We start from the raw sequence: 144,179 nt of genomic DNA on the forward strand, positions 1-144,179 counted from the left end.
TGAGTCGTATGCATTTTTTTTTTCAGTGGAAAATGAAAATATCCAATCCAAAGGCTTGTATTGCAGTTTTGTCAAATAGGATTTGCCCTCTTCACATTTTTGCACATTTGTCACAATTACATGTTTCACATCATCATCATCCTTTAATTTAATATTAGATAACAATAACTGAGTTGAATAAAAAAATCCACTTTTCATTATTTCATTATTTCTTTAGTCATTCAGAGGGAGATTTGTTTGTCATGGTTCCATCAGTTATGATAAATTATCTAGCTCCTGAAGAAGCAAAGCAGCCTCAGCCCATCTCACTGCCAGCACCATGTTTGACTCTTGGTAAAATGTTCTTTTTATAAAACGTTGTGTTAGTGTTACTCCAGATACAAGAGGACACACATGTGAGTATTGTTTTTGGTCAGCAGTGGTTTTCTGCCTTGGAACTCTCCCATGGATGCCATTTTTGCCGACTTTCTTTCTTATGACTTTTTGTAATTACTTTTTCACAAAAGTGAAGTTTCTATTTCGATGTTTTCTTCCCTTTAGTAAATGAAATCATCAATTAAAAACTGCATATTGTGTGCACTCAGTAATCTTATAAGATTACTTTTATGTCCATCCATCTTCTTCCACTTTATCCGGGGCCGGATCACGGGGGCAGCAGCCTAAGCAGAGAAGCCCAGACCTTCCTCTCCCCAGCCTCCTCCTCCAGCTTGTCCGGGGGAACACCAAGGCGTTCCCAGGCCAGCCGAGAGATATAATCTCTCCAGCGTGTCCTGGGTCTGCCCCGGGGCCTCCTCCCGGTGGGACATGCCCGGAACGCCTCACCCAGGAGGCATCCTAGTCAGATGCCCGAGCAACCTCAACTGGCTCCTTTTGATGTGGAGGAGCAGCGGCTCTACTCGGAGCCCCTTAATTCAATTCAATTCAATTTTATTTATACAGCGCCAAATTACAACAGCAGACACCTCAAGGTGCTTTATATCGTAAGGAAGACCCTACAATTCATATGTTTGTTTTAAAGATTTTTTTGTATTTCATCTTTCAATATCAGCGTTACTGTTAATTCCAATATATGCACAACACAACACTTAACTAAAAACTACAGTGTGATGAAAATGGCTGACATTCAAGGACATTTGGGTGTGTCAAAAATAATTATTTACTACATCATGGGATGCAGTATCCCAGTTTCAACTGTAGAATTGCACAGATTTCATGCCAGTAATTTAGAGTAAAATACAAACAAACCATCAAATTATTATTTGCTCATACTAAGACTGAAAAGGTTTGAAAAGGTACATTTCAGATAGAATTTCAGTGGTCATATGACCATTTCTTCTGTACTGGTTTCCCTTCATTGGTTTCCTGTTAAATCCAGAATTGAATTCAAAATCCTGCTCCTCACATACAAGGTCTTAAATAATCAGGCCCCATCTTATCTTAATGACCTTGTAGTACCATGTCACCCTATTAGAGCACTTCGCTCTCGCTCTGCAGGCTTACTTGTTGTTCCTAGAGTATTTAAAAGTAGAATGGGAGGCAGAGCCTTCAGTTTTCAGGCCCCTCTTCTGTGGAACCAGCTTCCAGTTTGGATTCAGGAGACAGACACTATCTCTACTTTTAAGATCAGGCTTCAAACTTTCCTTTTTGCTAAAGCATATAGTTAGGGCTGGACCAGGTGACCCTAAATCCTCCCTTAGTTATGCTGCAATAGACGTAGGCTGCCGGGGGATTCCCATGATGCATTGAGTTTTTCCTTTCCAGTCACCTTTCTCACTCACTATGTGTTAATAGACCTCTCTGCATTGAATCATATCTGTTATTAACCTCTGTCTCTCTTCCACATCATGTCTTTATCCTGTCTTCCTTCTCTCACCCCAACCGGTTGCAGCAGATGGCCCCGCCCCTCCCTGAGCCTGGTTCTGCCGGAGGTTTCTTCCTGTTAAAAGGGAGTTTTTCCTTCCCACTGTCGCCAAAGTGCTTGCTCACAGGGGGTCATATGATTGTTGGGTTTTTCTCTGTATCTATTATTGTACGATCTACTGTACAATATAAAGCGCCTTGAGGCGACTGTTGTTCTGATTTAGCGTTATATAAATAAACTTGAATTGAAAAATTGAACCAATGTGATATTAATACCTATCAAAATTAATTATACTATATGAAAAGTCTCCTTTTAACCTACATGTTGGTACCAGACTAATGACAGTTATGCAGAGTCTGGTGTATAGTGGTGTACCTATTTGAAACTACCAAGTGTTCCTTGAAAAACAAGTTTTAACTTCCTGGTTAAGCAAAGGTTTAATGAATACATACAAGTGTTAAATTTGTGAGTCTTTTTACTCATGGTACATGAAAATACATCTTCTCTGTCTGAAAAAGTTAACATACGCTTTGATTACATGTTAAAAGGGTGTTTTGTGGTTTTCAGTTTGATTGAACGGTGTGACCTGGCGCTGCTGCCATGAGGGATTTTCAACTCAAACGGATTTCCCCCTGCCTCGAGCAGCCAACAAAATAACAGCAAACGCGGGTGTGAAAACAACATGGGGAATTACAATTTTACAGTTTAAGGTTTAACACGATGACTAAAGCCAATCACAAGTCAAATCCCTTGTTCCTCGGTGGCTGTAACATTGCTTTTGCAGTTTACTCTGACCTTGTCATAGACCCCTTAAATACTGAAGCTGCGTCATTGCTCTCTCATCATGCTGTTTCAGGAAGAATGTTACACTTTGGTTGTAAGTGTAAGGTTGATGATGATAAGGAGTGAGAATGATCCCGCTTGAAAAAAGATTAGCATAATGAAGCACAAAATAAGCACCAAAGGTAAATGTATTCCCACCTTAATACACTGAGTCCTAAAAATGAAATTCTAAAGAAGATAAACTGCTTTTTTAGTTATATGTTTGGGGAAACACATTCTATCATCAACACGAGGTGTTAGAACTCAACATACTGACAAAGTACAAATACTTCATCATTGTACTTATTGTGTATCCATCACTGGGCCTTACAAAGTGATGAAAAAGGCCAAACATATTGTTTATGCACACAAATATACTTACTATTAGTACTACTATTTCAAACTGTACAGCATTTGTGATGCAGATTTCCAGTTGTTCTCAGGGAACTTCAGCATCTAGCTACCTCAACAGAAAAGAAAAGAATTAATGACTTTTTAATTGTCAGGTAATTTTAAAATGCGACTGTCAAATGTCTTAAAAAATATCAGCAAATACACACAGTTATTTGGCAACTGCAGTTTATCACACAATGTGTTGCTGCTTTATTTCCCAAGGAGAGAAAAGAGATAACTTCACTTTTAGAAAGACTGGACAGGAGGGAGAAGAGAGATTATCAGTGACATTTGATAAACCTGAAATAAAAAGCTTACATGTAATGTCCTATTGTTTTTTTTTTTTTTAAATCAACTATCGAATCTCTATATGATGAGAAACTATGTTTTTTCACATTGTGAAATGTCCTTCAAAAAAGACTAAACAGGTTTTCAGTAAAGCGCCGTGTCCGACTGGTGCACAGTGACTGGTCAGAGTTAGGTTACATCAAATGTAGCACATGTTCATACAAAGAACAACTTTATTCTTTCTCATTTTAAAACTACTGTTTAAGTAATGAAAGCCTGTACCTTTGCCACATCTGACCAGCAGACAGATGTGTATGGCTTTCATCCTGAACACTCGAGTTCAACTTTTAGGTAGAATGTTTTTTAAAGTTAGGATACAACAGCAAGGGTAAATGACCTGTATTTGTATAGCGCTTTACTTAGCCCCTATGGACCCCAAAGTGCTTTACGCTACATTCAGTCATCCACCCATTCACACACTGGTGATGGCAGCTACATTGTAGCCACAGCTGCCCTGGGGCGCACTGACAGAGGCGAGGCTGCAGGACACTGGCGCCCCCGGGCCCTCTGACCACCACCAGTAGGCAATGGGTGAAGTGTCTTGCCCAAGGACACAACGACCGAGACTGTCCGAGCCGGTGCTCGAACCGGCAACCTTCCAATTACAAGACGAACTGCCAACTCTTGAGCCACGATCACCCCAATGGACTTAGACGGTATCAAGTACCAGTCTGGTACCAATGTTTTCACTGTGAGGAAACAACTTTGAATCATTCTTTTATGTGTGGTGCAAGACCAGGTCTGAATTAATCGTTGTATCATAGATCCAAGAATAAAAACTAACTGAATTGATTCATTTACTTATTTAAGTAAACAATAAGTGTCATAAACCTGGCAGCTTTGCCCAAGGGATGGACTCATCGCAAACTCATCGGTGAACTATTTACAGAGATTTTATTCAACTGGGAAACTAAACACACACGGAAGGAAGGAGGGTTAGGGGAAGGAAATAACTGATGTGACAAGACGGCGACTGGCACTGGATTTGAGGAGAGGAGTGTGGCGACAAGGAACGAAGGAACAAGGGAGGGTCTGCAAGGAGATGGAGAAACAGTTATTGTCACATGGTAGGAGCTGACTGAAGGGAGTTTGCTGGTGAGTTTTGCTGTCCTTACCTTGCAGGTCCAGTTTTAGAGAGTCCTGAGGAGGGGAGGTCCGTGGGAGTCAGCTCACAGCCAGCGAATGTGAGGTGTAGTGGCAGGCCGGAGGGCAGGCAACCAGGTAGGATCACCAGGGCTGAGGAAAGTAAGTTCACTCCTGATGCTTCAGTTTATGGAAACTTCAGCCTCTGCACACAGAGAGAAAAGGGTTACTCAAGGAAAAGGCAGTTAGTTTAGTTACATGAAAGAGTGGCCTAGTTAACCGGTGGATGGCACACAATGGACTGGCAAGGCATGGCAGACTGCCCTGCTGCTGATTCCATGTACACAAGGCCCAGGTGAGGTGTAGGAGGCTCCACCCAAAAAGGGTGGACAGGATATCGACAGCCACAGATGGCAAACACCCCGGACACTCCCACTGACCATGACAATAAGTGGCAATAGGACCTTATGTAGATTTAAAAAAAGCAAATTGATTTCACCTCAGTGTTAGACTCTGGACTGCACACTGCTGTCCTCTGGATTCACCAAGTTCCTCATTCTCTGCTTTCAGCATAACATGAATGTCCTCACACATGCAGCTTGCATTTAGAGAGGAGCAAAGAGAGTGAAAGAATATTGATGGCGTTGACGATAACATATGATGACACTGTAAGTGCAGTAAAAGCTTCTCAACAAATATTAAATTGCATAATGAGAGTGAGGCATAGAGAAGGAGGCTGGCAGAGAAAGTGCCACTCTGGGGAATTTGAATCATGTAAACTCTTGACCACAGTTTGTGGTTAGGTCAGAAACTATTGGAAAACATACAAAAGTAAAACTGTTGACATCACAGCAGTGCTAGCAACTGCTGCATCGCTGCTGATGTGTGTGTAGTAAACAAAACAACATATAACTGATTTACACAGGTTGACCCACAGATGAGTTTGTTATCACAATGACCTGCTAACTGGCTAGCATGAAGAATCATGAAGAATTATTTGATTTCAGAGTCAGATCTTCCACTCGGTCTTGTGCAAAAGCTCCTCTTGAGGCTTCAGATCTGGCCATCACAAATGAATGTGTAATGTGATGGTACATAGGTGTTTCTTTCATGCTTTCATGCTATTAACTTATTGAGTGAGCCTACCCTGGATAAATGTAAAACTTCAAATGGCCATCATTGACAAAATGCACTTAATGTATTACCCAGCATGACCTTAACCTCCTAGGACCTGGCGTCCACATATGGGGATGTCACATTTTGGGTTGTCTAGACCACAATACTGCCATACATGCCATGAAAGAGTTGGGACTGAGCCTATACAGCTGAGGATAGTCACTTCACCAGTGCACTGTATTAAGGGACTGTTGTCCATGCAAGTTCAAGTTCATAATGGATTATCTGGAGGAAGCTGCTTTTGAGTTTGAATGTTAAATTGTGGACGTCATCAGAATGGTGAGCTGCTGGGTTGTAAAATGACAAAACCATAATCTTTATGCAATTTTTTATGTAGCAAATGGATGGTTCTTATATAGTGCTTTTCTACTCTGTCTGAGCACTTAAAGCATACATTCACACAAACACTTTCTATCTAACCTAATGTTTAAATGAAGAACCGTTGATTTTTATACATTTTACTACATTGCAAATATCAGAAAAATTGTACCACATTAGGTAAAAGTGATTAAAACCTCATTAGGAAGAGACATGTCCTATTCAAACTCATCTGGCATCTGGTGTTGTCTTTGTTATTGACCTGTGTGGTGTTTAAAGAGCATTATAAGGGCTTCACAATAAAGGTTGTGTGCGTCTAGTCGGGGGAAAGGTTCTTTCTGTCTAACATTCACACACATTCATACTCTGATGGATGCATCGCAGAGGAACTTGGGGTTAGTATCTTTACCAAAGATATTTGGCATGCAGACTGGAGCAGACAGGGATTGAACCACCAGCCTTCTTAGTAGGTGACTTGCTCTACCACCTAATTTACAGCCCCCCCTCCATATATGAGCACATACACACTGATTCTTAACGCAGATTTAGAGACTGCTTCAAGAATGAACAAGTCAGATTACACACAGACTGAGACATAAATGAGTACAGTTGTAGCGTCTTGATTTACAACTAATTCTGCTGCTGTTTCGCTCAATGCATGGTGTTAAAAGGTTACTGGGAGCTTTTGGGTCTTATTGGTATGCTCACAGTTCTCCATAATCAGATATTATTACCATGAAACCTTGGGAGGCAAGATCACAAGAGATGAGACAGTTTGGTAGACAGCATTATTATTGTGGCAGTCACATTAATGAACATTGCTGAATGCAAAGGCAATTAATTACTGCTTGCATCATCACCCTGGAAAAAGTGTTTAATTATTTTTTGATGCACTCTGTTGCACCCAGTGAGCCTTGTGGAGTGTGCTCAGGCTGCAAAATGGATCCTGGCAGGGAACCAGCTAAACTGTGGTTTCACTGCCTAATGGCTATTGTACTGGCAGTGCAGATGGCGTTTCTTGACAGAGGAGATGCACTGAGGACTGCTATAGCAGAGGTGACACCTCTTCTTTTTAAAGTTGTTGTTTTTTTCATGTTAATGATGAATATCTACACAGCAGTTCAACGTCAAGCCCCAAGAAAATGGTATACTGTCTACACTGCTGAAAGTGAAAGAAAAAAGTCCTTCAGATAATAAAGTATAATAAAGTACAGTGGATTTTATGCAGAATAGGGTCATTCATCCGAGTCCCCTTTACTACCCAGAGGATACAAAATTACAGCCTGTGAATGGCTTTATTTATTGCTTTAATTGTTGTGGTATTGTGTCTGCGTATTTTATTCTGTTTCAATTCTTGCGTGCAGGACTTTTTAAAGTCCTACGGATATATGCAAGGGCACAGTGCTCCCAACTACTGTGCACATTTTTGTGTTGTTGGGTTTTTTTTGTGCCTTTTCACTCCCTCGTCCTGCAATGCACTGATCACTTTCAGTCCCCAGGAATTGATAGACACTGGCCTCAGCGTGAACCTGGACTTTACTTTAGATCGGACTGATAGTATCCCAACTGAGATTGCAAGACCACCAACCGCTCTGTGAGTTAAAGTCGGGAACAGCAATTGACGTAGGCGGCACAGGGAGAGGAAACAAAAGCCGGATGCAGAGCTGGCTATCGCGTCCGGCTGTGCAAACAACAATACAAAACCCTGCTTCCATCCATCTTGCTCACCAACGCCAGAGCCCTTGCAAAAAAAAAAAAAGAAAAAAAAGAAAAAACAGTGGAGCTACAATCAGAGATTTACTACAAATGTCTAGTCCGGGAGTTTTGTCTACCAATTGTAGACATGCCTCAGTGGAGTTACCGGGCCAGGATGCATCACTATTTTCCTCCTCTGACACGTGAACTGAAATCAGCTGAATGAGTGCAAGAACTGAAAAGCAGGATCGATAGGCAGGCAGACTAACAATTTGAGGGAATTGGACTACTGGAAACTGGTTTTCTACAAGAACCAGTTCTCGATTATCATCCCTACCAGTGGTCGATGTCATTCTCACACCTGCAGCCAATTTGGAATCACCAATTAACCCTGGGAACGGGGAAAACATGCTGGTTCCACACTGCACCACTGTGCTGCCCCCAGTGGTCCATTTAGGATTTAAAATGTGGTGTTTTTTGTTGGGTTTTTGGGGAATATACAGGGTGGGCCATTTATATGGATACACCGTAATAACATGGGAATGGTTGGTGATATTAAAGTCCTGTTTGTGGCACATTAGTTTATGTGAGGGGGCAAACTCCTCAAGATGGGTGGTGACCATGGTGGCCATTTAGAAGTCGGCCATCTTGGATACAACTTTTGTTTTTCAATAGGAAGAGGGCCATGTGACACATCAAACTTATTGGTAATGTCACAAGAAAAACAATGGTGTGCTTGGTTTCAACGTAACTTTATTCTTTCATGAGTTATTTACAAGTTTCTCTTTGTTCACAGCCATTGACATGTCGAAGAGGTTAACACGTGAGGGGCGGATCGAAATCGTGTTGATATCTGGTGAACGCAGTAACTGGGTCATTGCAGCAGATTTCAATGCAAGACACCCTACGAGACCACCCATCTCCCATGCTACAGTTAGCAAACTGCTTGCTAAGTTTCGTGAAACTGGTTCAGTGTTGGATTTGCCAAGGACGCAAGAAAACTGTCACTAATGAAGAAACATCAGTGGCTGTCCTAGCTTCATTCAGCAAGAGCCAACAGCGCCACTCGCCGCATGTCACTGGAGAGTGGCATTAGTCAAACATCCCTTCGGCGGATATTAGCTACTCACAAATGGCACCCTTACAAACTCCAGCTACTGCAGCATCTCAACGAGGATGACCCAGATCGGCGCACAGAATTTGCAGAATGGGCAAAACAAAAATTGGAACAGGACCCTCAGTTCACGCAGAAGATTTTGTTCAGTGATGAGGCAAACTTTTATGTGAATGGTGAAGTTAACAAATAAAACCACTGCTATTGGTCTGACACTAACCCACATTGGATGAATCCCTCCAAGACTGTTGGAACAACAAAAGGGATGGTTTGGTGTGGTATATGGGGCACAACGATAGTGGGTCCATTCTCCATCAATGGAAACCTCAAGGCCACTGGATATTTGAAATTGCTACATGATGATGTGTTTCCCTCTTTATGCACTGAAGCTGGCACGTTCCCTGAGTTTTTCCAGCAAGATGGTGCAGCACCACATTATGGATGCCAGGTCCAAGCAATCCTAGATGAACAGTTTCCTGGAAAGTGGATTGGTCGTCGTGGGCCAGTTGAATGGCCCCCAAGGTCTCCCGATCTGACCCCCTTAGACTTTTATCTTTGGGGTCATCTGAAGGCAATTGTCTATGGTGTGAAGATACGAGATGTGCAGCACCTGAAACTACGGATACTGGATGCCTGTGCTGGCATTGCTCCTGCGGTGTTGCTATCAGTGTGTGAGGAGTGGGAGAAGAGGGTTGCATTGACAATCCAACACAGTGGTCAGAAACCTCTTAAATAACTCATGAAAGAATAAAGTTACATTGAAACCAAGCACACCATTGTTTTTCTTGTGACATTGCCAATAAGTTTGATGTGTCACATGGCCCTCTTCCTATTGAAAAAACAAAAGTTGTATCCAAGATGGCCGACTTCTAAATGGCCACCATGGTCACCACCCATCTTGAGGAGTTTGCCCCCTCACATATACTAATGTGCCACAAACAGGACTTTAATATCACCAACCATTCCCATTTTATTACGGTGTATCCATATAAATGGCCCACCCTGTATATATCCACAGACACACCAGCAAGCGGTTGGCTATAACATTTCAAGCACTGTTGGTCTTTTTCTGGTGATTAACATACTGCAGATTTAGACTTTTGATGAAACAACTGTTACTCTTGTTTTAATTTAGTAAGAAATGATGCAAAACCATGTAAAGGGAAACACAAGGACTGAAAAAGATTACTAAGATCGTGTGCTTTGTGTTAAACCCTTTGAATCTAGAGTGGTGTTATGATTAGTTTGCTCATAACCCAACAATAAATTTGATCAAATATTCTATATGAAAGCAGAGGGTTACAAATGCAGATTTCCACATGACCGTTTGGAAGAGGCTTCCCTGTTTTCACAGCAGGGCTCCCAGATTTTTATCTGGAAAGAATTTCTTAGATCTTATTTTATGAAATATATTTTCTATTACATGGTTGCAAATTATTTTCCTGGAGGAGTTTTACAGCACAGTTAATGAACTGTCACGCTATGAACGGAAAATGGAATGAGTGGAACTTTTTTCCCTTGTTTTAATTAAATTTAAATTAAGTAATTTCCTAAACAATGACTTAAAAAGCTCAAGAAAATAGGCAGCCAAAAAGACAGCAGCAAACTATAACCCAGTATCATTTATCAGAGCTTACTCCACATTATACTCTACTTTGTTGCTTTTATTACACTAAACATCAAATGTTTTGAAACTTGAACTTTGTTCTGAAACTCTTATCAAGTGAACTAACTGTGAGCTGCATTAGAAACTTTCCCCCAAAAAGCAGATGTCGAGTTTCTTCTCTGTTCACTCGGTGATACAGCGAACTTCTCAGCCATAGCTGGAAATCAGATAACATTGTGTGCTCTCTCTGCTTAGGTGACTTTGGCATGACAGACAGCAGAATCCTTGAGTGGTAACTAGTTGTTGCTTCACACTGGGGAGAGTGGTGGAGTACAGCCGACCACTGCATTGACTTTGTTGCTGTATACTCACTCACAACTTAAAAAAAGAAGCAATTTTCTGACGGTTCAAACTATTTGAAATCCCAGACACAAGATGTTTATTTCATGTCTGGACCTTCATTTCCTCAAAAACGCCACACAACCCACACAAAACAAATCATTATTTTTATACCATTAATGTATTTTTTTTAAAAATAAATAAGTGTCATTGATTTGTTTCATTAAGAAATCAGAGCTTAGCGTGTAGTATGTAAGTTGATACTGTGTACTTTGTATACATTTTCTATTTTTACACATAATTCTGCCTCACTCTGCTTCTGTACTGATTTAAGTAGCCTTTGAGTCAGCAAAACATAGATCAAGAGGTGCTGTACATCACAGCGCACAGTGATAAAAGTGCCTTCAGTATATTGAGGCTACTTAACAGAATTTCTTTTTACAAACCTTTTTGCAAATTGCACTCTAATAATATACTTAGGTTGTGGATGTATTAAAAAAAATCAAAATTACAAAATGTTTATTTATTTGAAATCAAAAACCAGTGTTTTGTGCCTTATTAATAAAGGCATGGTTTGTACGTTTTATGTTTCTAACACAATAAATGGTTACAGAATTGCTTGTAATCTTTTCCATTCACACTTTCCTTTAAGACACTCAAACCTTTAGAAAAATCGACATACCTGCCTCAGTTATTATTATTTTTACATTTAATATCCAAACACAGTAGCCCTGTTAGTAGCTGTAGCTCTTCATCATTATTTTGGTGTCATTTCAGACCTTACATGAGACAAAATCAAATTAATGTAAGAGTAACAATAGATATTCGAGTGCTTAATCGACACAAAGAGTGTTGGAGCTGTGTAGTTAACTTCCACACCAAACATCAACGTTTCCATGATGAGCTTTGATAAAGACTAATGGAGTCTGAAAGTGGGGGACCTCGAATTCATGGTAAATCCAGTGGGTTCAGTTTTGTAATGATGATGTTAGCACATTGTGTTGCTTTAATAGAACACCTGTTATGAGCTTTTTTTCTGACAGTAAATAAACGTGAATTATAATCTGTGTAGCATGCAGTCTCAACAGGTGTATACTAATGTATTGTCTCGCACACAGTGAGTAAACACACCAGCAAAGCAGATGGGAGTAGAAACATTTTAGCCAAAGCAACAAACAACCTGTATGTTGAAGTGCGGCTAATCAGGCTTCCCCATATACTACACTGCCAACAGAATCTTTACACTACATTTAGAAGAAACACAATAAAGCTTGGAAACAGAGTGTTTTCAATTTTACAGATGAATCTGAGGTTAGATGAATAAAATGATTCTGTTAGTACGTCTAATTTTACAGATACAATTATGTGACATAGTTTTTACAGGATTGCAGAGCATGCTGTGAAACCTAAGCAATCAAATGCAGCTAGTGTAACCACCTTTATAAAAGCTGATGTGTGGCCAGTTTGCAGATCTGTAGCATTTAGGTGTGTCTTAACAGAAAGCCACAATCTTCCCAGGATTGGACATTTCAGCAAATTCAACTTAAGAGCAGACTGTGCGATGTTTAGAGAAACTAAACTAAAAGACACAGCAGCTTTACAGAGATCGAAGAGTGAAAAAGTATGGCTTGTTTGGAAAGGTTGCCAGAAGAAAACTTCTTCACTCTAAGAAAACCATGGGAGCATGCCTTAGATTTGCAAAGTTCCAGCAAGCCACAAGCGATCTAATACAATGTTCTTTTTTCAGACAAGATCAAAATGGAGATGTCTGGCCCTGATGCACAATGCCAGTATTGGCAAAAACCAAACACAGCATAGCACAAACACCTCATAACAACTGCAAAGCACAGTGGTGGAGAGGTGAGGATTTGAGTGTGTTTTGGAGCCAAAGAGCCTGGACATCTTGCAGTCACTGAGTTAAATGTGAATTCTTTTGTACACCAAGGATTTCTAAAGCCAAATGTGAGGCCATCTGTCCAATAGCCAAAGGCTGGCTGTAATTGGGTCATGCAACAGGACAATGATCCAAAGCACTGGAGCAAATCTACAAGAGACTGGGAATAAAAGGAAATGAATAAAAGGAAAATGGGCTAGTCAAAGGCCAGACCTCAACCTAATGATTACCTGCAAACCTGAATAAACTGAGGCAATACTGTTAAGAAGAATGAGCCAAAATACCTCCACAAAGATGTGACGGACTGATAATGTCAAACAGAAAAAATATTAATTACTGCTGGTAAAGGCGGCGCCACAAGGTACTGAACCATGAGCTGTACTTAACATACCTGTATCTGTTTATTTGTTTTGGTCTGCTGTCACATCAGAATAACGTGGTCAGACAAACCTCTAAAAAATAAGTCTAAAAAACGTACCCAGCTTTTTACAGTGAATTACCGTGAAGGGTTTTGCCCTGTGACCTCTTACAGATGATCCATTAAAAACAGCACTGAGTTTAAACATCAGCAATCTCTTATCACTGTTAATTATAAAAACATTTAACATTAATGAATAATTGTATCAATGATTTGTGACAAAGGCTCAAAATCAGCACAGGATAAAATAACGTACAAAGCTGGATGAGTAATACAGAGCCCCGCAGGGGACATGGGAGAAAAAAAAAATTAAGACGGACTTTTGCGAGATCTCGCAAAACAAACTCGGGATCTCGCAAAACTTTTCTTCGGACGCCGGCTCGAAGCCGACCGGGAGGTCGATGTGCCGGTAAAGCGGTGTTCCTCCCGGCTGTAGTAGGTCTCGACCTCCCGTTAGCTTCGAGCTAACGGGAGGTCGAAGGCCGAAGAATGCGGCTAAAACTTTTGCGAGATCTCGCAAAAGTCCGTCTTAATTTTTTTTTCTCCCATGTCCCCTGCGGGGCTCCGTAGAGTAATACCTGATTTCATAACATTTTTCTCAACTCATTTAACTCAACTAATCTCCAGTGATTGTAGATATTATCTGAGGATATTTATTAAAAATATCTTTTTTGGCTTATCTAGAAAGAACTTGTATTTCATTTGGTTCAGGAAGTTTAGCAGGTCATCTACTAATGGAAGGATCGGCTGTTCAGTCACTGCCTCCTGCTGTCCAGGTGCATCCATTAGAGGTGACTGTGTGAGTGTAACTGTTATAAAAATCACTTAAAGGCACAGAACAAAAATTGTGTGATTTGGTTAATGTGAACTTCAAGTTGAGCTTCGAGTATGTCTTACATGTCCCCTGTCAGAAGTTGAAAAAGAAATATTATCTGCGTTCAAATTGTAGACCAGACACATTCAACATGCTGCCCTGGGAGCTGGGATCTTTTAATAAAGCATGTTGCTGTTCCTGATGAGACGATGTGGGAAACAACACTGTGAGATGTATAAATCCACTGAAAATATTTCTAGAAGTGTAGAAGTAAATTTATATGTCGTTTGATAAACGAAGAGGTGTTTATGAGGGTTATAGAGCTAGTTATTTACCCATTTGGTGGTTACATGTTTACATATCTGAATGTTTGCACGTGCACTTTCAAAACAGTAACAAGTATGTGTTGAATCTACCTAGTTAGTTTCCCTGCATTTATCCGAGTATAGGATTTCCTGGCTTCTGATTGGCCAGTGAAGTATCATGAGGGATGTACAGGAAGTGCTTTGTTGTTGTCGAGGTGTGCAGAGAGTAAAGGAAACATCCACATAACGAACCTTCACATTATGGAAGTAAAGTGTAAGATATAAATATAATCATTTAAATCATTGTCCATGTATCATAGTTGTTTTGTGCCCTGTACAGTAATTTCATTACTTTTTAGTAAGACAGCAATGTAATGTGTTATTGTATTATATTCAGTAAAAACATTGCAGTTACAGTTATGTTGTTACTTGCATTACAAAGATTCTTCAGTTACCTGCAGAACAAAATAATTCATTTAATTGATTGATTGATTGATTGATTGATTGATTGATTTATACAGCAACAAATCACATCAACAGTCGCCATTGGAAGGTCAACTCTACAATAATACATACAGAGAAAAACCCAACAATCATATGACCCCATATGAGCAAGCACTTTGGCGACAGTGGGAAGGAAAAACTCCCTTTTAACAGGAAGAAACCTCCGGCAGAACCAGGCTCAGGGAGGGGCGGGGCCATCTGCAGCAACCGGTTGAGGTGAGAGAAGGAAGACAGGATGAAGGACATGCTGTGGAAGAAGAATAAAATAAAATTCAATACAATACAATAAAATACAAGCTCGCCATCCGGGAGGGGCTCAGAGTAGAGCCGCTGCTCCTCCACATCGAAAGGAGCCAGCTGAGGTGGTTCGGGCATCTGACAAGGATGCCTCCTGGGCGCCTCCTAGGTGAGGTGTTCCGGGCATGTCCCACCGGGAGGAGGCCCCGGGGCAGACCCAGGACACGCTGGAAAGATTATATCTCTCGGCTGGCCTGGGAACGCCTTGGTGTTCCCCCGGATAAGCTGGAGGAGGTGGCTGGGGAGAGGGTGGTCTGGGCTTCTCTGCTTAGGCTGCTGCCCCCGCAACCCAGCCCCGGATAAAGTGGATGAAGATGGATGGATGGATGGAAAATACAATGAAATAAATATCAAACATACCTTTTTTTTTTCTTTTCCTGCACTAAAAACTGCTTATTTCACATGTGCAGGGATGAGGAATATGGCAGAGCAGTCTATACAACTTTTGCGGAGTGGAAATGCGGACATTTCTTTATTCATTGCACGAAAGAACAAGATCAGGATGGTAAAGTGCAAACTGGGCCCATGACAGAAACAATGGCATTATACTGTTAACACTGCATCAGCTCATTGCAAGCATCTGCACAGACAGTATGGTAATATAAAGCTAGAGAAGAACCCAGAGTGATGTTATAACTGAGTGCATGCTGAGCCCAGCAGCCTGATCTTCAACAGGTAACAAAGGCAGTGATGAGCAGTGAGGCTTACAGCACTGTACCCTCCATTTCTACTTTGAAGTCTTTGAAGTCTTTTGGGGGCTGCTTTTTTTTAACATTTCTTTCTGTTGTTGGTTTTGTGTTCATACCCAAGAGTACAAAAAAAAGGTCATGTGTGTATCCTGATTACGATATGGATTTGTGTAATTGTGTGGGACTATAGCCTCAGCTTTATATGTTTTAAGGCATTATTTTCGAGTTTTTGTAGTTCTGCAGCCATCTGTAACGCACATGTAATGTGTCTGTTTTTTTGCTGCTTCCGCTCGCTCCATATCAAACAGGGCAACAAGTTGTTCTGCAGTGATACATGGACATGTTTGTGCTCTTCGTCTTTACAAAGGAAGGAATTCTGTGTAAATGTGAGTGAAAATAATCAGGCCTCACTGTTAAGACTGTGTTTCAAACAAATGACCAAACATCTTTACTGCTGTAATTGACAGGATGTCGGGGGAACATTGGGAGAGCAGCAGCCTTTGACGTATCATCTGTAATGTCTTGATTCATTTTTAACTATTATAAGAAACAGAGAATTTCAACTCGTGGGAAAAATACCAAGGTGACTGAGAAAAAACTGTAGCACACTGTGAACAGGCAACTATTGCTAAATGAATTCCAGTGTTGGGCAAGTTACTTTGAAAAAGTAATTAATTATAGTTACTAGTTACTTCTTCAAAAAAAGTAACAGAGTTAGTAACTGAGTTACAAGATTCTAAAAGTAATTAATTACTTGAAAAGTAACTATTGTGTTACTTTAAAAAAAAATTGTTTAACATTTTTTCCAGGTCATAATTGACCTCTTTTGATGTTTCCTCTACATTTCACCTTTAAAAATTTACTTTGCCTTCTTTGGTATCATCCTTTTCAGCACAACCTCACGTGTCTGAATTTACAGTTATGTTTTCATTTTTGACATACTGTATTAACACAATTGATCTAAAATCAGACAAAAAGCAAAATCTAAGTAGAAAAAGTTGTATTTTTTTACTGTAACCACAAACATGTTTATTGAATCATATTTCATAACTTTAAATGCAAATATAAAGTGTGAATTTTAAAATCATATGCACAAGTTTTGCAAACAACAAAGTCATTTGTAGCCATTTACCTTTTACCCTTTTTTAATAACCATTTCAAACTATTTACAGAACAATCAGCTGTTCTGCATTCATTAAGATGCCACACAAATTATTTGTGCCACTCCAAATATTTCTGTCCACTATAAAGGAGAACATCCCAGCCTGATACCTGCAGGTCTGATAGCAGGTGTATCACTCCTCCTGTTCTCTACCTGGAGACAGCCGTCACCTGATTGTTCTGACACCAGTGTTGGGACTAATGCGTTATTAAGTAACGCGTTACAGTAACTACGTTATTATTGTAGTAGCGAGCACGGTAACTAGTTATTATGCCAAAATCAGGAACGTGTTAATCGTTACTGGGATTTAGATAGGCTCGTTATTCGTTACTTCGTGTGGTGGCATCGCGGAGCTTCCACAGATTCAGTAACATTAGCAAGTGGTGGAGGCCAGCAGGTGGATGAGGGAAAGGGGAGGCAGGAGGAGGAGAGACCCGAGGCGGCCGCCGGTCCGAGTGTCAGGTGAACTGAACTTCAGGTAAGAAGTTATGACCTGCAGTCTATCTGAGTCAGAAATAAACCAAGTTTAGGTGGAGTTTATTTTCGCTGTGCTGACTTTTTAGAGTCAGTTACAATAACTCGTACTGCGTGAGCTAGCATGACGGAGTTTCTATACAGCTGGGTGGGTGCTATGATGTTACTGATAGTGAACTTTATTTAATTCATAAGGTTAGTTAGTAGAGTTGCCAACCGTCCCGTAAAAAATGGAATCATCTTGTATTCAGAGAAAATATTACGCGTTTTGTATTGAGATGAAAAGGAACACAGTTTGTCCCGTACTTCAGATAGAATGAAAAAAAGACACAAAGCTGGAGTTATTCTGTGTCTTTGCTGCACAGCTGCCTCTTCTCCTCTCATCCTCTCCCCCTCCCTCTCCTGTTTCTACTTCAATCATGAAACTGATCAATGATCAGCTGATCGGCTTTTCTCTCTTTTTGTTTATCGCCCACTTCCAGAAAGAGGAAACCAGCGGATGTCGCGCTAAACAACAGCAGCACGTTTAAGCTATATCAGCTTTTGTTAGAATTTATTTAATATTAATTTCTAGTATCAGCTGATGTTTGCTGGAGCCACAGCTGTAAAGCTGCTGGTCATGATGTCGGTTTGGTTATCTGGTGAGAGGAAAACATGAAGATGAAACCAGGAGATGTCCTTACTGAATCATCAGAGCTGAACAGGTGATGGAGAAACAGGTTTACCTTTTAGGTGACATGAATGAGCTGAAGGGAAGTTATGAACTGTTTCTGAGAGTCAAATAACACCAGGATCCTTTTCTAAGTAGCTGACAGCTGGTAACTGTGCAGGGGCGGGTCTAGCAAAGTTTTGCTCAGGGGGGCCAGGTAGGGCATTAACAGGGAAAGGGGGGCACAAAGATATACTTTTCTTTCTTATTCTCATTTAAAATATCTAGCTTTTAAAAAATAATTATCTGAGTCTTACAACAAACGATTGATAGATTGATTCATATATACCATCAAAACAGTCTACATCACTGTCACAACAGCGTTTGTTTTCATTCAAAGGCTTTATGATTTTTCCTATAATTTTTTGTCCCAGTCCAGCCCTGTATGCAGCTCATCTGCAGTCTGGTGTTACCTACATCTTCCTATAGAGATTGAAAATGTGACGTCATTTCTTGGGTAAAACCGCAAAGAATTGTAGGTACGAGTGGCAAGCGGTACTAGCGCACGCAGGCTTTCACAAGAAAAGAGTCACACAGCGATAAAAAGAAACACAAAGAATGGCAAGAAGCTGTTGTATTATTAACTGCAATAGCCGGTCGCATGACAGCCACGGGAAGCCAACGGGTAAAGAGATTGGTTGTTATCGGATTACGTCGTTGAAGAGAAATTGATCAAGCCATGTTTCCGAAGTAACAAAGAGCCGACGGATGGCCTGGATTGCAGCCATTCAAAGACCAAATATAACGTCCCAGAACACTCCAGCTCACATGTTAGTCTGCTCCAAGCATTCCCACAAAGGTACGTCTTCTGTTGTAGTTATTACGTAATTTATCATAACATGATTGTTGATCTAGGTTACAAATAAGTCTTACATTGATTTGAATTGAATTCGTTGCGCTTTGCTGCTTTGTTCACTGTGGCTTTGCGGGCTAATGTTTGTTGTGTTTTGTAGGAAAACCAGCCTACAAAATGCTGCAATCCAGACTGGGCGCCCTCTATCAACCTGGGTCAGACCGAGTTTAAAGCTGCTACCACAGCGAGATTTGATCGGTTAAGAGAGAGAGCGATATCAAAACAGCCACAAAAAGTCCCGCATACATGTGCCCAAGTGTTGTATTGAAGAAAGAAAGTGATGAATAACAGTTTTCCAGTATGTTGTTTTGATATGTTTTTTTTTTTTTGCATTGTTGATTAGTTTTTCACCGAAGCAGCTAATAAAGCATGATGGAATACAATTTTGACTCTTTCTTGTGAGATTCTATAATAGAATGAAACAATAATGCCAGTTATAAATAAAGACAATAAATTGAGTGAATTATGAAACACTTATTTTATTTCTATTAGATCTGAAAATGTTGCGTAACACTACAGCCTGAAACGACAAATACATGCGTTGGCCTGTACAGGAGATAAAGGAAAAGAAATTTAACAACAGCTGTGAAATGGAATAGTCCAAATCACCAAAGTAAACTGCACCTGGGCTTGTTGCAGGGATCTGAAGTTACTAAACATTTTGTGACTGTATGCACTCACACTTAGGACCATATAATAATAAATATGTGCGTGATGAAAGTTGGGCAGTACTTACTCCACTCTGTATGCTCGTATGGGTCTGACCCTTTCACTCCTTTGATTTTTTCCTCGTACTTTTCTTTTGCCTTTGCGTGAACTCTGTCTCTGTACGGACCTGCCGTGTTCTCCGTCGTTTTGTACATAACTGTTTTTGGACCAAATAAAATGCAAATAGGGACTAAAACCGCAGAATTAATGATTACCAGTGCTGGAAATGCTAGCACTTGATGGAGTGTTTTGATTTTGTTGCCACTAGTACCCACAATGCAATGCGTGAATGTCATGTGGTCTGTCAATCTCTATTTGGAAGGCAGAATTTCTGTTCTGAGTACATCGAAAGCACCACGACTGCAGTTTTCGTGTTGGATGTAAAAAGCGCACATGACCTGTGACGTAGGCTAGAATCATGGTGGCGGTCAACGATGGTCCAGGCGTGGGATTTCTCTTGTGGAAATTATGTTTTCCTTTCTGTTGGTAGGTGGCACAGTGCACTTGTGGCAAGATAGTGCTAACATGTAAGCAAGCTAGAAGACTGGCATCCTAGCTGGGTATCCAGTTAGGGAAGCAACACAATATTAAAAACAGAATTCTGAGTAAAACCAAAGTTACTTTCCCTAGTAACTAGTTACTTTGAAAGTAACCAGTAGCTTGAAGTAACTGAGTTACTTTTGATAGAAGTAACTAGTAATGTAACTAAGTTACTAATTTAAAGTAACTTACCCAACACTGTCTAACACACAACACTACACACCAACTACACAAGACAACACATTAACTACACACTCCAAACACGCTAAAAATCACAAATCTTTCACATCTCAGAGCTCGCTCTCTTTTTCTGCTGTCTTTCTCTCTCTCTCTCTTGCGGTCACTCCTAAAACTTCCCCCTCTTCCTAAACAACCAAATGTCATGTTGGCATATCATTTTTGATTGGCCGACATGGTGCGTTTTTCCACCAACAGGAAGGGGCAGGTTTTTTTTGTTTGTTTGTTTTTTAAACTCTAGCAAGCACTCTCATAAGCAGAGACTGCTTGCTGCGCTGTTCTTAGACAGTAAACGTGACAAAACTATTCAGGAAAAAAATATGTATGTATTATTTAGCATTACTCTGGTTTTACGTGGCCTATCAACACAATTTAAATACTGGTATATATCACCTCGTTGCTTTGTCATCTTTAAGTGGCAGCACTCTGGGGTGGCTGTAGCTCAGGTGGCAGAGCAGGTCAGCCGCTAACCAGAAGGTTGGTAGTTCGATCCCAGGCTCCTCAGCATGCTCTGCATGCCAAATGTCCTTGGACATGGAGTTGCTCTCCGATGCATCCATCGGAGTGTGAATGTGTATGAATGTTAGATACTTGAGCTTAGAAGTGATTGGGTGAATGAATTAGTTGTATAAAGCGCTTTGAGTGCTCAGACAGAGTAGAAAAGCGCTATATAAGAAGACAAAACGCCAAAACACAGACTTAACAATGTGGTGTATGCTGTACAGTGCAGCGAGGAATGCCCAGACCTCTACATTGGAGAGACCAAACAGCCACTTCACAAGCGCATGGCACAACACAGAAGAGCCACCTCCACAGGACAAGACTCAGCAGTCCATCTGCATCTTAAGGATAAAGGACACTCTTTCGAGGATGCCAATGTTCACATTTTGGACAGAGAGGACAGATGGTTTGAAAGAGGAGTGAAAGAAGCCATCTATGTCCACTGTGAGCGACCATCTTTGAACAGAGGCGGGGGTTTACGACACCAACTGTCTGCCATCTATAATCCAGTTTTGAGATCCCTTCCCAGACGCCTTAACGCCCACTCACATCCTGGGCCATCTGACCTCAGGAATTCGCATGATAAGGTGGGGCCAGGTTTCACAATGAACTCACCCGAAACTCTGGCTGATTGGGACCCACACCCGCTTTCACACCTTGGCTCAGGCGATTAGAGGATCATCAGGGGGTCCTTTTGTCCCTCTGTGGGGGGATACTCCCACTAGGTTTATATCTGGGACTCTCCACCATTTGACCTTAGAACTGAAGAAGCTTCTCGGATGAGAGGTGAAACGTCTTCAAGTAACTTAAAGAAGTCCAGACGCTTTTCTTTGCAAGCTCCTTTGGCTATATAAGAACCAGTCCATTTACCATTCATGCGATTGTTTTGCTCCCTTAGCTCCACTTTTTGTTGTGCCAAAAAGTGATCGTCAGGCAGAAAGTGATTGCCGCCCGCGGGAGCGCGCGCAGCTGCTTAAAGCTGTAACGTCCAGATTACTTGGGTAGACAGCTACTTCTGATGCGGTAAAGTGCGGTAAGCTGAAGACAGCTTCAACCGTCTGGTTGTTGAAAAATAGTAACGCGACCACACCGCATGTTCTTGTTAGTAACGGTAATGGCGTTGTAACGATAGAAATAGTAATTAGTTAGATTACTCGTTACTGAAAAAAGTAACGCCGTTAGTAACGCCGTTATTCCCATCACTGCTGAATTCTGACTTTATGCCAGTCGACCTATACACACCTGTCCGCCTCCCCAAAGGTTGAATGATCTCCATTCACGTTATGAGCAGACATTAGTGGTGCCACGATATGTATGCACTGCATCAAAGGCCAAAATGTTGTCACTCTTTCCGGGAGACTAATAGCATATTCCAGCAGGCTCTCTTTTAGCTTAATGACTCGGGACATGTTATGCTTGCCCTGCCATGACCCACCTCCAAACTGTCATCTTTCTTATTTGCTCACTTGTGAAGCTACAATATTTAGACGAACTCCTGACTGCGTGAGTGCACCAGATTTCGACATACCCACATTTAATACGCGCTCTTGTGCATGTTAGACAAACTTTAAGGTTCTCTTTCACAAAACTGAAGTTTTGTGAATAAGTAGGACCTTTAAAAATCTGTATTCGCATCATTTGGGCATCATTTGCAAAAATGTCCAAATAAAATAAGCTCGTTAAAAAGTAGTAACTGTACAGCAAACGCTCGGTGCTGCTTTTGTTTAAATTAAGCGGTCAAGGTGACAGGAAAAAGGGCCGGATGAGGACTAGATTTGCAGAGGTGTGGGGAGAGTGTGGATGCCACAGTGATCCACTAGACTGACGTCTCTCTGGTAGCGCAGAAGAAGACCGCAACACGGTTATTTCACAGACTTCAGTGCAACCAGGCAGTCGACAGTCTCTCCCGCAGAGAGGCATAGAGAAAGAGAAGGAAGGAGGAAAAAAGAACTTCGGCAACGACAAGCTGTAGCTTTCCAGCATGTTCAGCCTTCTGAAATCTCCGTTTAAACACACTCGCCCAGCAACTGTTTGATTTTGCTGGTGTGCAGGATTTTTCCCCCCTCTTCGCCCCCTTGGAAAGATTCGTCTTTTTTCTATCCTCCTCCGGCTGATGTAAAAAGAAAAACGAGCCCCTTGATCTTGGAATGATGTGGACCTCACACGATACTGTTGGATTTGTTTTCTTAACCGGATTTTGCGTTCAATTCGGATTCTCTTTTGAAGGTAAGGATGGCATATTTTCTTAACCAAAAGGGGGGAAAAACAATGTTGGCGTGCGAGCGCGATCGTGTCTGGCTTTGCTGCCCTGCACTGGTGGGAGAAAGTGTTAAAAGTGCGCAGCTTTGCTGGCGGAAAACGGGGAAAAGGGGCTGTTGTGAAGGGATTTTTTTTAAGTGACTGGAGAAAAAAGAAAGGGAAAGCGATCTCAGAATGAATGTTTCTCCTGAAGCTGATGACAAAAAAAAATGCAACTGGTGATTGTTTCAGATCAAGTCGTTTCACGTCGCGTTCAGAAGAGAAGGGGGGCGCCTTCCCCCTCTTCCCCCCCTTGCATCTCTTTCACGGCGACGCTTGATGGGGAGATAAAACTTGTCTTAAAGGCTGCCTTTCATGAGAAGCTTTCAGCACCGCGGACAGCTGCAGCTGCCTGCGTCTGTCCGCGCTCCTGAAAAGCTGGCGCTCCGGATTCCGTGTGGCTGCTTCGTGTCGCTCGCCACTTTCAAACTGCGTCGGTGCGGGCTCTCTCACGCTCGCCTTTGGCCACATCGCAGCAACAAAGCTCTAAACAGTTTAGCCGGGAGTTTGTCGGAAAGGACGTAAACGACGGTTTGGTTTAAAAGTTTACAAATGTCATGTCGTCACCGCTCCACAGAAGGCTACAGCCCCTTCAAACCAAACTCTTTTATCAATCTGTGCTTTAAAAAAAACACCCGTGGACTGAATCACACTCAGGCAAACACCACGAAGCTTAGTTGGAATTTTTAACGCGGTTTCAACCAGCTCCACCGTGGCTACAAAGATACACGCATGTATAATAGGAAAGGGGTTTTTTTGGTGGGGGGGGGACATGGCTGCTCCAATTTAGTTTGTGAATAATGTAGCAGGCGTGCGTTACGTAAATTCCAGATGAAGACGCGTCATTATATGTGACGGTGGTGATGGTGGTGCTGGGGGTGGGGGGGCTCTCTAATTAAAAACAAGAAGGCACCTTTCGTCAAACGTGTGCCTCAGTAACGCAGCTGCTGCGGCCATCAGCGAGCAGGAGACTCGAGTGATTCTGTGCGTGTAGACGACGCACAAACTAGCCTCATCATTATTACCCCCGCCTCACCCCCTCCTCCTCCCGCTCCTTCTCTCATCCGCAGGTCGGTTCACGGACCTGCCCTCCAACATGACCGTCAAAGAGGGTCAAAACATAGAAATGGCGTGCGCGTTCCAAAGCGGAACCGCCTCCGTGTATTTGGAGATCCAGTGGTGGTTCGTGAAAGCGCCGGAGCCGAGTGACAGCGAGGAGGACATCGATGCTCAAGAGGTACAAGGGAATCTCTCCCTCTCTCTCTACATCTCTCTCGGCGCGTGCCCTTTCCCTGTCAAGAGCTGTGCGAGGCTTGCTTGGAGCACACCCACTCATGAAGGAAATAAGGGCATCCAGTTTGTATCCCCAGCTATTCCGCACAAGCACCTTATGTTATCAAACCTCGTGCCTCTGTAGCCGATAGAACATTAACTTTTTGGGTATTTGTTTTCTTTTCTGGAACTTTTTGTTACCTCCAACCCCCCACCACCAGCTGCTTTCCCGAAGCGTTAAACATTTCTCATTTCCATAACTTTTCAATCCGTGGCTCTAAGTTCAGTTTGACTACTTGGGCTTCCAACTTTCCCCTGAAATAGTTAAAAAAAAAGCCCTCCGCACTCCAAGCAGGACGCAGCCCCATCAAGAAGAAAAATAAGAGCATTAATCAAAGAAAAAAGTGGAGGGTGGGAAAGGGAAAAAATGAGCTCGTTCTGGATATTAATTACATGATAAATGGAGTAAATGAGCCTAACTATTCATGGATGGATAAAAAGTGGCTGAATCAATACAGCCAAAGCATATTCCTGCACGCTGCCTCATTTAACAGTGCATTGGAGGCTCTTTGGCATTTTGTTATGTATTGCTGCTGCATTACTGCTGGTTATGACAGCAAATAATGATCAGCTACTTAGTGAATGAGAGTGTTTACTGCATTCAAATGAATGGAAATGACTTGCTTCCATGTTGTGTGGTGAGGAGCTGCGTTTCGTGATGTGCGAGGCCTGTTGTATTGTCATGACAGACATCAAACGGTGATCTGTACATTTCTATGACAAAGGGGAAGCGAGAGATGTGTGTGACAGGAGGTAGCTGGATATCCATGTGGCTTTAATTATTGTTCCATTGTTGCCCGGCTCTCACAGCAGCGTTGGCCAGGCTTTGATGTGGGCTTGATCCCACATGACTCTTGGATGTTGGGTTGAAGTGGCCTATTGATGCAGACATCACATTGTTACCCATATTTCTTATCAGGGATGGCTGTGTGAATGAAAGCTGCTGTGTGTGTGTTTGGCCTGCAGTGTTTCACTTTGAATGGCAGTGAGTGTGTGTGTGTGTGTGTGTGAGAGAGAGAGTAATAGAGAACGAAGTCACTTGGTCTCCTGGAAATTTAGAGGAAATGAACACAATGTCTTAGAATGCAAATGTTTATGGAAATCCAAGCTGCATGCACGGAAAGTAAGACTCGGATGTTTGAAAGGATGATATGAAAAGACTTGAGAAGACAGACAGCAGCTCAGTGCTGAAATAGTGCAGAGGAAGGGTAGGTGGGCGGGCACTTTATCTTCAACTCTTAACGACCCAGGTTTAATTCTTATCCGCACAATTATTCTACTGTGAGCTTTTATTTTTTTAATGCAAATATGCAGTTATTGCCTGTGGCTTTTATTGTGTGACAAGTTTAACAATAGTGGTAAAGGATGGGAAAAATAAAAGAAGCAAGGACATATACACAGAAACACACTATATGAACTACACTTCTTGTTTTTTGAACTAAGTCAGTCTGTTTGTAAATGTAGACTGCATTTCGAGATGCTGGATTATACAGACCTGTGTATAGGCACTGAATTTGAGCCTGGGACTGTAGTAGATTGTCACCATTGTAACAATTCAGTTTGTAAAATTTCTTCCATCCTAAATGATCCACAATTGAGGGTATTGTTGCAAAGTGGAAGTGTTTCCGCACCACCGCAGTTCAGCCACAAAGTGTCAGGCCACGTAACTTAGAAGAACGTATGTGTTCCAGGTAGGAAACAGGCATCCTAAATACATAGTTTAAAACATGTGCAGAATGTAACAAATGCACTGCTTCTTTGTGATTGTTTTACATGTTAACATATGAGACTGGGCTGGTTTTTGTTCCACCATGGTGCAGTGCTGTTTGAAAGTCATTTTCTATCATTGTAACATTGTGGAGCTTCCTGTAGGATCAGTGTTGGGTTCCTTCATAGAAAAAATAAATAATGCATTTTTTAAACTTACATATTGGATAGGTAACTCATTACACTGCTCGTTACATTACTTTAGCATTACTCTGCAACAGTCTGTCAAGTCGTAACATTATAACCCTCTTCAAAAGAGTGACTCATATTTCAGTGTTTGAGCTTTTATGTTATATTTAAATGTGTGGTTTCAGTTAGCACATGCATATCTTCCTAGATGCTCTATCATGTAAAACAACTAACATTATCAGTTTTTATAATACTTCAGTCATTCTAGAAATAAAAGAAAGATGAAATCAGATGACTTTGTGAGTGTGAAAGTAGGTGTGTTACCCAGAGGCAACACTGCAGAGGGATAGTATCGACTATTCCTACAAATATACATTCAGTGAATAAGTAGAAAGTGGATTCAGGCTGACATGTAGACACTGAAAAATGTAACACAAATCCACAAATTTATGTAATATTTCATAGTAAAACTCAGTTCTTCTGAAGCATTCCCAGGTCCACTCAAGTCAGTAAGGAAAGGAGTTTCTGCCTGCATCAGATCTAACGTTTGCCATATGCAGCAGGATTTGGTAATGGGTATTTTTTGTAAAGCACTAGAATTAACTTCTAACAAAATGCTAAATCAGGTCATTTGTGTACCCACATAAGCACAGTTTTCTCTATTTTTGCTGTTGTTGTTGTTGAAATATAAGTTAAACTTAAACATGTCAGCAGTATTAAACTCAGTGCCATCTATAACCAACACATTATTCAGTTCAATTCTATTTTATTTTAGTGCCAAAACCATAACAACAGTTACCTCAAGGTGCTATATATTGCACTTGTGTATACAGAAATTCTATATGCACAAGTTCTGTCTAAGTGGTGCATTGCTCCACCGATCGCCAGACCTGGTTTTTTTCAGCAGTGCTCACAATAGTGGCTTCTCTGCACTGCAGTATGAGTCCAAGAAACTGGACAGTTCGATTGAATGAGTGACTAGCAGCAGGATCTCCAACCGTTGCACCACGTCTGGTGGTGATTTTGAGGAGCTTTTTCTCAGGCCGACTGGACAGAGTGCACATGTGGCCCTAGCAGCTCTGAAACACCATCAAGGACAAACTGTCTACTCTGGTCTGGGATAAAGCGAGACGTGCGCCTCACACATGAAGGAAACACCTTTATTAGAATTCTGCAGTCTACTGAAGAGTCACTGGTGACCCATCTAAGGTCAGGGTTTGATTAATGCCCGCCTCTTTTTGATGCAATTTTCAACCCATTATCACCCACAGTGTTTAGCACTTGATTTTAAATGGATAAATAACTTTTGTTTTATTAAAATTCATGTATCCATGTAGTATATGCCAAACCCAACCCTAATCACAGAATGGTCACTGCTGAGGTGGTTATTAAATAATGCACCAAAAGCACTGAACACCAAGGTGCCCTGGCAATATTTAGTCTTCTGGAGATACCTGTACCAAGGCCAGCCTGTGTCTGTTAATAGAACTCAAACAGCTGCCATTTTAAAAGGTAGTAGAGTGATGCACTCAGTGAAGAGACCACCTAGTACTACTAGGACTAAAATGCATCATTTGTGTAACATCATATTTTGCAGAGTTGCAGGCTGAGAATTTTTAGAACACATTCACAAACTCCTCTTTATCAGGATGCTATTCATTGGCTCGTGTATATTTTTGATATGCGGTAAAAATACATATTTGTGCGTTGACTTTTTCTGATCTTTCCCTGACCCTGTGATGGGGACCTGGGGTCTTATTGTATTTCAAATTTTCCCAAGTGTCACGGAAGCACAGAGCCCACGGTTGTTCATTTTGGCCTCGCAGTTGCTGAGCTGTGACAGAGTGCATTTGAGGCTGCTTTTTCAGGTGAAAATTTACAGAAAAATAACCCAGGGATGGTTTATTATGGGGAAAAATGGTTTATAAACTGTGAGCTCTGATTGCACTGAAGACTTGTTTGGAGTTTTACATGTTTTAAAACTGGTCTTTCGCTTGATTTCGTTGGTGGGAAAGTGGCAGTATGGAGAGATTATTTTAATATTTTAAATGGATTCAAAACATTTTTGACTCTTAAAAATTGTATCCATGAACAGAGTCTCAGACGATAAACATGTAGCAAAAAATTTACAATTGTGTCAACTGTACTCAGATCACTGCAGATAAAATAATGATCTATCACAGGGCTTCTTCCTGTGCTTTCTCTGTTTGTTAAAGCACCAACATGTGGACTAAGAGTAGATGTAGGGGGCATGTGAATTTTTTTCATGAGATAATCACTTCAGAAGATGATAACCACTTCTGCTTTCCCCCCCACTGTTTCCCATTAATATTAAATTGATGCTGCATAATAATATTTTCGACTATTCATTTGGATCTTCTAAACAATTATTTCTGCATGAGGGCAAACTCTGTGTTGTAATATAGTCTATAACAATATCATCAAATCCAAAGAATAAAAAATAAATACATCTGATCATTTTTAAAGCTCTGCTTAAGGTTTGTTTAGATTCGTGTTTGACTAGGGTTTAGTAAAGACTATTACATACAGTTAACTGTTTGAAAAGCAAGGAACGATTGTGGTTTGGGTTAAAAGAGATCAGTGTTGAGTGTCAGATGAAAACCGGAGGAAATGGTGCATTTGATGGGGACTATTTTCAGCATTAATCCGCATTTGCTGCCCCACTGGTTATTTCTGACAGAGACTTCTCAGTTAGAACATTTATCTACTTGCAGGTTTTTAGCACCGTGATTAAGATAAGAAAAAATAAACTATGCTCAATTTGTTGCCGTTTTCACTTATCAGCTTTTGGAATAACAAAAAAATAATATTCATGAAGCACATGTGCTCATCGCTTTTCCAAAATTCCCCGAGCCTACCTTGGACACAGATTAGAGTAAAAGAAAGGAAAACAAACATGTCAATAGAGAGAGCTGTTTGGCTTCAGCTTCCACAACAAGTGCTAAATGATTCTCCTCTCAGATTATAAATGACGAGCTGCCAGTTCATAATTATGCACAAACACAGACAGACAGAAACAAAATATTCACACCTCCATGACAAAGAGGAGTCGTGCCGCTGACGGGATTCGCTACACTTGTGATGTTGTTGATTCAAGTCAGAGAGTAAAGACACACAGAGAGGAGGAGAGCGATCGCAGAGCATGAGTGGGAGCTAAACATTTGCTGTTACGGAACAGGAGCAGATTGCTGTGGAAACACGGGGTCATCAGTCTATACGACACTTTGGCTGCCGTTCTCTAACAGAGGCTGTCTCGCCTGTCATTTCATCTATAATTATGCAGCATTGTTTTCAGAATGTTGGGTTATAATCCAAAAGGACTAAAGTGTACCTCTAAAAGAATATAATATGCTGCACATTTATATGAATGGATATGTGGATGCAAGCTTTTAAGCTAAGAGCAGAGGGAAGTAGTTTACTGGTGGTCTCGTGAAGCACTTCTGCCATTTAAAAAGACCAAAGTGCCGCACCAGAGAATTTTTTATTTCAATTTCCAATGCAGGGTACATTTTCCAAATCAGCTCTCCAAGATGGCCATAATGAGCTGGAGAGGACTGGCGTGAGAGTTGTGGTGTATCATGCAGATTTTTCTTCATAGTTCCATTACTCTGCTTTTCATGAATCCAGTTGAACTAACTTCCACAACTGCTTTAATTTTAGTCTCTGAGGCTGTTCTTGAGTTCCCACCAGTTAGCCTCATTAAGACATTAAAACCACATCGCTTTGTTCTACAGGTGCCCTTAAAATGTCCCTGACCTGGAGGATAAAGGAACACTGTTCCACTGTGTTTGGCAGTATTGAAAGATTAAAACATTTTAGGAAGAAGTCACTGTGGCGTGAAAACATGCACTATATGGACAAAAGTACTGGACCTTGTTTCTCATCCATTTTTAATCCATTATCACTGGGACCACTTTTTTTGGACCAGTTTTTTGCTCTTCACTGGGATTTCCACATCTGCTGTCTTCTGTTTTTTTTTATTAATTATCAATACGTCTGGTTGGCTGGCCATTTATTACTGTGTAATCATACATTGCCATTAAACCTATTTGTGTTTTACGTATGTAGACCCTACAGCAAGCCTATTCAAATGGCGGCCCGCGGGCCAAATGCGGCCCAGAAGCAACCTGCGAGTGGCCCTGCCTGTGGTCCTGGCAGAAACACAGAGAAAACGCAAAAAATAAATTCATTAATTAATTTAAAAAAAAAAATAAAAAATAAAAAATTCCTACAGCGTAGTGTAGACTGTGAATGCAACACTCCTAGTAGCCTAGCAATATTTAACCCACAATGCACCGTGATGTAAACATATTAAACCAGCGGTCTCCAACCTTTTTTGCGCCACGGACCGGTTTATGCCCGACAATATTTTCATGGACCGGCCTTTAAGGTGTCGCGGATAAATACAACAAAATAAAACTAGTACCGGTACCGAAAAAAAGAAAATTTATTCATAACACAGGTCGAAAAGACCCAGGAAAACCGAGTAAAAGATAAAAACGATAACAAAATAACGCTGAAAACCGATAAAAACCCTGAAAACTATACATTTCACACCTGAGCCTCAACTCTCGCGGCCCGGTACCAAACGACTCACGGACCGGTACCGGTCCGAGGCCCGGGGGTTGGGGACCGCTGTATTAAACAATCATCGTAATATATGATGTGACAACAGCATGTCTTTCTCACTCCAAAAGCGCAAAATTGACAATGAAAATTGTCGGTTTAACCCTGCCTGGACTGACAAATACTTATTCATTTTACCGAGTTTAATAATCTTACAACCGGAGTTGTACTACCATGGTGAGGGTCCTGTACAGCCCAAGAGAGAGCTGCAGCATCTTCCCTTCGTGTTTGCTTCTTGGCGAAGAAGAAAAGGCCTTTCACAGATTCTGAAGCAGTGAAATACTGCATGCTGGCCGTGGTGGATGCGGTGAAAAGTGATGAATAAATTAAAGTAAGTGTGACATCTGCTATTAAAAACGTCCCCCTGTAGGACAGTTCAAATATTCGTAGAGTTGAAGTTCTGGCGTCAGACAGTTCAGTTTGAAATGCTGTTAGATGACCTGAAGAAAACTGATGTAATGTCTATAGCAGGAGATCACAGACAGAACTGATAATGCACAGTTGTGCGTATATGTCCGTTTTTTGGATGGGAAATTGCTCGGCTTACTACCGTTAGAGGGACACACAGCTGGCGAAATAATGTTTGAGAAGATTTCAGCTCTTTTTGAGGAAAATGGTCTGGATATGAAGCGTGTCTGTATACTTGTGACGGATGGGGCTCCATCCATGGCAGGAAAAGTGAGTGGTGAGCAAAATATTTATTTTAATTTGAAAGGGAATTATCAAAATGTTTTTTTGTTATTATTATTATTATTTCAAATGTGCAAAAAATAGTTTAGTTATAGCTCCCTTTTTTTTAAATGGACCTTTTGGTGTGCATTTGTGAGGTCACCAGATTTACAGGGGAAAAGGAATAAAAAAATTACTTGTTTTTCAATACAGTTGTGTGGGTTTGAAATTGATCATGATCTGCTGCTTACTGGCTTCAAAAAAAATATCTGGCCCAGATAAATTCCTCAGTTTGAAAATCTGGCCCAACTAACTTCGTAGTTGAATAGCCATGCCCTACAGTAATAGGGAGAAGCCCCCAACAATCACACGACCCTGTTTGAGCAAGCACTTGGTGACAGTGAGAAGGAAGAACTCCCTTTAAGCAGGAAGAAACCTCCACACTCAGAGAGAGGCATCCATGTACCACGATGTGAGCAACGACAGGACTAAAAATCCTGTCGTTGCTCACATCGTGGTAGAGGTCAAAGGTAGCCAGAGATTAATAATACGATTATTATGATTAAATGCAGAGTGGTGTGCAAACACACAGGGTTAGAAACAATAGAAGCCCCCCCAGCAGCCTAACAAAAGGGGGATTCAGGATCACCAGATCCAGCCCTAACTATAAGCATAATCTTGAAAGTAGAGATAGTGTCTGTCCTCTGAATCCAAACTGGGAGCTGGTTCCACAGAAGAGGAGCCATGTACGCTGACGGCTCTGCCTAAGACCGAAGCGCTTCATTGAAGTACTATGAGGTCTTTAAGACAAGATGGGACCTGATTATTCAAGACGTTGTTTGTGAGGAGAAGGATTTTAAATTTGATATATTTGAAATATGCTGTCTTTGTTGTCCCCGTCAGGACTCCTGCTGCAGCATTTTGGATCAACGGAAGGTTTTTAGGGAGTTTTTAGGACATCCTGATAACACATTACAGTGGTCCAGCCTAGAAGTAACAAATGCATCAAAATCACTCAGAGACAGGATGCTTCTAATTTTTTAAGGTATTGTGGCAATGTAAGAAAAAACTCCTGCGTGTTGGTTTAGTGTGTGCACTGGAGCACAAAAACGACTCTCCTGTGACGAGTCCTTTTCGTCACAATTTTTTTTTACAGCTTATTGACTTTGGCGAGATAGATCCGCTTCATTTGGTTCATTAAATTAAATGACCAATAGTGCTGTGTGATACGCATGTTGGTATCAACACAGACTAACTAAAACAGTTTAGTTAACACAGTTTTCTTATATATAGATACTGTGGTTGTTTTAGAGACCTGGAACGTAAATGTGTTGTTTAAATGTGCTATAGGCTATAAAGAATTAACATGACGATATTTTTCATAAAAAAAAAGTATATAACACAGTTCAGTGGGATGCAGTGGGGTTAAGTTAACTGGTGATTCTCTGTGTCAGGTGTGCGTTAGACTGTCCAGGGTATACACACTCTAAGACAGCTGGATAGGCTCCAACCCCCCAATACTAATCACATTAGTATCGTTTAAATACTGATACCAGTGTTGATGTCGATACTATCGATATTTGGATCAATCTGCCCACCTCTAATGACCAAAATGTAGCATCACCGCATCAGTTCAACCTCTTTATATTTGAGAGGTTGTTAGTAATATGCTTATGGTTGTGGCTTGGGTTTTTTTTTATATCCACCACTTTATGTTGATTTTTAACCCATCTGCCAATCTTAGAACAATCCTGTCATGGTCCTGAGTCTGTTGACTCTGTGTTTTTGTTTTGATTAAGACTGTTGTATGTTTCGGATTAATTCTTGCTAAGATTTGCTTGTTCTTAGGTTTTGGTTTCTGTTTAGTGTCTAGTCTGTGTCTCTGTGCCTGCCCTGCTCCCACGTCTCCTGTCTAAGTTATCCCTTTCCTTGTGTTCCCTCTGTACTGTGTCAGTATTGCGATCTCAGTCTGTGTCTGTAAGTTCAGTTGGTGTGCTTCCTGTTTTACTAAGGTCCGTGTCTGTATTCTGCGTTGCTTCCCTTGTCTCGTCCTGCCCAATTAATCCTAGCCATGTTTCCTTTCCGTCTCCCGTTTCCTGATTACCCCGCTGTGTATTTCAGTCCTCTGTCATCCCCTGCTTGTTGTCGTGTCGTACCCTCTCCATGCTGTGTCTTGACCTCCGTGTTATGGTAGTTTCTAGTTCTCCGTTCACAGCTTAGCTTTCTAGTTTCTCTAGTTTCCTTGGTAAAGCTTAGTGTTTTGTATTCATGAAGAGTTCTTCTAAAAGCTGCGTTTAACTTTCCTTTTCCGAGTCCTGCATTGGGTCCCATCTCCTGCCTGCCAAACAGCACACCTGGACAAGATCTGTAAGACCCAAAAGCTTGTTTAGCGTTTTTTAAATTACACCTAGCATTTTGATGAATGTGGATATTTCAATTAATATTTAATACCTAAATATAATTCATACCATTATAAAACATTCCAACAAATGTGAATAAGCGTGCAGGCTTTGTTTTACTTTTTCAGATTTCCAGTCATTGCTCACAAAGGATTTGAATTAAACTGCTGAAAACAATATTTGTATTTCTAATTATTTTGGTTTGAGAATTACTTTTGAGCCTCTGGAAATGGAAGCACTAGGTATAAATGGTTAATGCAATATTTTGTTAAACCCCTTAAATTAAAGCTGAAGGTCTACACTTAAATTACATTTTGATTGCTTCATTTCAAGTCCATTGTGAAGGCGCAAATTTAGAATATTGGATCCTTGTCTGAATACTGACTGGAAAGGCTGCTGCTTTGACCTTCCTCATAGATGTACAAAGCCTACCTGAAGGTTATGTCACGCATGATGGACAGGGCCTCATTTCCATGCATTTGAATGTAAAAAAATACATTAGCGAATTTTTTTAGTTTTAAACCCTAAATCCCTCTTATTCTGAAGAGGTGGATATAAATCTTTTCAGGCTTTGATCTCTTCTTTTTATCCAGCTAATCCGCCCACTGTTGTTTGCCATAAGATCAATTTATTGAGTAAATCTTTACCACCCCGTCCACTGGTAATACTATTTGGCGTGGGATTATGTTTGGATAAAAGTGAGGGAACGGGAGAAAAGTTTTATCTGTGGAGGTAACTGCTCCGATCATTTCAGCCACTGCTCTGTGAGCTCTCAGTTATGTATTATTCCCACAGACGTTGGGAATAAATACATAAAAATAAAAGCAGCTTAAAATCAATGTAATTCTGTGTGTGTGGGGGGACAAACATCTTTGAATATCTGGAATATCATAAAGGCCACACCTTGACAGTATGAATTTCAAAGCTGAAGTAAAGGTTTAGAGAAAAAATCGGAGATGATGCTGGAGACCTGGCGCAGATGTGTGCTGTTTAAAAATGTATACTGCATTTCATTACTCAAATACTGCCTGGAGTGCATGAATGGTGAGACTGCTGCTGGATTCAAACCTAGATCTCCATGAAACACATCACAGCACTGGGATGTCTTTCTAAAAGCGAGATGTTTTTTTATTTAAGAAAAAAAAAGGAGGTGGACATGACACGAGGTCACCCTCAGCCGCCAGAGAAAATAGAGATCAGCTGAAGCCTGGGGTAAGAATACAAACGACCATTATATAAAGCATCCACCTGTGCACTTTGACCAAAAAAACACTCAAACCACTGCGAGCTTTACCTCTCTTAACAAGTGAGTTTATAAATCCACTGGGTGTAACAGCAAGGAAGCATAAAATCCATTGGCAGCCATGCTCTTTGAGTGACCTTACTGTCTGCCTCCCTGCCTCTCCATCATAGTCTGACTGCAGCTTATGCAGCCTCCTCCTCCACTCAAGCTGAGATAACTGCACCCGGAGTCAATACCATGCACCAGGTATAGTCTGCTGACTGCTCTCCTCAGCCATTCTGGCCCCTGCCATTCCCGCACACGCCTGTAATGATCTGCAGTGGTTTGTAAACAGCGAACATGAGTTCTCCACAGGAGCCTGTTGTTTATGTGTGAGCATGCACGAACACATGAAAGAGCTCGCTGCTTTGTTATTCCACCTGTGGACTGTCAAGCGATCCACTGACAGGCTCAGCTGCAGCGGTGGAAGAAAACCGGGCTTTTGAAATCACTGGAATTCACTGCAGAAACGACCCAGGGCTGTTTCCAGTATTGGTAAGGGGGTGGCAGGAGGTTGTTTAAGGTGGGGTGAGTGTCTGTGTGTGTGTGTCTGTGTGTGTCTATTTGTGTACCGGTTTTTCCTACCTTTGTAGGGACCAAAATTTTAAATTTACTATACTTGTGCGGGTCAACAGCCCATGGTCAGGTTTGGGGGGGGGGGGAGCTTTGATAGGAGGGAAACTGCATCAAAGCTCCTGTGGATGGTACGGTATGAGCGGGCACTTGGTGACAGTGGGAATGAAGAACACCCAAGAAATTTATGTTCTGCTTTATTTATGGTGAGTGAGTTTCTAACATATTTTTAGTCTCTTACTTGCACAAATTTACACATTTGTGTGTGAATAAACTTTATGGATGCAACTTGCTAAGCAAGCTAGTGTTAGCTAATGACTTGTATTATTGTAGGGTCTACCTTATATATACAAAGCACCTTGAGGTGACTGCTGTTGTGATTTGGCGCTATATAAATAAAATTGTCCAGAAAAACTAACATGGTGTGAGCAAGAATGCTAATACTAAGGCTTCAAGATGTATAGTTTAAAGCATCAAATGTGAGGTAAGAGAGCCAACAAAATGAGATTGCAAATAAATGTATTTCATTTTAGAATAATGTTAAATGGTAAACCAAATCACTGAGACTTATATAAAGCATGAGAGTGTATTTGTTTGCATCTATAATTACCACAAAAGCCTTCAGTCAATGAGTGTTCATGTTAAATTCAAGTGACTTAATACAATTGACACGTTTTCTTCAACTTTATCTTTGTTACTGTCAGGCCAATTTTAAGCATTTCTGCTTAGATATTATGAAATGAAAATTATGAAATGAAATAATGTGATTTCTCAAAAAAGACATAAATCGTATACGATTTGTTTCATCATCTTGAACATCAGCTTTACTAAACAGAAACATCTGAACATTTAACTGAAATGACAGGTGTCCTTCCTTCTTGGAGTCAAAATTCATTTTTTTGAGTTTTTTTATAATACTGAAAGGATGAAAAAAAAAAGATCTGAAATGAGAGATTGATCCAAAATACTCCTTTAGGCTCTGAAGCTCAGGTGTATCTGTTTGACTGACAGCTGACAAGGGCATGGAGAGACAGTGCGAAGGATGCTACACTGAGAAATTCCACAAGCAAGGTAAGCAGCAGGGCTGAAGGATAACTGACAACTGGTTTAAGCTGTAAATAAACATTGTTACAACAGAGCAGCTAATTAGCCATGGTAACATGTTTGCTAATGTGGTATTTTTGCCAAGTCCCCTGAGAACTTGTTGTTAAAACTCTGTGACTGTTGTTCAGATTTGTGCTGATATCTGAAGGCAAGTGTGTCTGTCAGTCTTCCTACAACAGAACATGAATGAGTCCAGTTCTTTACGTACTGTCTCCTGCTCAGTTTATGCACCCAGAGCTCTTGGTTCCAGGGCTTATTATATTTGCTAATTTAAAAGTGAATTAATAGTTTTTTTCCCAAAATACTGTGTCAGCTTTAATCCTGGTGTTTTTATGCAAATGTGTTTGAAGCTCTATAAGCCTGTACTGCTTTCAAATATGTACAAATCCGGTTTAAATGGTTGTTACCATCTACGTGTAACAGACAAAAACCAAGTTAATTTGGAGGAATTCAATAATACATTAAAAACTGTTTAGTCAGAATTTGTGTGTATTGATCAAGTCCTTTATGTGAGTGTATGAAAGCATGAGTGAGTGTGGGAGTACTTTTTATAGTGTGTTGCTATGGTGAGACTATATGTAATGATAATGGTTTCTTTCATGTTTACTCATCTCCGGTCAGCGCTTGTATAGACCTGGATATGTTTTTTGGCACTGCTGTGAACTGGTTAATATATTTGTAGCATTATTCCAAACTTCAATATTTCTAAGTTGTTTTTATAATATCTGTTTTTATGAATTCTGATGTAAAGGGAACAGACAGTGGACTTGAGTTAGCACACACTGAGTACACGGATGTACATGTAAGTCAGGGGCGACTCTATGTTCAGACTTTTAGGGGGGCTCAGCTCCCAATCATAATGTCATGCATCCAGTGACTTGTAATTAATATTAATGGAATATGCTGTTTGCAGATGTAATCAACGCTTCTCACATTTGCAATCCTCAGTACAATTGGATAAAAATGGCAATGATACATTTAAAAGCAACCTAATTAATTGCATGACCTGTTGTAGTGTCTAAGAATATTTCAGAGTGAATAATCATAGATTTCAATGTAGTCCACCTGTTTTAGGGTGGAGCCTTTAGTTATCAAACCCGAGGCAAAGTGTCAGACATTAATTAAATCCAATTAAATTTTATTTATACAGTGCCAAATCACAACAACAGTCGCCTCAAGGTGCTTTATATTGTAAGGCAGACCCTACAATAATACATACAAAGAAAAACCCAACAATCACATGACCCCCTATGAGCAAACACTTTGGCGACAGTGGGAAGGAAAAACTCCCTTTTAACAGGAAGAAACCTCCTGCACATTAGGCTCAGGGAGGGGCGGGGCCATCTGCTGCGACCGGTTGGGGTGAGAGAAGGAAGACAGGATAAAGACATGCTGTGGAAGAGAGACAGAGATTAATAACAGATATGATTCAATGCAGAGAGGTCTATTAACACATAGTGAGTGAGAAAGGTGACGTAAAAGGAAAAACTCAATGCATCATGGGAATCCCCGGCAGCCTACACCTATTGCAGCATAACTAAGGGAGGATTCAGGGTCACCTGTCCAGCCCTAACTATATGCTTTAGCAAAAAGGAAAGTTTGAAGCCTAATCTTAAAAGTAGAGATAGTGTCTGTCTCCTGAATCCAAACTGGAAGCTGGTTCCACAGAAGAGGGGCCTGAAAACTGAAGGCTCTGCCTCCCATTCTACTTTTAAATACTCTAGGAACAACAAGTAGGCCTGCAGTGTGAGAGCGAAGTGCTCTAATAGGGTGATATGGTACTACAAGGTCATTAAGATAAGATGGGGCCTGATTATTTAAGACCTTGTATGTGAGGAGCAGGATTTTGAATTCTGGATTTAACAGGAAGCCAATGAAGGGAAGCCGATACAGGAGAAATCTGCTCTCTCTTTCTAGTCCCTGTCAGGACTCTTGCTGCAGCATTTTGGATTAGCTGAAGGCTTTTCAGGGAGTTTTTTGGACATCCTGATAATAATGAATTACAGTCGTCCAGCCTGGAAGTAATAAATGCATGAACTAGTTTTTCAGCGTCACTCTGAGACAGGATATTTCTAATTTTAGAGATGTTGCACAAATGGAACAAAGCAGTCTGACATATTTGTTTAATATGTCCGTTGAAGGATATATCCTGGTCAAAAATGACTCCAAGGTTCCTCACAGCGTTACTGGAGGCCAAGGTAATGCCATCCAGAGTAAGAATCTGGTTAGATACCATATTTCTAAGATTTTCAGGGCCGAGTACAATAACCTCAGTTTGATCTGAATTAAGAAGCAGAAAGTTAGCGGCCATCCAGGTCTTTATGTCTGTAAGACATTCCTGCAGTTTAACTAATTGGTGTGTGTTATCTGGCTTCATGGACAGATAGAGCTGGGTGTCATCTGCATAGCAGTGAAAATGTATGCTATGTCTTCTAATGATGCTGCCTAAGAGAAGCATGTATAATGTAAACAGAATTGGTCCTAGCACTGAACCCTGTGGAACTCCATAGTTGACCTTAGTGTGTGAAGAGGACTCTCCATTTACATGTACAAATTGGAGTCTATTAGATAGATATGATACAAACCACTGCAGCACAGTACCTGAAATACCTACAGCGTGCTCTAATCGTTCTCCATAGACCTGTAAATGAAGCAAACTGGTAATTGATTTGTTTTATATTAAAATTTTTGAATTCATATCAACCCTCCCTTTATTATGCAGACTCAGCACAGAGCATCATGTCAACCAGTTTCACGAGTGCAGAATAGATTTTTTAGTCTGTCACATGAAGGTAGTGACAGCCATCCTGTTAGAGCTGTTTAGAGTGGTATGAACCCTGTACAGTGCTGCCATTTCATATTAATATGCTCTATTTCGTCCACTGGCATTATTTAAGTTTGCTACTGCAAAGCATACAAAGCATCCATGAACTACATAAAAAATAACTTTTGTTTTTCCAGCTAACTTCACTATCTTTACTACTTGTACAATCGCTCTATTTCTCCATCTCTCTCCATCCTCCTCACTCAACTAGACACTAGAAAATGACTAAAGTATAATTTTATAATAATTATCATAACAGCAAGTGGGGGATCCACAATTGACAAAAGGACAACACTGTCTAATTATGTGAAATCATCATCAATCAATGTGGATAAAACAGAAGCTACAGTTTTATCATTTTTGATAAATGTAAATGTTATAGTGAATAAAAGGAATAAACTGATCCATGCCAGTTTATTGCAATATTCCAACTGAATACAGGCGCTGCTGGACATAGACGGGTAACATCACCTGGATCTGGAGCTGCACGGCAAACAACAACTGAAGCCAAGTTTGATCAGAATAGGAATAGAAATTTTTAACAAACTAAAATAATAAAGTACAACAGCTGCTTGGCTGACAACTCACGATGTATTTAGAGAACAAATAAAAATAAGCAGACACTTTATAAGTCACAGCAATATCCCCGCATTATCGAAACAGTTTGAAACTCAAAACTTTTACTGTATTTCAGTTAAAGCATGTTTTTAATCTGCATCAAAGATGTTTGCCATAAAATTACCTCTGAGTCTTCTTTCCGCCGCCGCAGCAGGAGTCTGTTATTGATGACAAGCCACGCCTCTGTGTGAGCACACGACATCAACAAGACTGGACATAAAACCTGTTTTCATCCTGTACTGTCGCCAATAGAAAAGTTAGGAAAAAATAACATTTGAAGATAATTCCAGGAAATAATGCTACAATTATTAATACTATTAATAACTATTTTTAGGCATGCTCTGATAAAATTTGAAGGCACTTGAGCACCCCCAAAAAGGGTCTAAACTCACCTAAGATGTAAGTATATGTGATTGTTCCTGTTTATGTGAAGTTTTTCCATCATTTTTAATTCTAATACACAACACAGAGTGACTCACATATCATACTTGTTACAGTTTGGGATGGGGTAGAACTCCTCACACTTTTTTTTCCATTTTAACCCAAACTAATTAGGTTTTTTTCCCCTTACTCTAACCAAATATTTTTGTGGCTAAATTTTACAAAATTGAGTGAAAATTCTTAATTAGTTGACGTTAATTCGTAAAAGTAATTGGGCAGAATAATCAGACATCTTATGTCTTTACCGCAGCATCTGCCATCCTGCAGGAGCTCAGCTATTTTATACCAAATATATTTCATTTAGTTACCCACTTTCCAAATAAGCAAGAAAGTCCAACTCCTTGGTGCATAGTGGGATGTATCCAATTCTACAGCTGTGTCAGTGCTCATGTTAAAATCAGATGGAAGTCATGCTGGCCAGCTGTTGAGATAAATATCTGTTGCTGCTTCATTATATCTGTTTTTTTCACCTGCAGGTTACATTTGGCTCCAAAGCACTTGTATTAAGGCCTTTTGAAGAAGAGAATGATGCCATTGTTACAGCTCCGAAACCGCTGGCTTTTACCTCAAACTGTTTCTCCAGTTTTAGATAAAAGCCAGGATTCTTACAAATGGACAATAATTGTACAGCAGGCTACACATGCTTCTGGCCAGTAAAACTTATATGACTAAGCTAAGTGCAGAGTGGAGTTTATTTTTGGTTCTCTAACAAGCTGTTGTCCACATGACTCCATGTGTTACATTATATTATGGATTACATTTTAATGGTAGTAATCTTGTAATGTAGCAAATGACTTTGAAAAGAAACATTACCCAACACATAATGTATATACTGCGGTTTTCTACACATAGACTTAGCTTGAAGGGGTTACTCAGGTTCATGACCACCCACTGGGACTCATTTCAGCTGTCGGAGAAACAATGCCAATCGCGATCCACTTAGTAGTAAACCATTCTCTCACTCTTATTTTGAAATCCCGGTCTCTGCTAACCAGAAAACCTGGGTCCTTCCTGTGTTTCCTTACTGGCCAGCTGTTGAGATGTCTTGAAAGTGTCTTGCCTCACAGTTGGACAGGCTTGTGCTCTACTGTCTTTGGCTGCAGCTGGTGACGGTTGTTTGACTGGTTATGAGTTGGAGGACCACTCTAACCAGAATACTTTGTAGATGGTGAACTGGCTCATGTGCTCATTGGGGCTGCAGAGCAGCAGAATTTCAACCAGCCGCAGTTCAAGATTATGATGTTTGAGTCCTTCCATGGGACTTGCTGAAGATGGAGATGACTATTGCATCATTACTTTTTGTCACAAAAATGCATATTAATTTATTTAAGAACGTGCTGGAGTGTATAACTGTGGCAGAAACTGTGCTGTATCGTGAAAGTACACATTCCAGAATTCATGAATGAGAGCAAAAACTTTCAAAGCAGAAGCTTTGAAATATGGGAAAAGGCATTTGCTGCAGGGTGTATGCCTTATAGTAAGTTCAGCAAACTTAAGTATGCAAGTCCTAAATCACACCGGTTTAACAAATAGTGTAATTCTCTGCCTTTGAAATGAAAACCTCGTGGCTGTTGCAGTTTTATGATGTACAATTCTGAGAACACACACACTTGTGTACATTCAGCAGAGCCCCAAACTAAGCTAAATATACACTGTTAGCTCCTCTTCCTACATAACGGTGGTGAAGCAGCAACAGCTTGCATCAGTGAAGCATTAAGTCCCAGCTTTGCGAGTCTACGCTGTTCATGTCATACAATCTGGCCAATATACAGGGCCATTCAGAGACACACGGGACAGTAAATGAGGATTTGTTTTGCATGCACGTATGAATCTCGCCCAGATATTTCCCCAGAGGCTTCCTGTATCCTTATTGCATCACACCTCCCATATGTTTTTTCCATCTGCCCATCCCTTTTATCCCTCCCTCCATCATCTCACTGCTGCGGAGCAAATGAATAGACTCAACATGGCTGAAGCCACCCTGGCTGTAACAACAGAGCCATTTAAAGTTCCACATCAGGGTTTTCCTGTCACGTTGGAAAGGAGAATTTAAAGGAGAGTGACACAGCTGGCAGAAGCAGAAAAATCCTACTTTACTGGTTAACCTTATTTACTGGTTCAAATCTGTGATACGTCTGCATTTTCTGAATAGTTATCACTCATTTTGCCATTCCTAAGCAAAGACAATCACATCTTCACGAGGGACCAGGGCCTAATAAGACAACCGCAGGGCTGGAAAAATGCCCAAATAATTCAAACGGCCAAATTATAAGGGACAGCAGTTAAAATCTTTAAAAGAGCAAAAATCTGCTCTGTCACCTTCACATTTCAAACGCATCATGTTTATATTCTGACAGTCCAATGAGTCACTCCATCCCTTTGATTTTCCAAGAAGAGAAAAGCAGGCAGGCATCTGAATCTGATTTATCGATATGGAGGAGTAGAGCTGTGGATTTTTTTTACCTTTGAGATATTGCAGAGTTGCTGACAGAGCTCCTATCATTCTCTTTGACACCAGAACAGTCAGTCATATTCCCTATCGTTCACTCACAATCCCATCATGAAAGAATAAATGCCCACTAAGGAGAAAACCTTGGCCTAGCTTTTATTCTGTATTTGCTTTGTATGGTATTCATCATTTATCAAATATTAATGTGATTTTAATTGTTTGGTTATTCTCCATGTAACAAAAGAGTCTGAACGTTCAGTCATTCATTATTGCAGTGTTCCGCTTAGGGATGGGTATCGAAAACCGGTTCTTGTTGAGAACCGGTTCCCACTGTTTCAATTCCTTGGAATTGTTTGCCATTTTTGCAAACGATTCCCTTATCGATTCCAGTCGCCCCAAATGACGTCACCATGTTGCGGAGCGTCATTTACCTGGCAGGAAACACGGCGCCTCAAATGCTCAAAAGTTTGATTATACTTTACGAGAATGGATGACAACAGGGCAACTTGCAATACTTGCAAAGTAGATATTTCATTTAAGGGAGGAAACACTACGAATATGCAAAAGCATTTGTTCACAAAACACACGATGACCTTAAATGAATGTCGTGTTTTTAATTCCGCTCCGGACTCGTGAACCTCAACCCAGCAGCAGCGGTAACGTTTGCACGTCCTCTCCCGTTAATGCGGCAGGTAAATAATCAACTAACAGTGCATATTATGTTAGCGCGATCTGCCTTATTACAAAACCTGCCATTACTGTGCATTTAGGTGACCATGATGAGACAGACAGAGTCTGGCTCAGATGCTGGCAGTTCTCGCTGCAGTCTACCGGTAGCGTCTCCTTTCAGGCCAGGATAGACGAATGTCACCGAGCAGTGACTAAGTTTGTGGTCAAAGGCTTGCACCTATTTGCCACAGCAGATGATTTTCAGTAAGTGAATGTGTTTAATTGTAGGCAGGGACATTACTGGATATTCTTGTGTAATTGCTACAGAATAATTTATGTTATACTTTGTTATTGCTACAGAATTTATTTTATTATTTTACATTTACAATTTTTTTTCCTGGGGACCCTCATTTCTGCAGGTATCTCGTAGTTATGTCTAACAGTACTCTTTATGGTTCCCATTTGCCTGTGGGATTCCCAGGTAGCTGAACTCAGTGCCTGCAATTTTGCCTTCTAAGAGTGCAGTCCAGTCAATTCTGACTACATTCCCTCTCTTTTTTACCACCTGACTGCACTTCTGCGGTCCAAATGATGTTATTCCTGTAGATTCTAGTGGTGTGGATCAGTGAGTTGGTCTCTCATTGACTATAGCTATACAACAAGGTGGCTAACGATTGTGCCATTCCGTAGTTGGTACCCATACCCAGTCTTGTCAATGATCTTACTAATAAGGTCTATGCAGAACAGCAGTGGGACCAAAGCATGTCCTTGGCAAATCTGCTCTTGATGGGGACCTGTGCTATTGTCCTCTAATGTTGTTCACCAGATCCCCAATGAATTCTTGATGAAGGAGTCCCTTTGACCTTCTATGGTTGTAGACATTCCAGGATCCATGTATAAGGCACTGAGTCATAGACTTTGTTGTAGTCAATCCAGGTGATGCATAGGTCAATCAGTCTGGTCTTACAATCTCAAGCAACTGCTCTCTGGCCCTCTGGTGTTCCTTACAATTCCTGTGTGTGCCCTGCTCATGTATTGAGCCACGTGCCTGTTCATCTTAGTTTCTATGATCGGTAGTTGGATCGGTCTGGTGCCTTGTAGGGATCCTTGGGATCAGGACTGTCCACTCTTTGGTTAGCCATTCTGGGTGCATCTCATCAATTAACAGCTCGTTCATTTGTCCACAAATTACCATCAGGTAAAACTATGTAAATCATGGTAAATTAGATCCTGATTTTTCTGCATTTTATTTTCCAAATGTACTGATAGGCACTAATAATGTCTAATGACCCAGTGGATCTTTTGTCTGTCTCACCTACATTAGCAATATAAATGCATAATTTCCTGGGGAAGATTTGCTAGATAACAGTTCCGGACATCACCAAAAAAAAAAGAAAAAAAAAAAAAGAAAGAGTTTCTTGGATAAAAGTGAGGCTGCTGCATTTAAATCACGTCTTAAAACTTATCTTTTTACTTTGGCTTTTGATTCTAACTAGTTGGCTGTTCTAGCTTGTTGTGTTGTTACCTGTTGTTTGTTGTCCTGTTTTATTGTTTGTTTTAATTGTCTCATGCCTTTACTGACTGTGAAGCGCTATGGCCAACACTGCTGTTTTAATATGTGCTATATAAATAAATTTTGATTTGATTTTTGATTTGATTAATGAGGAAAGGAAAGGAAACAACAATGATGATTCTTTGGGTTGTTTTGTTGTTGTTGTTTTTATTGTTGTTATTTATGTCTTAAAAACAACAACAACTCTTAATTCCAACCACTTAGCCTTTGATTTAGCTACTTCTTACTGATTCACAAACAAAAAGTAAAAGTCTATGCGATGCACATTAATCACCACTCCCCCATGTCTGTACATTCACTGCAGCTAATACAGAGTATTTACCAACAGCTTCCCCTTAATCCACCATATTCCTTTTGGTGCTTTAATCAGCAGCAGATAATGACCAGTGATGACAGAAAAAAGGGCTCATCTACATCACAGTGGGACCGGAAATTAAACATGGATTAGGTGGATGGTTTATCTTTGCTGTTTGATAGGAGAGGCAGATTATAATACATGCCTAATGATGGAGGTTTTAAGGTTGGCTGTAACTTTAACATCATGGAAATCAGCTTTTATACACTGACGGGGTTTTTTTGTGGTGATCTGAATGCATGAGCTCCGCTTTCTGTCTTTTATTGCCACTATGGGAGTCATGATTATATTGAAAATAGGACCTGCTCCTGCTACTTGATCACATGCACATATTCATTCCAAAAGATCATTGCTTCTCTTTTACATTAGTTTTAGCTCCACCTTAACAACCTTTGGATCTTTTTCCTTTTCAATAGCAATAATTATGAAGAATGTTTGAAAAATACTTGTCCCATGTTGCTAGTGCATAATCAGAACAGAGCTACACACATTCTGTTCTTTTTGATCTGACACAGACTTGTTATTTTCCATCTGAAGGGTGACATTACATTTGTTCTTATCGTACACAAGGGTGGAGAATCCAGAGTCAGACACACGGTCGTCAACAGCAATCGGACTTTATTGCTTTTTGTGTCAGGGGGGATATGGGGATGGTGGTGTGTGGTGGGAGATGGCATGTGCCGTTTTCTAACAGCAGCCCCTGATAATTCAATCAGGCGATCCTTTGCTGTCACTGGTCTTCTTGACCTCTCTGTTCCACTGTCACCAAAAAGGATATTGAATTCATTTGGTGTCACAACAGCAGTTGTCAGACACAGAAGTACTTTTTCCAATTGAATCTGATGTTTTTCTAAATGCCGTCAGATGATGCCTTTGATCTCAGCCCTATTGGAGTGCTGTGCTGGAAACATTGTCAGATTGCAGGCCTTTATTTGCTCTGGCTCCCCATTTTTGCTATATAACAGAAAATGTTTATATGCAGAATGTTTACAGAAAATTGTGCTTTAGTTTGGGTGACTGAAAATCTAATTGTTGGTTTATTGTCTGTGACATTATTGGCATTAATTATCAGATATCTGTGTCTTTACCCATATAGCTTATGGATGCAACTTTCTAACAAAGCTTGGTGATATTAGGCAGTAACTTTATACCATTATCCGGTCAAATTATCTGGCCAAAAAGCTACCATTAACAACTAGAAGGCTTGTTAATGGTTTTATTTATTATTTATAGTCAGTTTTATTTAAATATCCAATCCAATCCTATTTTATTTTTTAAAGCACTTTAAAATACCCAGCACAGGAACAAAGTGCTGTACAGGAAATAAGTTAAAACAGCCTTTTTTCTTTAGAGGGACATAGATCTGACAGTCATCAGCATAAAAGTGGAAAGCAATGCCGTGTTTTCTCAGTACAGAACCAAGAGGAAGCAGATATAAAGAGAAGAGGAGGGGGCCTAGAACTGAGCCCAGTGGGACACCACACAAGAGGGGAGCGGAGGACGACACATAGTCACTGAGGCTGACACAAAAAGTTTGCCCCACCAAGTAGGACCTGAACCACTCCAGTGCTGTGCCCCTAATGCCCACCCAGTGCTCCAAACGAGAGAATAAAATGGCATAATCCACGGTATCAAACGCAGCTGTCAAATCTAAAAGCACAAGAACAACACAGTCCCCAGCATCAGTAGCTAAAAATATGTCATTAAAAACTTTTAAAAGGGCTGATTCAGTGCTATGAAAGGGTTTAAAACCAGATTGGAAAACCTCTAATACATTTTGCTTTTCCAGGAAGGCCGTTATTTGGCTGTAAACTACCTTTTCAAGAATTTTGGAAAGAAAAGGTAGTTTGGAGATAGGTCTGTAATTTGCAAGAACCGTAGGATCAAGAGCAGGTTTTTTAATCAGGGGTTTGACTACTGCATGTTTAAAATCTTTAGGGACAACACCTGACATCAGACTATGGTTTACCAGCTCAAGAACCAAAGGACCAACTGTAGGTAACACCTCTTTTAAAAGTCGAGGAGGGACAGCATCATTTGGAGACCCTGCAGACTTAAAACGACCAACAGTCTCCTTTAAAAAGGACAGAGTCACAGGCTCTAACCTGTCAAAGACAGCAGAGCAGGAAACAGAGACTGAGAGGTCGTGAGTACGAGGACAGATTTGAGCCCTTGTGGAGGAGACCTTCTCAATAAAAAAGTGTAAAAAATTTTCACAGGCTTCTGATGAGGGCTCGATGCAGTCAGTATATGGTGCGCTAAGAACAGAGTTAATAGTTTTAAATAAAACACGCGGGTTGTGACAGTTTGACAGAATAATGTCAGATAAGTGTTTTCTTTTGGCATCTTTTACAGTTCTTTGATATTGACACCAACAGTCCTTCAGCATCTGGAACGACACTTGTAGTTTGTCCTTTTTCCACTTGCGCTCAACTCGACGGCAGTCGCGTCTGACAGCTCGGGTCAAGTCGTTCAGCCAGGGCTCAGATTTAGTTTTAGGCAGTCTGGTTTTTAATGGAGCCACAGTGTCCAAAGCAGTCCGACAGGTGGAATAAAACCATGAGCTCAGTTCCTCAGTCTGGCTGCATAAAAAATCCGGGATCTTACAGATCTGGTCAAAGACTGTTGAAAAGTGTTCAGCAGTGGAGGAGTTAAAAACACGACAGCGCTGAGCAGCAGCGCGAGGTTTAACTGAGGCACAGGCAAGAGGAACTTCAAACATTACAGGACTGTGGTCAGAAAACACAGCATCACAAATCTCTATGTTAAAAACAGAAAAACCATGAGATAAAACAAGATCAAGCGTGTGTCCACGTTCATGTGTGGGACCTGTCACACATTGCACCAGATTAAACAAATCAATAAGGTTTAAAAAGCTCTTCGCCATCGGCATATCAGGACAACACACGTGAATATTAAAATCCCCAACTATAAGAACACGATCATATTTTGGCATGAATTCAGCCAAAAAGTCAGCAAAATCACTCACAACAAAGTCCTTATTGTATTTTGGAGGCCGATAAACCACCGCACACAACACTGTGTGAGAGCAGCCCAACTCAAACACAGACAAAGCTGGCGAACGACGGGGTTGATAGCTGCTTACATTTAAAATGACTTTTAAAGATCGTAGCTATTCCTCCTCCTCGGCCCAACAAACGCGGGGAATTAAAATAGCAGCAATCGCCAGGTAGAAGATCTGAGAAGATGCTGCACTCACCGGCGCTCAGCCACGTCTCGCACACACAGAGAAAATCCAGTCCTCGGGATGTGAAAAAATCCTTCAGGATAAACGTTTTGTTCGCTAGGAACCTAGCATTTACCAGGCCAATCCTGGTGGTAAGCGGTGGATCCCCATCGCTAGCCGTCCTAGAAACCTGACACAGAGGCCGCAGGTTCCGCAGATTCACACCACGCCGGCGGGAAGGACAGCAGGGTTTTCGGGACTGGAACATCCCATCCAGGCCGATGACAGGTACCAGCCAGGCACAGACAGGTTCCAACGATCGCCGAGAGAAACAGAAGTTTGGCACCGCTCCTTGTTTTCTGGATCAGGGCTTAAGAGAATACCTTAAAGAAGCTTTCAGCTTCACCAGGAAGCCAGCCCGGCGACCCCGGCAACGGCACTTATGCCGGAGTGGTGGATCTGGAACACGGCACAGGTGAGCCGGGATCTCCGATATTAGCGGGGGCAAAGTTTTATGTCCAGCTTGGTTTTATGTCCAGCTTGGTTCCACTTTGCCCAGCCTTTGGCAGAAGGTCGGAGATCCAGTAGGGTTAGGCGATCATATACCAAGAGAGAGTTGGCATTTATTACAATAGTCAATAAAATCAAAACAAACGAACGGCAAGCCACACACACCATCTTGAAACATCATAGCAGAGAAGCTAAAGATTCACATTAGCAACACAGCCTTGCAGCACAGCCATCCGTTCCTCTTGACACATATGCTGTCTTGCCGAAAGTATTCACTCACCTATCCAAATCACTGAATTCAGGTGTTCCAAACACTTCCATGGCCACATGTGGGTTTTAATCGAGCATCTAAGGCATGCACACTGCTTCTTCAAACAGTAAATTCAAGTGTGGTACTGCGATAGGATGAAACCTGTCCAGCAGGTCCAGTTGAAAGTGGAAACAGTGGACACACACACATATATATATATGTATGAGGAAGACAGTATTGCTTTACGTTTTACTCTAGATCATAATGGTAACAGCGTATTGCCAAAGGAAAAGAGGAGGATGATTTGTTTCAGCTTACAGGACTCATGGCCCATAATGCTTTCCCTGAGGAGCTTAGATCTAATGTAGTGGACATTTATTGGCCATCATGATTAATTTCTCTAATGGCTCAGAGTCCCCTTATTCACCTACCATCACTGAGATTTAGATAATTACATGCCAACTGCCAGATTTTAGATCTCCTACTCTATTGTTCCTTATTTAGTAGAAAGAATTACTTTTAACCCTTTACATTCCACCTATACCTTTTGAACATGATATATCTTAACTAAAATGGCTATGTCATCTGAATTACAATGAGTAGAGAGGTATAAACAAAGTCTTGGCAGTCAGCCTGCTGTTAAAGGTTTCAGGATAAAGATTTAATTTTTTTGCCAAATCCAAGCAAACATTTACATAATTATCTTTGGCTTTGTCTAGACAAGTTTGAGACAGTGGAGCCATAGAAAGAGACCTACCACAAAGACGCTTTTTTTTCTTCACATGTGCCCCAGTGACTCAGTGGAACCTTTAGAGATACCATAAATAGTGCAAAGTTATTTCTAATGACTAACAGAAGTAGAGCTGGATTAACCCAATGGGGGGGCTGGGACTCTTGGCCTCAATTGATCATCTGGTTTTCTTCGTGTGAATTGTAGGAGTGTAACTGAACACGAATACATTACTGAGATAATGTGCTCTGAAAAGCATTCAGTTTTCTGCCTGATATATGAACCTGTGTAGGGATAGGTTCACATTATTATTATTATTATTATTATTATTATTATTATTATTATTATTATTATCATCATGCTCTTGGGGGTGGTATGTGTGTGTTCTGCAAGCTTGGGTCCTTGAGGAGAGGCCTGGGAGTTTGAGGGTTCTGCACAGTATCGTAGCTGTTCCTAGGACTGCACTATTAAACACAGAGATGTCTGATGTTGTGCCTGAATTCTGCTGGAGCAACTCTCCTTGTTTTGGGATTGCTGCTTCTATTCCCATTGGCGCCACTTTGGACTTTACATTCTACATCTACTTTACTATTTTCTTGTGCTAATTCTTCACGAAGCTGTCGGCTGGGATTTCCAGATTTTTCACTGTTCCAGTCTTTTGTTTCTTGTCAGGGGCCACGATGTTTACTTGGTAGTGGTTGGTGGGTATGTAATCATATATCGCTGATTCACCTAACTGTTCCTATTTCAGGTGGAAGTTCCCAGTTGGAAATGTTATGACGGAAAAACAGAAAAAAAAACTTTGAGGGCAAAACTTGTTTCGTGAGTTAAAATCTTCCAGTTTCTGAAACTACGAGAAGCCCTTAGCATAATTGTTTTACAAAACACAAACCTAAACATTATGTAAAAGCAGAACAAAGTGATGTGAAAAACACAAAGCTCCTCACATGAATATGAACTGCAGGCTTGTGATTGGCATGTCTGCAACCTACAGTACTTCCTTATCCATGCTTTGTCACTCTTTCAAGTAAGAGAATTTGCAATTCAATATTGTGTCTAATATTTCCAAGTCTGGTACCTCACAGCTCCAGAGAACACCTTTTGCAATATGTCAGTGACATCAGTGAATTTGGAAAATTTCTGCCAGGAAGGAGAACAAGATTTACAAGCCACATGTAAACTGCAAGGATAAAGCCATATCTTTAATGAAAAACGTCACTGTTTTAATCCAATTACTTATGTTTATATGGTGCACGTAGTTTTACAATATTTCTGTGCATGTGTCATTGAACTTAACTAAATAATCTGATATGTTCTGCAAATTTAAATTTGCAGAACATAACATAAAGGATGTGACTTTTTGAGGGTTTAATATCATTTAAAAATTACAAATTGGGCTCAAATCAAAAGCAGCCAATGATTTTAGCAGAAATCAGCAGTTTTTCAGGTTCGTTGGAAAATCTAAACAAGACCACTTTACAACCAAATAAAATGTCAATCAAATGTTATAATAAAAAAATAAAACAAAGACACAATTCTTTCTTTTTTTTGTTAGTATGCGTCACAGTTTTTTAAACAACAGCTGGTCAACTTAAACCAATGATTTTAGACAGCTTTTAGACATTTTGCCAAATGAAAATTTGCTCAGTTGGTAAATAGGAATTACTAAGTAATTGAAATTAGATTGTATTCATGTCTTTGTAATTGGCTGAAAAAACCTTCAACCTTTCACATTTCAGCCAAATTAGACGAAATGTAACCCAGAAATCATGGACATCTGGCATCCAGGTGTCCATGAACCATCCAGATGGAGGGCAGCAACCCCTCCTCCCTCCCTGACGACCTCAACGCTTTCTACACCAGGTTTGAGACAGACAACATCATCCAGCTTGAGGAGTCCAGATCCTCACTCAAACCTGGTAGCTCTGCACTCACCTTCAGCACTGAGGACGTGGTGAGAGCCCTCAGGAGGACCAGGGGGAGGAGTTCACCCGGCCCTGACAACATCAGCAGTCGAGTTCTGAGGCACTGTGCAGGGCAACTAGGAAGTGTGTTCCAGACTCTATTTCAACACTCAGTTGACAGTCACACCGTCCCCCAGCTGTGGAAACACTCCACAGTCATCCCCATCCCCAAAAGAAACAACCCCAAGTCTCTGAATGATCTTCGTCCTATGGCCCTCACCTCCCTGGTGATGAAGGCCATGGAGAAGATCATAAAACAGCACATTGTAAGAGCAACTGACCGCCTGATGGACCCACTCCAATTTGCTTACCGTGCACGCAGACGTGTCGATGATGCAAAAATCTTCATCTTGGACTCCATCCACAAACATCTGGAGCTCCCTGACTGCTCCGCCAGACTTCTGTTTGCTGATTTCTCATCAGCGTTCAACACTCTGCAGCCTCATATCCTGGCAACTAAACTTTCCTCCCGATTTCACCTGGATGATCAACTAATCCTGTGGATATTGGACTTTTTGACCAACAGGACTCAGAAAGTTCAGGTCAACAACTCTCTTTCCAGTCTCCGTTCCACCTCCACTGGCTCCCCCCAGGACTGTTTGCTCTCCCCCTCTCACATTCTTCACCCCGCATTTCAATGACTCCCCTCTGGGCTGCAGGACTGACAGGAGGAGAGCCACCTTTGTCCCCAAAGCCACTCTGCTTTTTAACTCCAGCCGATAAGAACATTTCCCACACCAGAAACATAAACTACACTCTTCTTATACTACTGACACTTTATTCACTTTTAGTCACTTACAGTTATTTATTCACCTATTCAGTCACTTTAATTTTAAAACTGTGTAATTTTAAAACTGTATATACTGTATATTCTGTGTATGTATTATTTCACTCTTATTGCCTGTTCTTATTGTCCTTATCTTCAACGTTATGCTGCTCTGTTGTTTGTTAATTGCCCCTTGGGGATAAATAAAGTCTTCTGATTCTGGTGAAAATTACAGCTTTAACCCTAGAGCTGTGATTTAAATACAGCTTTAAGGTTACACAAATAACTGTGACAAATTTCACATTTTAAGATATTTCCGTGTGGACTAAAGCTGTGAACTCTGTCATCCCTGGAGCTGCTATATGAACCTTTCCACATTAGTTTATCCTTTGGCAGAGAATGAAAAGTAAACTTTTCAAAATGTATCCAAATGTAGACGGAACCATCAGATTCAATGTGTTTTAAAAACGTTCTTGTGAAATTTCTGCACATTCTCATTGCATAATTAAATGATCTCATCTTCCTCAAGCTTTGAATGGCATGAGGACTAAAACAAAATTGGTTCTTAGGATTGCACATCATTAAACACTCAACATCACTCTGTGTTGTCACTTGTGTGAGGTGTCTCTTGAAGAAAGGAGACAATAGACCATCATGCTATCAATGTGGCAGGATGGAACGTTTTGAATGTCAAGCAGGGCGTAACTGGAGCTTTCATCAGAGATGCTTTTTAAGCTCACAATACTCACGTGTGCGGTGATGCTGGCAGCTGCAGGACCTGATACACTTCATTTGAACAACCAAGTGACAGCTGAGTGACAAAAACATGTAGGAACTCTGCATTAAGTATTCCTTCCTGAGGCAGCATCCTCATCAGTCATTCCTGTCGATCTGCAAGCATTAGGCTTACCGACAGCTCTGACGCCTTACTGTGTTGATGGACTGCTGAGACAAAGCAGCACAGGTGAGGCGAGATGAACATGTGTGCCTGGTATTGGTAATTTTACATTTGATACACTTGTTCACATGTTTGAGATAGCTATTTTCTCATCAAGAAGCATGAATTTATGCATATTGCTTCACAGTGGGTGAAGTGATACTGGAGTTTGGCCTTCATTTCAGTGAATAAATAGTGTAGAACTTGCAGAGGGATTCGATGGGATATTCTGCCAACATTTACATAAAATACCTCTTAAAATAGATACGACAGGAGATCTTAACAATTTAGGAAAGTAACTGCAGAAAAAAAATGCCCAGACTTAGTATGTCAAATTTGACCTGCTCTACGACATATTCAGGCACTGCTGGGCCTTTGTCGAGCATCTGTGGCTGATTGCCGCCTTCGGCTTTGGCAGCATGTTTGGCATTGTCTGTTGGCTGTGGTCACCCCTCATCAGTGGTCATTTTGGCAGCCCATCATGTTGAATCAGCAACAGCTGTCCTACTGGCTTTTCAGCACAGACAGTTTACAGATTTGTGAAATTTCAGAGGAAAAATGTGAACAACATGTTACACAGAGCTCTGTTTAACCACCGTCAGCTCACCTAGTAGAGTTCAACACTGAGCTTTTCTTTACGTCAATTTAAGTTTTTTTTTAGCTGTGCCAGGACTACATAGTGAGGTCTGAGGCAAAGCCACTTTGGTTCAGGTATAAAAACTGAATAGATTGAATCATAATGACTTTTTGATTCCCTTTACAATGTGGCTGACATTTTCAGCATTAAATATATGTCAGGGGCTTATCACTCTTCTTTAAGAGATCATTTTAATTTGAGTAGGATGCCACGTATGCTGATAAACTATAGTCAACATTAAATTTTATAACCTGTGCTTACATTGGCATTTCTTTTTTGTGTCACTTACTTATGGTGATGTCTTGTCAAATAAAGGTTAACCTTTTCTTAATAATGCCCTGGTTAACTGTAACGTTTGATGCATGTTTTAGGATAAACTGTGCCCCATATGCTGACAACATATGACAACTACAAATGGAACACATCTCACCACCATGATTACATGCTGCATGTGGGTCAAACAAAAGTAGTAGATGTGGGCCAGTGCAGGACAAGAATAACTTTGCTATCTTGGGACTAATGTATGAAGGTATTCTTCTCTGGTAGCATGCAGGGCCAAAAAACCAAAGAAGGTGAGAGACAAATGGATAATCTATTTGCTTTAAGTTATCTCACATGCATGTATCATCATGTATCTATGAGTAAAATGAGCTCCGATTATTTCAGTTGTGGCTGTGCACAGCCACTTCAGTTAGAAATTTATGCAATAAAGTGTAAGAAGAACACTACTGTAGATGGCTTAAGTCACTATAAATTAAATAATGCCCTCAAGACAAGGAGTTACTTTTTTAGGCATAGTGTAGTTTGCTTTATCTCCACTCAGGTTCAGATACTGAGTGGAACTGTTCTTGTAGCATGTTCCAGTGGAACTTCTAACAAAAGACACAACAATGTTGGTTCGAAGGCTGCAATTAAAGCCTTTGAGATACCAACCTTTTGAACATCTCCTTCCTTCATAAAATAAAGATTTAGAACGTTACATATACTAGTAAAAAGCCATCATAGAGGTGGTTTGTGCCAGGCCTGCAGTGCCTTTAGTGGTGACTCAAACAAAATTTGATTCTGGATGCTAATTTTGGTGACTGCTGAATGTGGTATGTGAAACAAATGCAAATGAATAACATAACATCACATTCGTGGAGGATGATGAATATGAAAATCAAAATAAATGGGATTTATAATAAAATTAAAAAATATATATAGACGTTTTGTTGCAGTATGTGTGACAATGTTTGTGCAAAGGCAGAGATTGTATACACTACAGTCATAGTAGTAGAGAGAGAGTAGTACGTTTTATTGATTTTCATGTATTTCTTTGAGTTAAACACTCACTATATTCCAAAACACCAAAATTAAAATTGCAGTCCTGAAATATTTAATTGCATTACTTTACAGGTATCAAGGGTATCCATCCATCCATCTTCTTCCCCTTATCCGGTTCAGTCACAGATCCCATAGGGTCAGAGGCGGGGCTAACACAGAGAGAAGTTAGAATCACCAATTAACCTAACTCCTCTAAGGGCATGTCTGTGGACTGTTAAAGCAAGCCGGAGAACCCGGAGAGAACTGGACACAGCACGTAGACTCTGTGCAGAAAGGTGGTGGATTTAAATGCAGGACCTACTTGCTGTGGCACAACAGTCCTAACCACAATGCCACCATGCTACCCGGTATCATAGGTAATATTTATTTATTAAAATGTTTTGTAAAGGGAAAAAAACTTCAGATATATTATAAATGCATATATAGAAAGTGTATAAGGTTTGAGACCACAGTATAGAAATATAGAATATAGAAAACATCACGAAACAGTAGCTTTTTACAATAAGATTATTGCATTAATATAAACCGTATCTCTTTTTTTGTCCTAGACCATTTTCTCTATATATACAGCAATTGCCTGGCTTTCACAATGTGACCCATTCTAAATGAATGTGCAGCTGTTAAAATAAAATAAGGATTCATTAGTCCTTTGATGACCATGTGAAATGTCCCAATTAAAAATCTTTTTAGCGATTCTCTTTCCAGACATCTTCACAAGTCTATTCCACAGCTGAGAGACGTGACATTTATATCTGATTTATGTCTCCACTAATGGCCAAAACTGAAGTCAATTTATGGACTTGTGAAAAAGATCAATAATGCACAGTGTAACAACTTAACTTGGTCACAGTACTCCGAGTCACGAGAGGCACAGTGAGACACAGGACACACTTAACTATGTTCATCACAGATCTCAGGGCTCTAACATAAGATTTATGCAAAACTCTGACAGTCATGTCATGTGCTTGAGCATCACCAAGCCTAGAGATATACTCTTCAGCATATGCTTGTGGTATTAAAGCAATACACCCTTTTTTAAAAACGAGGTCTCTCATTTGTGTTTGGCATGATTCTCTGATGATCACCATCACGTTTCTGCTGCAGTGTTTAGTATTCAGATGATTTTTTTTTCGGCAAAATAACATAATAAAAAATAGTCAAACGTGAGCTTATACCAAAATTTGTTTGACTTATACTCAATGACTAAAAGGTGTTTTTAGTCTTGTTTAAAAACACAGTATAGATGGAAGTAATTTCATAAAAGATATGACAAATACAAGCCTTATATGCTGTATTGTCATATATTTCTCTCTCTCACACACACACACACACACACACACACACACACACACACACGCATCACATCTCTCAGCAAGAAGGTCCTGGGTGGACTTTGCATATTATCCCCATGTCTCTGTGGGTTTTCTCTTCATCCCACAGTCCACATACATTCATAGGGTTTAAAGTAACTGGTGACTCTAAATTGCTCGTGCGTTTGAATGGTTGTGTGTCTCTATATCAGGGGTGGGCAACTCCAGGCCTCGAGGGCCGGTGTCCTGCAGGTTTTAGATGTGTTCTTGATCCAACACAGCTGATTTAAACGGCTAAACAACCTCCTCAACATGTCCTGAAGTTCTCTAGAGGCCTGGTAATGAACTAATCATGTGATTCAGGTGTGTTGACCCAGGGTGATATCTAAAACCTGCAGGACATCGGCCCTCGAGGCCTGGAGTTGCCCGCTGTGCTCTATATGCTACCCCTGCGACAGATTAGCGACCTGTAAACTGCATTACACGCTGAGGCAGCTGGGGTAGGCTCCAGGGCATCTTTGACCCTGAACTGGATAAGTGGAAGAAAATGGACATATATGTTTGCGTGTGGTGATATACACTGTTCACTGTTAGATGATTCTGATTATCCAGGGAAGATTTTCGAAGAAAATTTCTTTGAATTAATAAGCAGCACTGGAACAGCTGCTTAGAAATTCAGCACAATGAACTAATAGTTTGAACTTAATTTCCTACATGAAATCTCTAAGGAAATTAGTAGGGAATGATGGGTCTTCAAAAAAGGGTTTTCATATTGTCTTCTGACAACCCCTCTCCCTCTGCTAGAAACAACATCCTGGTGGAAAAAACTGAGCCCTATAAACTGGTAATTAGCCTGAAAATGAGACAGATTTTAACTGTGGAAAGTAGAATATGCGAAACCACCACATCCTCAGAAAGAATGACCTGAATGTCCTAAATAGAGGTTAGTTCTTTGGTTGGTTGGCTGAGTGTATCATAGCCCCAAGTGCTGCAAAAAAGTGAGAGAATGCAATTTCAAACGATTTATTTGGGATAATTTTAATCTCGCTGTAGCTACACTGGTCAATGAAGCAAAGTATTATGTGTCAAAAAGAACAAATGCAGCCAAAAATCATTTTACCTGGGATACCTCGGAGGATTAAAAGAGCCCGAGAACATTAAAGAGTGTGATTAGATGAAAGCACTGTCAGTCCTGATGTTCGGTTGACATTGATGGGGTGAATTCCAGCAGCAGAAGACTGCTGCTGACAGACAGGGAGACAGAACAAGGAGAGGCAGGTAATGATGGAAAAAGTAAGAAAATACAAGACGGGATTATTTCAGACGGAAAGAATTTTGGAGAAGAGTAAAATGGCTGAATATGGGAAAGGTCGGTGTATTATGTGTGATAGCGCGCCACTGTACCCACTCCACTGCAGATAGTTAAAGATGGATGCGAGAGAAAATGTCTGTGTGGGTGTGTTTGTGCACCATGCAACAGGAAGAGGGAGAAGCGGAGAAATGGGACTCGACTAGGCCTCCTATATCCAGGGATAATAGAGCTGTCACAGTGTTTTGACTCAGGGCATTGATTCTGCCTTTAATTGCTTTAGGCCTCCACTGGCAGGATAGCAGTCTGAGGATATTAAATGCAATGTATTGTCGCACTAGAACAGTTATGACACTGATCACACACTGATATGTACTCATGTGTTGTCAGTGCCAATAATCCTTTTATCGATTGGGGCCGCCACCAAACAATTACAGCGATTGTGTTGTGGCATAACTCAGGTGGGGTAGCACTCTGTGTCCATCCAGCATGGGTATTTTATTAAGTTAGACTAATGATTTCCTCAGTTTTTTATTTATTTTTTAAAAGAAGTGTTCCACAGTTTCAAATCGCTTTTGTTTGGGCTTCTCTTAGGAAGAGAAACGCCGAGAACTTCATTCTGTTTTGACATGGCATGTTTAACCCAAAACCTTTGACTGGGAGAGAGTTGGCTGATACAATAGCGAGGAGGAAGGTAGATGTATTGTATGTGCAGGAGACATGATGGAAGGGAAGCAGGACATTGGGAGTGGATTAAAGCTGTTCTACCATCGTGTAGATAGGAATAGCAATGGAGTAGGGGTTATCTCAAAGGAAGAAAATATGACAATATTGTGAAATGAACAGAGTATCAGACAGGATTGTGAGTTTGAAGCTGGAAATCGAAGGGGCGATGTTGAATGTTGTGAGTGTGTGCACCTCACGTGTTGTCAGTTTAAAGGAAAGGAGGAATCCTGAAGTAAGTTGGATGAACTGGTAGGGAGTGTCCTCAGGGGAAAAGAGACTTAAGTGGACATGTAGGTGAAGGTGATCGGGAAGTGTTGGGTAGGTTTTATGGAGAAATACAGAAGGGCATACTTTAAGAAGAGCCAAGGTGGTGTAATGGGAGGCTGTAGCTAAGCAGCATGGGATGACTCTGGGCATCGAGAAGAGGAAGCGAGTGAAGGCAGCGGCAAATATTAAGTGGTGGAGTTGAAGAAGGGAGAATGTTGCACAAACTTGGAAAAGGAGTTAAGTTAGACGTTGATTTGTAGAGCTGACTGATGACATCAGGCCAAGTCTCCATGGACCACGATGTTTGCAAATAACATTGTGATCTGTAGTGAACAGGTGGAAGAGAGCCTAGAGAGGTGGAGATATGCACTGGAGAGACGAGGAATGTCTGTGTAAGCAAGACTAAATACAGGAGTATGAATTAGAGGGAAAAGATATATGGTGACACTGGTGAGCTAGGGTCAACCATCCAAAGGAGCAAGCAAATGCACAAGGTGAAGGAGCGTGAAGGTCCAGTAGGGTTGAGTGGAGACAGGTGATTTCTGACAGAAGGATGGCAGCAAGAGTGAAAGGGAAAGACATTAATTTAAGTAATTGTGACAATATAGAGAATAAATAATGTTTCATGTTTTCACATTTTCCTGCATTAAGAGTCCAGAATCAGTTCAGGAGATGAGGCTTTAAGCTGAGGAGGATGAGGTGGGTCACTGATGTCGGGCCAACACAGCGCCCAAGCCTGTGTTTTTTTCTAATGGATTAATTCTAAGGTTATGAGAATGCATCATTTTTCTGCAGGACATAATTACACACTAATTGATGTACATTTATGAGTACAGCACTTTTTTCTATTAAATAACCTTATTAAGCTAATGTGTTTCTCTCACCCTAACTTTCATTTTTATCGCAGGCAAACCCAGGCAATTATTACCTATGACAGTGACATATAATAAAACGGTCAAATAAAACATTTTCTATAATATCATCTCAATTAGTTTGAAAGATTTGCTGCAATAACCCTAATACAATCACCACCGTTGTGGGAAAACCTGGCAGCACAGCGTGCTGTAGCTAGTGTAGATGTTAAGTTAGAATTTTCTGATAAAAGATGTTAAAAGAAGAAAAAAGGGACAATTTTCTCCCTGATTCCATGCTTAGACATCTATGTAGAGGATGCACAGAGATGAAAATGATATCGATCGTCTCATCTGACTCTGAGTAAGATGGGAATCAATGCACATTTCCCCAAATGTCATACTGTTTATTTTAAAGCTGCACTATAGCCATGCCTCATTTTAGTGGCCCCAAATGACAGCAGGAGATAGCAGCTGGTGTTTTAAAAGTTCTGATGGATTTTATTTCCCAGAACCGCTGTGAGGTTATTAAGTGTCCTTTTCTCATATAGTGTTCGGCGGCACCAGAGTTTATTTTATCTATTCCTGATAAATCCATTGTGTGCTAGCTGGTGGGCTAGAACACTTTAGGTTTTAAAAACTAGCCCTTTCTTCTGTGTTGTTGTCATATTTTTCAGGACCAAAATGAAGAGATAAATGCTCTTTTTGATTTTCACAGTGGTCTCTATTGTTGCCAGATGTCTTAATAATGAATGTAAATGCAACGAGTAATGACATCATCTTTCTTTTTTTGCTCAGTATCTGACTTCATTTCAATACATTTGTTATAGCAGCTTTCTTGCTTGCTTGCTTTCTTATGTTGACTGCACAAGATGGAAGCAGTTGTTTATTATGATGATGATTTTCTGCTACCTATGTTTACCTGAATGCAGTGAAAGGCTGGAGAGGGATTCTTTTTTGAAGTTGCTCTCTTTAATCAGATTGTTAGATTGGACTGCTCTATATACCTTCCATTGAATAGTGTGTTTTAGCTATTTATTAGTTTATATTTTAGGGTTACCACAAAATTACACAGTGATACTTCAAAAATGTGTGATAATGATATCTCTGATAATATAGAAAAAAAAAATCATACTTAAGAATATTTTATTGAGGCTTAAAAATTGCAGCATTGAGTGTAAGTAAATAAAGGGCATTTTTATCCTTCTTTTACAGTGACGTACTACCTAATTTTGAGAATGATTGCATTGAAGTGCCAGCCACATTATAATGCAATAGTAATGACACAGCATAAGGCAAATAGTCACAAATACAACCTAGGTAATGTTTTTCTCTGGAAACTTTACAATATAATAACTAAAATAACGTCACCTTATAACTCTTCAGGAGCCTGCACAATATTGTAATGTAGTAAAAGTGAAAAATATGTTTTACCTGTGATGTTATATCTTCAATTGAGCTTTTTAATCAGCTGCTTAAATCCCTGTTTTTCCTCTTTGTGGCTGCATGAGTATTTTTCCATCCACTGTTTGCTCTTCCTGTCATATTTAATGCAGCTAGCTTATTCAGCTGGTGAATGCTCCAGCTATGCATGGCTAGTAGCAGCACATCACCAGCTGCTAGCATCTCTTCCTTCATAGACTAGTTGGACTTGACGGCCTTGGCCATGGAACACTGGAAGAAGGTATTATGGACTGATGAATCAAAACTGAAACTCTTCGGTTCATCACGCAGGATCTTTTTATGCCGTCGAGTAAGTGAAAAGATGGTTCCACAGTGTGTGGCATCAGCTGTCAAACATGGAGGAGGAAGTATGATGGTCTGGGGCTGTTTTGCTGGATCCAGGTTCACTGACTTGTACAGAGTGAGGGTCACCCTGAACCAAAACAGCTACCACAGCAGTCTGCAGCACCATGCAATACCCTCTGATATGTGTTTAGTTGGTCAGGGGTTCATCCTACAGCAAGATAATGACCCAAAGTCCAAGCTGTGTCAGATCCACCTCAGGAAAAAAAGAACAAGATGCTTGAATACATGGAGTGGCCAGCACAGTCTCCAGACTTAAATCCCAACGAGCTGGTTTGGGATGAACTGGACAGAAGAGTGAAAGCCAAGCAACCTACAGGTAGGGATGGGTATTGTTTAGGTTTTATCCGATACCAGTGCTCGAACCGGTGCTTAAAGAATGGAGAACACAAACTTTGTCCAAAAACCTCTTATGTTTTTATTTTTAGCAGTCTCTTTTTTTCTGCAAAATGATAACCAAGTTAGCCTTTTCTGTTGATACAACATACCTCCTTTGGTTGGAACCGGTGCTTAAACAATGGAAAACACAAACTTTGTCCTAAAACCTCTCATGTTTAGCTGCTTTTTTTGTAAAAAGATAACAATGTTAGCCCTTTCTGCAGCTATAGGGCATATATGGTATCACTCTATCAAACAAGAAGACAGCCGCATGTAACTACGACGGTGTTTGCTAGTTCACCTTACATGCATTAATGTAATAACGTGGTTAGCCTACTCAACGTAAATTACACACGAACAGCATTAAGCTACTCACCCAAAGAAGAACGGCTGCTGCTGGCATCATCATCCGTCATCATTTCTGCTACACTGGCAGGGCTAGGGGCCAGGACTCTCCTCTTCGGGTTCTTGGGGCATGTTGCTAACTCCGGGTCGATAACAGGCACCACACCCACAGTAGATGTGCACAGTGTGAGGTCTTGCAGCAAGCTATCCAATACGGTGCATTTCTCAGCTTTTAAAAAAACGCTAGGCGTCGCCAGGTGTTTCATTAGATTCGAGGTGTTACCTCCTTTGCACAGTATCACCTTAAAGCACTTGTTGCAGGCTGCTGAGTTTGCATCTTTTGCTGTGAAGCACAGCCAGACTTTTGACTCTTTAATCTGTAGCTCTGCTCTAAAAGAACGTACGTACCTGGGTCTGCCTACTATCCTTGGAAAGGTAAAATGATTGGCTAGAATCCAAAGTGTATGACATCTCAAGAAAAAAAAAACACCGAAATGTGTGCTGCTTTTCGGTCTGGTTACTACCGTTTATGTCAGATACCGGTACCCATCCCTACCTACAGGTGCCACACTTCTGCAACAGATATGGGAGAATATTTGATTTCTATTGTAGAAAGAATGCCATGGGTGTTTTCAGCTGTTATATCTGCCAAACGTGGCTACTTTGATCAGTCAAAAGCTTAGAATACATTTTGGGCTATAAACTGATTCCATGATTTCTGTTTTTTTTTTTAACTCCAATTGCAATGAGACATTAAACTGCATAATTTTCAGTTAAAAAAAATGGAAAAATTGAGGTGTTCTGAAACTTTTGACCGGTAATATAAACTATATTACCAGAATGTTGTTTGCAATGGACAAAATGACAGATAGACCTGCCTGTGGACTGTGACATTTGTAGATGACGTTATTATCTATAGTGCGAGTTGGGAGCAGGTGGAACAGACCCTGGAGGAGGTAAGCACTGGAGAGAAGAAGTGAAAGTAAGACAGGATACATGTGTGAGTAGAGGAAGTAAAGGTAGATGAGTTTAAATACCTGGGCTTGACCATGCAAAGCAATGAACAGTGCACAATAGAGGTGAAGAAGAAGAGAGTACAGGCAGAGTGGAGTGGGTGGAGATGAGTGTCAGGTGATTTGTGCTGGAAGGATAGCAGCAAGAGTGAAAGGGAAGGTTTAGAAGATGGCAGATGATACCTACTATGACGTATAGTTTGGAGACAGTGACAGTGACAAAAAGGCGGGAGGATAAGCTGGAGGTGGGGGACTTGAAAATGTTTAGATTTTCTTTGGGAGTGCTCAGAATGGAGAAGATACATCAGAGAGGAAGCTTGTTGAGGAGTTTGAAGACAAAGTTAAAAGGCAACAATGAGATGGTTTGGAGATGTGCAGAGGTGGTAGTGGATATAAAAAAGACTCATGGAGGTAATGAAGAAGGACATGCAGAGCATTAGTACAGCCAGGGAGGATGCTACGGACAGGGTGAGATGGAAGCAGCTAACAGAAGATGTTTTTCACTATATCACAGAAATGTAAGAAAAAAAAAAAAAAACAGAAAGGGAAAAGTGCATGAAAAACAAAGTTTATCCCCCTGCCAAAGCTGTGGCAGAGAGCTGGGCTCAACAATATATTGTCTGGTTCCCAGGTTTGCACGAGGCCTCAATATACCTCAAACACATCAAAACTAAGCTGTACAACAGAAATTCTGGGTTTATTTCTTTCTTTAGAGTACTGTTCATGCAGTGAGTTTGTTTTCTTATCTCTGACCTCAGGAATGAAGAATATGGTTTATATTGGCATGAAATTCCAGACATTGAGCCAAAACTAAATATAAGCTGCACAGAGCTGCAGAGCCAGCTGGCCGTCAAATTCAAAATACCACCAGTCCATTTTTTTAAAGCCAGGATTAAAGAATTAATGAATCTTTAATTTAAAATAAACAAATGTTTCTCAGTGGGTCAAAGTTACCTGAAGTTCTCTTGTTAAAATTCCATCATTTTGTATATCCGTTTTAATTCGAGCCCACAGGAATGTGCTCATTTAAAACCCACGTCATCCCGTGGAGCTGCTTCATCACCTGAGACTTCACATTCATTCCACTCTAACTCCTTACAGCTAATTTAAAATGGCCACTTTAATCTTGAGTCATCCTGTGGGTTTTTGTGTGAATTACTTCCGAAGTCTGATTTCTTTTTTCTTTTTCCTTTTTGTCCTTGTTGTCCTTTTTGTTTTGTCTGAAACTGTAATGTTACAATGGCACCTGGAATAACTGCCTGCAGACACAGAGAGAATAGAAAGAACAGGCTTGCTCTCGGTGTGGACGCGTATAGTGGAGTTGTCACAAGCTTGTACAACAGTTGGATTAACATTTAGGCAATTTTCCACAGAGTGCCCGAGATGATTAAGCAGCTGCACTTTTACATTCGGGGCCCAAAAATTACATTTCCAACGATGCTTTAAGTATTATCTGTGTTCTTAACTCGCACAACCGTGGATGTGATGCCACAATACCGACATGTGTGTTTCCAAGGTGCTGCTGCAGAGCAGGACGTGATGGTAAATTACACAAACTACATGACACTGCTTTCTGCATCTACGCAGAGAAAATTGAAGGAATAATTCAGCGCAATAAGTTAATGCAATCATGTCCTCCAGACCTTGTTTATTCAAAATGAATGAATCGTGGCTTGCTTATACAAATTGAATCCTCCCACACTGCAGATATTCTATTGAGAGGGTTCTATCAGTCTTGGGTCAATGACAGTCTGAAGGCCAGTACAGAGTTTGAAGTCAGAAAGGAAGACATTCTTTACATCACAAATCATGTGTGTGTTTGTGTATGTGTGCTTGGAGTGGAAAGGGGCTGCTGCAGGAAAGACTGATTCAATATTCTCAGGTAGAAGCAGACAGAAAGCACTTTGGGAGAGTAAAGAAAGTCATTTCGAACTGTCAATCAAAGAGAATCACTGACATCTGCCTGAAGATGGAGGTATCAATCATGGAGAGTGCACCACCGTTTATTTTGGTAATGCAGTGACATTAGACCCAAACCAAGGACTGGTTAGAGCAGATAACTTATGGGAATGGTGACTGAGGCTCGTTGCAGACTTTGAACCAAATCGCTCTAAAATTTTCAGACTGGAACTGATGCTACATCTACGAGCTTAACTGGTTCCTGCTTTTTGTTATCCAGATGTTGCCATCAAAACTGAGAAAAACAACAAACACTAAATGATTTATTGCTCTTAGACAGTTCTATTGCATTGCAGTGTGCCCTCAGTGAAAAATACTAAGGTTTTAAGTACTAAGTTTTTGCACTATGCATCTTTTTCTCGGCGTCATCGTATCACAGCAGTTATGTTTAACTTAACGCCACAGCCATAAAATCTGAGCCTAACTATGTGTGTTGTCTGTGGATTAACATCAAATCTCCAAGAAGGTCATGAGAGCCTTAGTATTTTCTCCCAAGTTACACATAAATGTGAGTCCATTCCTCCATCCATCTCTTTCACATTTATTCTCTCACAGTGGGTTTTAATGCTTTTTCTTTTCAATGAACCAGTTTAGCAGTGGGACTGGTTGAATCTAAACAGAAGCTTTTTTTTTTTTTTTTTGAAAATATTTTTATTGAAAAAAGAAAACCACAGTACTTGCAGTTACCGAAATACAATTAACCTTTCTTCATTTTCCTAAGTAAATATACTTATATATATATGAAAAAAAAAACAACTAAAAAAAAACGCATTCTAATACAAAGACCCCCCCCCAGGTCCCACACAGATCAACACAACCATCAAACATATTAGAGGAATATAACAGTAACAGAAGTACATTTAAACAGGCAATACCTCTAGACTAGCAAAATAAGAGATAAAGGGTTGCCACTTGTGAAAAAATTTGGCTGTGCAACCTCTCAACAGAAGCTTTTAATGTCACAAACTTTGTGAAAGTGTCAGGGTTAAGTGATGCAAAAGAAAAAAAAGCTTTATTGACTATAAAAATAATCACAGAGGTTCTGCGCAAAACTGGCAGGAGAACCTGGGAATCGTGCACGAAAGGAAACTCACCCAAACTCAAGGAAACTAAACTGACTGAAGGACAGAAAACAGGAGAGGAGAGGAAAAATGAAGCAGAATATGAGCTATAGGAAAACATGTAGACACGTGACCATGAACAACAGACAGTCTGACAAAGAAACTGATGAAGAAATGACTATGAATTCATTGGGAACTGATTACAAGATGAGACAGAGCAGGGAGTCAAACACAGGTGAGAAAATCAAGAAAAGGTAAAGACAGTTAGGAACAATGATAGAGAGTACAATTAGAATAAAACACAACAGAAAACTAAACTGCAAAGTAAAACAGAAAATAACCCAAAAAATACAAATAACACTGAGATATCAGGCCACACAAAACACGAAGAAAGAGAGGAGAAGACACGGGAGAAAAAAGGCACAACATAGAAACCACCATTGGTCACTTTAGACCAGGATGTCCTGCAGGTTTTAGATGTGTCCTTGATCCAACACAGCTAATTTAAATGGCTAAATTACCTCCTGAACATGTCTTGAAGTTCTCCAGAGGCCTGTTAATGACCTAATCGTTTGAGTCAGGTGTGTTGACCCAGGGTGAGATCTAAAACCTGCAGGACACCGGCCCTTGAGGCCTGGAGTTGGACACCCCTGCTTTAGACCAATAAAGCACTATATAAATTACCGTCTATTTCCATAGTTGATAATCCATTTTAAATCAGATATAAGGGAATAGATTTTTTCACTGGCAGGCTTGTGAAAGAATCAAATGTTGACTTATGATCATAGGTTAATTATTCTTTTTAGGCAACCAAGAATTTCAAGTTGCCAAGAACACATATTTTTCCATATGTGCATCCTCTGCATTTTCTAAAAAAACAACAACAACAACAAACATAACCATAAATTAAATAAAAGTAATGTAGTGTACAGTATCCAGGGGAATCTCCAAAAGTTGACTCTGTTCATCTGGACGTAGCGTTTTGTGGGAGAAACGTTTCGTCACTCATCCAAGTGACTTCTTCAGTCTCAGCTGACTGCAGGTTTCCCCAAATCTTATAAACAGGACATTTGCATAATGACTGAAACCAGCCCACTGAAGGAACAATGGGCTGGGAGGTCAGTTCCTTAATCATAATTATGCAAATTCTCATGACCATTGATCAACAAACACTGATCAATGGCCATGAGTACCATTCACAGAGTTGGGGAATGGCTGCAATCACAGCATTGTAAGATGGCGAAAGATGTACGCTTAGGCCCCCTCCTCGATTCAGAGATGGTCTTTCCCTTTTCACGTAAATGGCCTCCTTGACTCCGCCCTCAAACCAACGTTCCTCCCTGTCCAGGATGTGAACATCCTCATCATTGAAAGAGTGTCCACTGGCCTGTAGGTGTAAATAGACTGCAGAGTCCTGGCCTGATGAGGTAGCTCTTCTGTGTTGTGCCATCCGCTTCGCCAGAGGTTGTTTGGTTTCCCCGATGTATAAATCCTGGCAATCCTCCTGCACTTAACAGCGTACACTATGTTACTCTGTTTGTGTCGGGGGACCCGATCCTTGAGATGGACCAGTTTTTGGCGCAGCGTGTTTTGGGGTTTAAAAGCCACAGAGACGCGGTGTTTAGAAAAAAATGTGTCTCAACTGCTCTGATACTCCTGACACATATGGGATCACTACAGGTTTTCGCTTGGGCAGCAGTTGTCCTTCTCTCCTGGATCGGCTGGAGCTTTCTTTAGGCGTCTTCCCAGCTTTGACAAAAGTCCAGCTGGGATAACCACATTTACTCAGGACCTTCTTGATGTTCTTCTGCCTCCCTGGCCGCTGTATCAGTGGGGATGGTGTTCGCTCTGTGTTGTAGCGTCCTGATGACACCCAGTTTGTGCTCCAGTGGATGATGAGAGTCAAACCTTAAATACTGATCCGTATGTGTAGGTTTACGGTACACATCAGCTTTTAGATGTCCCCCATTACTGATGGAAATCTCACAGTCTTAGAAGGCTAACCTGTCACTTTTCATATCCTCTCTGGTGAATTTGATGTGTCGGTCCACCGAGTTAATGTGATCCATGAATTGTGGTACGTCCTGAGATTTGATTTTCACCCAGGTGTCATCCACATACCTGAACCAATGACTTGGTGGTGTTCCAGGGTAGGATAGCAAAGCCCTCTTTTCCACTTCTTCCATGTACAAATTGGCCACGATGGGTGAAACTGGGGAGCCCATGGCACACCCATGTTTCTGCCTGTAGAACTGACCCTTGTATGTGAAGTAGGTGGAATGAAGACGCAGTTCCAAAAGCAAACACACTTGGTCGATGCTGAGAGTGGTCCTGTTGCTGAGGTTGGTGTCATCCTGTGATCTCTTACGAGCTATTGTTGTTACGAATATTGCAGAATATTGAAATACCCAGGGGAATGGTGTGTGTTCTGATTCTTCATGTAGAGGCTGTGAAAATCCACAGCACATTCATGGAGCTCTGACTTGTCTTTGTTGAGATAATGAGCTTGATGAAATGTTGGATGGGCCAACAAAAATGAAAAAGAGAGCTATAAGATTAGCTTAAAAAGTTTCTTGTTAATTTAATTGTGAAATTGAGAGAACATGAATTGTTTAACAGTGTTTAACATACACCCCTCTGTATGTCATGGATAAACGATTACAGCATAATGCAGGACCCCATGGATATTGTGCTTCCCAATTCCTAAACAAATTAACAACTAATACAATTAGCAGAAAACAACTGGCACGCGGTGAGTGTAGTCTGGGTTCTTGATCAGCGTCTCTTCCAATCGGCTCCTGAGAGCACCTTAAGCCAGTGAGAAAAGAGGCAAATGTGGTTTTTGTCACACGATTTCATTACAGCGGAGTCGAAGCCTGAGCCCGGACAGCTGAGTAACTTTGGGGTTTTATTGAAAAAAAGAAAGAGAAGAGACGTACTGTCACTTATGTGCAAAGCTGCTCCAAGTGGAGTAATCAACTCACTACACTCAAGGACAGTTAGATGACTGTGAGTGCAGAATTTCCTTCTTCACACGTGTTTGTTTTGGATGTTTTGAGTGAGATTATGCTTTAAAGCTGGCTGCGCAGCCTGATGGATGACCTCCTTTTAGCTCAGGGTCAGCCACGCTGTGTAGAGTGAGACTGTTTGCTGCTCTGAATAACTAAAAGCACAGCTTTAATTTTTTGGGCAGTTTAGTCGCATTTGAACAAAATGATTTTCTTCAACGACACAATCTACAGTGGAAGTGATAAATTAAATGTATATAACAATTTGCATCAGTCTTATGGCATTTATCTAATACCTTTATTAGAACTGAAGGGAAATGTGCTTATGTGAAGCTTCGCTCTGCTGCATTTAAGGAATTACGTGCTTCCAGAAGCCCAATATTTACCTCATTATTTCTCACATTTTCCACATTTGTTCTACTTCACATCAGCAGTCCTGACAACAGCAGACACTGCCTTCACATACTGGTAGCAAATGAGTAATTAGCCACATAATTATGTGTGTATGTGCTTGGGAAGTCCAATATAATGGTAAATAAGTTCCATTTTATAATTCTCAAGATATCAGTGCACAGCATCAGCCCAGCTAATAAACATAAATCAGAATTATTTCTTTAATAAAATAAATCATTATCGATGCTTCTGTTTGGATTCATTGTATTTTGAGAATACAGGTCACTTTAAATCGATTTATTAATCCATTAAAAACTCAGAAGTACAGCTGAGGCGCAAAAGAAAATCAGTAAAATAGTCTGAAAATTGAAGGCACACTGTATACAATAGAAATGACTATGACTGTCAGTTAATCACCTCAAAGAAGTTTGAGATTAAAATCTGCTGCCTCTGTCTTTTTTCACTTGAGTGTTAGTTATCAGGTTATCAAGTTAAGAACATAGTCATCACTCATAATTTTTAATTTTTTAATGCAAAGGGGAAGTGGTGTGAAGGGTGTATTTTAACCGAAACCTAGACCTAATAGTTGATTAACCTAACCAATCACTGAATTAGACACTAAAAATCGAGTGCAACCCAGAGATAGTAAAAAGGCAGAGATACAAACATTGCTCTGCTAGATTGTAACCCACAACCTGTGCTACTGACACTTTTTGTTTAAAAGGGTAACTTCATCTTTCTGTTACAGATGCCCTTTGTGTAAGATGAGACGACAGTGGATTTTGGGAAAGGCTCATTATGCGTCGATAAGCACTGCACCTACAGTACATGCAGCCAATGGTGCCTTGCTAATCACAAAGTAGTTATGTTTTAAAGCGTCCTTCTGCTTTGTAATTTAGCTCACTTTGTGAAACCATAATTTACTGATTATTTTTATTCAATGGGACTTTAAAAATTTAGCCCACAAACTTATCAGGAAAAACCAGAGAGTATACTGATATATATCTATGCAATCAAACTTATTTTTATACCCAGTGAGTAGCCAGTTGCTGGCCACTAAAAAAAGATACACATTTCAGACACTTCCAAACTGTGTCCAACTGTCAAAGTCCTTGGTTAAAGGAAGGGGCTACAAATGTAATGTATATTAGACGTACATTAGGAGACCATACACTGTAGACACAGACGGCCTCAGTGTGAATGTAAAGCTGTGGCCCATGGGCACAAACTCCAACATACAAGGGTCAGAATGTATTTTTCTTACATACATTTTGATTGATCGATGGCACTGTAGTAAAGACAAGATGGTGAACTAATATCATTTTTTTCCATTGACCATTTTACCTCAGCAGAGGCAAAAAAGTTAAGAGGAGAATTCAGGTTGATTGCGATGTCAAAAGGATTGCCAGGGGAGGTCGCTAAAATGATTATGATTTATCTTCTGGGGTCTATAAAAAGCCACAGCACTTGAATTTACTGAATTCAGACTAGGTGGAAAGATTTTTTGCTCTGGACCAAATTTTGTACAAGCTGCTAATTGAATCAAGCATTTTCACACTCAGTACGGGGTGTTGTCATATTCCAGTACAGTTGCATCATTAAAATCACACATTTCCAATCATAACTGCAAACATCTGCAGTCCAGTTATTTATCTCTCGCCATCAGTGCCCACAAGCCTCAGCTGGCTGCTTGGTGCGCTTACCTCAAGAAACAGATGAAGATACTAATGCCTGCTGCTGAGAGATTTGAAGAAATTGTCAAAGGTTGCTCCTCAGATTAAAACCCCATCCATTAACCATGAGTAACATGCAATTAAACCTCACAGATTGAATGGCCGTATGTCAGCGTGATGGCTGTGGGATTTGTGGGTCTAGAGTGGAAAGGCAGGACTGAGTGAAAGCTTTAATACTGGCAGCATGACTGTGTCCTCTGATTTATGAAAATGTTTTACAAATAATGTCTTAATATTGTAATATAAGCTTGATATACTTTATCCCGGGAGTTAATTTCTTGCATGAGAAATAAAGTCCAGTTTTTGCTGTTTCACGCTTTTAAAGGAACATGACATCTAAGTGAAACTTCTCCCCTTCTGTGCCTTCATTTCTTCCTTTTAACTTTTGGGAAATTTTTTGATAACTATTTCATTACTTTCTGAAGCCAGGCATCTGAACTTCAAAGCTGATATGGATTCATGGCAAAGTATTCTGAAGAGAGTCTCTCTTGCAAACTTTTTTATCTGCATAAAGAGGTCTATTGCTTATAAAATCAAAGCACCGGTGAAGCCCAGCATCTCAATAATGCAGGACTCACATTTTCCATGACTGTTTTACTGGGAGAAAAGTGAAACAGTTTGATTTTAAACTTGAGGCCAGTTGTTAAATAACGCTGATTTAAGACATCGTTGGTGTTTTCAATTCATATCTGCTCTGACTGACAAAAACACCACCCCTTTATCCACTTCCCAATCCCCCTGTGTTTTTCGTCACTCTGTGTTGCATCATAATTAACCTTGTCACTGTATAGAGAACCCATTAATACTCCTGATGGGGAAATAACAGCATGTATGATTGATGGGTCAATTCATTTCTGTGAAGTAAGATCATATCTTACATGCATACTCTGCATGAGTTACAGCTATTTAATCATTTTAACAATTTTTCATGATAAAAATGTCAACTGTCTGCCCTGAAATATTATTATTTTACAGAAATGGAATGACACAAAACAACTTACTGATGTTCAGGATGTCTGAAGGTTTGGGATCAGTTTGTAACTTATATTTACCCGCCACACCCCTTAGACTAGAAGATAGAATAATCCTTTAATTTTGGTTGTAACAGCAGCAAAAAAAAAGCACACAAACAGAACTGGACCCAGAACAGAAACACACACAACTTTTATAGAAAAAAAATTAGCTCTTTAGTCTAAAACGGTTCACTTCTAGTTCCAGAGGGTGGAGTGCTGATGCTAGAAAGCTACATTCATAACACAAGCACAAACCCAAATACAATTAGAAAGATTCGATTCCCCAAATTTGGCTGACTAAAACTATGTTGACAAGGACAAAACCAGTATATTTTAACTTATGACCACAGAGCGAATCATTTTGACGCCATGGCAATGAGTGCAGCCGTGTGGGGGAATCATAGCTGAAGGTTTGAAGTCCAGGAGAACAAATCCGAGCAAATAATGAGCGCTAAGCAGGAGGAGGGGGCTGTTCCTGTCAACGAAGTTGGGAAACTGAAACTGTGAAAGTGGGAAAACTATGTTTGGTCTGATTAGTTTGAATTTCTGCTACACTGAAATGGTAGGGTCAGAATTTGGCATAAACAATAGGAAAGCGTGGGTCCATTCTGCCCTGTATCAACAGTTCCACCTGTCCCATAATGTACCCACTATCACGGCAAAGTGTGTAATAGATATGTCAGTCCACTGTGACCATTTCACGTTTTCTCTCCACATGCAGAAGTTGAAGTAAGTTGCAGTAAGCTAGAGTACCATATAGGGAGACATTTTATTTCAAGCCAACATGACAGTAATCACGGGAAAGCGTTCAAAGACACATTATTAACACATTTAAATGTAAATACATATTAGCTAACTAGCTTAACCTTCCTGTTGCATGCAGGGCAAATCTGTCCTATTTACAAGTTAAGACACTCATAAATATTGTGTTTAAATCCTCCACACTAAGCACTCGAACATATAAAAGTGATGATCACCTCTTTTCATTGAATTTTGAGTTTTTTAATCAACTTTGTTACATCTGTGGTGTTTCCGGTCAAAAGGCCACAGGAAATGGCCTCTGAATGACTGCCTGAATGACCCACTGAACAGAATTTGGTGGTGAAAAATGTTTGTTATGTTTAAGAGCTGTTAAAACAGACGGGTCATTTTTTACCAGGAACACTAAAGTAAGTGGGGGGTGAACACAACTGGAGGGTTTAATCAATTCTGGCGATTAACGACCCTGGAATGCATTTCAAACCTTCAAACCTTCTTGGCTTTAAATATGTTATCTCCCCCTGCTGGTACTGCAACGTCTGCATGCTTGTCCATTCACACTTTGGAGAGGCAAAGTGTGAATGGACATGGTGGAGCTGCATGCAGTCTTTTGGGTTGGACACTGCACTCTTACATTATAGTGCTTGTTAATCACAATAGGGTTGCACTATTCCAGAAACTCTCAGATCTACCCCAGCTCATCACAACCAGTTTCAAAAACCAACTTCACCACATCTCTCATAAACATCTACTTATCTGCCTTGCTAAATCAGCCTTTATTATATGTATTTTTTTTTTATTAGTTTGGCTGTTATTTACACGCGGGAGTATTGAGAGGTACTTCACAGCTACAGTTCCCTGATGTTAACACATTAGTCAAGCTATGTCCATTAATAGTGGATGGTTGCTGTTAGGTTAACTGAAGATGTAGACTGTAAATTGATAGCTTTATTTTGTGAGGTGCTAAAATGTGTTTGTATGGATTTTGGGGTGCACTTAAACACAGATTTTCAGACTTTGATTTTTTTTTCCAATGCTAAGCTCAAGGCTTGAGGAGAAAATCTAAACTCAGTTCCAAAAGAAATGAAACAAAATAAAAAAAACCCTTCAGATGCCTCTGTGTTGCTCATAATGAGCAACTATGCAGTTAACACCCAGAGAGCCATTCTCAGATTTAAAGCCGACACTTTAATCACAGCTCTGGTCCTCACACAAACCCTTGATGAAGTGTTTCCTCCTTTGTGTTTTTATTGATTTTGTTTTTTATTTTTCCATGATTTTCTTGATTTGCTGCTCCATTTCAGTTCTTCTACATGCTGTAGAGGTTAGTATGGGAACAAAGTTCTTTATTGTAAATATCTTCTTGTGCCAACAGTACTGCTATGGTTCATCAGGGGACCTGCAGAACAATTATTATATCAATTCTAAAGAAGTGACTATATGAAACAATAAATGGGGAACCTATGAGACCGGTCTGTACAGCTGACAAGTTTAAGCAGGCCAGAATCAAAAAGGAACCTCAGATAATCTGAACAGCTCTAACATGTTTAGCCTAACACGACAGATGGTTTGTTACACAGAAATGTCAGAGAACCTATTTTTGGAAACTGATAAAAGAGCACTTTTAGAATTTTTTTTGATAGGTGACTGGATCAACCATCTGTCTGTCATCATCATCACAGGCTGAAACATGTCCATAGCTGCCAACCATGGGCATGTGCCTCATTGGACACTGATTGGTCTGACAAACTGTTTGACCAAAGGCCCAGAGCTTGCAGCCTCCAAAGGTTAAAAAAAAAAAAACAGAGATAAAAAGACAGTAATTCTGTCATTAAAACATTAGATGTTGACATGCAGACAGGATGTCTGCAACAATACTGTCAGATCCACCTGATCTGATTAGACCAATATGACCTAGTCTGAGTTAGATCTCAGGTCATGTAGATTAAGTATAAGATTAAAATTCACAGGGTCATTCAGCTGTTTATTTTCCCAAAAGGACAGTGAGTCATGTCTGCATATACAAAAACAAGCTGAATTATCTTCAAATACTGTCTACTAAATTATGTTTTAATCCTCTGAACTGATACCTTTAGCTAAGCTGTTGCAGTTCAAACTGACAACAGACCATACAAATACTGACATTACTGAAGCATGACACTGCACATGTGACAGAGATGATCCAATAAATGTGAGACGTGTTTCCGTCCACTTACACGCACACTGTTGGAAAGCCTCCTCAGAGAACAGAAAGTATTTGAGTGAATACAGAAGAACGAATAGAAACAAATACACAAAAGCAGGATGAATGTGAGAAACTACCTTTTCCATATTTTTTAGGTAAATGATACATGCTTTCACTCTCTTTTCCCTTTGAAATCGTTTTGCTATGAAGCACCAGACTTTGGGCTGGCTGCTACACATGGGCATGCTGTGTGTGCTGTGCTGCGGTTTTCAATGAAGAGTGAAACGCTCAGCTCTTTTGGGTGCTGAAAACTGCCTTTTGCAGCTTACGTTGTGAAGTTGTGGTGAAAGGTTTGGTTTTACTTTTCAGAGACATAAATATTTGGATTAAAATGTGCCAGCAGTTGATCCTCATTTCTCTCTGGTTACTGTCAGACATCAGGTGTTTCATCAGGGATGTTGACCCTAAACTACTTTGTGAACAGCAGTTTTGAAGGGGTGTAGAAAGATTGCTTGCCTGAAATAAAAATGGTTACTCATACCTCTCAAAAATGTTTATTTTCAATGTGACCCAATAGTCTGCTCTGCCCATATTAGGTTTAGCAATTTTCTCACCCACATAAATATAGTGAACTAGTTCACTATTTATGGTTTTGAGATTTTTTATTGTCTCCCCAGAAACACTTCCCCTGTGTTTTTTCCTATTTCCATTGTGTTTTGTGTGCTTTTGCAGCATTTTCTTATTGCTGGTGTTTTCTCAAGTTTCAGTTTGGCCTCTCAGGGCCACCGTAGTTTTTCCCTTCAGTAAGGCAAATTTCAACTTTCAGGGAGAGTCATAATAACATATAAGAAGCCAAAAAGGGGTTAACTTGTCAATGTGTTTTTCTCCCTCCATGGTACTGAGGATAATTTGCCTTCACAAAGCTTTTTTGATAATCTGGCTTTACATGTTTTAACTTGTTCACTGTAGAAGTAGTGACTGCCAAATTTTGCCACATTTGTTCTCTGCTGACACAGTGTGCTGCTTATTGTCATTCATTTTGATACAACTTGGCTTGCGGGGCTGCGCCTGTAATTGTGATCTAGTTTATTTCAAAGACCTTTTTCATGTGCTGCCTCCATTATTGTACCAACCTCATGGCGCTTCTTTAACAGTCTCGCACCATTACTGTAAGCAGACTACAGTCATCTGTAGTGCTTTGAAGCCAGACTGCTGTTCTCCTGAAGTCTTATGGGGTGCAGATCTAATCTTTTCAACTTTTGTTGCACTCATTATGAATCTACCCTGAACACATCAATACATTTTGACCATATTGTGTTACGGTCACCTGTAGGTCTGAAATAAAACAAGTCTTTAAAAGTAATTTTTACCAAGACTGTTGACATATTATAATGTGTCCATCAAAGACCAAAGAGAAGATGATTGCATTGCTATTGACTTCAAACTTTAATGAATTAACCCAAGGTTGTCAAACATAAGGCCCCCCGCACCCCCCAACCCCCAACCCCCATTGCCATTCATGCTAAATTAAGTAAATAAAATAAAATAAAATATAAACAATTAAATTACAGAAATTTCCAGTTTTTCAGCTACCTTCTCTAGAAATAACAGTTTTTTTTCTGTGAGTTAACGAAAACTTTCAGGCACAAATAAGATCAAAGCGGCCGGTGTTTGGCTTATGATGTAAAATGGCTTTGACATCTCTGGGTTAAACACTGGTGGGCTGGAGCTTGAACAAGATGGGGTTGCATATTAGTTGAGCCTATATAGACTGACTTTTTTTTCAAAATTAAATGTGATTCTCAGTGTGGACACTGATAAATATAAATCTCAAAAGGCTTCGCTCGTTGTTGTAACTGAGCTTTAAAAAATTGTCTCAAGCCGTTACAATTTAGGGATGTCCTGAAATGTCACCTCTCGGCTCTCATTAGGATTCCCATTGGGGGTGGTAAGTACTTTGTCATTCTGTTAGCCGTCGACTTGAATTGGCATTTCACTCAGTGTCTCTTACTCCATTCAGTATGCTTCAGAGGCTGCCTTTGCCTTGGTCCCCTCATTCCCAGCTGTGCCATTTCACCTTTTTGTCTCTCTGGAAATGGATTAGCCAGCCACTACAAAAATTAAACTGCCAAATCAATTAGCGCTGCTCAAAGGTGCCGATTCATTTTCATGCTTGTTCATCACGCCCTTTTCTATGCTTGCCTGTTTACATCCTTGGATTATTGGCTTCCATGTGCCAGCCTACAAAGGTAAACAGTTAGAAGGGGAATGAGATTTTGAATAAGAAGAGAATTTCCCTGCAGGCTTACAGAAAATAAATGAAAGAATCCAGAGGGACACTAAATGAAAAGTAGAAGTGTAAATTTTTTTATACAGTATAACAAATGAAAACTTCTACAATCCACTCATAGCAAAAGTACTTGGTAAAATAAACATGTACACAGAGAACGTGCAGTATAAGCTGTTAAACACACATCTGTATAAATATGCACAATTCCCCATTCATTAGCTGAGATTCAAATACATTAGTGTGAACTGCAGTTTTGTTTTTTTAGGCATCTTATTAATGTTTGCTTTTGTGGTTGATTTTTTATATTTTACCTTTCCTTTTTGCCCTCAGAGTCAGTTTTTTGTTACTTTTTTCCATTAGTAATTATTCTTCTGTTTATGATTTCAGAACAACAAACCTGAGTTTTATTTTCCTCCCTCTGCAGGTCCAAGTTAAATCAACAGTCTTCTTTCACTCTATCCATTTATTTTCTGTCAACACCTCAATAAAAGGAGCACGCTTACCCAAGGCTTTATAAATATGACAAAACAATTGTGTTCACACGTTCCTACACAGTTTTAGCCCTGAATCTACATGTAGATGTGCAGACAGTTAAAGGAGAAAAAACATAAAATGGTCACCATTTCATGCACATTTTGCATCTCGTTATGTTTAAGTGATGCCCAGATATCTGGACTTCCATGAAAATGTCTGCAGACATTATTGGTCCCCCGAGGATAGAGCAAGTGTGGGCTTTGATGATCATCTTGCATGACAGAAAGTTGACATTTTTAGCTTTTAGTGAAATGATGTGACAGCTATTGGATGGATTGGCAATAAATTTTGGTACATTCACTCAAGCTTCTCTGATTACCCCCTTTAGTGATCTCCTTATAGTTGACATTTGTTTTTCTATGACTACTTAATTTATTGCAACAAATATTTCATCTAGCATCTTCGTTTGTTTAAAAGTAGCCCATTACTTTGATTTTTGAACAAATATCTACAACGCTTATGACAACTTGTCACTCTCAGCTGTATAGAGGTTAGTAAGGAGTGTCAATTGCAAAGTCGGTTTTTCTTTGCATCACACCATGAGTAGTGTTTAACTGGTTAGCATTTGTGCACCAGTGTATATATGCAACTATATGCACCCAATAAAAAGAACTCTCCATCATATGATAGCCAGTAGTTTTAAGAAATGACGTGAAATGCAAAATGTGGACCTGAAATGCAGATTGAAAGTAAGACAGAGGTCAATAGAAAAGATCCCTTCATTATGGTCAATGAGAAGTCCAGCATAAAAAACAGCCCATGAGCACAAACAACAAAGTAATTCCAAACTGGCAGCAAGATCACAAGGAACATTAACCAATGCCAAAACAGAGACTGACGGGAAGACAGCACTATAAATACACAGGAGCGCAACTGGGGAAGTGGACAGAGCTGTGGGAAACAAAACACAGGTGACAATTATCAAAGACATTGTGAGAGGAGGGGAAAGGAATGCTAAACACAAGATACAAACGTAACTATCAGAAGGTAAGAAACATAACTAAATGGGAGTTTAAAGGAGAGTTGACACAATAGGATCGGACAGGGAGACATTACTAAGTGGCATATATTAGTATACTCCATTTAATGTCTGTGGAATCATGCCTGACTGTTAAACAATGGAGCATATACATGCACATCATAATAAATGTTCTGTGCCCACTACTCATTCATGCCTCCATGTAACAAATAGGAGATACTGATCTTTCTGGCATGGTGGTAGACATGTACAAAGCACCAACAAGGTCAAGGCCATGAGAGTTTAACCTGTTTGGATATATCTTTGACCTTTTCATCTCAGACCGCTGTGTTTTCTGTAAGTGAACAAATAAAAAATCTTAAAAGGTTTTGCTTGCAGTTACCCACAGTTTGAAGCAAGTCAACATGCCAGGTCTTGCGATGTCTCAGAAAGAAACATGTCAAGACCCTCAGATCAGATGTGAGTTAGCACAAGTCCACACATCTGACATTTCAGTGAGACAGGTTGGAATGGTGCTACCTCTGTCCAAAGAATTGGTGATTAGGAATCGTAATCTGGTGGTGAAGATGAAGACGCTTCAATCCAGAGATACCAGGTTTAGGTGAAGATGAAGAGAAGGGTGGGTTGCACAAATAACAGTGTGAGAGGGAGAATGACAGAAGAGTGCAGAGATTTAAAGTACGCAAAGTGAAGGCTGATTCACTTGGAGAAGTTGGGCGAGAAGATTACTGGACTAGAGCAATGATGTCAGAACTTAGTTTGACAGTGTGGGAAAGTGGAAATGATGTAAAGAACAGACTAACAGTCAAACACCCAGGAACGCAGCCAGAGGAGTGATTACCGATCTTCCGTATTGAGCTTGCGCATAAGTGTCATTATATAAGTCTAATATATGCATTATTCAGCTGGCAGCTGATCTTCAGCCATTGCACATCACAGGTCTTTATGCCTACATATCTGTTTACTCCCCAAGTAATCACTGCACGAGTTTGTATGAAGCAAACACCTTTGTAACCGTTTTTGAAAAAGAGAACAAACATATTTAATGTTTTTGCCTTTTTTCTGACTGTTAATATGACTGACTTTTAATTGTTTTTATCAGGCACTATACAATGAAGGTAAGCAGGCAGTTTGTGTGAGCAGAAGGGTAAATAACATGCTGCAAACCCCTCATCAGGGTCCAGATGTTTCAAGCTCTGTATTTTAAACATTGAGCTATGGTGATGCGACTTCCCCGCGCTTTACAGGGGTAGGCAACTCCAGGCCTCGAGTGCCGGTGTCCTGCAGGTTTTAGATCGCACCCTGGGTTAACACACCTGAATCAAATGATTAGTTGATTACCAGGCCTCTGGAGAACTTCAAGAAATGCTGAGGAGTCATTTAGCCCTTTAAATCAGCTGTGATGGATCATGGACACATCTAAAACCTCCAGGACACCGGCACTCGTGGCCTGGAGTTGCCTACCCCTGTGTTAGCAGTATGGGGGCCAGACTACTTAATGCATGCACATTCAATGCTAAAAGCTGCACAGACCACTGAGCCATTATTTATTAATATATTTTTGACCTGTTATTGTGTGATTGTTACCATGTGGATAATGAAAGAATGCAGTTTAGGATGAGCAAAAAGCACCTCATCGCTTTCAGTCTTGTACTATTTTAATTTTCAAAAGACAAACAGACAAAGAACATGTTAAAGTATTGCTGGATAAAGCAGGTTAGGAAAGATGAAATATCATAAACTAGAATAAAATAAGCAAAAATAAATAAGCCAAATTATTTACATCAAATAAAAAAATGGAGGAAAACGTCATAAAACAATAAGAAGAAGAAAACTAAAGCATATGTTATACACAGGCAGAAAAGCAAATGTGACCGTGTGACTACAGTAAAATAGTTTCAGATTGCATTTACAGGACAATAACCTAAATGTAAATACTGAATTTCTACTTTGGTCACTTTTCAACCACTTTAGTCAAAAAGGTTGCGCTTACATGAATTATGTAAATATTTTTGTTGGAAATTGTTATTTTTAGGGTAATTATATTAATTAAAACAATTACAATACCATATACCATTCTGATGTCTACCAAAACATCCTGAAGGAGAATGTCTGGCCATCTGTTCGTGACCTCAAGCTGAAACGCACTTGGGTTCTGTAACAGGACAACGATCCAAACCACATCACCAAGTCCACCTCTGAATGGCTTAAGGAAAACAAAATGAGGACTCTGGAGTGGCCAACTCAAAGTTCTGACCTGATTCTGCTTGAGATGCTGTGGCACGACCTTAAAAAGGCAGCTCATGCTCAAAAACCCTCCAATGTGGCTGAGTTACAACAATTCTGCAAAGATGAGCTGTGGCTTGCTTATTGCAAACGCTTGAGTGCAGCTGTTGCTGGTGAGGGTGGCCCAACCAGTTATTAGGTTTCAGGGGAAATCACTTTTTCAAACAGGCTCATGTAGGTTTGAATTGTTTTCCCCTTAAAAATAAACACCTTCATTTAGAAACTGTTTTGTGTTTACTTGTGTAATCTTTATATAATATTTCAATTTGTTTGATGTTCTGAAACACAAGCGTGACAAACATCCAAAAAAATAGGAAATCAGCTAGGGAGCAAACACGTTTTACACCACTGTATGTTTAAGTAAAACTACAATCGCCTGCTTGTTTTTTACATTACTGATTTGAATGTTTTTTAAACAAAGTAAGAATCAGAGAGAATTGGTTAAATGAATACTGATCCTAGTGAGCTTAGCAAAATAGAAAACTTCTGAAGAATATTTAGTTCTTTGTCTTTTTATGTATGTATGCCATATTGCTCTTCATGCATAAAACTTTGTGTCAGGGATTTTGAAATCTGAAGAAAAAAGCTAAAAGTAATCCAGCAGCCTCTCTGGCCCGCCCTACTAATTATAAGTCATTGAAGATGTCAGCGCTGCTGGATTCTGAAAGAGTTCGGAAAGAGTCGAGTGTGTGTCTGAGAATGTCTGCATGGGCACTCTCGAGAAGATGAATCTCTGATTTTTGACCTTGCTGTTGGACACAGGAACTGTATCCTTATTCCAATAGTTGTGACAAAAGTCATGAAGAGAGCTGAAAGCGATGATAGTAAAGCATGTCGCTGCAGTGACACTTTTAATTTCAGCTTAGTGAAGCATAGTGTAAACCTTTTTTATGCTGTATTTGTGCTTTGAAACTATTTTACAGTTCTACAGTTCCTTCCTTCATTGGATAAAGTAATCGAAAAATTGTAGACAATTTGAGCACTTTCATGTTTTCTACACGCACAATTGCAGACTTTACATGTTATTAACATAGCTCTTGTCATAAACCAATGGACCGTGAAGGGGATTAGTGTTTGCATCTGAATGGGACCCCTGTCAGCTGTGGGATGTAATTAGAGTTAACAACTAAGCTTAGAACCAAAACATCTTCAAGTGGGAGTCAGTGAGCTTTGTAATTAGGAAACACTTTATAGGGTGCACTACTGTGCTTTATGTATTTTACACCCACTGTGGCCTCACTTTGTTCTTCACGAGGAGCCATATTGCTCCCGAGGGCCGCGGCTAGAGGAGACATTGCATTGGAAATGCGTGCAACATTCAAAACTCATTATCAGATATGATTAAGTTGTCCTGGCTGTAATGCATCTTGAAGAGAACAAACAAACAAACACATCCATCATAATTGGAGATATGTCATTGAGTATCAATACACCGTCAGTTTGTAAGGGCCTTACACATGCAGCGTTCATTTCTCAGTTGCATTGCCCTGAGGTTTTGTTGATATGTATTTAACAAGATGAACAATCTTATTTTAAAGTGGTTAAACAAACGTGTGAGATTCTGGCTGAACTGAAAGTGTTTAAAAAGAAGCTGCCAGATGATTTTGAACTGAAGAAAACGCACACTAAATACAACCTCTATACTTTCAAGCTATTTTACATGAAAGGTGTCCTTGTTATTTTGAAGAGATTATGGAGGTTCAGGTTTTCAATGACAGAACACGTGTAGCAAACATAAATCTCTCTGTATACTAAAGCTTCAGAATCGAGGAAACATTCACTCGCCATGAACCCTTTGATGGTTTCTCAACCATCTGTCATCATGAGCACAAAGCTGAAGAAGTAGTTTTTAATTACCACTTATTTTTGTTAGATCAGTTAAAACAAACAAACATATGATTAAAAAAAAAACTTTTATCATGTAGAATGCTGTGCAGCTCAATACCAGAGAATAAAATATGACCAAACAAAAAATGGTAATGTTTGAAAAATCTAATCAGAAATCTAAATAAATGCGGTGAAGTAAAAAAAAAAAATAGCATCAAACTAAATACATGTATTAAAGTAATAAATATGGCATATACCAAAGTAACAAAGAAAACACAATTTGAAATGGATTACTACTCATTATGTGTGTAAAGTGCCTTAGTGTGTGTTCAGAGCTGTGATAGTGCTGGGCTGAAATATATTAATAATATGACGTGAGATTTGATGATAATAATAATAATAGATTGCATTTATATAGCGCTTTTCTAGGCACTCAAAGTGCTTTACAATTCCACTCTTCATTCACTCCCACATTCACACACTGGTGGAGGCAGCTACAGTTGTAGCCACAGCTGCCCTGGGGCAGACTGACAGAAGCGTGGCTGCCATATCGCACCATTGGCCCGTCTGGCCATCACCAGTAGGCGGTAGGTGAAGTGTCTTGCCCAAGGACACAACGACCGAGACTGTCCGAGCTGGGGCTCGAACCGTCAACCTTCCGGTTACAAGACGAACTGCCAACTCTTGAGCCACGATGATGCATTAAGAGAACACATGATGGATGAAGGAAATTCTTGACTGGTTGGTCAAAGATCAAGAAATAAAAAAGCAAAAATACAGGAATAACAGACAAAGACGAAGTGATAGGTCAAAGGTCAATGAATGGTCTTCGCTCACCTGAAAACTTATCGCGGGTCCCATCCACTTTGCCAGCAGGTATTTCACCCGTAGTCACCAAATATTCTTCCCTCTCTATGCTCTGAATTGAATTGAATGACTTCCAGTGTTTATGCGGCTTAAGCTCTAAGGTAATCTTCAAACAATTTGTTTTTAACAGTGTTATCCTGCTACATGGTCGAAGTTGGAAATAAATAAATATATTGTGTGAATGCAGATGATAAATACAAAGACAGTCTTTAAGTCGTTCGCTTGCTTTCAAAATAAAATGATCATCGCAGCACCTAAGTCACAGATTTGGTGCAGAGGATCATTTCCCTCATACTGGAAGGGGCTTCATGACAACAGCTCTAGAGCTGAACACATACACAAAGGTTACTTTAAATAAGGAAATAGCTGTGCTGGATCCATGAATCAGATCCTTTCTTCATTCAGAGCACGAGAATGATGGAGCGTGTTCAAACGAAAATGAGCTCCGGATGGGACAAGGGTCAAGACAAATGTCAAGAAGACAGCAGTGTCAAGAGAAGAATTCAAGGCTTTCTCATTTTAATCTTGAAGCATTAAATATGACATCCATCCTTTGTATCAGTGACCAAGCTACAATGACTAGTTAACCTAACATGTATGTCTGTGGGAGGAAAGCACAGCACCTAGAGGAAACTCCGAGAACATGCCAATTCAGGGAACTGAAAAAGAAATATAATTGCAGTTAAAATTAGAACCACATTCGTACTTTGTGTGATACAATTGCTAAGCTGTTGTACTGTATTTGTGCAATCTTCTTCACCAGATGGAGTTTACCCAGTGGTTCAGGTCATTGCTATTTACGTTTTATGTGAAATATCATAATATAATATAATCTGTGTTATGTTTTAAACATTACTCCCCCCTGAAAAATATAAATCTTTATAAAGAACTTACTCCAGATATATCTTACCAACATTTTGTAGGAATGAAATGTTACGTTGTACATGGAGACTGTAGCTACAGGGATGGTCTCTTCAAGCAAAAATAAGAAATATCTAGGTTTTTTAATGACTATTCAGATGCCAGAAATCTGATCATACCTACTACAACACGTCTCTTTGCTGAGTTTGAAAAAGTCCAAATGCATTGTAAACAAATTATCATGTGTTCAACTTTTTACACGTTTTCTGTGTGAATTCAGTTATACAAACGATGTCATCTAATCCATCCAACACAACGATCACAAGGTGTCATACATATTCAAGACTCCTTTTTATCCTTTTGTCAAATGAATTGTATTTTTAGACAGGCATTTACTTTCAAGACAATCGCATGCCTTGCGGTTCAAGCTTGAGTTTGGAGATTTGTAATGTGATGTGCAGATTTGGGTCCATTCGTGTCTTTAGTTTATCTCTATTTCTGTAGCAAGTCTGCTTGTCTTGTTAGTTACTATCTCTTTAAAGCGACAAAAAGAAATAGAATCATCGAGTCAAAAAGCCCTTTACTAGATTCTCACGCTGAGCTGCATTTTGCAAACGTACAACCCCAGACATGTTACTTACAATCTTACATTGTTAAACATCATTTTCTGTTGTGCAATGCTTTAGAGGTTGTCGCATCTACTTCATTTGAGATGCCCTGCATCCCTCATCAACAGCCTTCAGAGAAAAGCCAAGAAGTCATTGCTTTCAAAAACAGTAGGTGCAAGGTGGGCTGTGCAATATGACCAAAATCTCATATCCCGATATATATCGTTATATCGAACAGCCCTAGTGCAAGGGCATATTATTAGTTCCAAAGTGTGAATTCTGTTTGTGTTACACAAAACATATCCTCATGTTGCTCCATTGAATGCTTGTGTATTTCCTGTCGCTGTCATTGAAGAGACTTTTCTATCATCTCCAGTCCATGATGGATTTCTCCCTGTATCATTATTGAACGTCAGTGCAAATGGCGGCTCTACAAAGAAAGCCTTGCTCTTTCGGGTCTTTGATACATTTTCTATCCTTCTCCAGTGGTGCAGCATAGGAAATACCCTGACATTATGTCACATTGTGCACATTAAGTCAGTCATATTACAAAAGACACATTTAACACAAACAGAATGGATCGAACTCAGTCAGAGAGTGTTATTATAGCTTTTAAAGTATGAGGGTATTTGAAATACAGCAAACATGTTTGAGAATTCTTCCATCATTATATATTTTTTGTTTGTTTTTTGGGAGGGGGGGCAGTATTTACAGATGTACAAAAGACCAGATAAATCAAATCCAGATCATCGTATCTTCTTCCAGGAAGGAAAGCAAAATGTGCTTATTGCTGACACCAATCGATAGATCAGAAATGCTGAGCTTATGAGTCATATGCACCCCTATTTATTTTACATACAGTCGACCACTAGTCACTTTGCAAGGCACTTGTGATTAGCACAAAACAGCAAAAAGACAGGCATGTAAGATACAATGACACAATGGATGTGTCATTGTATCTTATGGATTTTCAGTCCTACCTTGGTGGGAATATTGCTCAGATGCCAGAGAGTTGATTTGGTTCATCTGAATGTCGTGTTTTCCATGGGTGAAATGTTTTGTGTCACTAATCCACTGCAGGTTTCCTCGACGTTATAAAGACTACATTTGCATGTTCAATGCTGTGAGGTCGGTTTTATAATCATTTAATGATCATTGATGTACAAATTATCATCACTGTTGATCAATAGCCATGAAGACTATTCACAGAGAGTTGTGCTGTGGCTCCAGTTACAGTATTATGGTGAACAATATATCCTTTGGACCCTTACACAGTTCAGATATTCCTCTTCCAAGTAAATTGCTTCCTTTAACGTGATTCCTCGCTCAAACCAGTGTTGCTTCCTGTCCAGGATTTGCGTATCCTCATCACTGTTAGTGTGGCCACGAGACTGTAGACGCACAGTCCTGGACTGGTGAGGTAACTCTTCTGTGTTGTGCCATCCACTTAGTCAGAGGATGTTTTATCTGATGTATAATTCACAGCAGTCACCTTAGCACTTCCATATACACCATATTACTGTGTTTGTGGCAGGGACCCAATCATTAGTGTGGACCAATCTTTGATGTAGCATGTTTTGGAGTTTAAAAGCCACAGAGTCACAGTGTTAAGGGATCGTTAAAGGTGTTCGCGTAGGCGTCGGAAGAAGTCAGTTGTATGCAGTAGTGAAGCTGTGGCTTGAAAGTAGATCGGGTCCTCTACTAGTCCAGTCCACATGTGTACTGATGCATCCACTGGTGTAAAAGTAAAATGTCTTGAATGCAGCTTGTGTTGCGAAAATGCTTTGTGACAAAAAAAAAATGCTATATTAATATTTATTTACCATTTTTACAATGTCTGCTGATGAAGAAGCAAGCAGGAAAAATGAAGTTCATAAGCTGCATCAATAAACTGTAAAGGTGCTTTTGAGCACACACAACATCCATCCCAGAAAAAAACAAAATACTAGAATTATACATAGTAAAACTGAAGCATGACTTATTTGGAATAGCTATACCACAAATTATTTATTACATAATCCAATAAAAGTGCAAAAAGCACCAACAGCATGTCAGAGAGCTAGCATGTACAGATGCTTTCAAATAAAACAGAAACAGACCAAAAAGTCTGTGAACATATTTAGTTTCACTTTTTGTTGATTTTCACTTACAGTGGTGACAAGTTCTGCCTATTCAGAACTTATCACCAGTGCACATTTAATAACAAGGCTGCTAAATGTTGCTTAACTTTAAAATGGGACTGTAGTTCAGCTTGCACCAACAGCATACTTGACTACTTTTTCAGGTGGGGAGAGCTGTTGTTTTACATGAAGTTTAACTAGTTTTGAACAGTCTTGAAGTAATTATGAGGTAATTATTAGCATAATGACTTAGCAAGAGTGACATTCCCTGCTGATTAAGAAAAGTGGCTTTACTCATAAGAGTGACTGGATATACATCACAGAAGCATTTAGGTGATATGTTGTACTTTAATGTCATATATAAAGATCAGTTGAGGGCTATTTTTCTGTGTATTTCAATACTACTTCTAAGCTGTGGTTATAAATTGCAAACTGGTTATGAGAGGCTTTTCCCCACAGCATGTGGTATAGCCTGAGATTAAAGGGTTTAATATGTCATATGAAGTCCACGACCTGAGTTTAACCTTCTTAGATTGTTTGTGTTTGTAAAGCTTATGATTGCTGGGTAAACTCATTTAATATTTTGTTGCCTGAATATGTTTTCTTTGCGGGTGCATGTCTATCATGCAGGGTCAGGGCTCTAAAATGAGATATTGTCCCATCATAGTAAGAGGTGCAATGCAATCACAGCCGCAGCGATGGGTGGGCTAGTCTGTATTTCGCTTTAAATGATGACCATTTTTCTTCATGTGACATTAATTTAGTTTCAAAAAGTCAATGAAGCTTCTTTGATGCACAATAATTGCAGAGCACATTTTACAAGAAGTCAATTTGAGATTTGCATGAAGAATGGCAGAGTGTCATGGTGGAAGGGTTTTGCAATAAAAAGACAAGCGATTGAAATTGAGATACTCGTGAATGACCGCGGCTTTGGCTCAGAAGGCACCCATGTGAAAGAAATGAAATATAAATGGGAAAATAATTGAAGTTTATCCCGACAGTGTCAGGGAAAACTTTTGCATTGCTGTCAGGCTGGAAACTTACTTCAGAGAACATCTGTCAGGTAGACGTTCAGATAAGTTGAAACAGTTTTTATTTGACATGCACAGCAACATCTTAGTGCCAGACAAATGTCTTTTTACAGCAGGTGATAAATGCAGGGATTCTGAATTGATATTGGACATTAATTATGTCACAATTACTTAATTGCATCTGTACAGCACTGGGTGACTAATGGGTTCACGCTCATAAAGTAAGTCAGTTTGGATAAAATATTTCAAAATATCTGAAAGATGGGGTGAACCCAGACATAGATTTTTCTTAATATGTGAACAAGGACAGCACATTCAGTTGACCAAGAGTCAGTGCAGAGACGTATTGTCCTGAAAACAAATAAAAAAAGATGCATAAAAAGATTTTTGTCATTTCTTTTATTCTCCCAAACAAAGTCAAAGAAGATGGTTCTGTTTTCTGTGATCAGTCTTTGGATTGTGATGCTGTCTTGTTACGATGTTACACAGTTTGTATAAAGCCAAACATGCATGCAATTCTCTAATCCTGATGAAATTCTGTAGCAGTACATGTTCACATCTGTGGCTTTGTTCAAAGTGTTTTTGTACATTTAAAAAAAAGAATCCTTTGAAATGCATTATTGGTTCTAAATAAATATAATATATGAGCTCATATTTACAATACCAAAGACCAAGGGAAGTCCTTGTATTCTGCAAGAAGTAGCAGGGAAAGCCAAAATAACCATTAGTGATATATATATATATATATATATATATATATATATATATATATATATATAAATAGTCACAATGTTTACCTTATGAGATTTGTCAGTGCCATATAACAACGTTTTCAGCACGGTTTTACATATCTGTTTAAAGTGGCTGTTTGCACATTATTAAAACTGCAGACATTAAGGTGCTATTCATCATATCTCAATGTACCAAGAACACAAAATCTGAAATCCTTTTTAAATTATTTATTTAATTTTACATAGTTCAGTGTGGAGGGAAAGGTGTCTGTAAGAACTGGTATTACCAATCAAGCTAGACTGACTCATGACAGATGAGGACAAAATTATTAGGCTAACTATGAAATTTTAAGTTTTTGTCAAAATGTCTCCATTTGCAAGCGATTTTCCACATGATATTTCTAAACATACTAGTTTTCTTAGCATAACAATAACAGAATTATTTTAAAAATAGAGAAATTACATGGTTCAGTATTATTAGTCCTCTGAAACACTGGCCTTTTTAATTTAGCCATAGCAGAAACCCCTGCTGTGTAATTGTGCTTTCACTGTGTAATACTTCAAGCTTGTAAAGTCAAGTTAAAACTGTGAGTTAACTTTCAATTTAAAACGTTGGCAAGGGTTTGACATGTCAAGTGACAAAACATCATGCCAAAACCAAACAAATCAGTTTAGACATGAGAAAAAAAGAATCGTTGTTACACAAAGTTATCACAGCATTTCCAAGTGTCAAGAACTGAAGTGATGAGTATCAATGATAAATTCAAAGAATGCCACAGAGTACAGAACAAGCTTGGAAGAGAGAGGATGTGAATAACTGGTAAAGAACTACCTCTAGAAGACCAAAGTGATTGTTAGCAAGCGGCCTCAGTTTACTTTCTGTGAACTGAAGGTGCAGATTAATACCAAAGACCCATCAAATTTGGAGTTTGGGAGATTCACCAAAGGACTATGGGTGGAACTGCTCAGCAGACCTGTGAAACCCTTTAAAATTACAATAACTGACTGAAGAATGAAGCAAAAAGGGTCCACCATTGACTATTAGCCTCAGAAGGGCTCATAAGTTTGACCTTGGTAGTGTTTGGTTTCGGGTAAATAACTTTGTTTCTGTGTGCAAAGTACAGTAATGTAGATATAAAACTAGGATGTTTGGAAAAGCTGTGTAAAAAAATTCCTCTTTTTAAAAACACTCTGCTTTCTGTGATTAGTCTTCGGACTTGTGATGACGCAGAATCGAACTGGTCTGATTTGACGAGATGTCTAAACTAGATAGACTGATGCTTCAGTGGTGCTTTTCTATCCCAACTGAGCTCTCACGGCACATTATTCTATTCTTTTAAAAACTTTCTGTCAAGCTTATTCTTTAACAGATGCTGGCAATTTGGCTTCAACATCCTACACAAACCAAGATGCTCAAGGTCTAGTCAGCAAACAGACTAGGGCAGCTGGGAGTTAAATCACCAACCTTCCAATTGGTCAACCCAATGAGCCACAGCCACCCCAAGTTTACAGCACCTTGTAGTCTCAAACAACCTCCCATTCAGGCAGTAAAGAGCCCCAACCTTGGCTTCCAAGATCTGACATATAGGCGTGCTCAGAGTAGTATGGCTGTAAGGCATATGGTTATAATGTGAACAGAAGGAACCTTATGTAAAGCTCTATTCAGAACCATGATTAAATTGTTGACTCAGTTCTGTGGCTATTTAATAGGTAACTTTAGCTGTTGCCTTGAAAGCTGAAGCTAATTTTGCTAGCATGCAGGTGTGTAACGTATTTTACCATGATTGTGTTATATGTGGGCTTTGCCTGGGAAAACAGCTGCATAGTTTCTTATCTTATTGGGAAAATATGAAATTTAAAGAACTGTTCAGTATGTGTAAATTCACAGTTAATTTGGATTATAAAGTGCTTCACCCTTAGTGGTTTTCCTCTGTTAGCCAAAGAAGAATAAAGATTGATAAAGATAATGTCAAAATCAAAAAATTGAAGTAGGCTGATTTCATAGACTTCATTATCAGTAGTTAAAGATGTTATTGCAGAAAGGCTTTGATCAATCAGAACAGAATATTGCAAATGATGATACAGATACTAATTTTTAGGTCTTCCTAATGTCAGTGCTGCAAAGCTTGAGCTCCAAAAGAAAATGTTTCATATAGTATGTCTTTTCAACTCCTGCGCCTGGGTAAAAACCTTACAGTTGTCAAAATCTACTCATCCTAATCTGTGGCTTTCCTATTTACAGAGGATAAGACTGATCACACTGTCAGACTTATTGCTAATTTATGTCTGATGATTATACTGTGTGTGGATGTTCAACAGTTCAAACGAGGCAAGAGGAATGAAGGCAGTCAGGAACAGTTTATTAGCTTTAACTTTAGAAACCATCAGAAGAAAAGCCGCACGAGACGCTGTGTGAATGTTTATCCTTTCATTTTTCGTTCCATCGCTTCTGTTTGGTTTGGTTTAAACAAAAAAGAGCTGAGCACCAAAAGAGGTGAGGTTTCAAAAAAGACTGTGGCTTGAGTTAAAATTTTACATTTAGCTTGTGTTTGAAAACTCAATTTTCTGGGCCCTGCCACATGCCAGAGTGTCCTCGGCTGTGAATTTCAAGTGTCTCTGGATGGCTGGTAACAACATGCCATGATTTATCTACTGTGTATGAGAACAGGTGAATATGAAATGCATTGTAAACATTTTTTTTAGAACTGTGTAAAGGTCAAAAGTCACTTTATAAACAAACAAGTGGTGTTATTATTAGTGTGTGCTCAAATATGTGACTTTGCAGGAGTGCTGGACTTTTTCATATTTTAAGTAGCCAGTTATCAGACATTTTTAATCTACTGGCCCCAAATTTCACATATTTTAATTTTGATCATAAGAAAGGCCAGTGAAAATTTCCAGGTTTTATCTTTAATAGTTTTTGAGATATTCATGTTTAAACATTGCTTCAGGTTTCAGTGTGTGAAAAATGGCTTGAAACGTCTTAAAATTATTTGAAGTATATGAAGCTACAATTTCATAGCAATCATTTTATGTCCACACTTTGTGACATAAATTTTTATGCAGAGATGGCTGAGCTAAAAGCCCATGTTTATTTGAAATTGAATGAAGCTAGTCTTTCAGCATTGATACGTTTCCTGATGTGCAAGTTGCCAATTCCATAGTGCCACACTATCAGAGATGCAGAGTCTTAAACGAACCCCTGATAAAAAGTTGGGTGATCACTGTACTTATTAGTTTGAAGGATGCAGTGTCCATGTGTTCAGCAACAGAACAGTTTTCCACCATCTCAGGTCCTGTTAACTGAGCTTTGTCCCAGAGACGAGAGCTGCATCACATATGGATGCTTCAGCTTTAACCTGCATTTCTGGATGGCACAGTTCATTGTGTTTATAATGATCCTTACTTCTGATTAACTGTGCTGCAGTAAGATGTTCTTTTTCTGCCATCAAATTCAAAACATTTTTTTTTCTTAAATTGGTACCTCTGTTTGATGTTTTGTGTGCTCTATTATGAATCAAATATGAATTTATGAGAACTGAAAAATCATTGCATTCTATTTTGGTTTACATTTTACACACCATCTCTTTCTTTAGAAGTGGGCTAGAACTGGGTATACTGGTGTAGACACAAATATACCTCCTGATAAAATACATACTACTGCCTTTGATAACAAAGGATAATCCATGTGCACGTCTACAAACAAATACACATTCACATTTTAAAAACCTTAATGCTCTGCTGCTGTGTGTTGCGAGATGTCTGGGAAATAAGCAAAATGGAGCGTAAGAGTTTGGGGAGATGGGACAAAGAGAAGGAAGGCATTTTGAACAGAGTTGGCAGGCGGGAGGTGAGTGGATGACAGGCAGAATGATCAAAAACAGGGCTGAGACAAGACAGCAAGACAGACAGGACATGGAAATTTGCTGACGAGTGGTTAGGCTGGTAGCTAATATTGGACATTAAGTAATAATTCTAGAAAGCAGAACAATGAGAATATGGATATCCCCAACAAGGGATACAAATTAAAACAAGGAAGAAGTGATTTTACATTACATAGTTACAGAATTCAACTGTGAGTTGATTATCCCTACAGGAGATTCCACGATCAAATATAAGTCATTAAATCATTCTTCATCCACCATGTTTCCTGAACACAGCAGCCTCCCTGGTACGGTAGAGCAGAGCGTTTTTCTTCTGCTCACAGTCTGACTTGATCTTCCTCAGGTGACATATATAGACTGCACACGCAGCCCATATAACCACCGTTATAGTGGTTTGTAAAAAGCAGGGGCTGAAATTGATGACTTGAACCAGTCCCAACATTGAGGCTGAGGACAATTAATCGTGCCTCGTCGTTAAAGACATCTTCTCGTTACAATAGAGCATGCCGAGTCTATCTGTGAAGTCACAATGTAGGAGCCGTGCATACATGCAGGCAGAGAAAGCTATGGCTCCTAATTCTTCTCATTAATCACCTGTCTACTGCACATCCTCTAGAGAAAAGCGCCCTGGTTCCTCTGAGGTAATTACAGCACTTGAACGCTCTCTGCAGCAAATGCTTATAAGTAGCCATCTTATCCCTCACTCCTCCTGCCCTTCATTTTTTGTCTGAACCGTGGAGCCAATAGCTTCTATGTCCTCTGGAGAAACTCCTTCTGTATTGTGCAGCTCTTGCTCCTCCTCAGCTTTGTAGTCAGCAGGCTTTTCTTTTTTTATTTGCTTCTTTTTTTTTCCAGGCACACATCCATTTGGCATCCGATGTGGGATAAATAAATTATAGCCTCTAAAATCAATGCTCAGTCCATGATGTAGGCTGTAGGCTTAGTGCTTGCCACCATGCTAGAATTATGCTCAAACAGAGGCATTTTGTAAGCCCAGGAGCCACACTGCTGTTCACTGTTTTTTGTGCCATTGTGAAAAGTTATTCTTGGCTGTCTGACATTTTATTATTCGTCATAAGTTTTCCTAGGCGATATTACTTTTCACTGCAGAAGCTGATAGAGGTTTTGAGGTGTGATTTGTCTCAGGAAGCTGTTCATTTGTTACACAGCATCCTCGTTTGAACCGCTTTTGTTTTCTTTTCCCACTAAATTCACAGCAGCATCTGGAAGCTGTCTTTAATTTCTCCACAGAAGCACTCAGAAAATCTAAAAATAAATCAGAAACAGTGGCAAGAGTGGCATTTACTTTTAAAGACAGAACAGTAGCAATGCAGTCACTCAGTCCGTACGCTGTGTGTTGATGTGGTTTTGAAAGATTTATAGCCTTCGGTGGATAGATCATGCCGTCTCTCAAGGTTGTCGTAGGACTGTCAGAGTTGGTTTTAGGGTTTCTGACACTGGACTCGCATAAAATGTATCTCTAAACATGTCCTGAAAGTGGCAGGTTTCTATACTTTGCTCATGCTCCCTTTCTCTTTCTCTGCATTTCCAGATGGAGATGATACAAGAGCCCGATCCTGATGACGAGGGGACGAAAATAAGTGTAAGTACAAGAACACATCACGTAGGCCATTGCTTCTCAGCCATGTGCCGTCGTGACCAAAGTTGGCAGTGTTTCATTCCGAGCAAACACAACAGCAGCTGATTTTCTCGAATAATACACCTTCAACCAGAGAAAGGAGCTAATCAGTGAAATCAGTGGCAGTGTATTATTACTGTCAAAGTGGTTCCCTCCCCGCGCTCATGCTCCACCAACTATTCCGCCCCTTTTCCTGACACTCTGTATGCGCCTTCTGTGCCCAGTGCACCACACAGCCTTCCTCTAAATGACCTCATTGGAGCCCTCAGACACTCAGGCAGGCATGTGTAATGGAAAGTGACAGATTTACGATCAAGTGAAGTTTGTAGATGCTGGTTTCTTAGAAATTGGGTCAGTGATTTTCTGTGTTATACACGGTCCTTGCCTGTATGACAGTCTTCTAGCAGAAGACGAGTATTGAAATGTTCTTACATTTCAGTAATTAATGTGTTATTATTAAAGGGAACTTATTATGGCTCTTCTTACATTCTGTCATATACATACTCTGATGTATGTGTGTGCTCTTATGTGTAGTGGTTAATGCTTATGGTAGAAGTTGGCAAAGTATCAAATTATGGGGTCAATTACAGGCATCCAAGTGTCCTGTTTAAGAAGCAGCCAATCAGAGAAAAGGGTACCTGAAAAGGAAGGTGGAGCTAAAACAAAGTTTTTTTTTCTCAAATTATGAGTCTCAAATTGAGAACTGGAATAATGGGAAGCACCTCAGTGTGTTCTTCAAATATTTTTCAACTTCTCGAAATACAAAAAAAGTCTCAAACAAGAAGGTTGAGCCAGTATAACTACACAGAGAATCTGTGACCCGAAAATGTTGTTTCCCCATACAGTGTCTGTATTAGTAAGTATATTTGAAGTTTTGTTAATGTCTGCTGACTGCATGCAAGTATACATTTGCGTCCTGTGAAAAGGTGTCATGGCTGACAATTTTGATTGTTAATATTTAGCGCAGGCACAGCTTCTGAAGCAAAACCGCCACAATAACATTTCTAAAATACCCAATTAAGCTGATTGTAGCATAAGACTGAGTTTGTGTCATTCTTAAAATAAAACATAGCAACACAAAAACAGCAACACATCCTGTTCATCCCTGTACTGGGACTGAAGCATAGAAATGTAGCAACAGATGTAGCAGTGTTGTTCTTTTTTCTGTTGCAGCGCTTTCAGAACAGATTCAGTGTTTCTGACTCTTGGTTGTAGGGATGGCATTTAGTCTTTGATTTACCTTTTTGTTAGCACTGAAGTAAAAATGTCATTTTTTCCCAGAGGCTATTTTCCATTGTGAAGTGCTCCCTAAAGCCAACAAAAGAACATACTCTATCCCATCTATACAAATGATGTCCAGTCCCATAATGAACTTGACAGTGTTTTTTTGTTCTTTGTGATAATGTCATCTGAATCAGAAGATGGAAAATTTACATGTGCCTGCACAAAGCTCTTGACTCTACGCTTTTACCAGCATATAAAACCGCTTCTCTTACCACCGAAATTGTTTTTCATCAACATAAAAATGTTTTTCATTAAACTCAGTCTGCAAAATCACAAAATGTTCATACTAAACGTGTGTGTACTCGTCCAAGTTAACCATGAATTGAAACATGGACCACAGTATACTGATGTTTTCAATATTTAACCAAGAAAAAAGCTTTTACCTTAATCCTAATCTGAAGTGCTTTTTTGTCTTGATTGAGAGAACATAGCGATATGTCTGTCCTTTAAAAGTATATAAAAATTATACGTCAGTATAAGGAGAAACAGGGTTGTGAAATGAGCCGAGCAAGAATCTGCCTGTCATGTGTGCCACCCATACAACTAGTTGAACTGCCGTGATTAACGCGCTTGGCTGACTTTGCTGCCCTGCTCTCAGAGCCGTACAGAACCACTCCTTCACCCCTTATTAACAAATGCACATTTGTGGGTTTTAGAGTGGTTCGTAGACTTGACAGATGTTTTCGTCCTTGGCGCTTAATTATTTACCATCAACCTTAGGAAAATGGATGGTCGTGAAATAAAGCGTACTGTTAAACAAATCAGTTTGTTTGACAGTACGGGTACAAAAACAAACTATACAAAAAAAGTACAGTTTATTAGAATAAATGACACTGAATTTGTGATTTTATTTTTTTTAATCTTATTATTTCCACATTCGAAAAGTAAAATTAGGATATGTTCATGTCAAATTTTGGGGAAAACCCAGAGTGTGAGAGTTATGTGTTGTGCAAGCAACTTGTGGTATTCATCATGCCATCAAATGTTGTGACAGTCTGTTCTTTTTTAATTACTCTAACAGACTGTGAAAGTCCAGGGCAATGACATCTCACACAAGCTGCAGATCTCCAGAGTCAGCAAGAACGATGAAGGTCTATACGAGTGCCGGGTGACACGAGCTAACTACGGAGAGATTGTGGAGTACAAGGCCCAAGCCTGGTTGAAGGTCAACGCCACGTCCAGGCCCCAACGACCACTGCCACCTCCTGAGAAGAACTCCCTACGGCACCTGAAAAACAAGAAGCCAAGAAAGTCCAGCTCATCACTGGGGCAGGACATGAGTTCAGACCAGAGGGTGGTCTCAACTTCCACCTCTCACACATCCTCCAATACAGCTAAACACAACCCCGGCTCAGGTAAGGCCCACAGGGAGCGTTACATAAAAAACTGTGGAACACACAAAAAACCCTCCCATCACTTGTGTTTTCACTACCACCATGAAATCCTGATTTGCAATGCTCTTGACACATTTGTGAGTCACCTACTTTGCTTAAAAGGACTGCTTGGTTAAAATTCAAGATTACCAAGAATAGAACTTAGAATGAGGTTATTCAGCAACTGAGCTTACAATAGACTTCAGTTTAAGAACTAACGTGCTCTCAGTGGAGTAGGAAAAACACCAGCACAGCTGTAATAGCTCAACATGACTACTAAAACTACATGATTTAAAATTGGAGAAAAAACTTAAAATACTGTATATGTGCCAACTAAAAATACACCATTGATTACTATGAGCCTTTTCACAAAGCTGCTAGCTTCCCCTGAAGGCTAAAGACTGACAACATTTGCAGCATTAACGCCTGCTTGAGAAATCCAAATTCATCTAAGCAAATATTTAGCATTATGTGTCTACTTTGGTGAATTCAGAGGAAGAAATTAAAGCTTCTCTTTTGCTCCACAAAAGTGACATGATTGGTTTGAATAAACTGAATTGGTAGTAACTAAGCTAATGAATTGACTAGCATAATAGCTAATTATTAGCAAAACTTTGTTAGCAGTCAGTTGTCTAGCTTTATCTATCCACTCCAATAATGTTTTTAATGCACAAAATTGTGTAAAATGCCATGGCAAAGTAAAAAGAAGAAGAAAAAAACATACACAAACTCACTGTACTGCAGCAGACCAGTGTTTTAAATTTTCATATTTTTAGTAAGCACGTATTGAAGAAGAGTGTGATTTATTTAATCTCATGTAGCATGTTATATTTGTCTTTTCTCAGTAGCCAGCTACAAGTCAATCACCTCCCTCTAACACCCCCAAAATGTTGCTTTAGGCTTTTAACTAATTCTAGGAGATAAGAACACTCTCTACTCTTGCATTCTTTTCAGTGAACACCTGTAAGTTTTCAAAATCATTTTAAGATTTTACTGTTAATGTCTAAGGCACTACATGACCCAGCCCCTAGCTGTGTTTAAGAAATGTTCATAAGCAGCCTAAAGTCTCCAGGCAGGACTCCTTGGGGGTCTCCACCCCCACACACACACACCTTCTTACAGAGTGTCTCCTCGCTGTAGGCTCCAAGCTGCAGGCTCTGTGACTACACAGCTTAGTGTCACAGGCCAGCCAAAGCTGTATTGAATTCTTTTACAGATTTATTATAGTCACTGCAATATCAGTTAATTGTTGTAATCGTTCCAACATATAGCATTTCATGTTTTTTTTTTACATCCTCACCAGCCCATATCGATATAAAACACAAACACAGAGAGGCTAATCACAACATATAGTTTCACCATAATTAATTTTTTACCCACAAAAAGATTCGCCATTGAACTGCATAATGCTGGATATTTTAAAAGATGCTTAAATGTTATTATAATGCTACATAAACCAGCTCGAAATTACAATTACTTTCATTTAGGTGTAATATAATATTATGGCTAAGAATATCAACTCTACCTCTATTCTTTAAGTATAGTGACGCTGAAAATATTGGTGTACCATGTCATGCCTAAACATCTGCATTGAGCTCCCGGAGAATAGTGATGTTGAGGTCAGCTGAGTTTCCACTGAAGCAGTTAGACAAAAGTGAAGAAAACCCAAGTGAGAGTAAGAGATAACACACAGCAGCCAATCACAGCCAATAGAATTTCTCTTCAGTCACCTCTGTTGCTGAAATTTTATAGATTGTAAATAATTTACACTTCTGAGTAAAGGTTGATAAAAGTCAGCCAGATATTTCATCCAGCATATCCCATTAGACATGCCAACCACGGGTGAACCTAATCAAAAGAAGATTTCTGGCTCTGTATATCAGCTGGACACCAGCCGCCAACCATGACATGTTAGTGAGAGGGAGAGAAGGTAGGCGACCCAAAAAGCAGTCTCTCATAGAGTATCACTATATATAACCACCTATTAACCCTGCCTGTTTGTTGCTGACCAAAAGAGGATGGTTACCTGAGCAAACCTACCTGTTAAGTTGCTTTGAGTGTCTTTTTAGGGTTTTTTCTGGTAGAGTTTACTTAAAAAATGCTTTAACAAAATGATTGTGATATTAAATCAGCATATTTTGCACGGGTGTTGATTTATCATTTTCACTTCAGTGTTTACAATCGAGGAAACTCATATGTCACCATTGAAACCGCAGGCGCCTCTGTAGTAACCTCCTCTCAATTTGCCCTCATGTGGTTTTATATACATTTTCTCTCTCTCTTTTTTTTTGACTATCCGACTATGTTATAATTGCACTGCTCCTCATGTCTAAATGCCAATCATTTCTCCACTGGGCAGACATTTCAAACACAAAGTGGACCCTGCTCTGGGCTCAGATAGCCCTCTGCACCGTGTAGCGAAACACAGAAAGATATTACTTGCCACTGAATAGAGGTAAAAAGTTGAATAATCCCCAGGGCTGCAGAGCCTGAGATTATGAGGCAGCCAAATTATGCTGACAACTGTGTTGCAGTGAGTCCTCTGTGTGGTGTGTCTGACACTGATAAATGCCTCTCTGTGGCTGCTCAGGCAGCCTTAGCCCCCTTCTCTGAGCGGCAGAGAGGTGGTACAGCTGAGGGCGACAGAGTTCTATTACAGCCACGCTCAGGTTTGAGGCAGATGAGCCACAATAGGCAAATGGGCTGAGATGAAATTAAACCTGGGAGAGTGCAGATATTTTCCTTTTCCGCATTGCTGCATCTGTAAACAATGAGGCGCTTTCCAGATGGGAGAATGGGACTGAGGCTGGTGGAGCGGCTGCAGAGTGGTTTGTTCACAGCTACTCCCCACCAGTGTGTCAGCTGTTGTTAGATCACAGCTCGGCCTCCATCGTTCCTGGCAGTGTTGTTCTGTCAAAGCTCAGAGGTGACCGGAGCTGGGGAAAAAAGGAAAGAAAAATGTCCCCCAAGCCAGACTTGTCCCTCTACCCCTGAGGCCAGCCTTGTTCCTGCACGGAGGTAAAAACAAATATGGACTCAGTTTGATTGCATAAGCATTCATCCAAAAAAAAGAGAAAAAAAATCACTGACCTTGTTTTAAAGAACTACCATATTTTTTTAAACTGCCTCAACTGCGTATGTCTAAGGAAAGAACACCAGTGAGTCATCATTCCAGTAGGTGGTTGGGAACAGCACGACTGCTGTTCGTGGCTGCATTTCTATTGCTCAGGCACTCACATGCAATGGCAGTGTGTCGCTTCAGGTTCATTAATCTAATGTGGGTTCTTCCTTACTTGTCTTGTGGGTGCATCTAAATCTGTCTGCTATCTGTGAATGCTCAGCAGGAGGCAAAGCCCGGTCTTGAGCACCACTGAAAATTGACGGTGGATGAATGTAAACATATTTGTTTTAAATGATACTTCAGCTGTGGCATTTTCAATTTTCAGGATTTCAGATAAATCGTTCATTGACTTTGCTACAGCTTTGTTATTTTCTGCATTGAAAGGGCTTCTACTGACATCTACTGATTTGTTAAAAAAAAACAAAGGGTGCTGGGTGGTATGTGATCGTACATGCCTACATTAGGATTGCAAGTGGTCCATAAAGGACAGCTATACTGGCCTCAGTCTGGATCAAACCTGATGGACTACACACAGCCCAGTTTTCTAGTTAAAGCCGTTGCTTCAGTCCAGAAATGTTTCTTGCAGTGTGTGTTCCTCAGTACCAAGTTTGTTCCCACATACTTGCTGGTTCCTACTTGAATCTGGAGCCCAGTCTTCTGAGAATGGACTTATATCTGAAGTTGAAATGAAGAATTTTCAACTGGAGCACTTGTTCCTGTTGGAGCACAGTGACACAACAGTCCAAGATGGCAACAGTGCACCAACAACATTAGCAAACTAAAACTTTCATTCTGTATTACTACTGTTACAATGTGACTCGTTAAACAAGCCACACCTACAACAATGACTGGGTTCTATTCATGAGTTTGGTTGCTTCCTTTTTTTGTGCAGTGCAACAAAGTAGTCACCCCAAGAGTGATGTCACTCTCAACTGGAACAGCCAGATAAATGAAATGCATCAACAGCACACAGTGTATATGGAAACTGCATGAATGAGGATAGTTCACAAACGCATGCCGTTGTTGTGTGTGTAACTCAAACTTAACATATTCACACATTTCATAATGATCATCACAGGGTTTAAATTTTATCAGTTTTCAAGGTTTTATTTGGTATCTGGTGCGCCTTTACTACACTACAGAATTAACAGAGGGTGAAGGATGGTCACAGATGGCACAGAGTGGCGAATCCTTCCAGACATTTGCTTGTTACGTCCAGAGAAATATGATCATGAAGTAGTCGTCAGTGTGGCCATTCTTTCCTTTGAGGTAAATTGTCGCCTCACCTTTCCGGTAATTTTCATCTTCATTTCTGTTTACAATTAAAAGCCTTTACATTCTATTGTTTCTTTGAAGTTACACGTTCTTAAGGCATTTCTTGTGGTACCAAATTGTTAGTAATAAATAACTGTATCCGTGCTTTCTTTGAAACTCCAAAGTGTAACTGTACCAAGTTTGATCCAGGCCTGGGTGTTTTTAATAATAAAAAGCACATAATACACCTAATAGTCTACGTTCCTTTAAAATTCTCTGGCAAGATGCTCAGCTATAAAAGGCCCATTACTGTCAAATTATCATCAAAGGTTATACAACCTGTATTGATTTGGAAGAAGGTGGTAAAGAACTGTACACCAGTATATTAACTTAAATATCACTGATTAAGCAACTGTTCAGTAGATGTCTCTTAAAGACATTATAGATGTATACATTAGTCTTACTGCTCACAGAAGAAAAAACCCACATAGATTGTGTTGTTTATTAATTAATTGAATTTTAGTAGATTTCCAGAATCAGTTGGGACTTTTGGTAAAAACTGCCAGCAAAATCTCGTTGGCGCTGGCACTTTGGTCCATTTATAACAAACGTGTGCTGAGGAAGGCTCATGTTATTGGTAATTGTTTTAACCATCCACTTCGCAGTGAGTTTGACTTGTTGCCCTTTGGCCGTCGTTTTAGAGTACCTGTGAGGAAGACCAAAAGACTCCAGGTTTCATTTATCCCTGCTGCAACCCGTCTCCTTAATGGCAAATAACTGTCTTGTGGCTTTTTATTATAGTTTTGTTTACTCTTATTGTTGTCTTGCTGCTAAACTAATTTCCCTTTGTGGGACAATAAAGTATTTGAATGGAATTGAAAACTGATAATTTAAATATTTCTAGAGTAGGCTTAACATCATTCTTCATGATGTCCAAGAACAACATCGATATGCTGGTCCAGTGGTTGTTATTGGGACCTGACGGCTCCAAAAATGTTGGAGAACTTTTGCCATTAGGCTCTTGACAACCAGATATTTGAAGATTACGCCACTACATTCATGCCTTAAAGAAAAAGGTGTGTTTGGTGACACTGAAACAGTCGGATTTCAAAATGTTACTTGCTTTGCTTCATCATTTCTGCACAAGATTTAATTCAAAATACATTCAGGGATACCCGACTGTCGGTCAACATCACTATTCATGATGTACTGAAGCACAGGGACCATGAAAATAAATAAATATACTTTTTTAAATAAGTTAATTATGAGTTAATGATACATGTTATTTAATTATGCATTTAATAAATTATTTCCACTTTTATTTAATTAATGACACGTTTAATTCATTAATTATTTGATGATGTATTTATTCATATCATTTTTGTACTTTTAGCCCTCCATAAACCAATCAACTCTTTGAATTTATTTAAAAGATTACAAGATTTCAAGGAGCCGATTCTGAGAACTCACGGCAGTGTGCCTCCCCGAGATGTCATCCAATTTGCGCCCAGAGATGTTATTCCGAGCGAGCCCTTCCGAGATGTATCCAGTCTGCAGTCAGAGATCTTATTCTGAGTATTCACAGCAGCCGTAGCCTTTCCAAGATCTTATCTGTGCTGCACTCAATGAGCCTATTTTGAGAAACTCACGCCTCGTCCCATCATTTCAATCCCAGCGGGCAGCCTTGTGGGGGTTTGAACAGCCGGTTCCGCTTTCTTAATTCTTCGATAAGTCAGGGCCAAGCCAGCTCCGATCAGCTAGAACCCTGTTACCATGGTTCAGAATAGGTAGATATCTTCAGCACTCAGGCTCACCCAAGCCTGAGTGCTGGGTGAGCCTGAGTGCTCACCCCTTTCTCATTGAGAAATCCATAATTCCTCTTTTAGGTTTTAGAGAACAGACTGTGAGAGAGTGTTCCAGGGAAAAGTAATACAAAAAACGCGAGACTAGACAAGACACTGATTAACACTGACAAATACTGTGAAAGGTGTCAAATTTAGATGGGCATCAGATTTGCATTAGTCATTTCCACAAGGCATATAACAGGAACAATGCTGATAGAAGCTGAGACCAAGTATGTTTGGGTAAGAACCCATCAGAATAAAATATCCCCAAGCCCTCATTAGCTGTTTATTCCCCTTTTCAGTGGCTAAATGGTTAAAGAAATACTTGTAGTGTGTGGTCATCCTGGTGTGGTCGTTTTAGATGTTGTGGATGGTCATTTAGAAGCTTTATTCCTTAGACTGTGTTACTACATTTAGACTCGTCACAGCTGAACAATCAAGCTGCATTTTAACGGCATTTACACAGTCATGTTAGCTAAGAATCTAACTATGGCTTGGGCAGTCTATGAGTTAGTTAGAGAGTCAGCAAGCAAATCAGAAAGCAAGTTATATACTGGAGCCCCCGGACAAATAAGCAAGCGAGTCAAAGAGACGGTCAGCCAGCAAGGGATCAGCAGCAATAGATAGAACTGGCATGAAGCCAGTTTGAGCTCCCTGTGGAGGTGCTGTGGTGAATCACCTCCCTGCCTCACTGAACCTGGCTGCCTCACTGGCCTGGAATCAATATTTCACATCACCGTTTCACCGAGCCAAAAACATTTTGGCAAAATGAGAAGTGTTGTGTTAGGTTAAGTAGGACAAAATGAAAAGTATTCAATATGGGTCTATTCTATCTCAGCATGCACCAAGAAACCAGTAAAAAGGTCTCCGCAACCTTAGATACTCTCACTCATTATGTTTCCACATGATTCATTCTGCAGTTACTTCGACTTTGGAGGATGGAAAAAGGGAAAACTCAAAGTGGCATCATGTATTGCTTTAAACACTATGTACAGAAGTCAGACGACTCAAAATCTCCCCCGGAAACCTTTTTCTCCACAGCTTCCCTCTTTAGATAGATAATTCCAAATGACATGTAAAGACACAGTGACCTTGTCAAGCAAACGATCACAGGAAGTGGATGAAAGTGCTTTTAGCTACAGCGATGGTGAAATGAAATAATAAGCTAAAGCTCTTTTTGTGTATACATGTTATATGTGTATGTTCAGTTGTGTTATTGGAGACTTCTTACATTTTCCCCCTCTGCTCATCAATTAAAATGCACAGCAGAACACAAAACAACAACAATAATAATTCACAAATGTTCTTCCTTTGTTGTTTTCTAAAAATAGCACAGGAGCACAGACTTTACCTTTAGTATGCTTGCTGGCAAGGTTAGTTTGAAAGTGAAAAACAGCTCACAAAAAAGCTGAAGGAATCTATGAGGTTATGAGAATAATTGCTGCAGACGGTGTTGTTTTCCCGTACTATGTGGATTGCTTACATCATTTCAGGGTTAGGAATGGAACAAATGGAAACAATTCTGCACCCAGTGCATGCAAGAAGGTGACAGACTCATATGCAAGTACTGCAGATTTATAGTCTTTCAAAGTGACTGGCACTGTTGGGAGGAGATAACTGTTGTACTTTAGGTACAATTCCCACACATATTACTGTTATCTGGGGATACAATGCCATTATGAAATGGAGGACAAGAGGGTGAGAAAATAAATCATCAAAAGCACATTAACAAGACATGTCAGCGCAAGTTAATTTGTATAGCTTCTTTGAACCATAAAACCCTTGTAAAGATAAATGCAATAACGTTATGTCACTTGGTTAGTAGATCACAGTGTAAAGGCTCAAAGTGCTACTATCTTGGTCTTTAGAAACTAAATGCTACACACGAATAACGGACGGACAGTACATCCTCATATGATAGCAATTGTCCTTGGCAAGGTATGCCCACATCATTTTTAACTCCGATCAGCATCATCATTTAGAAAACAAGAATCATGTTCTAAAATTACAGTTAAGATTTTACCTACTTCACTGTAATTTTATAAAAAGTGGTCTCACATATCTGATGTGTCCACACACCAGTGAACACATCAGAGAGCAACTTTCAGTTGGCTGCAGACTGGAACAGTGAGAGATTTAACTACCAACCTTCCAACTACTAGATAACTTGCTCTATTTAACGAGCTACAGCGAGCCACATTTGTACCTTTGTGGCCCACAAAGGATGACATGATTACATTTAGCTCTAATAATTTGGTCCCTGTCTACCAACAGGGACAAAAATAGACTTTTACTAGATAAGTTGAAAAAAGGATGGATGGATATTTGCTTGGGTGTTATTACAGGTTTTCCTTTGACTTTTCTATGTAAATCCCAGTCCATTCCACCCATTTCTTATGATTCTGTCACAAAAAAATGACTTATTAATATCTCTGTGTTGTGTTTTTTTTTTTTACTGTTAAGTCATATTGCTCAGGGTTTTCTGTCCTGATGCTTGATTTCTTCAGTCTACCCATACACGTTTTCCTTTTATAAGTTTCCTATTTTACTTTTACTAGCTGTGGCTGTGGTGGCTGTGGCTCAGGTGGTAGAGCAGATCAGCTACTGATCTGGGTGAATGAGGCATGTTGTATAGAGCGCTTTGAGTACTCCGGGAGAGTAGAAAAGCGCTATATAAGAATCAGTCCATTTACCATTTAGCTCTAAATTTTAGACACAGCTAACTAGGAGTACCATCATCTTTTGCTACACTATTTAGATCTTACTTACAATAAATAAATAAACGAATGAACATCCTCCAAGTAAAATAAAACATAATTTAAGCTTAATTTAACACTTACTTTGATTTTGTGCACATATACTGGAGCATGGGTAGAGAATGGACACAAACACAGTGAGAACATGGACTCAATCGGTACTTTTTTGCCTGTAATGTGACAGTTTAGGACTGCACCACTTTGCTATGTTAGAAGTTTTGACATTTTGTTATTTAAATATACATGTGAACTGTCTAATTAAACTAAGCCCTAAATATGTATTTTGCTAGTTTTTCTTTTTGCCAGACTCTCCAAATTGACCAGCAGATAAAAAAAGGTTTTGTTTTTCTTCTTCTTGTATTGTGGTTTCCATGTAAAAGAAAAAAAAAGGAAATTAACTTTTGGGCAAACCTCCGATTTACTGGACACAACTGGCAGTCTTTATAACTTATGAAGGACTATGATGACTACAAGATGTTGCTTCAGAGATTTGATATGAACATGGTGCAGTGCTGATAGTGTGGCTGATCTTTTCTTTTACCTGATAGAATCATATCTATGGTACATGTGCCTTCTCTTATTGTTTGTGTTCTCTCAGATAAGCAAACTGAAAAATGGCTTTGGAAATCCCACACGAAACAATAGAAAGCAGCACAACAGCAAATCAATAATGTATGAATAACAATCTCTCTGCTGTTTTGTACGTGGCTTGATCACCAGATTCTGGGGGGACTAGAGCATAATAATTCAGAGTCAGTTCAGCAGATTTTGAAGTGCATCTGGAAGACGTCACAACTAACACTAAAGAAATGATCCTACGCAGCTGTGCAGGGTGGTGTGCAGTGACCCATCATTGTTGGGTTATATCCAGAAGGAGGTCATCTTGACCTAATCAAGCAGCCCTGCCTCACTGCATTATACTGCTGCTGTATTTGGTTGTAAAATGTAAAATGCTTCTTGGGTCTTCAATAGGGAGTTCAGCCAACAACTACTTTGGATTTGAATCTTATGAATTCTATTATTGCTACTTTTCCTTTCATGTCCCTTTAGGTTGTGTATATAACGCAGGTTGTGAGTTACAAATAAATGCTGTATTGCACACCTGAGCTATGTTAGATATCCTCAGAGTTTTTCAGTTTTGTTTAGTTTAGGTTGTGCAATTTTCCCTACTAATTGAAACACAATCCCAAAGCACAATATTTTTTTATTCTGGACAGATGGCAAGTGTTTTTTAATCAACTGTTGCTCCATTTTCATCTGAAAAACACTCAACTTCTTCTATAAAACTACTTTTGCTTTGCAAATTTCAAGTGTTATTATTTTGCACTCATTGAGCCATAAATACTGCACAGTGAAACGAAGAATTGCATCTCACCTGTCAGTTAAACCTTCCTGTTAGCTGAACTCTGCTTAAGCTAAACTCCTGTTAACAGTCATTATAAAGAGTTCTAAAGGGGTAGATATCAAGTGACTTTGTTTCAGACCCTTAGTTGCACTGCTGAAATTAGGAGTTAAAAGATACATGCAACTAAAACATGACAACACACTCTGCTAGATAGTCAGTGTTTTGTGGTACTTAAGAGGGAAGTGTTAGAGCTACAGCGAGATTTTTAATGAGGATGTCTTTCTTCCACAGCAGAACACAGGTGCTGTCTGCAGCCCTTTTCAGACATGACACGCTCAGAATAGTTTACTAATTATTGGATTCTACTAGAGGATCACTACTGCTTCATTCATAGTTTAAAATATTTTCTTTCTTACACAGGATCTTGGCACAGCCTCTCATCCTGTATTTGAAACAATCTACCTTCCCTTCCCTTTAAGCCAGCTTTCAGACGGAGCTTTTGTGATCGCAGTCAGAGCTGAGTGTCCATGAGAGGTCCATGTAATGATGGCGGTTTCTTAGTGACATCATACAGAGTCAAGAACAGAAAAAAACTAGAGCAGTTTAAAAACTTTGGCAAAACAGCATAGATGTAGGATGAGCACAGTGGTGCAGCATGGCAACTCAAAGCCCTGAGAAAAAAACAATCTTTCATGGTTTTACTTTTGTTGACAAAAAATGATGAAAAATAGAAAATGAAGTCAAAGGCACATCCTCCATCCTGAGGTAATTAACAGTTTGCAACAGTGAAACCACAGTTAAAGCTGCGTACTTGTATATACAGAGTAGATTATTGTAAAATAGTTCCGTAGATATGCAGATTTTTTTTGTCCTGTATCACTGCATCTGTGCCTTTCTGTGGCTCCTAGCTGGAAGCTGATTAATTATTCTCTGTGTGAAGGATGTTTTGGCCTAGAGTGATTGCTGCTCCTCTGTGGCACTCCTGTTCTCTAGATCACCTCGAGCCAAATGAGATGTGGTGGGGAGGAATAAAGGGTCAAAGCCCTCCATCTCTGCACCACCATCCCTTCCTTACGTCCCCTAACCCTCAGCAGCCTTGACAATCCAGAGCTGCGAGGAACAGTGGGCTCCCCTGGTACAGTTTCTTCTTAGAACCACTGTCCAGTATGACACAGGAATCTAGTAAATGTTAATATAGTTTATTGAATAATGTGATTTTTTAATGAATATTACTGAAATCATGTTTTATTTCATGGTATTTCTTTCCCTATCTAAGAATTCAACGCTAAAAGTGTCCTATTATTGTGTCCACAGACATCTGCTGGGCCGATTGTACAGCTGTCATTTGTTACTTTGCTCTCATCAGTTCTGGCTCAATGTTTCCAAGACGCAAGCGGATCAAACTGTATGCTGAGGAGGTTGTGTTCTAGTTTGCAGTTGTTAGTCATGTCAGATGCTCAGTAAACAGTCAGAGTTCCCCGCAGTGGTGATAGCAGCTTGTCAGGTCTCAGGCAATGCTAACTGCCCATGCAAAATGTTTTAGAGCAGTCCAAAAGCCTTTGTTTACAGTTTTCCAGGATTTCAGTAAAGGTGCTAGAATTAAATGAATGTATTTATAACGTCAATCACACATAGATTAACATTCCCCCTCTTTATATAGGTAAAAGCACATAAGACGACTTGGTTTGCATCTCTTTGCAGTCAGTTTATATGTCTCTCTTCTCTTTGTCTTTCTGTTTATGTGTTTCATTTGCATTTCTTTTAACACATTTCTGTCTCTGGTCTACTTTCTTCTCTTTTTGGTCATGTTTAGTCTCAGTGACACCTTTTTTCTGACTCTTTCCAATCGCTTTTTGGGCTAATTTGCATTTTTTTTTTTTGCCTTTTAGTGTTTGGTTTTAGTCTCTTTCTGGTCATTTTCACTTTCTTTGTAGTTGTCTGCCTCTCCTGGTTTAATCACAGCACTTTGTGTTTCTTTGTAGACAATTTCAAGTCTATTTTTGGTCATTTGAATTTCTTTCTAAAATTCACATGTTTAGAAACAGGTTTTCTGGGATTAGGCGTGGAGTATTTGAAACCCTCAGCCTGTGCAGCAGACACTTTCTTTTCCTTCAACCATTACAAGCTGAATCTCCACAATTTTGCTTCATTTTTGTCAATCTCATATTTCAAGTACAGTGGTCCCTCGCTGTAACGCGGTTCACCTTTCGCGGCCTCACTGTTTCACAAATTGTATTTTGTGCAATTTTGCTTTTTTTGTGTTTGTTTGTTTGTTTTTTTACAGGGCATTGTGTTCTGCCTCCTGATCGGCTGTAGACCATTGTCAGTCACTCTCCTCCGTGCCGTGTTTCCCGTACAGAACAGAATGCGTTCAGCTTGTCACATTTACATAAATCTTCGATCGCTAGCAGTGTGACTCTGAAGTGCTGTACTACTGTATGTCTGCAAGTTTTCTCCCCAACAAACACAACAGTACCATTGATTCATTAATGTTGAATTTTCTGGCAGCTGCTCTATTCCCATGTCCTGGACTTGAAAACAGGGTTTGATCTTTGGTTTGTATAATACTGGACTTATTTTTCTACGAAGGTTTGAACTTTGAGAGCGTTTAAACAAAAGTGTAAAAATGTTTATGCCTGTCTGAGAAAAGTGTATAAAGTGTATAGTGAGGGGTTTTACAGCCTTAAAACATCTATAATAATTGTAAAAAATAAAGTTCGCTACTTCGCGGATTTCACCTATCACAGGTTATTTTTTAAAACTTCCGCGATAAACGAGGGACCACTGTGTTTCTATTCTTACCTGTGAAGTCACAAGAATGATCACTTGTGAATGTGACAGCATTGCCCAGGTATTTTCTTCCTATTTGGAACACCAACATGTACATTCCTATATGCTGCTATTAGGAGCATTTTAATGCCAAATTTTCTGAAACTTGACTTGAGATGGATCTTTATTTTTTTTAAATGTCTTTTTAGCTTGACTAAATTAAAACATAAAAGCTTTTAAAACCTACTCAACTGTCTATATACTATACGTAGCAGGAGCTGTATGGGCTACATTTGGACTCTACTCCATCTAGACCATATGTTGGACAGAAACTGAAATACAGATGTAGGTGTAAAACAACAAGAAACTACATGTCGAGCAAAATAAACCAATTGTGTGTATATATATATCATTCATTTTGAACACACTCGCACAAAATAATAAACAGAAAGAGCTAGCAGGATGACACAGTGTCATAGTTCTTGAGTAAAGCTAACACGAGGATTTCATTGAAATAGAAAAAAAAGATCAGAAGTTAAATTGCTTCTGAGAGTATTTGCAATAATCAGAATCTTTCTTCTAAAAAGTGTCTTGAAGTAGCACTTTTATTTACCACCTTCAACCCACAAGCACCTGCTGTTGCTGCAGAGATCGTATTGTTTTTCTTTTTCAAATGCCTAACGGTGTTAGACTTATATGTAGGCAGCTATAGTCACACACTATATATACCCAAGTGCGCCTCAGCTTAATGGCGCACACTAATGACTGGACATCAGCCCGCATTTACTAAAAATGTATGTGCAGATTTGCAACAGTAACTAATTTTACGACTTCACTTTACAACTATTTTTCTTAGTTACCAAGTTGATACTGTAGAGATTTGAAAAAAATTTAATCCTCACCTTAAGCTAAGGTTTAGCATTATCTTGTCCAAGTCAGGCACCAAATATTATAATAAGGAGCCTTAAAGTAAAACTACAGCATTTTTTTCTTCTTGTATTGAGAAATACCTCAAATTAAAAAAATAAAATAAAATAAAATAAAATTAGATCTTTGATATGTCTAAGGAGCTTGGAAAGAAAAGTGACTGGACTTCTTTAAATTTCTTGAAGATGTTTCATCTGAGAAGCATCTTCAGTTCTAAGAGCAACTGGTGGAGAGAAGACAGATGGTTTGAAAGAGGAGTGAAAGACGCCATCTATGTCCACTCTGAACGACCATCTTTGAACAGAGGCGGTGGCTTACGACACCAACTGTCTATCATCTATAATCCAGTTCTGAGATCCTTCCAAGACGCCTTAATGCCCACTCACATCCTGGGCCATTTGACCTCAGGAAGTCACATGGTAGGGTGGGGCTAGGCTTCACAATGGATTCACTCAAAACCTTGGCTGATTGTGACCTACACCCATTTTCACAACTTGGCTCCTGTGATTAGGTAGACAATCAATAAGGGGTCCATGACCCTCTTGTGGGGACACTCCCCTAGGTCTTAAATTCTTGGACTCTCCACCACTCGCTGCTCTTAGAACTGAAGAAGCTTCTCAGATGAAACGTCTTCAAGGAAACTCCTGATGCTTTTCTTTCCGAGCTCCTCAGACTACGATGACCTGGAAGACTGAGAACCTTCACAGAGTGAATGGTGTGATATGGTAAAAACAAAAAGTGTTTAGCTCAAGGAAAGAACCACCATACTTGATAGTATACCCTAACTTTAAGAGGAAGAACATGGTGATTATTTGATTTGATTTGTTATTACACGTTTATGGACAAACTCTTTCTTGCTAACAGCCTTTTTTTAATGCTCCAGTTCTTGTATTTCCAAACATGAAAAGTCATTTTGTCATATGTGCTGTAGGCCTTAAACAAGCTCATAGGAAAGGATTTGTGTTCCTGTAGAGAGTTTTGGTCACGGGGAAGAAAATAGAATAGTAACAGTGTTTTTGTGCTTCTGTTTCTTATCTTTACAGGTACAAGAATATCATCCAGCTATGGACTGGCTGTCCTCCTCGTGGCGTGTGGTTTGGTGAGGAATGCCTTGTTATAATTTGAGGAACTGACATGGTTTGCACCCAGGTCTCTCTCTCTCTCTCTCACTCACTCTCTCTTTTTCTGTTTGCTCTCAAAGCGAATGAGAAAAAAAATTGCCTGTTTTATTCCCTGCCCCTCTCCCCGGCCCCGCCCCCCTCTTACCCCACACACATCTCTCCACCATATTGCGGACAGCACAGTTGCCCCCCCCCCCCCTCGTGTCCTAGCCACTACTGCTCTTGCACCCAGCACATTGTTATTAGCCAATGTAAACACCAGTCACATTTAAAGCTGTCGGATTACCTTTTGTACAGACGTCATCCTGACACCACCTGAGGTGCAACGCTCCTATGTGACAACTGGACTCTGTATCTTGTTGGATAAATCTCATGGAAGAATGACTTTCTTATGGTTTCGCTGTTCCAGTTCATGCATTCATTGCTCAAAAGCGAACAAAAAAAGGAGAGTCTATATTTGTGTAATATATATAATTCTAGATCTGTATCTATATCTGTTTTATTTGAAGCACCTAGAATTACTGTATGTGCTGTATACATAGCTACCACTCACCATATTGACCATGGAACTTCAATGTGAATAGGCACTCTTAGCCCTCTCGAAGAGATAATTTATATTCAAGTGTGTGTTAATTTAGACTGTTACCATTAACCAACAGGTTAACGAAAGGTTAAATTTTCCAATTTTTCTTTCAGCTGTATCAGCCACCCAGCTTTCCATTGTGCATAATTTAACATCTTGTTAGTGATCCATCCGGGGATATGCATGCTTATCGGTCTGAAGGCTTAGAAGAGAGGATAACACATTAGTTGACCTACACGAGTCAAACATTTGGAGTTCAGTGTTACAATATTTTGAATTTAGCTTTATTTTAATGTGCTAACTTTGATGTGAAAAAAAATGTCCCTATGTCATTTTAATTTGTATCGCATCCTTGGTAGGAATAAAAAAGGATGTCACAAGTTACGAGTCATTCAAAATTGTAATATGTGACCATTGGATGATTGATGTTAACTGACCTGGACCTTTGCTAAATGACATGCTTCAGATGCTGTGCACCTCCCTGCTATAATTACAGAGGATGAATGAGGATTTACCCACTTTGGATGATGAGGATAGCTAGCATTTATTCGTTATGATTCCTAATGCATACAGTGACACACATACAGGTACAAGTCTGAGTGGCAGGGTGGTGACATGAGATCCAGTGACACAGAGAGTATACTCATTATGTGAAATACGTTTATTTTTTTCTCTCTTAATCTCACATTAATATATTTTTAGCTTTATCTTCAGATGATATATCACATGCATAGCATTTATTAAAAATATACCGCTTTGACAATCTGACACAAACAGAGGCAAAGGCGTGGTGGGGTTTCATAGTACACATAGCTTAGATCATTAGCATGACTGAGGATAACCTCCAAAAGAAAAACGGATTCTTTCCTTGTTGTTAACTTTTGAGCTGAAAGGACATTGTGCACCAATGTTCCAATTTAAAGTGAAATATTTATGATTAAGTGAATAGCTGACAGATGTCTCAAGAAGGATACTGTAAATGAATGTTATCGACCATAAAATTCAGTGCCAGAGAGCACCAATCACCCTGCAACAAGATCAGTGCTTTATTTCCCATCTTTCTTCTTGCTTAGCCCAACTTTGAAGGTGGTCAAAGATAAAGCATGATAATAGAAGTCATAATTTGTTATATGGTGTAAGCTGGCTTTCATGCATAATATATAAGGAGTGATCAAAAAATTCTGGGAATCCACCCCACACCCCCTAAAAAATCAATTGTTTTACTCCGTGGCCATATCATTTAAAATTGGCCGACCTCTTGTTCAAGATCATCTTCTTGTGCACAGGTGGTATTTTTAGATCACCCTGTACATTTATCCCTGGCTTGCCTCTGCAATATGTGCTGATGTCCTTCAGTTTTATTAAAACCGGATTTTCAGTTTCAGGAAAAAGTTACAGGGAGGCAGATAATGCACGTGAAAAGCAAAGATTGTGTTGATGTGGGTGAAAAACTGGCACGCAATAGCATTTCCCTGAGGCACCTCGCGCCAATGCAGCAACAGTTGGCTTTGACAGACTGGACCAGACACACAGCATGTCACGGTGCACAACCTCATGAATGTCAAAAAAAAAAAATGATGAGCATGCTTCTTATTTCCCACCTCATCTGATCTGCTGCCTTCAAACTATTGGATCACAGCTGGAAACCCAGATCCCATCACCAGCGACGACCGAGTCAAGTTGCTGTTTGGTCACCGTGCAAGTTTGAGGTCCACGGTGAAATCACAGGATATACACGTCATGTGGTAAAAGAAAAAACTTCCAGGGAGTGATCTAAAAATAGCAGCTATGCTGGAAGCTGTCTGGACATTACTGAGAAGATGATGTTGAATGAGAGATCAGAGATGTTTAAATCAGGCAGGGTTTTTAATTATTATGGACCTGATCTCAGGGCGTTTTGATCACACGTCATACAGCATTTTGAAACGATTACTGTGTATGTCCCAAAAAAGGTAAATGTTCACTTCACTTTGAGCTTTCATTCTGCTTTGCAGTCAAAGCTAAATCAAATTCTCCCTTGTATAGATGCATTTCCAATAACAGTTGTGTGAAAACTTGTTGATCCAGCTCGGAGCTTCAAAGGCTGACAGAATGTGTCGTGCTTTGGGATAAGAGCAGAGACATCTTCTGATCAGAAGCATCAAGGCTGGGTACAAGATGTGCGGGCGATGGAGGGCGACCCTGTCTAATGCCTCGAGTTTCAAATAGCTTCAATGCACATTTAGACAGTTAATCTAACATCGCTGTCACATATATGCCACTCGACGGATTGTTTTGAAAAGAAACATGCTATGTAATATGATTTAGTTTACAAGGAGAAAACAATCTTTTCCAGTGTATTGAGAATGAGATTTGAATGTGTGCCAGAGAGTGGACGGTGTGTCCAACCTCATGTAAAAAGATGCAGAATTGTACAACTTGTAAATGAAATAATCAGCATGAGAACATTTTTTAAATCCATTTAAAAAGGCAGAGGCCAGTGATGTTCTGTACTTGTAACAATGGTGTCATGTACTCATATTCAAGTGTAAACAAGTCCAAAGTGGGTTTTCATCTCTTCAAAATGAAAATGGGTAAAATGTATTTGACAAAAAAAAGTATCTATCTATCTATATATATTAGAAACATCTCCTTTATAAAGCCTTCATCTTAATCTAGGGGACTCACTTTATTGTGAGTCCTTGCAACATACTGAATAACAAAGAAAGAGAGATGGGAGCAATGATTGATTGGTGTGGTTAAAAAAATAATAACTAATACTTGGTATGAGTGTTGGGAGAGGCTGAATTGCTTACAAGCAGCAAGGTCTCTATTACCAAAGAGGAGAACAGTTCACTGTGATGGTTACAGCAGCAGTTCCTACATCCAGGGATGTTATTTCAGAAACATCACACAGCCATTTTTGTTCTGTTTTATATGCCAACTCTTCACCCACTCTAGATGTATTTGTTTCTTCTAATGTATTTCATTTCAATGCGGTCCTGTCTGTTTGTTGAGCTGTCAAAAGTTCTGATGAATTATAATTCTCTTTTCTTTGCTATTGTGTGAGGCTTCTGTACTGCAACATTGCAACAGTTTGTATTATAATGACAATACCAGAATAATATTTAAATAAACCATTTTCACAGATGAAATTCAAACACTGAGGAATCCCATCTGTTTGGTTGGTAAAATACTGAGCTTTTTAGTGAGTGAGCTAGAGAGCGCTGACAGTGCTAAACACTGGCCCAGTTTCCAACTTGGAATAAATGTTGGAATTATTAATAGCTTTTTGTTTGATAGCACCGTAGAATCTTGCTTTATATACCATCAAGAGACTGAAAAATGTGGAAAAAACTAAACAGAAAAAGAAACAAATGTTTGCAATTGGCATCATTTTTGAATTAAATGGTAAATGGCCTGTATTTGTATAGCGCTTTTACTAGTCCCGCCTAGGGACCCAAAAGCGCTTTACACACCCAGTCATCCACCCACTCACACACACATTCACACACTGGTGGAGGCAAGCTACAGTTGTAGCCACAGCTGCCCTGGGGCAGACTGACAGTCTTGACTGAATTACTTCATAATCATAAAAAAGTGGCTGACCCAAGTATATAAGAAGGGATTAAAGGTTTTGATCTATTATGATATATCATTCAGAAATGATAAAGGTCATTGTGCTGATATATTCTGCTTACAAAAATGAATAAAGGAGGCGAGTTGTCGTCTATAGACTTAAAGTTTACTTATAAACTTAAATAGCTGTTATAGTGGAATGAAATGTTGATGTTGTTGATGCTCTGCTTCTTTGTCAAAGCCCTTATAGAGTCGAGGTATTAATAATGGTACCACTGTGCTTAAATCTAAAATTGAAATCTCTAAATTAAGGTTCAACATGAAGAACACTGAGGGACATAAAGATTCGAACACAATTTTTTAACAAGTCGTAATCGAGGCACTGTGATGCTGGTGCTGAGGAGGTAAAAAGAGTAACAAGTATTTAGGTAGTTTGCAATTTGGTCGCTTGCTTTTGGCAGCCTTCATCAGTGCAAAACTTAGTAACAGAAAACAACCTCCCAGCTGGTAAAAATGAGCCGTCAAATCTCATCATCCACTTGTCTGTTTGAAAGGTAAGAAAAAGCACTAGCAAATTAAGAGAGCGAGATCCTCTTTGGAACTGCGGAGTGAATTTGGCAGCGGCAGCTCAGCTAATCAGGTTTACTTAATCAGTGAATTCAGAATACAAAACAGGCAAAGTAGCAAAAGAGAGCAAAAGCAAGAGAGACACATGAGCAGCAATATGAAATTAACCCTCAGCCCATGTTAGTTATTTCAGCAAGCAATGACAGTTATTTATGTGGAGGCAAAGAAAGAGCAAACCACCGACCGGCCTCTGGCACTCGAATCAGGACACTGTTGGTACTGCTGCATAAAGAAGTAGGGGGAATTATTGTACGTGGAAATTACTGCCCTCTCTGCACCTTGCATATTCAAATATGTTGTGTTGCTGCAGACGATGAATCACAGATGGGTAAGATCTGTTCATCCTTTTATGTGTTTCCATGGAGGAAAAAATAATACTGTTAGAAAAACATTTTCATATGCTCATAAAATATACACGCATACATTGTAGAGACAAGGTCCGTGCTGAGAATGAGAGTGGCTCTGATTCCAGCTTCAGTGTAAAGTACCCCACTGGTGGCACTGTGTGGTGTTTGGCAATGTGCTGTCGGGAACTTCCTCACACCTCAAGAACGGCATAACCACGAACACTGTGTGGATGGAATTGCGTAAAGGTTGGAGAAAATAGAAAAAAGGAAACAAAGCATGCTGTCCCATTCTTGAGAACTTTGTAGAGAGCTTCATATTCCTAAAAATATAATATTATAATGTTTTTCTGTCTGTTGTAAATGCTTACAGTATACATTACACTTTACAGCAAACGACTTCCCAACTGTTTGTCATATTTTAAAAATTAGTCTGCTACACTTCGATACCTTCAGAACCAATTTTGTGGCAGGTCTCTCAAGTAAAAAGGTAAAGTGCTCATGGTCTCCCAAGGTTTTGTTCACTAAAACTTCTTAGTTAGATAATGATCACGATCAGGGTGTATTTGTAAAAGTATGCCATCTGCTATTGAAGTTCTCCAGAAATAGTCACGTGCTTTGCAAATTCATTACATTTCTTTCATGCCCTCTCCAGTATAGCTTTCTCAGTACCGAATTTGAAGGTGGCCTGAGAGACGGTAATCAATATTCTTTTGATCAATAGTCACGACACTAAAGCCTTGAAGACTCTGAACAAAGAACCAGTGTTATTCTTCCTTGTAGCATGGTCTCAAGTTAATATGATTCCTCTGGTGAGCATGAGTATAAATGTGTAAGTATTGAGTAATTTACTCATTATTTCTGCATAAGGAAATGTATAGTAAAAGTGTTACCAGTTATTACTAGTTAGATAGTAATAACCACTTTGATGAACATAAAACTGCAAATCAATACCAGAACCCAAGAAACATAAAGAAGTTGAGCAGCAGTTTTTAGGGACTCTGCAAATAAAGAGATGTTCAAGGGAAAATGTTAAACTGACCAACATAAAGCAGAATGAAAGATAGTGTATCTCCAAAATTATCACCAAAAATCCAATACGGAGAAACACGCCACACAACACATCTGTATGTTACATGTTTGGAAACATGATAACCGTTTGGAATGAATGTAGACATCTACATTTATTTTAGTTTCTCATCATGAATCGCTTTGGAAAACACTGTCTAATACAATTAAGGTTGTGGTTAAGGTCAGGGATAAGGTTATGGTCAGGCTTAGGATTAAGGTTAGGGCTGGCATACATGGCTGGAATGTGTGTTACCACCGGGAGCATCATTCTATTGGATTCCATCTACAATCCAGCGTGTATCATAGGGACTCGGAAGGTTACCTTTCGCGTTACTATGAGACGCCTCAGGAAGTGACAAATTGTCGGTATGTTATGTGTTGGGAATGAGAGCGGTTTCTCAGCCCGCAACAATCCATGTAAAGGTTTTGCTGTTTGGTCTTATTTTGATATATCAAAAAGGAATACAGATCTCCTACATGCTTTCACAAATCCTGCCTCAAGATAAAAGGTCCTCTGATATTTTAATGAGATCAGTTCTACTCAAAGACATTTTAACAAACTCAAAGTAATTGAAGGGCATTAAATTTTACAAAAGTTTCTGTTACCTGTCAGTGTGTGTGTGTGTGTGTGTGTGTGTGAGAGAGAGAGTGTGGACGAATAGTCTTGCATTATTTATTTGGACTCATTAAAAGTAATCAATTGAAACTGACATTGATGTAAGGGTCTTTATTGGGCTTTCAGGAATCCGTCACTGTAATGTACCGCATGACTTTCTAACCCCACTTGATTTTTCTGTTCCACGAGGGGCCAAAAGGAATGGAGATGTTTTTGTGCAGAGCCGTCAATACGAAGGATCCCTCGATGCCGAGGGATTTACCAACCCCAGAGGCTTTGGAAGAAAATCATACTGGCATATCGGCCAAAAATATACTATGTCAGGCTTAGAATGGCTGTCAATGACTAAATACAACAACAAAGGCAGTGTCACCTTAGAGAGTGAAAATAAAAAGCTATGAGTTTAACCCAACATGAGAGACAGAAAGAAGGGTTTTGAAGACAGTTATGGAATTATTCTCCAGTGGGTGAGTGGGTGAGTTGATTATGAAAACAGAGCCCAGGAGAGTGCTATGTTGAATATGTGCTGACAGAATATGAAGCTTGCCTCATTAAACTATGGAAGTATGGACAGACAGCTACTATTGTACCAAGCATTTTCCTTATGTGTAAACAAACAAATTAGTTTCAGTTCATGATAAATCATAGCCGTTGAAAGGTGTGTGTGTGTATATATGTGTGTGTGTGTGTGTGTGTGTGTGTGTGTGTGTGTGTGTGTGTGTGTGTGTGTGTAAGAGAAAGAGAGAATAAGTTCTGGTTTAAAGCTTTGTCTACATCACACAGACGTGATGCAGTATTATTGTTCCAAAACCAATTGTTATGCTATGGAAGACTCTTCCTTGAGCTGATCGGATGTTTGGTTGGTTCAAATATCCTGCATATATCCTTGGGCAAGATACTACCCTCAAGAGTGTGAATGTTAGGTATGAAGTATAGGGAAAAAGGGCTAGTATAAATGGTTGAGTGATTCACGTTGTATATATTGTACTGCTCTGGGAGAGTAGAAACGTTCTTTATGAGAATCAGTCCATTTGTCATTCATTTGTAAACCTGATACAGATTAGGTGAGCGGTCCCCAACCCTTTTTGCGCCACAGATCGGTTTAATACCAGACAACATTTTCACGGACCGGCCTTTAAGGTGTTGCAGATAAATACAAAAAAATAAAATGATACGACCAAGACAAAAACTGTGGTATTTTGTAGATATAATAATAAACTTGAATTCACTGTGTAACTATGTAACTTTATGAGCAGCGTCCTCCTAAAATGAGCCAACAACATTGAGAGTAACATCCTCCTCTCTGCCCCTTAATGCTCTCTGGTCACTATGGTAACGCGTAAATATTTCTTTCAAAATAAGACACACGACTACAACACAGGAAAAGGCCCAGGGAAACCGAGTTAACGATAAAAACCCTGAAATCCATAAATTTCACACCCGAGCCTCAACTCTCAACTCAGCCTTTGAATGAAAGCAAACACTGTTGTGACAGTGATGCACACTGTCTTGTTGGTGTATTTGTATCAGTCTAATAAACTTCAACCTGCATCATCCTCCCTATGCTGGTATTCTAAACAGTACTTAGCAGAAACCAAAAGACTGCTTGGTTGATTTAACCTCCTGAACTATCTACAACACATGGTGGAAAACTGACATTAAGACAGAGAAGACTAGAGGTGAGACATGATCATTACTGAATATTAAAAATAATTAATGACAGATTTAGTTATATTTTCATAAACTATTTATTTACCACATTGATCTACATCATCATCTACATCTATTATGGCAACCTTTAAAAGTGAAAGGAGACAGAAAGACAGAATAAAACTTAAATGACTTTTTGATGGCATTTTACACCATACTGGTACAGTGAGAAAATACTGGCATCATATACAGTACTTACTTGTGAAGAAATTACAATGGGACCCTGAAAATTTTTTTATTGTGTACAATAATAGATTTTCTATACATTTGACATCACATGACTACTTTGGTTGTACGATTCAGATAATTGGCATTTATTAAAACTAGACAATTTAAATGAGAAAAAGAAAGAAAAGTATTTCTTTGTGCCCCCCTCTCCCTGTTAATGCCCTACCTGGCCCCCTGGCAAAACTTTGCTAGACCCGCCCCTGCACAGTTACCAGCTGTCAGCTACTTAGAAAAGGATCCTGGTGTTATTTGTCTCTCAGAAACAGTTCATAACTTCAACTCATTCATGTCACCTAAAAGGTAAACCTGTTTCTCCATCACGTGTTCAGCTCTGATGATTCAGTAAGGACATCTCCTGGTTTCATCTTCATGTTTCCCTCTCACCAGCAGAGATGAGCAGTAACACTTAATCTGATTACTTTTTGAGTAATTTTGAGTAAGGAGTGAAGTAAGGGATTACTATTGCAAAAAAGGTAATTAGACTACTGTTACTTTCCCATAAGCACGCGGTGTTACTGCGTTACTAAGCCATGTTTTCTTTGCGAGAGTGTCTCATGACAATGACTTAAGCGAGTGTGACGTTCGTGGCAACAGCTGTGTGCAGATCAACAATGGATGATATATCGAGTGCGGGAGAGAGTATGAGCGTGCAGTGTTTAAAGCGTGGAAGTACTGACCTTACTTTAAGTTTGATTCCATAAAAAGTGATAAAAACATTAGCGTACGCTGCTCACTGCGTGGGAACGAAACTTCTTTTTACAGCGAAAAAAACCCTAAAGTTCTGAGCAAGCACCAAATACGCTGCCGCTGGAATGTGAAACTCACAGAGAAACTCCTGGATCCTTCCACTGACCGCTGCGACACACCTGCACCAGGGCAAACCTCCGCCTACCCCACTCCTGCTATACAGGTGAAAATAGAGCAACAGGACTGCTGAGTCTTTGATTTTGTTTATTTTCTACTGTGTTTTACGTGCATCTATTTGAAAGAGTGAGTGTAAACACAAAAGACTATTTTATTTTATGTGCTGGAATGTGCAGAAAATAGGTTTAAATGTTAAACAAATTTCTTCCAGTCAGAGAATATTAAATATAATTTAACTTTTGCTTGATGCATAAAGTTAAAAGATAAAAGACTAATAAAGCAGGTTTTAAAAAGAGACTTTTTCATTTGATTACATTTTATATGATTATGCAGAAAAAGTAGCATTGGGATAAATCATGTTTTAAAAAGTAACTAAGTAACTAATTACTTTTGAAAATAAGTAATTAGTAATTAGTTACTGATTACTTTTTTCAAGTAACTTGACAAACACTGCTCACTGGATATCCAAACTGTTATCATGACCAGCAGCTTTTACAGCTGTGGCTCCAGCAAACATCAGCTGATACTAGAAAGTAATACTAAATAAATTCTAACAACAGCTGATCAAGCTTAAACGTGCTGCTGTTGCTTGTCCGCTGGTTTCCTCTTTCTGGCGCAAATTGGGCGATGAAAAAACAAGAGAGAATGTAAAAAATAAAAATAAAAAAATCATCGGCCCATAAAAACGAAAAATCCCCATTGGCCCATTTATGGCCACCATATATACAAAACTCCAAAGCAGAAAGACGTAACAGCAAATATTCTGAAATGAGAGGGAGCAAAACAGACAGGCAAAGGCTGAGAGGACAAACACCGACTACTAAGGAAATCTAAAAATCAGTGTGAAATTAACGTTAAAAATAAAAGATGATGTAACCTGAAAGGGGATCGAGGCCAAACTCAGGCAACAGAGACCAGAGGAAAGACATGGAAAATCAAAACACAGTGGAGCAGAACAACAATACCCCAAACTGAGAATTACAACAGCAAACCACCACAATAACAAAGACTATGGCAAACATCCAAAGACCGGTTGTACAAAGAAGGCTTAGCAAGGTAACCCTGGGTTTTCAAAGGTATGAAGTTTGTTCACTTCTTACTGGGTTGCATCTCCATAGTAACTTACTGTGAGCTGCATGCATAGCGTGCTCCAGAGCAGACTATGTTTGAGACAAGAGGTAAAAGCCACCATGTATAACCAATCAGTTCACTGGAAATAGTGTCAGAACTCCTCAGACTGCAGTATGCATACATAAGAGGGTTTTGTTGTTTTTCTACCATGACTATCAATAAGAAATGTAGATTTTAAGGGAACTGTTCATTGTTTTTTCCAAAATCTCTTAAAGTAATTATATTTTATATATGAGTTATATAAAACTATTAATCTAATCTCTTGTTGAGATGAAAATGTGCAGATATACATACTTAGGTTTGAATTATGATTTTATATTTGGTCTTCACTTGCTGTTGTACCATTTAATACCGGTAACAGAATATGAGTAAAAGTGTCTTAAACAGAAATGGACAGTTCATGTTCATTTATATTAAACCTTATGGAAATTGTAATTATAGTCAGAGCTTTGGGCATTGGAACAATGGTGCAGTGATACCAATAAATCAATAAACGGACACTGTCAGCGTTTTTTGTCCTGCCCTCTTTGCTGGCACGACAAAAGGTTTCTCAAATCTCACCATCCCGAGCATTTAAAATGTGGAAATCTCTCAGATTTGATTTAGGAGAGAACCCCTCTCTCTAGATCAAGCCTGACCCTGGCCTCTTAGATAATTTGGTATTTATTTTATAAGATAATCACTTAAAGCAGACAATAGCCTTATTTAGTGAACAGTGCATTATTGAGCTTATGACACATTCAGTTCCCTTGTATCTACCAGTAAGCCTCACCTCTCAGTAGTTTAATCCTCCTCTGAAGCATTGTCGGTTCATGACGAGCACAGTTGGATCTCCAGCTAGCTGGCCTGGCCTTTACTGCTGTGAAGCAGCTTATTGTCTCTGAGTCTGCACAGATAATGTGATTGACTGCACAAACAGGGCAACAGAATGAAATTGTAATTGGCTGTGCATGGTGTTTCTTAAATCAGCTGTTGTTTGGGCAGTTTCTCAGAGATTCACACATGAACACACTCCTGCTTAAATTAAAATCATTTAGTTTGTAAGTACACTTAACACAGTTAATCTGTAATGTTTGGCTTTTGGTGTGGCTATTCATCAAAGCACTTACAAACTTAGTGCATTAAATTATTATTGATTTTTGTTGATAAAGCTTATTATTCCAGGCTAAGAGGAACTATATTATAAATGTATAAGAAAACACTGCCCGTGTACAACTATATTAGAATATATAACATACCTACCTTATAGTTTTTACCAAACCAACAGCACTGTCATTAAAGATAATCTTGTAATTATTTGTGCCTACATTTATTCCTTTTTCTTATCATTGTGTTGTGATTAATTGATCCAAATCTGACAGTCTAAAAACTGGCAGAGGAAATGAATGTGTTTATTGCACAGAAACAGACACAACAGAACAATGAGCAAAGATAAAATATTCTGGTCTGCCGGCTAATTAGATTGTTATACAGACGAGTGCTTATAATGATAAACAGTCACAGGAAAAATAGTCTAATATAAAAATGTAACTTAAAACCCTGCCGGGGGCTAGAAGTAATTTACCTCTTGTACCTGATGGTCTGTGAGCCAAGATGCATGCTAAAGGGGGAAAAAGTGATAAGAGACTTAAAAACAAGATTTTTTTTTTCTGAAGAAAAAACTGAATTTTGTGACAAAGGGTTTTGCAGTTACCACACATCCAGTCAATTTAATTACTCTGGTAGGAAACATAACATTAGAAAAAATAACACATTTAATCCTGAGTTGGTTTCATTCTTATAGGATAATATGTAAATGTCTGTCATATTGTTGCCCTTTGTAATAATAATAATAATAATAATAATAATAATAATAATAATAATAATAGTATAGTTTAAATGAACTTACTTTACCAGGTTCCTTTAATAGGCCATGTCACCAAGAAAGCTAACTGCCTCACAGCTTCACTGCACCCCTGTCGTGTTGTTTCTAGTCTCACTCACTACCTCTGTGGAAATCCTTAATATGGTAAATGGCCTGTATTTGTATAGCGCTTTACTAGTCTCTAAGGACCCCAAAATGCTTTACACATTCAGTCATCCACCCATTCACACACTGGTGATGGCAGCTACATTGTAGCCACAGCCGCCCTGGGGCGCACTGACAGAGGCGAGGCTGCCGGACACTGGCACCACCGGGCCCTCCGACCACCACCAGTAGGCAACGGCTGAAGTGTCTTGCCCAAGGACATATGTAGCAGTGCAGTGAGGGGAAAAATGTATAACATTGGACTTTATAACATTATGTTTTAATGGTACATTGTTAGATTAATGCCTGAATGATGCAAAGTAACACCATTAATTCCAGATTCAACAGAGAGAGATCGCTGGCTGTGAGAAAAATAAGCACATTTCAATTCAAGTCTGTATGTTTCATGAAAACAGTATTAATCAGGACCACGAGTGCAGATTGAAGAGTTTTATAACCAAAGTGCAATACCAGCTTTGCACATCGACACAAAGTGCTGATTACACACTCATTCTGAAAACATCTTCCCCTCCTGAAAACAATACATTTTATGTTAGTTTGTGGAATTTGCAGTAAATTATGTTCCATGGACTGTAATATGTGTGACTCATTTAAATCTTTTTCTCCTGGAAGTTAAACTGAAGAATCCATATGCGACATTGCAAAAGTACTTTTAGTCACAACATATGACAAATGCCTCTGTCATAAATCCACTGTTTTTGTATTAGACATAAGTAAATCTGGCCTTAAATGTTCCTTCTTTAATAATTCCAACTCTTTGGAATATTTTTCACAGGCTGTTTTCATTTATTTGACTTATATTAAAACAACACTTTGTGACAGAGGAAAGGTAAACTGTTTTTACCCGCAGCCTTAAAAGATGGATGAGGTACAGCTGGTTGAGTGGGCGACATGGACACCCAAGTTTATGAATGTGACACAAGAACAAAGCAAAGTTTTACATTGATACTACAGCTGTAAGTACTAAATCTTGGATGAGTTCAAATCTCAGTGATCTCGACCTCAAGGTCACGTTTTGCGATAACATGAGAACAATGTCGAATTTTGAAACTGATGCCATAGGTGCATCTACTAGGAGGCTGAGGGGTAACCACAGGTAAAATCCAGAGTAGTCAAAAGTGGACAGTTGACTCGATGGTTATCATCATGAGAGAATGGTAAATGGACTGATTCTTATATAGCACTTTTCTACTCTCCCGGAGTGGAGTCCTCAAAGCGCTCTATTCATTCATCCTCATTCACCCATTCACACCCATACAAGCACTTCTAAACTCAAGTGCAATTAATAAACATTCACACACATTCACACTCCGATGAACGCATCGGAGGGTTAGTATCTTGCCCAAGGATATTTGGCATGCAGACTGGGGGAGCAGGAATCAAACCACCAACCTTCCGATCAGTAGCTGATCTGCTCTACGACCTGAGCCACAGCCACCCTTATCCTAAAACTTAATAGTTAAAACTTATTGCAGATAACAAGCACTGTGCAGTGTGATTGATCACAGAGATTTAGTGCCAAGCTAGAACAAACAGCATGCCTTTTATTATCAGACTAATGCTACTGAGCTTGAGTTTTGTATACTTGCCTTGGAAATGCAATGCGCCCTGTTGTGGCTGATGTTGACTGTGATTGGTCCTTGTTCTTCCTCAAAATGAGGTATTGTTCTTTCTGAATTTTCCCACCTCCACTGTGATTATCTGGAAGTAAACATTAATACTGGTTGGCCTTATAAGGTCTGTCCATCATTCTTTGTCCTGGTTCAAACTTTGATTGGCCACTCAGTTTTATGCATACAGTGCTTAAACACAACAACTCACCTCATGGTCTTTTATATTGTAAGCTAATATTTTCTTTCCATAAAATGACGTTAAGTGATATTGATTGTAATTTTAATGATGTAAGCTTGTAATTTCACAGGGATCAAATATTTATTGTGCAAATGCATCAAATGTGTGAATAGCTTAAGAATAAGCCATATAAAATATCAATTTTATGATCACTTTCATGTAATTTTGCCATTTTTGATCAACAATTTTAAAATATGCACAAAATTTACCGTCTGTAAAATGACAGCTACTAAAGTTGTCAACTGGGTTTGAAAGGTTTGTAATATTAGTAGTGGTTATATACTTTTAGATAAATATTTACAGCATAAAACTGGAATTTAACAGTTTAAATGAATTAAATAGACATTATTCAATCAAATAACATTATTGTGAAATAATGTCAAATTTGTGGTTAAATTTCGCTCATTTTTTGATCAAAGTTTTAACGTTTTTGTACATCACTTACATTAACCACAACTTTATTTACACCTGTATCGTGAACATGTCACAGGAATAAGAAGAACAAAGGGTGTGTTGAGGGTTTAACCGGACTGTGGGATGTCTTCTTCCTGTATGTGTATGCCATCACCACACCAGGCTGCAGCAAACAAACAAACTTGTTCAACAGTGATACACACTAACCTGCTGATTAGACTTAATTACATCGGAAATTAAAAGATAATCGGGATAAGATATTTTGATGAGTAATGTCAATAAAGAAATTATAAAAACCTCTTTGGACCTTTGAATACTGTGTGTTCTCCACCATTCAAAACAGGGAGTCTTCTAATTACCTGAGTGAATTTTTTACTGCACAAAACAGGTTCTAATGACACATGTACTGGTTACTTCAATGGCACTTCAGTGAAATGACACAATCATTGATATTTTAGAAAACAGGAGGAATAAATTATACTCTTGACAATTTCTGCAGCTGCAGAATACCAACAGAATACAGCGCTGACAAACAAGACTCCAGTTTGGGGAAAACTGTTTTGAAGAAACAGCTTGTTTTTCAGTGTAATTGTAGGTCAAAAAAGGTCAGAGTGTTTTTCCACTGCTCTGCTTAGGTTGCAGCTTCATAAATTTAAAATGAAAAGCATATTTCTGCTGGGATTTAGCAGCAACAAACACAAAAAAACAGAAATAAAGGCTTTTCTTTAAGGCTAGAAATGGCTTCTGCTTTGAGCGCCTTGCTTCAAAGTTTATTTAAGATGTATGAGAAATGAACCTCCTCACATACTGGGAAGATACAGCTAAAAATATGCGAGCGTTTAAGGCTACAGATCGCCACTGGTTAGGGAAATTCAATTTCCTATTCAGACCTATTGGATATTATAATATCTCTTCTGCCTTAATGATGCAGTATTATAAGGTAGATCTTTAACTAATTCCTAATATCATTATTCTAGTGCCAGCATGAAATTATCTTCTTTTTTTTTTTTTAATAAATAAGCTATTTGAAAAAGAAACCTGATAAATGCAGATGTGGGACAGCCACTGGCATCTGTCAGAGGCCATCAGTAAAGGTGACTCCAGCACAGGTGCACTGAAACTATAAAATCAAACTATGATGAGATTCACAGTATCGTGAACTAATTTGCAGAGGCAGGTGTAGCTTGTTATTTTAAATCTTCACCTTTTTAGTTTGCGGCACTGCTTTTGCCTTTATCAGTGATGGGTGCTTGTGATGTAGATGACTCATAAATCAATTAAAAATACTGGTTATGTGGTTATGTCAGACAGCATCTAAAATCTGTTTTGATATCAGCAAATCAACTTGTAAAACAGACCGTCTCACAAATGAACCAAAAGGTTAACTCAAACAAATTCTCTGACATCTCTGTTCTCATGGTACACTGAAAAGAAAGACCTTGACATGTGGGAACACCTTAACAGAGAATCATTATCCACTCTCTCTCTATATTAGCCCTTTATTGATGGTGGGCTCGTCTTTACAGGAGCTCTTTAAACGACTGTAACACCATCATCATTTATGCTAGAGAGAACATGCAAACTGCTTCGAAAAGCAGAGAAGCTGCACTTTACGGGGATATCTGGTGCATAGCATAAAGCGTTCACAAGCTATCTGAACACAGAAAGAAAACTCAACTCAGCCAAGATATTTTCATGTGCGCTTTGCACTACCGTAGACTACATATAGAATGAACTGGTGTTTCAATAAATATATATTAAGCCACCAGTGACTTACAGAAAGGCAGGCAATGATGCTGAAGAACAATTGTAAAATATTATTAGTTGTGTACTAAATATTTACTTCAAGTCAAATCTCTTCAAAGGCCATGTGTTCGTACATTTGGACCAGGTGATTTGCTAACCTGAAAGTGTTGGCTGAACCTGCACTTGTTCTACTGGACTGACTTTAAACTTGTTGTCTATTTCAGCGGTCCCCAAACCCCGGGCGTTTGGTACCGGGCCGCGAGAGTTGAGGCTCAGGTCTGAAATGTATGGTTTTCAGGGTTTTTATATCGGTTTTCAGCGTTATTTTGTTATTTTTTTATCCTTAACTCGGTTTTCCTGGGTCTTTTCACGTGTGTTATGAATAAATCTTCTTTTATTCGGTACAGGTACTAGTTTTATTTTGTTGTATTTATCCGCGACACCTTAAAGGCCGGTCCGTGAAAATATTGTCGGGCATAAACCGGTCCGTGGCGCAAAAAAGGTTGGGGACCGCTGGTCTATTTGACTTGAGTGTTTATCTCTGCTTCATCATGAATGGTTTCCTTGCTAACGAAGGTTTTATTAACCCTCTCAAGGCAGGCGTTGCAGATTTGCAACCCCACATACATATTTTAAGAGTTTTTTTTTTACTCAGAAGTACCACTGCAGGTATTCTTTTGTGCCATTAGCAACAAAAACTTAATTTGAGCCTGAGAGGGTTAAAAACTTTTTCACCCCACCTTCTCTACATCACATGTTGGTGGAGTTGGTCAGTAAGAGACAACGTATCAGTTGCAATGATAAATCACAGAAGAAAACCCAAAAATTGATTTGCTAATGCTAGTTCTGTTTCAAGACAGAGTTCATGACTGATCTCAGAGCAGTTAAAGCAGAGCCAGTGTTGGTTTGTCTATCATGCTAAGTCCCTAAAATGTAAATACTATACGCTGCGGTGTCTCTAACAGGTGGATTTAGTAGCAGAAACACACACGGGCTCGGGATTGCGGTGAATGCCGTTTTATTTACAGTGATAGGGGATATTTACAAGGAACGGGGCTATGTACAGTGATTGGGTAAACATGTGAGGAGATGGAGCCGAGGGGATGGAACAGAGCCGAGGTATGCGGGAGGATAGGTGGCGCACCGGAGCGACTTGAGGATGAGGGACAAACAGAGGTAGGGGATAGCGCCGAAAGTTGAGAGTTACATTTAGGTAAATGGGGAGAGTTGGAGAGCTTACTTGAAACACAGAAAATACCAGTGTGGGCAGTGGTCACAGGCAGGCGCGAGGTAAATCTCCATCACCGATCTGAGAATACCAAACGAGCAGGCGGCGAGACAGGCTAGTGCAGAGGAAAAACAGGCAGGGAGACGGATCTTGAACATAAAGTTCAGTAGCGTTAATCTGGAGACTCGTTCTGCAAATCACGTTACCACTTGTGGAAGCGACAATACTCCGACACCAGACGTCCGTCGCACAGCTCTTTAAATGCTCCCTCTGATGACGTCTGATGCGCCGCAGGTGTTCCATCAAGCACCTGTGCCGAAAAGGGGAAACAAAACCCAAGAACACAACACACATGCCCACCAGCTCCTAATAATCTATATCCTCAGTAGAATATCTTCAGTCCGTCTCAATGAGCCCTTGTTATTGCTAGTGTTTGGCAGGACTTCCTAGATGCATGTGATTATTAGGTTGTGGGTAGAAATAGTTCTAATAGAATTAGTGCAGTGCCAGTAAAAGATGATAAAAAACAGAAGGCATTGGCATGTTTAAGGTCGTTTTTTTGCAGTCTCATAAGGCTCATTTTATTTTCTTCCATATAAAACAATTTTCAAGAACTTCCCCTAACAAATGGAAGTTACAATATGAAAATACATTCCTAGTGGTGGAGAAGTGCTTTCTCATCCAGCAAATAGGCTCAGCTGTAACTTGGGCAACTCAGTTTTCACTTACAGAACAGCTTATTGGAGTTACTCAATAGTGATTGAACTATCTTCACCCTGAATTAACAAACGGTTCATAAACCGACAGAGAAGACAGGCAAACATTCACTGTAAATCTTAACTTAATAACAAAAAATGAAAGCGTGGAAAAAAAGCTAATACTCAAAAAACAAATTCCTAAAGAAAGCTGTTACAGCAAACATGACATTGAACTCACACTCCTGAGGTATTTTTTACTGTTTACTTGAGTGGCTGCCATCCTTAGCCAGAATATCCATATAATGAGAGATGAAAGGTATCGACCTGAACTGCTTACATCACAGACCCTGAACCTTTTACTGACAAGTCAGCTGGAGAACTTCATGAAAGTTTAGGAGAAAAGAAAAAAAACAATTTCTTATGAAATGTTACAGATTAACAAACAAACACCCTCAGAAGTGACCTATTTAAGTCTCTCAAGTGGAAATAAAAAGCATCCCTAGAGACTAAGGCTGTCCCTAATACCATTCCTTGACCTCCAGAGTTTCGGCTGAAATTAACAGCAAATTATTTCAGCAAATAAAAAAAACTTTGACCAACAGCAGGGAGAACATGGACTATATGCCCATGAACTCAAAAAACAACACCTGTTCTGGGTTTCAGTTTGTTCCTAAAATTCACCATAGAAATATTGTGCTTTGATTAATTTTATATAAAAGGCAGACATGGATGTTTATGCTTGTTTAAAATGTGTATTGATAAAATGTCATCTTTTAGGTCAGGAAGGGTTTATTGCAGGTTTGCTCACCTTGTATCATTTTCATGTTATTTTAACTGTCTGCAAGATAATTTATGAGATTTACATCCAGACAATACAAATAAAGCATCTGTGACAGATCAGAGCTTCCCATATTCTCTGTGTAAAGATTCTGGATATGTGAGAGAAAAGTGCCAGACGGGACAGAACACCAAAAAGAGATTTATAGGTTTTTGTTTGAAGTTTACATGCATCAGTATGTTTTTATTTATTTTTGATATTCTATCATCCACACAGCATCAAAACTATACTTACAGACACAAATATATACATACACTCAAATATTTTCATAAGTGGTGCTGAGGATTTCATAGTGCCTTTTAACTTTTTAAGAACAATTCCTATTTACAACTTATTAGTGATCTTTTTATAACTGTTATTTTCTTTTAAGTAGAATAAAAAGGATTGTTTTGACTGCACTTGTTGGAATGAACAGTTCTCAAAACAATGGGGCGAAGATTTAAGGAGAACTGTGGGCTTAAAATTAGAAATGTTTTTAAATGTTCAGGAACAACCAGGAGCCACAGAGATCACTATACTAACCATCAAACATGGGGCTGTTTTGTTGCTCGTGATATTGATACATTAGACAACGTGAATGAAATAATGAAGAAGGAGGACTACCTCCAAATTCTTCAACATGACCTCAAATCAACAGCTAGATGGTTGAAAATGGGACTCGGTTGAATGTTCCAACAGGACAAAGATCCCAAACGCACATAACTGTTTTTGGATTGGCTAAAATTAAGATTCTCTCATTAACAACCAAAAACTTACCTTTAAAAATATAATTAATCATCTAAAATATTTGCTTTATGAAACGGTTGCACAGTAACTTTTTTAAAGCTAACGGAGGTCTTCAGGCTTCAATTCACAAAATATCAGCTTGCAGTTTTTAAGCATTTATGAGATGTTAAATTCCCTGTAAACATACTAAATTGAAAAAGACAGAAGAGTGGAAGATTTTCTAAGTGGAAATGAGAAGCATGTCATTTCTATAAAGTGAGCAGAGATGAGAAGCAGCTTTTTACAGATGAAGCTCATATTGCATGTGAGAGCCATTCCAGATCTCGTGATTTGTTTGTAACACTTAATTAAAGCGATAGGAGCAGGGTTCGTTTTTCTTCTGCGCTTTGCCAAGCCACTGCTTTACACACAGGCTGATGAAATATAATTGGCACCGTCATTTTGTGGCCCGGCAACAAATGGCTACTTGAAGAACTCCCCCTCACTTTCAGGCCGCCCGTCACCTCGAGCACGGCCTATTGCTCCCGATCTTTATGCCTTTTAATCATTCACTTCATTGCAACGATAGAAGGGCTGACATTGGGAGAATCTTTTATTGCCACTTTGTGAATGTCATTGAGTAGTATTGTAATGGATGTCATATGGCAGGATGGAGGACAGGCTGAATAGGTCTGGCTGAAAAGGACAGTAATATGTTTCTTTCCCTGTCTAGAAGCTGAGTTATAGTGTGCACCAGTCTACCTCACAGTTAACTTTAGGTTTGAGATCATCATTTTTGACACATCTTAACAATCTGATCATGACTGTAATGGAATGATTACAGTGATGGGAGTAATAGTTTCATCAGATCCAGACAATTAAGTATTTATATTCATCTCTGTGTGAGTACGTGAGTGTCTAACTATGACTTACTGTGTTGGTATCGCATCTTGGTTTCCAACATCTCCATCTAACACAGAAATATAATAAAGCCTGATTCTATCGTGATTTGAGTGCTTATTCATTCAAATAATAAAAAATAAATAAATAAATAAATAAATAATTGCGCCGCAGTTTAAGTGTTTTTCTGTTGTGTATTCTGCCTCTTTGCTTTCAAACAGAACAACTCCAGAACTCACATTCTAATTATAGTAGGAGAATCGAAACTACAGGCATTCAGTACTAAATAAAGCTCGTCTATTCTGGTTGTACTCATTTTCATACATGTTTCAAATATCTAATCACCCAATCAAATGGCAATAGCACGTCTGATACTGGCACTAAAGTTCGGCTATGTTAGAGACTGGTGATCTGGAGGGTGTTCAAGGGTCGACATGCTGCCATTACCTTGGTTGTAACACAGCAGACCATGCCAGGTGCCAACGCTATCAGTTAAAACAAGAAACTAACGCTAAAATCAGCAGCAGCTTACCACAGTTGGAAAATGAGTAGAAGGTTCCTAATATGATAAGTCCTGATTTCTGCTGTGACATTTATATGGTGTTACGACCCCCTCTGCTAGGCGACAGGAGGGGAGTAACATACACAAGCCCCCACACGAAAACTGAGTAAAATGAAAGGTTTTATTTCAAACTTTAAACAGAAAACCGACAGGGCTGTTCAACGGTCTGTTGAACAGCCCTGCCCTGGGCAAACAATTAATACATAAACAAAAAACAGCCAAGAGTAAAAGCTAAGGGTTGACTAAGGCAAGCTGGCGGCACAAAGCTCTAATAAAACTAAGTTCGGCAGTATACCGAGTTTAACACAAAATGCAACACTGCGAACAGGTTTAGCAAACAAAGTTCAAAAACGAGGCAGATGAGGAGGACACTGCATGTTCACTTCTAAGCAGCAGTCCCCATAGTGTGAAGGATCTTCAGCCTTTTATACCCACAGGTGCACCCAGTCAGCCAGTCATTTCCTCTTGGAGTGTCATGGGATCTCCAGGCAGCCAATTGTCTGCGTAGTCTGGCACACTGCAATCTGCATAGAAGAGGGTCTCCAACTAACCAGTCATCCACGAGTCATAGCACACTTGGATTTGCATGAACCAAAAAAGGCAGTCTCACTCCCTCCAAGGCCCAGGGCTGTAACATATGGTTTTCTCAGAATTTCAGCAACATGAAAGCATGGATCCATCCTGGCTTCTATCAATGGTTTTTGATTTCGGTGTTGATGGCACGCTATACAGTGATCTTTCAAGAATACCACCTGTGTTACCCCAGTGTTGTTTCAAGACAGAAAATATTTTCACTGAACTTACATGACCTCCAGAATCACCAAATTTAAATCCAATAGACTCACTCCGTGGTGGAACAGGAGATTCACATCATTAACCCACTAAACATTGGATGTTGGATAGACGTACAGATCATGTTTATATTGGGTCTGTCGGTCCATGACCAATTCTGGGCATCTATACAACGTCCAAATCAGGTCCACAATCTGGACGTCCAGCTGTGACCTTGGAGGTGTTCAACATTTCAAATCTGGACTGGGTATTTTTTTGGACAAGTCCAGGAAATTTACATGATTAATAAATGTAATGGTTTTTTATATGAACATTATTGTGATCAATATGATACATATAAATATGGATTGTGTATTTATTTTTACTATGTGCAGGGCAATTTATTTATTTAGTACTGTGGATATTTTTTGGGGGGGGAGGTGGGGGGTATTTTACATTTTCCTTTTTTATCTTTGACTGCTTTATTTATTTTAGTTAATCAACTCATTTGTTTGTAACCTGTTTAAAAATGTCATTTATTAGAATGTGTTGAAATATTAAAAAGGTCGAAATCCACCAACACTAGACGTTCAGCAGATGACCAAAAAAAAAGCCTGGCTTTACAAAACAGCCCATTCAGTGGACCAAAATTGGAAGTCCAAAAATGACTTATAAATGTCACTTTTTGCAGCGGGAATGGGCAGCTGACAAATCTGCAGCAAGTACAGGATGGTATGATTTAAATATGGACAAAAACCTCAAAGGAATATTTCCATTCCTCCATTACTTCAGGAGTCTGTGTCAAGAAGAATTTGGGTGGTTCTCATAGATAGACAGACGGAGTAGCAGCACATTTAGCAAAATTAAAAATTGTAATTTAGTTAAGTAAATGTAGGAAAAATGTTTTATATGAGAATCAACTTCAAAAATGAGAGGGCTTTGGAAATATGGAAAACACTGTGCATTTTCACCTCCTCTGATAAGTGTATCTCAAAATTTTGGGAGCTTTTCCACTACACTGTGCAAAAGTAGGGCTATCATTTACCCAGGATGTTCAAACTTACACACTACCCTGTCCATTCAAATGTAATCCCAATAGGTGCTTAGTCATGCATTGCAGTGGGAACTGTTACTAATCAAGTAAAGGCTTCTTTGTAGCTATGTGTCAGGCCCGTGTGGTCGAAAACTAGATTAGACCCAAAACCAAACCAAGAAAGACACGGCTTAAAAGCTAACAATCTTCATTTTGCTCAAACAGAAGAAGGTAAGTAAAGGGAAGGAGCGAGGGTTGGCACAGGGAGTTTTCTTCCAGGAAATGAGTTTGATGAAAGAAAGGCTACAAGAGTTAGTTCCGGGTCCAGATGCGACTGCCGATACGGTGAGTATGAATTGACTGTTGGAGGTGAGCTTTCTTGAGAGTCCATGGCAAAAATGGAGGAGCAGGGTGCAGGCTGTCAACCACGTGAATGTTGGAAGTGGAGGGTGAGCAGGGACATGGGAAGATGGGGTAAGAGAGACAAACAACCATTCACGCTCACATTCACAACTATGGGAATTTAACCTGACTCCACTAGACATCATAGTGGTTAGCGCTATTGCTAATGCAGCACACTATAAGCTGATTGAGGCAACATATAACAGTCAAGCAAAGTAGCAGGTGTCCCATGAAACATGTTACAAGGAAAAGCCTAAAATGCCTTCAATACAGAAACTGGCAAAGAGTGAAGGGCAGACACAGACTAAATACACTGGAGGGAGGCGGATAATGAGACACAGGTGACACAAATCAGGGTGTTGCAGGCAGTCACAGCGGAGGGAAACACAAGGGCATGATGTGACAACTGGAAAGAGAAGGGAGCTGAATATGTCAAAATAAAATGGGAAACATGTCAAGCAAAGCATGGAAAGAAGGAAAATATCAAGAAGAGGTGTGAGATGATGTGTGACAGGCCATTTATGATAACTGAATGCAACTTTTTTATGATAAAATGGAAAATGATGATACTTTTTAAAAATTTGGGCTCAAATACACAGTTCTGTGATAAGCTTTCTAAAGTCCTCCTTCAGTATATAGACGATGAAGAAAATCTTCCTATGAACCAGCTTTTTCTTAATTAAAATGAGCTTTAAACTCACATTCCTGACATGTATCAAATCTTGGATATGAGGAGACTTCAAAGCTTCCTCCCTGCTGTTTCTTGACATTTGTGATGTCCAAGGTAGGTCAGATGAAGTGTAGTGGAAAAAAAAGCACAGCGACTCTAGTTCTTGTTACAAGGGTAGTCTAATTAACATTTTAATTAACACAAAATATTCTTAACTCAGGGCCATCCTTGGAGCCATGTCTGGGAAAGATTCATTACATTCAGTGTTAGTCTCTCTACCGCTGCCCTGTGACATTCTACTTTGACAAATGTCATCTTCAGGAAGAATAAAGAGATTTCAATGGATTACCCTCCCCGGTGTGTAAGCCAAAATGTTTTAGTTACAGTGGAGAGCATGTAGTTTTCTCAGCAGGCAGACTGGGTTGACATTTAAAAATAAACCCAGATGTTTGAAAATTGAAGTCATCTTGAATATGGATTTCAAAACATTCATTATGAAACAAACATGATGTGGAAGTACTTGATGTGGAGCTTGACATGACACACAACTTTACATGTCCAATGGCTCAAAATAAATGGACTTCTAAGAGAAAAAAACGTAACTCTGAGACGGGATTGTTTTTCGTTTTATAGGTATTATTCACATGCAAGAAACTATCCCTGCATACTTGTTAAATATGTGCATTGAATTATTGAATGAAAGTATCGTGTTTAATTCTAAGATTTTTGGAACTGAGTACAATAACCTCAGTTTTATCTCAATTTATAAGAAAGAAATTAGAGGTCATCCAGGCCTTTAGGTCTTTAAGACGATCGTGCAGTTTAACTAATCTGTGGGTGTCATCAGGCCTCATGGATAGATAAAACTGGATATCAAATGCATAGCAATGAAAATGCATGCTATGCATTTGAATGTTACTGCCTATCACGGTGCTAGGACCAATGTAAACAGAATTTGTCCTAGCACTGAACCCTGCAGAACTCCATAATTAACCTTATTGTGTGAATAGGACTCTCCATTTACATGCACAAGCTGGAATTTATTAAATAGGTATGATTCAAACTAATGCAGTGCAGTAGCTCTGATACCAACAGTATGCTCTAACCGCTGTGATAAAATATTACGGTCAACAGTAGGTCTAGCAGGACAAGCTCATAGATGAGTCCACCATCAGAGGACACAATAAGATCAGTTGTAAACTTCACTAATACTGTTTCTGTGCTGTGAGTTCCGAATCATCTCCAAATTATCAGCCAGTCAACTACTCTTTTTAGAAAAATGGGTGTTTGGACATTGGCCTATAATTAGCTAAGAAAGCTGGGCCAAACAATGGCTCTTTAAGTAATGATTTAATTAGTGCCACCTTGAAGGTCTGCACTATGCCATTAATAGAGATACATTGATTATATATAAATGGTAAATGGCCTGTATTTGTATAGCGCTTAAGACTGCATTAATTAATGGTAGGATTTGTTTGAGCAGTCTTGTAGGAATCGGCTCGTTGACTGTTTGGACACAGTGATTACTGAAGTTAACTCAGAAAGATCAATTGAAAAGAAAAAAACCTAAATAAATATCTATAGTATTGAAAGTAGGTGTGTAGTAGGTATGTAATGATATGTCTGTGAACTGGTATGAATAATTTTGTGCTTCAGCTTGGGGAGGAACATTCTAGTATTTTATTAGTCTGTTTACTTTGCACTAATTAGCAGGTATCTTTCTAATTCGATCAATCGGCTTGCTTTCTTGCAGTGGACACCGTGCACCATGTAAAAACCACCATTTATGCTCCACCACACATCAGTTCCTCACAGACTCATTGCAGCGCTATGAGACCTACGTGTTTCCAGCTTAATTACTTCAGCAGAAAATGTAGCCTGTATATATGTGATCTGCACAGGGCATGCTCTACAAACTACTTCTCACAGCTTGACGTATGATTCTAAATCCAAAAGTCCTCAACATTTGCTGTAATTATCGTTAAAGCCATAGTTCACTCATAAACAGAAAATGTTCATGTTACCAATCTTGCCCCATAGTAATACTGGGGCTTACTGGGGCTTTGAGACACCAGCTCAGTGAATCACTAAATGAACATTTGTTTTATCTACAACCTGCCAGCTACCTAATGACTTAATTATTAATGTTTAATAAATCTTTAATTGCAGCCTCAGGTGGTTAATGCATCCACATAAGCCTCCTCACTCAGGTACCAGTACCAGGTTAGGGAACCAGGTTTACTGCATTACGACAGATAACCAGTTGCATATTTAGGCCAACAGGCAGTTTTCAGTACTCCTCACATCCTGACTTTGAACAAGGGGAGAAAACCCACACTGACACAGTGAGCTCATAGAATCAAACCCAGTATCCTCTTCTTGGTTTTATCTTCACTGAGCACCTTATAAACTTTACTTCCAGTCCTCATCATTGCTACCTTCTTGGTTTCTCAGACACAAACTCGTATACTCACCTAAAACCTTATATTCATATGACCAGTATTATCTGGGGAGCTCTAGTGAGCTGTAATAACTGTGGAGGTCACACTTATTGAAAATTATTCTACCGTGACCTACACTGGTTTTGTTATCATTTTGATAGGAATTCTTCTTAATTGTAACCATCTCGTGAGAGAAGGCCCCAAATTAACATTGTTTAAGTTTGAAGATTGTTTTAACTGAAACAGTGTTCATACATAGGAGGTCAAAGACCGTTTGACAAGTGGGAGGTGAAATTTAAATTGCATGTCTTTTTTCCTGTCTTCCTTCTCTCTCCCCAACTGGTCATGGCACATGGCCCCGCCCCTCCCTGAGCCTGGTTCTGTCGGAGGTTTCTTCCTGTTTAAAGGGAGTTTTTCCTTCCCACTGTCGCCAAAGTGTTTTCTCATAGGGGGTCATATGATTGTTGGGTTTTTCTCTGTATGTATTATTGTAGGGTCTACCTTACAATATAAAGTGCCTTGAGGCGACTGTTGCTGTGATTTGGTGCTGTATAAATAAAACTGAATTGAATTGAAAGACAAGATACATATACGCTGGGAGGTCTAATGCACACAGCTGCAACTAATTAGGAAGTAAAGCAAATAAAGCCTCAGCTTCTAGGACCTGAAGAAGCTTCTTAGATGAGAGGTGAAACATCTTAACAAAACATAAAGAAGTCCAGTCGCTTTCTTTCAAAGCTCCTTAGACTACAATGACCTGGATGACTAAGAACCTACACAGACACAGGAAAATAATACCATACTAAAAAGAAAAAGTACTAAAGGACTCGCACAACCCAAAAATCAATAATGAATCCACCAAAACAAATCATATCGTCACTGACTCATGGACCCTAATAGCTGTCCATCATCAGGAAAAGCAAAATAACTGATTTTCTTCTGGTGTGTTACACTGTGCTAGATTGATGACAAAAATGTTTTCTTTCTATTCTTGCTTAGGATGAGTGCTACATCTCTGAAGTGATAACTTCAGTCTGTTTCCTCCATCTAGAAGTGAGTTTTTCAACCAAGCGTTAGACGGTTTCATATTTTGTTCTACAGTATAAATATGTTGGCTATTAAGCAGCTGTTGTTTACTGACATGTGGATAAATGAGACTACAGAAGTTGCCAGAGACATTCATCATCTCCCCTCAAAACAAACAAAAGGAGTTTAGTTGTTGTGTCAACGTGATCATACAACTGTGGCTTAGTTTGTTAATAGCCTAACAGTTGCATTTTACTTTACAAAATGACAAAAATAAGAACACCTCAAACACATTTGCTACAAACTACATTATAGTTTGTAACAAACGAATGTTACATACAAGAAAACTGCTTATAAATGAAATAGGTTGAAAGGGGGAAAAAACTTGACTGTCACCACTTTAATGATGCTAAACATACTTCATGCCTCTCAGCACCATAACTTTAATAGAAGATTCTCTTTAGTGTTGCCTCACTGCTTATCTTCCCAGATGTGATACAAAATTAAATAACAGGACTCTCCTGGCACACGCTCTAGCACTACAAAGTCAGCTTTTACCACAGTCTTTATGCTCAGCATTATAATTCTTGGTCTTTATTTAAGATTTATGTGCACATGTTTTTTTTTTGTTGTCTCCATTGTTATTAATGTTTGGTGAGGAGGAAGCAGTGAAGACATTCTCTGTAACTCAGTGCAGAGAAACTATGACCCCAGCTCTGTATCATTTAATGCATTGTTGGAGTAACGCTGCTGAGCCAGCTGAGCTGAATGAACACGTCTGTGTTACATAAACAATGGTGTGTGGATACAAGCAGTCTAAAAATTTGTTCTATTATTATGAATGTAAAAGTAACCAGTTTCTTACAAAAAAAGAGCCAAGTTCACTGGAAACATTTCAAACCTGAGCTTAAATGGTGGACATAGTCACGATCAACTCACCCGTTGGTTAAGGAGGTTCCTTTTTTGTTGCAGTTGTTGTTGTTACCATCTCAGTGCTTTTAAAGCAGATGTCTACATAGTAGCAATTTATCAATCACCGTGTAGGCCTTCCATAAAGCAAAGCTTGCTTTACCCTCCTTTTTGGTGAATGGGCACCATAATTTACAAAATAGGTGTTGTGTTGTATTGGATAAGACTTGAAACTAGTGACAGAGACTATAAACTCATCAGGAAAGTGTTTACTGAGGTCATAGAGCAAGGAGTAGGCACATAGACTGCTACACAGCTGGATGCTAAGTACAGGACCCCCCACCCACACTCCCTGCAGGCCAGTAGAACGAATCCAGAATTAATGCAGGCTTTTCAAAGTTACAACCATCTGTTATTCAGTATTTTAACATATGGGAATAAGAACATGCTGGCAAAGCATACAGTGCATTGTATTTTATTACTGTTTTTGACTTTTATCCACAACCACTAGAGTCATCTGTTTAAAGTCAATATAGACATATATGCCACAAATATTAATACAGTGAATGCAGACATACATCACAAAAAGAAAAGGGAATAAAGACCAGGAGAGAATGACGCTGAAGAATATACAGAAAAATAAAACCGAGGCCACAGTGCCCGCCGACTGTATTCTCTGTAATGTCTCTGAGCCACACTATAGAATGGAGGTAACTATTTCCATTGCCTTTTCTCCTTAGGATATACACTGAGACTTTCCATTTGCAGCTAATTGTTTTGTTTCAAACATGAATGAATAGTACGAAAACCCGATCAGCAAGAATTGATCATATATGAGGCAAGAGTGCAGGAAAGAGATGAAAGTGGCAAGTGATACTCCAACTGAACAGTGCTGTCATCACTGATAAGTCACTAGCTTTCTTACCAGTCTTTAATCTGTAGCATTATACAAATACTAAGAATGCCGGTAGTAAGATCTCCTAGAGACAGAATTAATGTCTAAATATTATGCACATAGTGTTTGTGATCAATTTTAGAAGCTATGGTAATGATGGAGGTGTCACGGTTGGAGATAGAGTGGACCCAGGCGCGGAGCTCTGAATGGAAGCAGTGCGTTTATTTACAGTGAAACAAGGGTTGACAATAGTTCAAATGTGCAAATAGTGGTTAGTCATGTCCTCCTTCCCGTGCTCAGACTGTGCGTGGTACTGAGTATCCGTTCCTCCTCCAAGTGTCTCCTCGTGCTCGTGAATCTCCTCCGTTCCAATTCCTAGTCGCACACAGACAGCAAACGGTAAATCACTTGATAGAGCTGACAACACTTTGCAACGCGAACGGCTTGTAAACACTACCAGGCTTAGTCC

The 144,179-nt window shown here is 39.5% G+C and overlaps 1 protein-coding gene across 1 annotated transcript; it reads left to right on the plus strand.

The window, feature by feature from the left end:
• The first annotated feature begins 22,387 nt into the window (after positions 1 to 22,387).
• On the plus strand, positions 22,388 to 117,583 carry vstm2a (V-set and transmembrane domain containing 2A). Its single transcript, XM_084938747.1, has 5 exons — positions 22,388 to 23,086; positions 24,229 to 24,395; positions 95,980 to 96,030; positions 98,372 to 98,705; positions 113,783 to 117,583. The coding sequence occupies exons 1-5, from the start codon at positions 23,008 to 23,010 to the stop codon at positions 113,857 to 113,859; spliced, it is 708 nt and encodes a 235-aa protein (XP_084794873.1). The 5' UTR covers positions 22,388 to 23,007; the 3' UTR covers positions 113,860 to 117,583.
• The last annotated feature ends 26,596 nt before the right edge of the window (positions 117,584 to 144,179 follow it).

Source organism: Perissodus microlepis, chromosome 9, assembly GCF_051167445.1.
Source record: "Perissodus microlepis isolate ML-2025 ecotype Zambia chromosome 9, ASM5116744v1, whole genome shotgun sequence".
Taxonomy (NCBI): Eukaryota; Metazoa; Chordata; class Actinopteri; order Cichliformes; family Cichlidae; genus Perissodus; species Perissodus microlepis.

What these genes read in the sequence shown, in the direction of transcription:
- vstm2a (XM_084938747.1), top strand. Translation starts at nt 23,008, where the DNA reads ATGATGTGGACCTCACACGATACTGTTGGATTTGTTTTCTTAACCGGA. An exon ending in AGGACATCGATGCTCAAGAG is followed by an intron (nt 24,396 to 95,979) that starts GTACAAGGGAAT and finishes CTGCATTTCCAG; the next exon opens with ATGGAGATGATACAAGAGCC. An exon ending in ACGAGGGGACGAAAATAAGT is followed by an intron (nt 96,031 to 98,371) that starts GTAAGTACAAGA and finishes TTACTCTAACAG; the next exon opens with ACTGTGAAAGTCCAGGGCAA.